Genomic DNA, 144,040 nt, shown 5'->3' on the forward strand with positions numbered 1-144,040 from the left:
TATTTTTTATCAGCAGAGAAGATTTACTGCTATTTAGATTAGGATAAACATTGTGTTTAACCTCAAAAGCACAACATAATAGCTATCTCATATAGTCGCTTATCGTACAGTCGTGACAACCATAATACTACGGAGTTCGCTTTTACCTGCAGCAGTTTTCTTTGTTATGAGTAACCTATTTAGCAATTAACAATAAATCTTAATCGCTCTCGGCCTTTAACAGACGGTTAAATTCGATGCAGACAACGCATTTTTGTATGATTCGCGTGTAGCAGACGCAATTGTTGCTCTCTTACTCACTCGGTAAAGTCAGTCTTGATTATAGATCACTATGGATAGTTAAAAACATATGATGAGAAAAATATAAACAATATAATAACGCATACATGTGCGTATCTTACGAATTTACTTATTTTATAGTACAGTGTGACCTGAGCTCTCACTTAAGTTATGCCTATCTGTGACCTAAGTAGTCTTTTTTTGCATCGTGTTTATCACACTCCCTACGCTTGTGTTCTAGCCTAATGGTGCAAATAATATCTCCCTAAGCCTCGTGTTTCTTTTTCCGCGATTATAAAGACTTCGAAGCCAAGATTCATGCCATCGAATCCTCGGCTTGTCTGCCGAATAACGTCTTCTCGCGTGCCGAGCGCCTTAATTGTAACATCTGAACAAATTAATAATATACGATGTTCTTCCATCAACAATTGTGCCCCGTTCACGGACTCGGCATGGTTACGCTGAGATACAGCTACAGCATCGTCGTCACCGTCAGCCGTCGAGTAATCCTGTGCACGAAGAAAGCATGGTGAGTTTCACTCGCCGCGCATTTTGTACACGCAAGCAACCCGGCTGTTTCACGGAATCGTCATTGCAACGACAACTAACGTTCGCGGGCAACTCCAGCGTCATCGAGGGATAGCCGTGACGCGACGGTATAGCAGACAAAAAAACGCTCAGTGACGCGTGGCATCTTCGCGGCCACCGTGCACAAGCCAAGTTGCCCCGTTACAATATATATATATATATATATATATATATATATATATATATATATACACATATATTCTTTTGATTTATATATTTTTTCGATAGTTAAACTTAATTATCCTATCAAATTTGGATATATATATATATGACTTCTTATTTTTATTATTTAAGTGTAAATATCAACAATTATTTCTTAAACAAAATGCGTAACATAATAACAGTTGTATATGATTAGACATAGGCGAATTCCCATTTTATTGCACCACATTGCAAGCTCTATGTTTACAGTCAGGATTTTGAGTATGATGTGTTTATCGACAAAGAAATTAAAATATTAAACGTGCAAGAGAAAAAAGTAAGTTGAAAGTAGGATGAGTCAAGGAGACTGGTATAAAATCATATCGACTTTAAAGTCTATCTTCTTCTTCTTCTTCGTCATCATTATCATCGTTATTTTCTTCTGACTCTTCTTTATATCCTGGATGTTCCGAAATAGCATAATAATTACCATTGTAGATAACACCAAGTTCACGCAACATGTCGCCTCTTATTAATGCTTTAATAGTCCAATTATAACACTCGTCGCTTTCGTTCTCTCGATCAAGTCTTTCTACGTCAAGTATTTTTGAGCTTAATCTTTCAAGTATAATACCTATATCCTTAATGCTAAGATGGTGTTTCTGATCAACTGTTAGTTGATCGATGAGTAACAAAAATTTTTCTGTAGTAACAACTTCATCCTCTATAATTGTATTTTCGGTCTCAGATTCTGAACTTTCATGTTGTTCAAAATGTTGCTGATGAATGCGATGTACAGAATGAGCTCGAGGTAATGATTCTTCTTCTGTTTCTGTGTCGCGGAATCGTACATGACCTTTTGATACTCCATGACGGCGCGTCCCATCTGAAAGTGAACTTGTTGGCTGCGGCGAAGGTGTCTGAGATGACTGATGAGGTCCATGTAGTTGTGAATCTTGAATTGGCGACGTTGCCACAGACTTATGTACAGCAATACGTCGACCTTCTTCATGTAGAGCACAACAATGAAAGTCGCATTCTTGTCCCGGGCCATCAGTAACATTTACAGGGCTACCGTTACGCGTAACTGGATGGTGTATATGGTTTGAACATTCGGCAGTGTGGATATGAATAGATGCGTTATCTAAAGAGCTGGTACCCTGTTTAACAAGCCGGCCATGGTGATTGGCTGATCCGTAGGAACTATTACTTGGACTGACGAAGCTCCGCTGCACCATATCATCATGATTTATCACAGTGATTTGCGGGCTACTGTAACGCGACCCTGATCCTACAACCTCAGGACAAGTTGGCGCTTTGTTACTATAATTTATTTTATCAAGACTTGTTTGAATAACCAATGAAGGCCGTTGAGTGGAACTCAAATCGACCTTCTTCGTTGGTGAATACTTAGCAGATTGTCCAGAATCTGAAACCTTTGGTGGCTGTACTTGAGTCGATGTTGATGAACGTTGATCCCAGTGCAGTACCACTGTAACTCGTCCTTTATTGTCCATAATCTTCCACGAAGGCGTTTCATCATGCAATTCTAAAGCGTGTATAGTTTCACAAACTATTTTTGGAATTGCCGAGATAGCTGAAAATAAAATAATGTCTTGGATAAAATTTTCAATGTTATTCAAAAAAGAATGTATAGAAACTCAATAAACATACCAGCGCGTATAATATCGACACCTGTTGGGCACCAACGCTCGCCATGTCGTAAGAGAAGAAGAATCGTGTTATTTGACAATGTTTTGAAGTATTCACCGTCTTCCACTTGTGTCCCATCTGATTCGAGAACTAAAGAAACAATTTCATTTTGAGGAACTCCTAATTTTTCTTTCCCTGTAAATGTTAAAATAATATTTTAGCACCTAATAGACAACAATAATTTCACAATTTACTTCAGTAAATAAAATCTTAATCGCAATATCATAAGTGAATGCATATTTTGATCTCAATACCGTATTATCGAAGTATGGTTTACTCATAGTATATTACAGAACAAAATTGGGATTGATTTACAAAAAGTAGCAAAATTTTCATTCTTTAATTGTGCAATTTGCGGTAAAACTATAAAATAAGAATACAAAAAGTACCTCCGATAAGTATTTTGAAGAGCTCTTGTCTAGAAATCTTGATCAAAGTAATTTTATTATTTTAAACTTTTTCATTATTTACTTTATTTGGCGCATTTTTGGGTCAAAAGTAAGAACAGCAATGTAGTGACATAAACTTCAGAGAATATTTTCCAAATTTAGAAATCATTAAATATTTACCAATTTGTAACAATTTGAAAAGTTTACTTTTCTGGAAAATACTATTTCTCACATATGTGTAGATTAGATTAGCTTTAGTTTTTTATTGTATTCAAGTTAGGCAATATTCTCGTAGAAAAAGACGAGCAGCAGGCAGATAAGATTTAAGCACTTATTACTTAAAAACGTTTGGTGAAAAGATACTTCACCTAAGACATTTCACTTAATAGATACAGTAAATGTTTTTGCCAGCGGGCACAGTTCTCCAATAGGACACTTCGCCAGTCAGACGATTTGCCTATAAGACATTTCGCCGGTAGGAAATATTGTCAGAAATCCATTTTTTCTACTCTAGAGAAATACCTGAAACATTTTTTACGGTTTTAGTGCGTCTGTTTAACGGGTGTTTGTTAAGTGCACGTTTGGTCCACTAAAAATTAAATATAATATATTTTTTTTTATATTAAATGCAACGCCCTAATTTGTACAAATTCATTTAATATTTAAATAATAGTAATAATAATTTTAATAAAAAGAATCCTACTAACCACATATCTGCCCTTGGCTTGTGTTGCAGATTGTTCTAGCGCCAAGTTGCTTAACCCAATGGGTGAGTTGATTGAAAAATCTAAATGGAAATAAGAGGGCGCTTCGCCTCCTGTTCTTTTCACCTAGGTTGATCATTTAACTCAACTACCATCTTTGCGTGGGTTATTGGGTTAATTAAGTTAGGAAAACTATTTAAGTTTAGCCAACTTATTATAGTGGTAAAGTATATGCTCAGAAATAGAAAAAAAAGGTTTCTGAAGAAATGTATTTTTGTTATGTTATGTCCTTTTGGCGTATTGTCCCCATTAGAAAAATGTACTTATGGCAAAAATACTTACATGTGACGCTGCGAGCAAACTTCTACAGTTAATCTCACCAGCGACAAACGTGACAAACGATTGCGTCTGAATCCAGACTGTCCTATTATGTTAATGCCTGTTGAAAGGTGAGTTAGAGGAGTAAACTAGCAAAGTCAAGGTCAATCTTGATGGCGCAGAATTTTGAGACGCTGGCGTGAATTGGCCTACGCAAACCTAGGGTAGGCGATCTCCAATTTGATGGTACACCTAACATACAAACTTTTTTGATTTCTTAGGCTATTCTGACCATGGAAAACTTTGCGTCTTTGCAATTTTGAAATACTAATTTATTTTCCGAACAGTTGAAATTTTGTATATTTGAGTTCAGAAAGAGAGGATTCATGCTGATAAGGGGTACTTATTTTTTACATTTGCAATTAATTGCTAGAATTGAACGAAATGTCTCGAAAATCACGTGAGATTCGTCAATATGAATTTGTTAGCAAGGACAGTCAAAAGTGTCAAACACGCATTGTGTGTATATCAGGTAATTATCAGTTGTCTAAACTTTTATCTTATTAAGTAAAACAATACGCTTACATCTTGCATCGCTCACTTTTTTGTTTGCACAAAGATTTGATGCGCTCGCAGATTGACAGCGAATCGATATTAGTGTACGCAGGCCCGGGTGAGGGTAAACATTTTGAAAAATAAAAATTAGAAAATTTATAAACTGAGATTTTGAAATGAAAAATTTATAAAACAAAAATGTTGAATTGAAATATTGCGAAAGGTCATATTTGTAGTTAAAATATTGCAAAAGCAATATTTTTAGAAATTTACAAATTTAGGTTTTCAAATTTATACCTTTCCAATATTCTGGGACTTAAAATTATACCTTTCGTTATAATTCAATTTGTAATTTTTGCCTTTCAAAACTTAATTTTTCAAAATTTTTACCCTCGCCCCGCTGGCCCTAGCGAGTTTTGCAATGCAATGTTGAGTCAATGCTGCCAAAATATTGGGTGCTATAGGGGTCACAGCGAACTGTATCTTCTTGTTTAAGCGAGCGTCTCAACATGGGCCAAGACAAATAAGCTGGCACGAAAGTAGCCGAATTAGCGGGCTATTTTTTAACGAATAACTTGGCCCATTCCGCCAACACCCTCAAAAATATGTCTCTCAGGCATACGCAAGCCCACATGCAGTCACACACATTCTATTGAACAACTGATAATCCGCCCTTTCCGCAAGCAAACGATGAGCAGCACAAGGCCGGCTTCATTCTGGACACACACAAAAAAATTTTGCATGATTGGACGTTAACTTGAAACAATAATTTTAAGCTGACTGAACAAGACACCACCAACAGTAGCCTCTTACCGCAGTTGGCACCAACACCGCAACAGCAGCAGTACTATCGTTCCAACTTAAATCTTATATATGGCTCAACAAGTGCATCTGAAATCTTATCCACAGCCACAAACGTGTTTTCTGTTACTGAGGTTAAATAAGATTTATATTTATGGAGCAAATTATATCATTCTGTGCGTTAAAAGTATAAGCTAATGTAATTTAGCAAATTAATAATTTTCAGATTGCCCGTAAAAGCCACGGAGTCATGCTAGCGAATTGTATAAGGAGTAAAGTTGCCTTTGATAGTGTTATTTTAGATATATTTATGTAATTTATGATTCAGATCGTTTGTCCAATTTTAATTTTGAAGTTTACACTCGATATTTAGTTAGTATTTTCGATTTTAGTTTCTTTTGACTTTTCAATTTTAAATTGTAAATTGTATTGCATATATTATTGGTGCATAATAATATTGTTTAATAGTTATTATTTTTCTTTAATTATTAGTGATATATGTACGTGATGAAAGCAATGTAAGTGACTTGATGCTTGCAGCCACAGCAGTGTAGAACAAATTTTGTGAACGAGATGACAAAGTAGGAATCGACAAAAACAAGCCTCAACCGTGCACAGGCTTACAGGATACGGGCTCTGCAATAATATATTGCAATGATGCAAGTACTTTTAATAAAAAGGAGTGATAAGAATGTAAAAGCATTAAAAGATTCACAAAGGCAGAGGAAAGGAAAGGTTAAGTCAAAAAAGGGATAAACCCTACTGAAAAAAAATCACGTGAAAATCACGAGAAAATCATGAAAAAATCACGAGTAAATAACTTGAGATTTTCGACCAATTTCTCACTGTTATCACGTGCTAATCGGGTGACTATCTTGTGATATATAAAAAAAATTTAGGAATATTATTAAAAATGTTAAAACAATATTTATAAATAAGGTATATGGATAATTAACATTAGATAAGAATCAAAATAAAACAAATAAAAATTTTCAAAATAATAGTTAATTGTAACATTAATTAATTTTCTGACCTATAGTCATGTTCATTAAATAGTTAAAAAATTAAGGTCAGAAAATAAATTAATGTTACAGTTAACTATTATTTTGATAACAATAACTTAAGAGAATTAATTTTAACTAGAATCCTTGAAAAAAAATTATATCTCCATATATGTGAATAGTTTTTATACATTAACCGTCAAAGAAAGCAGATATCTCAAATTGTAGAGCAATGGATTTCCACGCCAAGGTTCTGGGTTAAAATCTCGATCAGAGAAAAATGTTTCTTCTTTAATTAGGTATTTATTTATTGATAATTATCAATTTTCTTAATTAATAAATATTATTTTAACATTTTTAATAATATTCATTTTTTTTTTATGAATTACGCGATATTTACGTGATTACTACGTGAAAATCACGAGAAAATCACATGCTTTTCTCGTGATTTTCACGTAGTAATCACGTAATTTTTCAGTAGGTAAAGGGAGTATGAGAAAAAAGATGAAAGAGTGAGCTTTCAAAAAAATAAATGTATTAACAAAGATATACTATGAGTTAGTGTTTGGTTTACGTAATTAAAAGTTAATACAAAGTGTGTGGAAAAGTTTATTATTTCAAAAATTTAGTCTAGGCGTAGTGTAGAATATAGTATATTCAATATATATAGTGAGTTTAAGTGAAAAAAGTTGGTTCAAGTATGATGTGTAATATAAGGTCACTTTGTATGAACATTAGTAAAAGTATACGTAAATATAAATGGTGACGAGTACAATAATATACAGTTACAGTGCAAGTGTTTAATATAGTAAGAGTGAAAACAACTCATATTGTCTCCAGTTTCATAACGTTCTGGTTCATTAACATACACATCTGTTTTTAAATGTCTATTTAAAAAAGCTGTTTCTTCATCCATTTGTTCTATGAATAAATTATTTTAGCAAACTAAAGGATAATAAAATGTTCAAAGTTTGCATTTACCTTACTAGCGAATAAACATTTTCAATGTATTCTCTTTGTTGAAATCCTCTTACAATTAATTTCGCTTTATACGCATTATTATTTTTCTTTTAAAATAGCCACTATCAATGACTTTTTTTCTTATGGTCTCTAAACAATTTGCAAAATATTATTTTCCTTTAAGCTATTAATCTAATTAGTACGGTACATTTGCATCAACATGGTATACATAAATAAAATGTGATGCTAGATTCCTAAATCTATTTACAGGAAATATCTTTCTATTTGACATTATTTTTACAGGCAAGTTTATTCTACTTTTATTTTCGTCGTGATCCGTATTTTGAGTGGTTTTTGAGTGCATCTTTATCATGTTTAGATTCAATCGCATTATCAGTAAATTCATTATTTTCATTTGCGGATTTGTTATTTTCCAAATTTCCATCTTTTTCATCATCAAGTTTTTCTAAACAAATGATTTCAGTATTTTCTTCAACTTCTTGTACATGTCTAGCATTAATTATTCTACCATTCACTAAGACCATTTTCAACGTAACCTACTAATACGCCTAATTGCGATTTATCATCCCATTCACTTTTCTAAAAGCTTCCAAAACTCTAACAAAGACTTCTATAAATTTTTAAGTTCTTCATATTTGGTTTTTTAACTAAAAAAATTTTGTAAGGACATTTATTCTTCGTTGTATTTGCAATTGTACTGTTCTCTTAATATGCTACTGTTTTCATAATCTTTGGCCAATATCGTCTATTTATTGTGGCTTCACGCATTAAATATCTGCCTATATTAATTGCAAATCTATCATATATTTGCGCTACTTGATTTAATTCATGCACGTAGGGTGAGCATGACAATAATTCTATTCCTTTTGATTTTACAAAGTCATGAATTTCCTTACTTGAATATTCTTTGTCATTATCGCACCGTAATTTTCTTAACCTTTTTATTGAATTCATTTTCTACTAAATTAGCAAATTCTTTTAAACAACTTGCAGTCTCTGATTTGTTTTTGATACAAAAGATTCTAGTGCATTTAATGTAATCATCAACAAATGTTAAAATATATTTTTCTTAACACGTGCATGAAAAACATCCGTTTCCATGCCTCTAAAGTGAATGGAAAGCTGCTCATTTCGAGCGTGCGGGAGGGAATCATTCCTTCCCGCTATTCATAAACACTCAAAAATAATCAAATTTTGGAAATTTTTGAAAAATATTGATATTTTTTTAAAGAGAGTGGTTTACGACTCAAAATGCGCAACTTACCATTCCCTCTATATGCATTAAAACGGGTCTTTACAGGCACTTGTCAAGAAAAGTACAGTGTGCAACAAGAGGGGGGGAGGGCAATTTCTACCTCGGGTGAAATTTGAGCACATGTCTCCGTCTCGGGCGCTTTCGGCGCCCTCGACTCCAACTCATGCTGAAATCTCACCCTCGTTAGAAATCGCCCTTTTCCCCCCCTAGATGCACAATATACTATTTCTCCACCATAACTAGTTGTCCTATGCGGACCATTCAAATCAGTATGAATCAACTCTAAAATTTCGGTAGTTTTTGTTCTATTATTTTTGTACATTTCGTTTCAATATTTTCTATATTATCTGGCAAACATTTTACTAATTTATTCTCAACTAGTTTGTTTGAATATTAAAAATTTACATGGCCAAGTGCCCTATGCCATTTTTCTTTATCAGTCAATTTCAGTGACTTTTTATATTCTCTTATATTTTATAGTCTCCTATATTTCCACAGTTAAAACATTTTCCTTCTGCCTGTGTTGCAAAGGTACTGACTTTATTTTTATTTAAAGACTCTGCTGTAGTCATATTTTTTTCTTTGATTTTTGCTTCACGTAATCGACGGTCCTTTGATCTTCTAAAATAACATCTATAAAATCCTCAAAATAACTTTAGTGACTCAAAACAACTTGGTGCAGAATCGCTTAGCAAATATCTCAACTTTTCGAATTTTTCTAATTTTATTCCAGTTAATTCAAACTCGTTAGCTGCTTTCATCAAGTGTCGCGGTAGCGCCACGAAGGCGAGTTTGAGAAGCAGGCAAAGCTTTATTTTACATATTACATTTTACTTTCATTATACAAAAAAAAAAAATGCTTATCATTACTGTTAATAAGTTTTTTTTGGGTTATTAGAATGTTTTCTGAGCTAAACTATGATTTCCAACAAAAATATCAGTAAAAAGGCTGCTTATTTTTAAAATATGTGAGTGTATAATCCACCTATGATAAAATCACGTTTTTCTTCTTTAGCCCGAAATGTGACAGGGCCGTTAAGTTAGCTACAAGTGTTAGGAAGTGTTAGGACCGTAAAGTTAACTGCACAGCTATATACAGGTGGGTATTGCTTTCTCAAGAAAATATAATAATATATTACAATATTCAGAATTAAGAGGTTGCCGGTGTATACTCTGTGTACCGGAGCAGTAACAATAACTAGATGGCCAGGGTAGCCGATGACAAGGAGCAAGGTAGTTTTCGGTGTCTTAGTGTAAAAATCATTCGAGGGTGATGTCTAGGTCTACAGTGTGTCCGATGACGAAGTCTAGGTGTTGCGTTTAATAGTTTTTGGTATATAGGAAAATAAATTGTACGAGGACAGCGTCTAGGTATACAGGGTAGCCGATGATGAAGTCGGTGCGCTTCATATTGTTGTATGAGTCTAATAATAATATTCGTGTACAGCGTAAATTTATACCTATCCATATTTTTCTAACATACATTACACCGGCACACAAAATAAAAAAAGATGTCTGTACAAAAAATCGGACCCATGTATCCTTATGTTTTTCGAGTCAATGAATTCGAATCCGGTGTCAGTTTGGCCCCATCACGTCAGGATCAAGGTCAGTTGGAAGTCAAATTAAGAAGAAACGGTTCAAAAAAATTAAAATGCCATATATGTATGTTTTTTAGATCGCTGAATGCGAAACCGGGGTCAGTTTGGCCCTATCATATCAGGGTCAAGGTCAGTTCAAGGTCAAACTGAGAAGAAACGGTTCAAAAAAATTGAAATACCATATATTTATGTTTTTTTGGTCGCTAAATCCGAATCCGGAGTCAGTTTGACCCGATCACGCCAGGATCAAGGTCAGTTCGAGGTCAAATTGAGAATAAACGGTTAAAAAATGAAAATACCATATATTTATGTTTTTTTTTTTGGTCGCTGAATCCGAATCCGGGGTCAGTCTGGCCCCATCACGTAAGGGTCAAGGCCAGTTCAAGGTCAAAATCAGAAGAAACAGTTTAAACCGATAAAAATGTTATATAAAATTTTCCAAAAATGGAAAAAGATACCAAAAATTGTAAAAAGTCTTATTCAAGAGATTTGATCACTTAATATCTTCCTTGTGTACAGAGAAAAGTTGCTTTCGTTTATATTTTTTTCTTATTTTTTTTTCCACTAGTTTAGTAACTTTCGATGTCTTTCTTTACTCCTTTTTTCTCTTGTAACGAACTCTCTTTTCTTCAAATGACCTATGCAATGGGTTTCTTTTTCTCTTTTTGTTATTTGTTTTAATGTCTCTCTTCAGCGTCCAGCAAAAATCTGCCATCATGTTGACATTCCATCTTCCTTGGTATCGATTCTCCATTACACTTATATCTTGATGAAATCGTTCTCCCTGTTCTTCACTGACGTCTCCTAGATTAAGAGGAAAGTAATCAAAATGGGATTGTAAGAAATGCATTTTATAACTCATCAAGCAACCCAAATTTTTGAAATTCTCCAACATTTGTGCAACTAGTTCCTGATAGTTCTCACTCTTTTTATTTCCTAAAAAGTTCTCACGAACAGTTTTGAAACTTTGCCATGCAGCTTTTTCTGTGTCGTTCATTTTATTGGTTGGTCAATCATGGCGATTGTTTCCAGTATTTAGGAGAAAAGTTTCCCGCAATAAGTGATGCGAAATTAAAAGAAGGTATTTTTGATGGTCCCCAAATTCGTACTCTATTTGAAGACGAAACATTTATTACAAAAATTACTTTCCTCTTAATTTAGGAGACGTCAGTGAAGAACAGGGTGAACGATTTTATCAAGATATGAGTGTAATGGAGAATCGATACCAAGGAAGATGGAATGTCAACATGATGGCAGATTTTTGCTGGACGCTGAAGAGAGACATTAAAACAAATAACAAAAAGAGAAAAAGAAACCCATTGCATAGGTCCTTTGAAGAAAAAAGAGTTCGTTACAAGAGAAAAAAGGAGTAAAGAAAGACATCGACAGTTACTAAACTAGTGGAAAAAAAAATAAGAAAAAAATATAAACGAAAGCAAGGAAGATATTAAGTGATCAAATCTCTTGAATAAGACTTTTTACAATTTTTGGTATCTTTTTCCATTTTTGGAAAGTTTTATATAACATTTTTATCGGTTTAAACTGTTTCTTCTCAGTTTGACCTTGAACTGGCCTTGACCCTAACGTGATGGGGCCAGACTGACCCCGGATTCGGATTCAGCGACCGGAAAAACATAAATATATGGTATTTTCATTTTTTAATCGTTTATTCTCAATTTGACCTCGAACTGACCTTGACCCTGGCGTGATCGGGTCAAACTGACTCCGGATTCAGCGACTCGAAAAACATAAGGATACATGGTCTGATTTTTTGTACAGACATCATTTTTTATTTTGTGTGCCGGTTTTATCAATCATAGCCACCATACTAATATTTTGCGAGTGAACAATCAGTGTTTTCCTGTTGGTGATAAAAATATTACAAACTAGCGCGCCACACGTGGCCAGCCGCGTATCACTTCGCGTTTTGCGTATAAGGCACAACCGCTAACGCTTGCGCTGCGCGCTCGCCTTGATATTGCCTGATTCTCACGCTTCGCGCGAGCATAAGGTAATTAATTAAAGCTTTTGGGCCGGATAGGGCGTGTCACAAAATTGTTATTCAATTATATTGTTGAGAATAAGCGAGCAGAATTCGAGCGACTGCAGAGAGCACGATGGGACTGTTCTTCCCTCTCTCCCCGTCGAACTTGAGTCTAGCGTCGACGTCGCGGCTGCGGCGGCGGCGCTCACTTCTCTGTATGCTCTCATGCGAGAAAGACGCGTTCGCGATACGATGGCATCTACATAGTTCCTTTTTTTTGTTAGTTCGATTTATAGTTCATTACTTGTGTTAAGTAAGCTCGTGGGTAAGCTCCAATTAATAAAGTATTTTATATGAAAATAGGTGTTATTTATTTTCCCAAGTCACGCCAGGCCTAGTATAGGTCCAACATATATGTACCAAAAATCGTTTCTAGGGTTGTTGTTTATGTATAAGCATGTTGAAAAAATGTTTGTTACGGTACAAAGTTGTGTTTTGAAAATTCCTAGAACTTTTACTTCTAACGTGTTAGCATAAAATTCATAGCCTCAAAGGTTCATGATAAATAATTGTTTTTTTAACTGTAAAAAATCATTTTCATGATTTGATGTTAATGAGAAAAAGTATGAGGGGAGTTTGCACACAAACTTTTAGCCCGATTAATTGAAGTATCTCAGAGATAATCGTGTAACACCAAAATTTGTATTTAAAAAATACGCAAAAATTGAACAAATTGTGCGAGAGTAAACTCCTCCCAAAATTTCAGCCCGATCGGTCGAAAATTACGTAAGATCTCCTGTTATAACTTGAATTTCTTAGTACTTTTACTCACATGCATAATTGATTTACAAAATAAGCCTTTTATCGTACTTCTATTAACATTTTATCAGATTTGTATTTCACCATTCATAAAGTAATCAATTTTCTCGATTTTGTCAGTTCTGTGAATATAGTACACATTTGAAAAGCACGCGCGAGTTCTCTTACGTCACGTTGTAGCCTTGCGCAACCAACCGACAACTTCACTTTGTTTTCGTGTCGTCAGCCGGTCGGTCTTGTAGTCGTAATGTCTATTTCGATATACTCCCAAAGAAGTGTCAAAAAGATTCTAATCCGAATAAAGTACAGTAACAACATTTCTAGGAGTATACTAGTGTTCCCTATTAAAAATTTTACTTAAGGTCTTATATAAGAACTTACGTAAGATCTTACATCAGATCTTGGCGAAGATCTTGAGCAAGATCGTATACAAAACCTTGCATAAGAGATTAACGTAATATCTTTCCCAATTTCTTACGTAAGATCTTATGCCAGATCTTACCACCATGATCAATACAAATCTTTTAATTTATAATTTATTCAAGATCTTATGTAAGTTCTTATAAAAGACCTTATGTAACACTTAAAGAGATATATTGTTATTCATCATTTACTCAAGATCGTATGCAAGATCTTGTATAAGATCCTATGTATGGCTTGAGTAAGTGATCAATAAAACGGTATCTCTTTAAGTGTTATATCAGATATTAGATAAGAACTTACATAAGATCTTGAATTAATTATTAATAAAAAAATTTCTTTTGATCATGGCGGTAAGATCTGGCATAAGATCTTACGTAAGAAATTGGGAAAGATATTACGTAATGTCTTATGCAAGATCTTGTATACTATCTTGCGTAAGATCTTGAATGAATATTTGATAAAAATTTTTTTTTTTTTTAATTATAAACATAATATCTTATATAAGATCTTCCGTAAGATCTTATCTTCGTTCTTGGTTGAAAATCGCTGATAAGATCTTATGTACAATCTTACACAAGATCTTTGACAAGATCTGATATATGATTTTACGTAACTTCTTACATATGATCTTAAGTAAAACTTTTAATAGGGTTAACAATATTTAATGGTGTTATTATTTTACGGAGTTTTTAATCTTCGGGCTGTGAATTTTCAATGTGTGATGCGAACGGATCCTCTCGCTAGTTGTGAGTTATGTGCCTTATTCGAGAAAACTGTTTGTGTATAATATACACTCTTCTTTGAAGTCATAGTAGCATAGGTGATTTTATTTACTAAAAGTGTTTCAGTAATTGTAAAGTATACGTGTTCCCCAAATTTTTGAGGTTAAACCGATGTTAGTGATAAATTTAAGAATGAAAGAAAAAAAGAGGGCGTTCGAAGGTATTTCCTTTCACAAATGATTTAGCTGCTCTCCTGCTCGACAGCCTCTCCCTGGATACAGTCTAGATGAGGACTAAATATTGCTTTTGAGATCCTTAGCAGACCGAATGATACGTTTTATTTTTTTCGTGTGTTGCAATACAGTAAAATGAGCAACCGTGTAATTATGTGATCTATTTTAAGTGTTAAATCAGTGTTGTTTTTCCCAGGTCTCTTAAAAACTATTGAGCTGATGAACTAGTTATCGTGCTCTTGCTGGTATGGTGTGTGTGTGTTGTCAAAGAGCAGAGATATTTATCTGCTCATTTCTGTATTTAACAACTTGGAGCCGAGCCTGGAGCAGAATTTAGATGGTCTGGCGTTGTTGGTTGGCATCGTTGCCTCTTTTAAATACATGAAGATGACCCGAGAGCTGGATTGACGCTGTCTAGTGGCGCTAGTTGGCGTTTCCATGTACTACAACTATCACAATACGTCTCTGATAATGGATTTACATGGTCTAGTAGTGCTTCTTTCTGTTTCTGGCTGCTGCAACCACCCAGAGACAACATTGGAGCTGTATCTGAACCTTCTGGCGGTGCTGGTTGGCATGTTTAGCTACTTCTACCACACGGTAAACACTTTGCAGCAGTATTTGCATCTTCTGACAGTCCTGATTGACGTTGCTGGATACTTCAAACACATTAATACGGCTCTGAAAGGGATTTACAGAATCTGGTATATTGGTATTTCATAGTAACTGGTGCTGTATGTGAAATGGATATCCTATCTTTTTATAAGTTTTAGTGTGTAACGCTCTGTGCATGTTTCGAGTTCAATATTAAGTTCTATAGACAATAGAGTTTTTATTGATTTAATGATTATTAACATACTGTTATTTGTATTGTTGTAAATACAAACCATGTGACGGGAAAACATTTTTTGATGGTTTTCATATTTAAGTAGAGGATATTTTTGTAATATATTTTTTTGTGTGTCTAGGTGTACAAGCAACGCTGTGTTTATTAGCATTATGGTCTACTGCGTGCACCGCAGTAAAACTAACAATATTGATGGTGTTCGTAGCTAAGCTATCTTGGGATGAAACTCTATCCAAGACTGGTAGCTTTATTATTAATTAATGAGCGTTCTTATCAGGTGAGATTAGTGACAAATAATAATTATTTGTGAGTATAACTTTTTAATATGTTTTCATTTGCTTCCTAGTGTAATACTACAACTGAATATTAATGTCTACTGGATAAGGAGGAGTAGGATCTAGGGCATCGAACATACATATGCTTGATCATTGATTGTTAATGTATGGCTATCAATCAGGTACAATGTGATCTATGTAATCTATATGATTTATATTCTCAATAATTTTGTGATTGAAATAATTTACGTTTTTGCAGATGCAGTGCTTAGAAGATGCAGGTTATACATATCTATAACTATGCATTCAGTGTAAGGCTTGTTTTACTTAATAATTTACACAGACTTGTTTTGTTTTGATTTTATTCTATATTTTTAAGTAAAAAAAGAACTACAAAGTTGCAGCAAGAACTTCAGAGGATTTTCAAGAGGAAAATTATTGAAACACAGAAAATTCAGATCAATAAATGTAGTCAAGATTTGTTTAGTAATAGGATTTAATTTATTAGCTGTCAATCAAAAGCTGTTCTGCATTTACCAACTATTACGAGTAAAGAGTGCAACGAAAAGTGACGAACCCCGCGCTTGAACCGAAATCCTCTGGCTTGCAAGGCAGACGTTCTGTCGTCGCGCCACAGTCGCTACCGCATTGCACTCTTCTACTCGCTCTCTTATAGTAATTAGACACCCGTGACGTATATTCACACGTAACACAACATATTCTAATTGTTTGTCCAAAATAGTACTAATAATCATTTTTCTTGCTTTCAAGCCTATTCTCTTCTATTCTGCTTCTTTTTTTTATCTTATTCAGTTATTGATCTGGCTTCTTTATATTTTATATATCGATGCTGTATCTTTATATTATTTATATTCTAACAAAATCATAAGTCTATCCTAAATTTCCAACTTGTGTAGTTTGCACCATCAAAAACAGGTGTCAAGGCTTCAATTTTCGCTTGTTTAGCCATTTCGATTTTTTTTGTACTTATATTTTAGTATACTTTACTTTCCAATACAATAATCTTCTTAAGTTCTTCCAAAAATAATTTTCGAATCTTGTTTTTTATTTCTTTATTTAATTCGCTATCTTTAGTACCTAATTTATGCTCTTGTTTTGCAATCCATAAAAATATGTGCTTAACCTCACTTTATGCTATGTGCTCTGTACTAGCACTTCATGTTTTTCACTTACCGATTTTAATTCGCTGACATCGCACTTAAATCTTGATGAATTTTCAAATATCTTCTTATTGTTTAGTACCTAACCTTTTGAAAGTTTCTTTGTCAAATACAAATATTTTAGAATTCTCAATGCATTCTCAGTGTCATTTGCCCTTTTTCATAATTATATTTGATATTTATACCCAAATACGTATTGACTTCACCCAAATCTTTCATAGCTAATTTATTTGATAATTCAGTTTTGACTTTATCAAGGCTTTTCTTTTTTCCCCACATATTAATAAATCGTCAACAAATAATATTAAATAAATTATATCAACCTTTTCATCATTTATATACAGGGTGAGTCATTTTAATCTTTAATCTGAATTATCTCGTTGGCAAAGCATGCCAGCGAAAAAAGTTTCGGATAAAAGTTTTAGGATTTTTCCCTGGCTATCTGATGATGACCTTGACAATGTCATTGAGCGTGACCTTCAAGGGCATTTCAAGGTCAAGTTGATTTTTTGAAATGGAAACCCCTACTTTTAGCCCCATTAATGAAAAGAGAGTGACATGCGTTCAAAAATGAAAAAATTTTCAATATTTCCAGAAATTTTCAATATTTTCTAAAATTTTCGTAATTTTTTCAGTTTTCAAAAATTTTCAAAGTCATTCCATTATTTTGTATTAGTGTCAATTTTCAAAATTCTTGATGTAGTTAAGTCATTCCATTATTTTGTATTAGTGTCAATTTTTGAGAGTGAACTACTCTTAACAGTTATGTAGATAGCAATTTAGTGCAGAAAAGCTTAATCGTGTTTTTTACTTCTTGTAAATCGATAATTATTATTGAAAAAAATCTGTTTCCCTGTTTACTGGTCTGTAACAAATTATTTTGATTTTGATCATGGCTGATTATGTTCCCAACGAAATCGTTGATATGATCATGATTTTGGGAGAAAGTCGAAATAATTATGCAGCAGCTGCCAGACTTTATGCTGAACGATATCCCAATAGGAGACACCCAAGTAATGTTACTATTCAAACCTTAACTCAGAGAGCTCGAAATGGAGCTTTTGTTCGTCAACGCCGTCATCACGAATACGACGAAAACGATCCTCGTGTTATTACCATTCTAGCGATTATTCATCTTGATCCTCACATTAGTGCTCGACAAATAGAAAGAGAAATAGGTATACCTCAATCAACAGCATCCCGAATATTGAGAGCGAGAAGATATCATCCTTATCACATAACATTAACACAACAGTTAACTCCAAATGATATGATTTTGCGAGTACGTTTTTGTCGATGGGCAATACGAATGATTCAACAAGATCAAGACTTTTTCAGGCACGTTCTTTTTTCAGATGAATCAACATTCAGAAACACTGGAGAATTGAATAGACATAATTGCCATTATTGGTCAGATGAAAATCCTCATTGGTTCAGGCCCATAGACAATCAACACCGCTGGAGTGTTATGGTCTGGTGTGGAATCATCAATGGCTATTTGATTGGTCCTTATTTCTTTGAAGAGAACGTGAATGGGGTAAACTTTTTGAGATTACTTCGAGACATTTTACCTGAATTACTAGAAAATGTAGACCTAGCCACAAGGCTAAGAATGTGGATCCAATTAGATGGAGCACCACCACATTATGCACGCATTGTTCGTGATTATTGGCCCCCTCGTTCACCTGATTTAACCCCTTCCGATTTTTACTTATGGGGATATCTTAAGAATGTTGTTTATGCTCAACGGCCAACAACGCGAGATAATATGATCGAACGCATTCGTACAGCTTGTGCAGCAATCCCTCGAGATGTTCTACTTAGAACCATAAGACAATTCAGAGCTCGACTTGATCTTTGCATCCAACAAAACGGCGGTAATTTCGAACAATTAATCAATGGTTAACTCCAGTTAACATTCCATAAAAATACCAAACAAATAACAAAAAGGGAAAAAACAAAAAAAACAAAAAAAAAAATAAAACAAAAAAAAAATGGGATGCTAAATCCGTTTGACAACCTCCTTGATGATGCATCCTGGGTTCGGCTGATGTCAAAGGTAATTTCCGCACAAAAGATGATTTGTTTCCAAAATCACATGTTCGAACGTAAAATTTCCCGCTCTTTCCATTTCTGGTGCCAAAAGTAGGGGTTTCTATTTGAAAAAATCGACTTGACCTTCAAATGACCTTGAAGGTCATGCTCAATGACATTGTCAAGGTCATCATCAGATAGCCAGGGAAAAATCCTAAAACTTTTACCCGAAACTTTTTTCGCTGGCATGCTTTGCCAGCGAGATAATTGAGATTAAAGATTAAAATGACTCACCCTGTATAAACAATTATTACTTTTACTTCTTTTAAATTCTAATTTTTTTATATAAATTTAATCATCAAAACACTCATACTAAGCTCTCCGGCTTTCTCTTAAACCATACAATGCCTTTTCTAATTTACGAAGTTTGTCTGTTCCATCACCATAGCCTTGCGGTTGTTTTACGTATACTTTTAATTTTACATAACCGTTTGAAAAAGCTGCTTCTACATCCAATTTGCATGATCATTAAATCATTTCGACAACAATAAGTAATCATTTTAAGGTTTGTATAGTTTTTCTAAAATCTTGGAAATACAAACAGATGTTTACGCCTACTTCGTCGTACACGTGAGATTGCAGTATCAACCTTGAAATCAATTCTACATAAAACTTTTTAAATAAAGCTTGCAAATGAAAAACCAAGTCCGTAGCGCCGTAGTGTTGGAATACTACACACCCCGTGGCGGATTTGCGAAGCTTTTGCGCCGACATCCCCTTATAAGTGAAGTCATATTTTACCTAGTCTCGATATTTTTGCCGTACAGTCCCTGTTCAGCTGGTGTTCGCGGAAAGTTAATAAATTTTGAAATTTAAAAATTTTATTTGTGAATTGAGAGCATGTAGAGCCAAATTAAATTTTTTTTTTTTTTGGTATATTGCGGACGTTAGAAGGCAGTCGGATAATAACGAGAAATTTTGTTAATTGCAGCCGTCTTACGAGTCGAGTTTTATCGATCATTCGATTATAAAGTTTCTTTCTCAATTAATTTAGTATCGGAAAATTTGTGCAGCAATGTGAAATTTAAATTTTCCCTCGTATTATCTATTTATTTACAAATATGTTTATTATTATTTATTTTCAGCTGGTTAAAAGTAGTACGACTAGAAAGTTGTAAATCTTATTTGAACCCTAGGATTTCTGAAGATTAAGCTACGTTAGAGCCATACAGACCATTCTATTAATTGCCACCTATTCCTGCTACCAGTGAACAAGTCCAGAGTTTGAGCAAAGGTCGTAACGTTTCGAATTATTAACCCGTAATTAAATATTCTTTGTTGCTTGTCAGATTTATCAGTCAGAGAGCTTAACCCAGGGGGCCCTCCGATCGCCGTCACGAAGCCAGCTTGAGTGAATTGGCAAATTTTAGATGAGCCAAAAGCCCAGCCATTTCAAAACGATACAATCGTAAAATATCCCTTTTCTAGGAAAATTTGCTGGGCATTAATACTATCCTCAAAAATAAAATAAATAATTTAGAATACGAGACGTTTTATCAAAATCGACACTATCAGATCATCGACTAGTCTTACCGACAGGTGGTTGCCGTCAATAACCAGCCAGTTTGAAACAGAACTGTTTTTGTGTGAGAGATGGAGACAAGGAAAATACTAGTCATGGAAAATTACCGAATGAGTATGGACGCGTTAAGAAAAGATAGAGAGATCCGCAGTTTAGCTAACAAAATTAGAAAATACGACGATAAAGGTTTAGAAAGACGACTTAGCTCGTTGAAAATAAGTACGACGGGAATTAGGACACATTACCGAGATCGTTTGTTAAGAGCCATGATTTTACGCTCGGAGTTTAGTGAACAAGTGCCGTGGTATGAATAGGACAATGGAGGCATTATAGCGTCGGACTTAGAGAAAACGTTAACTGCTATTTTCAGCCACAAGAAAATAAAGAAGACGAGTAAAAGAAATACTGAGGATTCGAGAGCAGAGTCAGCGTCTCAATCTGAAGTCGATGCGGAAAATGAAAGCGTAGAGGAAGTTATTAACTCCTAATTAGCGGTGTTCAACCAACTCCAGAAATTCATTTCCACTCAAGTACTGAAGGCGCTCAACGGTCCTCCGAGGTACACAGAAAAGCAGAAGACGATTGATCCTACATCTTTACTATTTATTAGCCAAGCCACAAGGGTTCAGCCGGGTTCTATGCCATCGACAAACCCATTTTTTAACCAGACTAACAGCTCGACAGTACGAACACCGAACTTGGAATTACACCTTATGCAGAGATGAATCGTAACACCCTACCGTCGACTACTGGAGCAACTAAGAAACAGTCTCAACCGCGGAGATCACTATCGGACGATACGCGGAGCCAAAATCCACCAAAAACTTGGGAGTTGAGAACACCAAATTCCAAAGCTAATTCTTCAATCCGATCTGTCCGTATAGATGATGCGTTCAATGAAGTTACCGAAACGGAAGCCAAAAGACCAGGCAACGTAAGCACTATCACCCAAAAGAAGAAAAAGAAAATTACGCTACAATCTACAGTTAAACCATGGTTTGTGTCGGAAGCCGGTAAGCCTGCAACTTCGCGCTTTAAGCCTAGTAAAGACTCGGTTAGTGACAGTGACGAAAGCGAGGATGACAGTGATAGCGATACGTCCGAGAAAGACGAGCCTGCACCGAAACCTAAGAAAACATCTCCTGTTAAAGCCAGTGTAACTAAAGATGTCACTTCAAAACCTGAAAAAGTCAAAAGTAAGAGAAGTCGGAAATCCAACTAGGAGACTAGCTCTAGCAGTAGCTGCTCTAGCAGTGATAACCAGGATAGTTCTAGTAGCTCAGACAGGTCTTTGTGTTCTGACAGCAAAAGATCCATAAAGAGCAAGAAAACAAAGAACCGTAAGAAGAAAGCAGCTAGACGAAAAGAGCGTGGAGAAGTTTTTTGGAGCCTGTTACAACTGCCAGCTAGTTGGTCATAGAGCATCTGCCTTCCCATTAATAGAGTGTTATACCTGCCATCAGAAAGGCCATAGATCACCAGTGTGTCCGAATCGTAGCCGAAGCTATATTCAGTGTCAAGTTTGCGGCCAAATTGGCGTAAAGTTTCAGAATTGTGGAAACTGCATCTCTTTTCCTACTATGTTGGGAAATGGCAGCGCGGGGGCAATTATGGGGCCGATGCCACCCCCAGTTACGGCCTCAGTGAGTGTTGAGAAAACTGCTAGCCCCGTAACTCCGTTACTTGCACTAAGCACAGTTTTGGGAGGGGGAGATAGTGGTTTAAGACCACTAGAAGCAGTAGATTAAATCCCGGTAAAGAGTAATTAGCCGGATGCGAAAGCTGATGTAACCTATCGGTCTAGCCTCTCAGCCAAGTCGGATATGAAGATCCAAAAAAGTAGTGAGAAGGAAAAGAAGAAAAAACTATTGCCGGAAGCTAACGAAACCCGTTGGTCGAATAGCAGAAAAGTATTTAGTAGAGGGAAAGAATGTTTACTGCCGAGTTCTAATGCCGTATTGAGTAGTAACGAGAAAGAGTTTGGGAAGAGAAGGAGTAAGTTAACAATGAGTACAGGAATTCTAAGTTCGTCTAGTAGTAAAGAGGTAGCGTAGAGTATAGCTCGCGGGGAGAAACGCCCCGGAGCGATTTACGTAACAGCCTAGTCAATAAATTAAATGTGCCAAACAAAGTCAAGCCGTCAACGCTATAAATGAGCAGTGAATCGGACGAGTCGTCACCTGAAGAAGTAGTAGAAAATGAGAGATCATGTTTCGCTGACAAGAACTCATCAAAGTTTAAAGGCTCTACCCTGAGTCAGGGTATCTTTTTCTCCCAAGAGAGTTTCAACAAAGTCAAGCAGAATGCAGCTAGTAAAGAACAAGCAGAGAAGTCGTTAGAGGAAAAGGAGAATAAGGTAAAGACAGAAAGGAGGGAGAAGGCGGAGAAGAAAGTTACTTTTGAGGTAGAATCAGAACAGTCGGATTAGCCTGACGAGCCAGACCTGGCAGAAGTTTTGGAAGCCTTTGAAGACATTAAAACTCGAACCACGAAAGAAAAGATTATTAAGTCGGTAAAAGAAGAAGAAAACTTCGGGAAGCTGCAGAAAATTGAACTGGCCTTCGATTTACTAAACGAAGATCTAGTTGATGCTGAAGACGATGCACCACCTGACGCCAGGAAAATTATTGAGATAAGAAAGCCGATACCGCCGGATTTCGACTCAAACCGCACATGTCCCCGAAGTTAAATCTACGACGGCGAAGATTATTATGCCCCTATAGCCGCCGCGATTTCAGACAATTAGAGTTACATGCAAATAGTTTTGAGTGGAACTCCTTATCGAGCCTTATTTGACCCTGGCGCAGTAATTACCATTGTAGGGTCAAAAGTAGCTGAAAAATTCAGAAGCATGTTTCGACCGCTAAAGACTCTATCCAATCAATCACGTGCGGACCATCACCTTTAATGGGATATTTGCAACTTAACATTGATTTAGAGAGCATTAGCGTGACTATTACGGCTTGAGCTGTGAAGGAGGTTGGAGCCAACTGCAGAGACTGGCGTAAATTCAATGCTCAGAACCCTTCAACAGATGAAAAGGTCTTTGCCAAGTGCGTCGGTATAACGGAGTTAGACGAAGAAGAGAGGAGACAGGTTAAGGAGATCGTCAATGGATTTTACCTGAATACTCGCCAAACGTGCTAGGCTTCACAGACTTAACGGAACTAATTACTGATTCTTGCAGCCTCGCAGTGACAAAAAGGGTGGCTTTGAGATAGCAAGAGAGAGCGCTACCGTTCTTAATTTATAAAACTAAAACATACGAAGTATGTATAGTTTGGGAGGGTGAATGCGACAAGGTGACCGTCGACTAGTGGTAGTGATTCTCTCTCTCTCTCTCTCTCTCTCTCTCTCTCTCTCTCTCTCTCTCTCTCTCTCTCTCTCTCTCTCTCTACCTATCTCAGCAGAGCTGAGAGCTGAAGCACTCAGAAAACAGAAGGCATAACCTTCAAGCGATAACTGCACTTTCTTGCTGTAGTTACACATATTATCTTATTTTGATAGCACTTGTGCTGCCTGACAAAAGCTTCTTGATAAACTAACACACACACACAACTGTGAACTAAAAATAAGCGAGCATCTAATTCGCGAGTGAGATCGCGGTGAGCAGAGACTGCTTGAGCACATGTCAGACACAGGCGTCTTTGCAGCAGTTTTTATTTGTAAATTAACACTACTGCATCATGTCCTTGTTGTCGTTCTGCAATTACTTCTAACATGCTTAAAAGTTAAACCGTGTAAGACATTGAGCAACAAGCGAAGGCCACGAGGTTGCTCTAAATGTCAAAACACGGCAGGCGGCTGCTTGAACCTGCCACCAGTCGGCCGCCAGATCGATGCGCACAGCTCGCTTCGTTAGGGCTAACGAGCAGCTGTTTCACTCCACTTGGATGATAATAAAACTATAGTTTTTAAAAGGTAGTTAGGCACCGTCGCACAGTGTTGCTAAATACGTAAAAAGTGACCAAAATTTTGGCCTTTTTCGAAAATGGCATGAAAAATTAAGTTTAAACAGTAAAATTGTTTGTTACATAGTGTATTTTTAGGATCCGGTTTCCTTAGCATGCCCTCAATATTTGTAGATATATGCCCAGGTTGCGAAGTAAGCGCATACGCATATATTTGAAAAGTACAGGCAAAATAACAAATCCATGCCTAGTAAACAGACAATGTATTAACTGTGAGCCATTGGAATAAAAGTAAAGAAGGAAATCTTTAATTTTGCCGTCTCTTTTGTAAACCAACACTACTGCATCACGTCCTTGTTGCCGTTCTGCACTTACTTCTAGCATCGCCGAAAAGTTGAACCGTGCAAGACATTTTGTAACGAGCGAAGGCCGGGAGACCGCGTCAAACGCCAAAACAAATACAGCAGGTGGCTTTCGGAATTTGCCGCCAGCCGGTCACTAGATCGATGCGCACAATGTATGCGCAGTCGTCGAACTCGCCTCGGCAGAGTCAAAGAGCAGCTGAAAATCTACTTAGATGAAAATAAAATTACTTTTTTCTTTGTTCAAATTATGCAAAATCGGGACGTCGTTGCCCTCCCTTTGATAATTATATAGCTCAGTGTAAAGTTTCATATGATTATAAGCACGCATATAGAAATGACATTCGAACGATATTTTTAGCATATGCACGCTGCAGCTTCTAATTTTTGTTCAAATGCAATTTATTAATTACGTACATATTTTCATTTAAAACTTTGCAGAGTGGTTGATGAGTCCAAGATGGAGGGCAACGATGTCTTGGTTTTGCGTGATTATATGTATTTAGTTTTAAGTAATTTTCCACGAAGTACTCGTACTATCGACTTAGTTGGTAAAAATTAATTTCGACAACCTCTTTAAAACAAGAGTATATCCGATGGATGTGGATAACAATGACATTGTATATTTATCAAATCAAAACAGTAAAAAAACTTCATTAAGACGAAAATTTGAATAAACTGTATAGTATTTTATAATACCTTATTGATATTAGATCAACAGATAAGATATTATAAAATACACATATAATAGATCAATATATAATTGATTTGTTTTTTCATATAGCCCAAACTTATTATTAAAATTTAACTGTCATATCAATTACGTTGAAGTATGTTCAACTGAACAGGCATTAAATATTTATTTAAATGTACATTTTTGAAAATAAGTTATATTGATGTGATTTTTAGTAATAGATACAATTAGAATGATAAATAATTTTAAATATTTAAATATTTTAACACACACACATATATATATATATATATATATATATTAATTTATGTATAATAAAATCTTCAAAATTATTTCCAGTTTATGAATAATTTTTCTCGAACTTTTATACAGTATTACTACAAATTCGATGATGGATAATGAATCCCATTGGGCGAATTATACTATGCAAGATGACGAAGCTGAGACAGCTGATATTGACAATGAAGCATCGATTAGTAAACCTCTACTTAATTAAGCGAATTTGGACAAAATGTATGGATTACGTAAGGAGAACGAAAACTTTATGCTAGAAAACCCACTAGTAAAATTCGAAGATACGAAGATAGTAGTCGACGATGATGCGTGTCCAAAAACTGCTGGATTAATGGACTTGATCGCTCAAAGCAATCCTGATTAAAAAAATTGTCAGTTATGATGATATAGGGAATAATCGTAGCATTTTAGAAGCAATGAGTGTTCACAAAAAGAAGCTCGACCGTAATGCAGATATTCGATCTTCAAATAGTAAGAAATATACAGACTACATCGCTCCCCTTTCCTTTGGGAAAAAGGAAAAGGAAAATGAAGCACTGTATCGATACAAGATGGTTAGAACGAACACGCGTATGGATTACGTATATTGGATCGATCCAAATGAACTGGTTGATCGTCTACGTTTGATCATTGATAAACAATCGGCTGGTAATCCCAGTCACGTGAACGACATTTACTCCATCATAGAAGAACTTCGTGAAGTTGGTTATATACGCTAAGCATTGCTCGTAAACAGTATTATAAAAATGAGCGTCGATGTGTTCGGACGTAATTTGAAAAAGAACGAGGCGACCGTGGCCCTCCTGGTTAAGGATTTAAAATCACAAATGATGTACAGTATGACTTAAATAACTAATAAGAATGTATGTGCGCATTACATTGTGCATGTTGAGGTTTGTCACTTTGTAGACCAAGCATCTGTATCGGTTTACAGAAGCTTGCACTTATCACCGACACGTCTGACATGTAATCATAGTGGAAGCGATATATCAGCGTCTTAGACAATTCTAAAACGCTCAGTCCGATTAAAATCTGCTTCTTGATGCACAATTCGGCACAAAACATTTGCACTGCAACTAAGTTTTCGTCGAAGATCGTGAAATTGTAGAACGTGGGCTTCGCGATACTAGCTTTGGCACCGTATCGTCCTTTCTATTTGGTAAGCAGCTTGATCTTAACGTGCTTTCTCTTGTTCTCCATCTTTTTTCTATACACAGCGTTAATTAATAGTTTCAAAAGCATCTTTTTAAACTTGTTTTTGGCAGCTGTTCCCTTAGCGCTGTTTAAGTACGTATGGCTTTAACTATTTGCTCTGCTCAAATTTCAAAGCACGATGCAAGTACATGAGATACTTTTTGCCAGCATCGTAACCGTCATCCATGTATGAATTATTAGCCTTCGCGTACCGATTACAACACTAGCTCCTCGTATGTCACGCTTAAAACAACCATCAGCATATCAATGTCAGTCAGCAGATCAAGTCGAATCTTAACAAAAAATTATACTTTGTAAATAATAAGCGCATTTTAACATTATCTATTATTATTATCAAATTTACCTGTGTATATTTCAACATAGCGTCTTATGGCAGATCTGGCGTCGTGTAGTAGTGAGCTGGATCCGAACCATATGCATCTAGACAATTACTTCTAAAATTCTCAAAGACTTTAGCTAAAAGTATGTCGTCAGCCTTGAGATACAGATCAGAATACTGTCTGAGAGTTTGTGCATTGAAATCCTTTTATACTTTTTCAGCGTACTCAAAGTCTTCGTTGGAGATGGGCGCATCGTACAGACTACGAAAGAAATCTTATTTTTTGGAAGAACCATCTTGTCGAGTTTAGCGAGTAAAGAGACATAGTTGTATGGAAATACACAAAAACTCGTTCCAACGTGTCAAGTTTCGTCAGGTATGACAATAATTTGTCCAATGACGATGGCATGGATTAGAACGAGTCTATGAAGCGTAGATTCATACTCGGGCCTTCGACAAACTTTGTAAAAGATTTGTATCTTAACTAATTTGAGGCAGCACATACACGCATCCACGAAAACTAGTAGCAATCTGCATGATGAACAGATGTGCATCGTATCCGCTGATATTGTAAAATTCTACTGGAATGGTCCTGGAATCCTGATAGTTCAGGTTACACGAGTTATGCGCAGGACCTCTATATCTGTAAAAATATTGGAATTGGATATGCATGAACATATAATATTGCTATACATATAAAGAGGAATTACATACTCCACTGGGAGATGACAGTGATCTCAAATCTTTGCATCTTTCGCAGTAAAAAGCTTCTCGCATTTGTGGCATTCATGAGCCCTGGTAAACTCTAGTCTCTGCGCATTAGTCAAATTTTTCATCGTCACTCGATTGTTGTACATATTTTGCACGTCCAGAGCAAGAGCATGAAGAGCTCTTGAATTTGACAACGTTTCTCGAATCTACGGAAAATTCAATCACATCAAAATTATACTTATAAAAATGTTGCGTATAAGACTATACTTGATGAGGATTGGTTTCAACAGGATGCAGAGCCGATAAGATTGCCTATTTAAAGCACAAATTATCGTTGACATTTATCAAGTTTATGCATGCTTTTTGTTCTTGATAATAGGCGGTCAATCGATCTAGAAGCTGCCTTGCAACGGATTGTATTTGTTGATTTTCACAACTAAATTCAGTACCGTCCGCAGAGTCCAGCCCGATTCTTGCTCCTGACATTCTTCCGAGTTCGCATCGCTACGCTGTACAACATTTGCTATGAACAAGTCGTTTAAGTCCGTGCTTGAGTGCATCGATACCGTCTTTGTGTTAAAGTTCTTGATGTTCGATACCTCTTCACCACTTTTCACATATACATATTTGGCAGCGAGCACGGTGTTCACTTTCATACTATGTTCTTTTTGGAAAGTTTTGTTCACTTGCGAAACGAAGTGCTACCGCGCATCTTTCAAAAACTTGGATATCTCCAGGTGCCTGCGATTTGTGATCATGCCCGTATTTATTCGGTTCCCGAAAGCACTATCAACGTCATCCCATTTCATATATGGAACGTTCGTTTAATTGTTCACTACAACACCTACTCTTACAACTTCAGCGTTGAGTTCATGCTCACGTATCAAAAGCACAACACTTTTTATATGCAAAATCACTTGCATATATCAACCATCTTCTTATGTCCTTGGGGGTAGCGTCACTAGCTAACACACTTAAATAGCACTTCCACAGGTGAAGGGATATTATCTTGAAATACTGCTCTATGATGATGATTATACTCAGGAAATAAGTCTTGATCTCAAGCTCCGCAGGCTGAATGATTCTTCTGATCGAAAACCTCGTATTTTATTGAGATTTAAAGAGGAGTAGGTGTAGTTTAGACACTGTAGAAGGGGTAATTAAATTTGATTGGTTGCAAAGTTTGTGGAAGGGGAAACCCTCGAAGATATGAATTTCAATTAGAGTTGCAGGGTATATAGGAGCTCGGAACTCCTTTAAGCTCATTATTTCATTCTCCATCGACTGAGTTGCTCCAAAATAAAGGACATCGTAAACGACCAGGGATTCAAGATGCCCAACACCCAGTTTGTCTTCAAGGAAGTGGCTCTGGTACCTCTCCAAGATGACTATCTGCCTGCGTTAGCTTGAGCTAAACTATCACGGGATACTCTGAAAGTTAGGCTGCATCACGTACTTCCACCTTCCCAGAGTCCTTAACAACTATCTAAAGGACGCTATGTCAAGGGGTTCGAGAAATCTAAATGGCTTTGAGATATTCTTCCAATATACTACAACCATCTACAACATGAAAGACTGGAAGCGCCCTATGCTCAAATAATTACCAATTGAAGATCTTTCCTGCACTTACCACGTTGGATGCAGTTCTTAACCATCTTGTGCATACCAAATTGCAACTGCATTTAGAGAGTGGATGCTTCAATAGAAGAAGATGCAAGATTCTTTGATGTACAATTGTTTTAATAAAGCACAATTACAAAAGATCTATGGAAAGGTAAACGCTGTTTCAAATGGGAAGTACCTCACAGTTAAAAAGAGATTTTACCAATTTAAAAATTGCATTTTTACAATTTTAGTCTGATAAAGAAAAGATACGAGAAGCAGATTTAATTTGTTGTGAAGAATAGTAGTAGAACTATTATAATAGCAGAAACTATGAAAGCATTATACCTTTGGCTACCCTGGTGAAAATATTGATGTGATTTTGTGATGTATTAAAATTACGTATTTCTTTATGTAATTTTGATATGCGATTTGTGACGTCAGTTTGTTATGTACTGATTTCGAACGTTTCATCACGTAATTTTATGACTTTTTAGAAAAATTGAAATATTTCAGCTTCACGAAACATTTTTACGTGATTTAAGTATGTTCTTTGATTACATAAATATTTAGTTCAAAATAATTATACTGTTAAATACTTTAAATTTGTTAAAATGAGTGGTCTTATGCGTGCAACTATGCGAATGGTAGTACGGAAAATGGGGGCTTATGCCTCAGAAATTAATCATTTTTAATACTTTTACTAAATTAAAGAATATAGAAAAGTAATTCATCACTCATTAACCCCTATTTTCCGCACTACCATTTGCATGGTAACACCTATCTCTCAAAAAAAAACTTTTTTCAAAAGTGAAAATTTTGGCAAGAAAAAGGCTAATAAACGTAGTGAAATCTCTAAATATAAAAATGTCAAGTAAATGTTTTTTTGCTATACGCATTAAGATATAAAACTAAAGTTAAAATGATGTTTTCCCAAAAAATGATATTTTAATGCGTATAGCAAAAAAACATTTACTTGACATTTTTATATTTAGAGATTTCACTACGTTTATTAGCCTTTTTCTTGCCAAAATTTTCACTTTTGAAAAAAGTTTTTTTTTTTGAGAGATTTCACATCTTTTACAAAGCATATTCTTCTTGCTATTGCACTTCATTAAATCTTGATCTATTCGATAGACAACAAGCTACTATTGGTCCAGACATTGATCGCATCGCGCATATAATCGTATAGCAATATATGCATATATACGTATAGCATATTATAATCGCGTGTCGACGAGTAGCAGACGAATGTCGGTAAAGTAGATTAACTACTGTAACCACTGGTGTATAATACCAAATATACTCACCGGAAGTCACGTAACCGGAGGAGACGAAAAATATCGGGAGAGGATGGAAACTCTGAACGAAATTAAATATACCGAGCAAATTTTCAACTTGCAATATTAAGTTAATAACTTAATATTCTTGAATGAACCTTTTATACATGAAAAATTAGGATAATATATTTAAGTAGATACCAACAGATTGCGCATACGCGCAATAATAATGATTTTAATGCAATCGAGATTTTTTTTAAGGTTAGGAACACCTAATTTCAAAGTATATAGGGTCGCGCCGTCGACAAATCGAACTTCGTACTTTTTCTTGCCAAAGCGGCGCTATCGCGCCCCTTGATATGGCCACTCATTTTAACAAATTCAAAGTATTTAAGAGTATAATTATTTTGAACTAAATATTTATGCAATCAAAGAACATACTTAAATCACGTAAAAATGTTTCATGAAGCTAAAGTATTTCAATTTTTCCAAAAAGTCATAAAATTATGCGATGAAACGTTCAAAATCAGTACATAACAAATTGACGTCACAAATCACATATCAAAATTACATGAAGAAATACATAATCTAAAAAAAATTAACTCCTACAAAATTAAAAGGTTAGGCGAGTTTGATATATTCCGCAACAAAATTACAGATAGAAAAGAACTGAGATCAATCAAACAAAGTCAAGTATATTATATTTAATCGTAATGAAGCACAGAACAACTCTCAAGATAATTATACTACGTAGTATACGTCAATAATAATACTACGTAACTTGCCATGCCCGTTACATTGTACTTACAGGGGTATCACACGTAAAAAGGAATAGCGACGAATAGCAGCTGACAGCCAATCAGAAGTAAGCGTTAAACGGACTTGTTCCTTGTTGAGGTGGTGGGGAGAGAACATGAAGGAATGCGTCCGTTTAAAGATTGCTTCTGATTGCTGTTCCTCGGTGTACCTTTTTACGTGTGATAACCCATAGTGTTTGTATGAAGCTCTAATATACAGGGTGACCCAATTTAAACGGGCACCGCTCATAGCTCGTCAGGGACAGCCACAATCGAAAAAATGGTAGAGACCAAAGTTGTAGGATATCGAAGGGGCAACCCGATGATGACCTTGGATTTGACCTTGAACGCGTTTTTCAAGGTCATTTGAAGGTCAACTTTGGATTTTTAAATAGGAACCCCATTCTTTTATTGCGGGAATGGAAAGAGCGGTAAATTTTACGTTCAGAATGATATGTTCGGTTGCGGCACTGAAGGTTATCTCAATGTCCTGCAGCCAGAATGAAACCCCGCCTACGTAATTCCTCTAGCAACGCCAAATTAAAAAAAAGTGGTAGAGACCAAAGTTGTTGTATAGGGGGGGGGGGGGGAGAATTGTGACCTCGAATTTGAGCCAGTCCTACAAGGTCATTTCAAGGTCAAATTATTTTTTTTCAAACAGCACCCACTTTTTCGACTCCGGATCCTGAAAGCGTGTAAAATGTTGCACTTTAAACGAAGTAGTAAATTTAAAATAGAAGAAAAGATTTTAATCATTTAGCGTACCTTCTTTGAGGTCCTCGCCTCTCTCGCTGTTCAATTCTCTGGATCGTACTTCGAGATGGATGATGATTTCTGTTTGGGAAACGCCTCCGATATAATTGTGCTGCTGCATTATAATTTCTTCGACACTCTCCCAAAATCAATAAAATATCAACAATTTCGCTTCGACTATAGTCCGGCATATTTACTTAGATTATAAATATTACAAAAATAAAAAAAATGACTCAAATCACATATTTTCAATTATTAAATTAGTATTTGAAGTCGATAAATATCTAAGTAAATTTAAAAATTCTACTGCATTACTAGAACTTAGACTGTTTTCTGCAAAAAATAATAAATAAAAAACTACTTGAACAATTATTTAATTGCAAATAGTAATTATTAATTTTTTATTATAAAATAATTTATTGATTAGGAAGCTTTTATGAAATAGATAATAAATAAATATTTTGTAATTCCAAAAGTGTTAAAAGTAAATTTTAATAGATAACTTATAAAATAGTTAAAATTGTATTTTAGTAAAAGATTTATTTTAACTTATTAAATTTTATGAAGTGAAATCAAACTTATACATACATTTAAAATATGGGTAATTAATCGGAATATTTAGCTCTTAAACAATATTTTCTAGAATAATCGCTATGACTTGAAATTATATCAAACATTTTTTAATTTTAAGTAAATTGATTCTTCAAGAAATACCTTCATTACGTATTGCAGAACTTTTTTTATACAAGACATTAATACAAAAATTTTAATAGAAAATGTATATTCGTATTATTTTTAATATTAAATGAAATGATGTAAAAAGTACAATCTTCATTTGTTAACAATAATAAATATTCTGTTACGTTAGATAAAAATTTTTTTACATTAACATAACTTTAGATGCAATATTTTATATTAATATGTATGTTATTAATTAATTATTATCGTGTTAAATACAATATTTTACAGCTTACATATTGTACAAGTTTAAATAATGAACATACATTTTTTAGTGTTGTTGGTTGTTTATTATTACTTATCTAATAGAAAAGTGCAAAAAATTTAAGTACCTACCAATTTCTGCTGCAAAAATATTTCTAATAGAATTAAAATATTTATACAGTGGAATTATCACTAAATAATTATATTAACTGTTGCCAGTAATTGTATGTATAATCTGTGTGACGACATGGTATGTATTACAAACTTTATAATTCTGCTTATACATATGTATTTTCAACATGCGTGTTTACATGTATGTGTGTATAGCATATGTATACAAACATACGTATGTATGTATATCTATGTATACTTAAAACAATAATAATTTATGAATAAATTAAATGGAAAAACAACAACGTTATTTAAAAAAACATAATGCAATTTATTTCTGATTCAAATAATAAATGTGTGTAAAATAAATATAAAAACTTTTTTACTTTATACTTCGATGTTTTACTTTTTCTTTTTCTGTATCGATGGCTTTTTATTGTAAAATTCTATTCATATTTTGGCATTACGGTTTATCAATTTATGATTTTTTAAAAATAAAACATTTAATATTTTTTTTACGTTTTTATCAAACTTTGACGTTTTTCTACAATACTTCGATGTTTTACTTAATCTTTTTCTGTATCGATGATTGGCTTTTTAATACAAATTTTCGTTAATATTTTTGGCGGAAGGCCGAGTGTGAGACTCTTTCGACAATTTTCGGAGGCTATTTTTATTTTTGCAAATCGAAAGTTCGGGCGGCAGGTACGGCGCGGGGCCGGGGCGCCTGCTTGAAAATCATTCGTGAGTTAAGCGTCGTAGGGGAAGGTTCGACGGAGTCGCGGTGGCAAGACTGAGCGCGGGACTTATTTTAAAAGGCTTATTTCGGGAGCCATTTTTATTTTTCGCACATCAGGAGTTCGGGTAGGTAGGTGGCGACCACCTAGAGGAGTCATTCGCAAGTTAACTGTCGGAAGGGATCATTCGGGGAATAGCGAGACTTATGTTTGGACGCTAGCGAGGGCTCATTTGCGTCTTGGCCGCTGGACAGAGAACATCTAAGAAGGGATTTCATCTCGGATACAAAGTAAAAGTAAAGTTTGAAAAAAAATAATTTGACCTTGAAATGACCTTGTAGGACTGGCTCAAATTCGAGGTCACAATTCTCCCCCCCCCCCCCCCCTATACAACAACTTTGGTCTCTACCACTTTTTTTTAATTTGGCGTTGCTAGAGGAATTACGTAGGCGGGGTTTCATTCTGGCTGCATGACCTTGCGATGACCTTCAGTGCCGCAACCGAACATACCATTCTGAACGTAAAATTTACCGCTCTTTCCATTCCCGCAATAAAAGAATGGGGTTCCTATTTAAAAAACCAAAGTTGACCTTCAAATGACCTTGAAAAACGCGTTCAAAGTCAAATCCAAGGTCACCATCGGGTTGCCCCTTCGATATCCTACAACTTTGGTCTCTACCATTTTTTCGATTGTGGCTGTCCCTGACGAGTTATGAGCGGTGCCCGTTTAAATTGGGTCACCCTGTATATATAGAGCTCTAATATATATAATATATATATACTAAATTTTCTTTTTATATATATATATATATATATATATATATATATATATATAAAAAGAAAATTTAGTTGTTCACCAATAAACAAAATGAAACGGGCATGACAAGTGACGTAGTAAATATCTTGAGAGTTGTTCTTTGCTTCATTACGATTAAATATAATAAACTTGACTTGACTGTTTGATTGATCTCAGTTCTTTTCTATCTGTAATTTTGTTGCGGAATATATCAAACTCGTCTAACCTTTTACTTTTTTCAGAGTTAATTTATTTTAGAGATTTCAATCCTTTTGTAAAATTGTTTACAGTATTTCATATTCAAAGTCGTAAAAATAAAATATAAGCATCTTTAGCACCATTCGACCACAGCTTTTTTGTAACCTTTTTATTACTAAGATGAAATCACTGATTGTTCTAATATACATCACCCTCGAATTATTTCTACACCTAGACACCAAAAACCACGGTGTGAACTACCCAGACCTCGTCATCGGACACCCTGTACACCTAGACAACGCTCTTGAATAATTTTTACACCTAGACACCAAAAACCACGGGGCTAACTACCTAGACGTCGTTATCGGACACCCTGGCAAGCTAGTTACTGTTACAGCCCCGGAACGCAGAGTATGCACTGGCAACCTCTTAATTATATATATATATATAATATTCTCTTGAGAAAGCAATTCTCATTTGTATATAGCTTTGCGGCCAACTTCACGGTTCTAACACTTCTTGCGGCTAACTTAACAGTCCTTTCTCATTTCGGGCTGAAGAAGAAAAACGTAATTTTAGCATTTGTGGATTATACACTCACATATTATAAAAATAAGCAGCCTTTTCACTAATATTTTTGTTGAAAATCATAGTTTAGCTCAGAAAACATACTAATAAGCCAAAAAATCTTACGGACAGTAACACTAAGCATATTTTTCTGTATCATGAAAAATCCGAACACCAATATAGAAGTAAATAGTGTCACTTGATTTTAATATATCACAAAATCACGTCAATATTTTCAGCAGGGTGCACTTCCATATTTTAAAATTAAACATAAACAAGTTTTCACTCAATAGAAAATTTTCAAAATTATTATTAAAAGTAGGAGAAGGAAAGATAAACAAATTTTAAATTCCCGAAGAATGAAAAACAAATAATATATGTTTAAAAATGTTCGATTACAGCCTAGATTCTTTACTAAATAATGTAATATTCACTACTTACAATGATTATACTTATTGTATAGATAATAAAATCTTAAATCAAATGGAAGAAAAGAAAAACTTATTACAGTGTTGATACTGTAACCTATCACGGTGTTCATAAATCTGACTAACATATACATAAATTTTCTGATCGGAATATTAAATAGCATTCGTAAAGGATTGCCATCTAATGAACTAAATTTAAAAGTTGAGACTATTATTACGTTAATAAGAAACTTAAGTATAACATACGTTTTGTGTAATGGTATGCAATTAAAAGTTCCCTGCCGGAAAAGGTTGATAGAAGTCGATTAGATCACTTATCGACTTGAATAGTGAATCTTAATTCCACTTTTTGCATTAGAACGTGATAAAAAGTGATAAAATACGATAAAAATCGATATAAGTCGTAACAATTTTGAAAAATAAAAATTAGAAAGGGTAAAGATTAGAAATTCAAAATTTATAAACTGAGATTTTGAAATAGAAAAATTTATAAAACAAATATGTTGAATTGAAATATTGCGAAAAGTGATATTTGTAGTTAAAATATTGCAAAAGCGATATTTTTGTAATTTCCAAATTTAGGTTTTCAAAATTATACCTTTCCAATATTCTAGGATTTAAAATTTTACCTTTTGTTAGAATTCAATTCGTAATTTTTGCCTTTCAAATATTTATTTTTCAAAATTGTTAACCCCCCGGGGGGGGGGGGGTAGTGTGGTGGTCGTTGGGGGGGGGGAGTCTTGCCAAAATGATTATATAATATAGGAAGATATAATTATCTTTGATTCTTAGGTCAATAAAAGGAATTTCGTAAAAAGTCGTAATTTATGATAAAAAATACTTTTATTATTTGGCGTATAACTTAGACAATATACGAAACTTTTCACGGCAATCAGAATACCAGGATCATATTCTACGGTAAATTTTCTATTAAAATAAGCAATAAAAAAAATTAATTTTTCAAGATTTAATGGTGTGGTGCCCCTTTAAGGGGATGAAAACTCCTTAAATAGTCAAAAAATAAAAAATTTAATTTTTTGTTTATATTTTTCCCAAATTGTTTAAAAATGAATTAAACTATTAAATATATTCAGGTATAATGTAAGAAACATGAAACAATGTTTATATGTGCCATATTATCAGGTATGACATTTCTTCAAAGGCCAAAATTCAGAATTTCCATTTTTCAGCTACCGCAGACTTACTTACGATTTGGGCTTCGAAGCGCACTTTTATACTGATAGATATGCTTCGAAAGCATATTGTTTATAGATGAGTTTAAGGTTTTGCAAAAAAATATTATTAAAAAAGGTTGTTTGGATATTAATATAAAATTTGTTACTTTTTAAATTGTTGAAACAATTACTTTTTACGAAATTCCTTTTATTGACCTAAGAATCAAAGATAATTATATCTTCCTATATTAATTTTTCATTTTTCGACAATTTAATGTGTATCCGTCCCCTTAAGCACTAATGTATAAACTCCTACACGTCAAATAAATATTTATAATTGTGGATATTCAAGCAAAAAGAATAATAATAAATAAATAAATCACAAATATTAGTAGACATATTAAGCTGAATCAAATATTGATTTGACAGATAACGTTTATGTCAGTCTAGCAAAATTCACAGTATTTTTTAAAAATTAAAAAAAAAATTTGAACTGTATAATAAAGTAAAGTCTTTGTCCAAATCAAGACTCAATTTAATTGTACAATGAGCTATTAATGCTCGATTCAGTGAAAAATTATAAAAAAATAAGTTACAAAGATTCATGGAATTAAGTATAATTTGATTAATTGATAAAAACATAATTTTGTTATTTCTGCTAAGAAAATTATTCAAAAATAAAAGTATGGAAATAATGCATTCTCACCTCGATGAACTAATTCTTCAAAATTGCTGACAACTAATCCTTTTCGAACATTACGCCAACTGTCCCATATCTTAAATGGCCTTTTGCTCCGTATTTCCTAGATCAATAAAATTAATATTTTTGATTGATTTGTTGAAAATGTTGAAAATTGATGTTGAATAGCATACGATGAATACATTTTACAGCGAAAACTAAAAAATATACGACCATTTACTTAATGAATTAAGGGGACAGATACACCTTAAATCGTCAAGATTGAAAAATCGGATTTTTTGTTTATATTTGTCCTTGTTTAAAGAATGATTTAAACTATTAAATATGGAACAGGTTAAAACAATAAAGGATCAAGCACAGTTGAAAGTCAATGGATTTATTCGTGTCGTGAAAGGAGATGCTCACTGCGTGACGGTAAAAAAATGTCTGAGGCCCCAAAGCGGGCGGCGGCAACGCGGTCGCTGCGAGGTGGCGCTCCAGATCGCTTCGTCGCTACCTGCCCCCACTCTATGGTTTTATACATAGGTAGTATACGCGAGTAATATGCGACGCATCAAGAATCTTTATTTTAACAAAATATATTCAGGTATAATATAAAAGAAAAACAATGTTTATATGTGCCATATTATCAGGTATGCCATTTCTTCGAAGGCCAAAATTCAGAATTTCCATTTTTCAGCTACCGCAGACTTACTTACGATTTGGGCTTCTAAGGGCACTTTTATACTGATAGATATGCTACAAACATATATAGTTTCCAGATGAATGTGGGGTTATCAAAAAAAATATTATATAAAAAAGTTTTCTGAAAATAATCAACAAAAATTGTTTCAACAACTGTTTGTCTGGATATTTTATATAATATTTTTTTGGATAACCCCACATTCATCTGGAAACTATATGTGTTTGAAGCATATCTATCAGTATGAAAGTGCCCTTCGAAGCCCAAATCGTAAGTAAGTCTGCGGTAGCTGAAAAATGGAAATTCTGAATTTTGGCCTTTGAAGAAATGTCATACCTGAAAATATGACACATATAAACATTGTTTTATTTTTTTTTACATTATACCTGAATATATTTATTAGCTTAATTCATTTTTTAAACAATTTAGAAAAAATATACCCTACTGAAAAAAATCGCGCCAGGATTTCGACCAATTTCTCGCACGAATTTCGCGCGATTTTTTTAGTAGGGTGAACAAAAAATCGGATTTTTCATTTTTTGACGATTTAAGGTGTACCCATCCCCTTAATAAAATTAAAATATATTTATTCTAACAACAACAGCAAATTTGTAGCAATGGTAGCAATGAAAGTATTCAAATTAATAACATGCAAAAGTAATTATTTATTCCTTAGTAAATAAAGTTTTTTTTTCTCAAGTAGTGAAGTAATTGGCTCAAAATTAGTATCTTTTAACAAGAATTAGTTAAAAATTCATGTTAAATCTATTTTTCGAAGCGCATGCTCTTTTCTTGTTAGTCAGGTTTGACTTAAGAGTGCTCCACACTTATTCCGGAAGTATGAATTGATAGTAACGCCAAACGTCTTGCGGGCTAAAAGTGTACTACGGTAAACGCAACGCCGCGCTGTTTTATCGATATGTCAGGGCTGTAGTAAGTTAGGCACTTTGATGGGGGGCCTCGGATTTTGAGTTCGGTAAGTCGAGCGAAGCAGCCGATTACTTACGCATTATCGAAACAAGCTCGCTATAGACTGTATATTTCGCGCCACCGTGTGTATTAGAGCACATATTGCAATAAGGAAGAGTATAAAAATATGCATTTTAGAAGTGCATTGCAAAGAGACAATGAATAATAAATTAACAACTTGGTAAATAAGGAAATGAATCCAATTTTGCTACTCAAGGGGTTTTTGGAGTCGCTGAACACGAATATTGCGACGGCAACGGTCTCCGAGGTACGTGGTGTCCAGGGTGGACAGTGTCCACGTCGTCTCCTAGAGTTTTACGGTAATTATTCATATAATTAGTCAAAACTCGTTACTCGGGGGTTTTCAAGGTCGCTGAACACGAATATAGTGACGGAAAGGGCCTCCCAGGTACCTGGTGCCCAGGATCGGTCGTATTAACGTCGTCTCCTAGAGTTTTGCGGGAAATTAATAACATAATTTGCCGAAACTCGTTACTCGGGGGTTTTCAAGGTCGCTGAACACGAATATAGGAAAGGGCCTCCTAGGTACCTGGTGCCCAGGGTGGGCAGTATCAATGTACTTTTGGAATTATCTGAAGAACTACATAATTTTTACCTGAATTGAAATATATTATTTGAGTATAAGAAAGGTATAGATTCAAAGAATGTTATGAAAAATAATTTGAGAAATCCAAAAATATCCGTAATTACGTTTATATACTTTATTGTTTTAAAAAATATAAAGAACTTATTTTAATAGTAACGATAGAATCTTCAAATAAATGATTTACATTACATATAAAATGTGGCATCAGAGCCTCGTTTGTGATAACAGGTTACACCACTTGACGGAGAGGTTGACGTATATGGATTAGAAAGGCTATTTCCAATGTTAAAAATAATTCATTTTATTTAATTCTAAAATTATATGCATATATTGAAAAACAATTAAAAATGTATATAAATACAATGAATTATGTTTATATCTGGGTTCTGCAAATATAGTTATTGCTATTATATTTTGAAAAAAATATATCGACAGTAACTGTAATATTGCAGATGGAGACGCATCATAATCCTTTGTAACCCTTCTTTGCGCGATGATTCAACGCAGTATTAATTAACTTACTACTCACTTTGAACAATTTTTAACGCAATAAATATAGTCAATTTATTATAGCATTTTTGTGCACGATTTTTAAATTACGATTTAATTCACTTGCACGATCACTTAACGCAACAAATATTTGTATTTTATTGCAATTTTCTTGCGCGATTTTTCCACGCAATAATTAATGTAAAAAATGATAATGATTTTCTTGCGCGATTACTCAACGCAATAATAAATATTTAAATTTTATTGCAATCATTTTCTTGTGCGATTACTTAACGCAATAATAAATATTTAAATTTGATTGCAATCATTTTCTTGCGCGATTACTCAACGCAATAATAAATATTTAAATTTGATTGCAATCATTTTCTTGCGCGATTATTCAACGCAATAATTAAATGACTATAATTTTCTTGCGCGATTAATCAACGCAATAAATGTTTTAGGCAATTCCTGTAGGAATTATCGGGAGTAAAAACTTACTTACCTGTTGACTCTGAACTGTGATGATTTTTTCTGTTTATGTAATTTTCAGACTACTTAGTTTCTAATCTAAGTTCCATTGTCATCCGTGTCTGATAAATAATTAATTATCATGAATACCATTTCTTTCGAAAATCGCCTGGCATTGTTTATGGATCATGTCTGCAGTCAAGGGCACATCGAAGTCTACATCTGAGTTATTTTCGCTATCTTTTTTATCATTTAATCCTAATTCTTCTAAAGTTTTTTCCACTTCTCCAATATTATTTTCAACAGCTGACAATTTTTTCTGTGGGACTTTTCGTTTAAACGAAACGTTTTTACTATTTTCTTTTTTATTTACATTCGTAGTAGCTTTTTTTATTTCATTGCTATTACAAGCTCGATTATTAATGTCAATATCACAAGCGGCATTACCACTATTTTCAATAGTTTCGACTTCTTGAACTAACTTTTTAGCTTGTGAAATTTCTTCATCATTCTCCAGTGCTTTCCTCTTCAATCCTTTTTTATTAGCGTTTGCATTTGAAGCCTTTTTCTTTTTTTGTGTGGTACTCATTTTCGTCGCTTTTGTTTCTTTACTTTCGTTTTCTTTGCTTTTCTTAGCTTCATTTCGTAGCTGCTGTCGTTGCTTTGTTTCTTCTTGAGCTTGCAGTATATACTCTGGTTCTCGCAAAGGCATACGTCTTTTTCTTCTACTATCTATTATTTCAGGTAATAAACAATCCCGATAGAACTGGGCAGTTTGAACTATCATTTCTTCAATAAATTCATCATTTCTTTCAATCACCATCATTGTTATACCAACAAAAGTAAATATAACGAATAAGCAATATTTTCTATGGGTAATAATATATTATATTTGGTAATAATATTCGTGACTTTCTTTAAGAATCAATTCGTTATTTTCTATACAAAAAGCTTTGCCGATATGTAACTTCTTGTCTTTGATAGCAATTTCTGGATCCATATGCATTGCCGTAAATGGACATTTTATTTCAAGTATTCCATCTACACCTAATAAACCATCAGGGGATGCTGCTATTCCAAGGACTTCTGGGTCCAAAAATAGTCCACATGGCTGCACATCGTACCCGAGATCTGTTAAAACATTTTTAGCAACAAACTCCATAGCGATACCATAGTCTAATGCCGGATCTTTTAACGTTTGAGGGTACAATATATCTGAAACGAACGCTGCACATGAGGTTTCAGGACGTTTTTTACATATTTTTCCCATTCTAGATGCAGTTACCAACCATTTTCGCATAGACCTCCATTCATTGCATTCGCTTTAATTCCTCGTTCGGCTTTCAATAGCGTCTCTCTCGAGACGCCATGCGTTCAGAATAGCATAATGTTGCTTGACACGATCTGAAAATTCTTCTTTATTTATATCAGGCTGATGGGCATTCAGACCATAATCTTTATCAGCTTTACGATAAGCTTTATTGATCTTCTCTTCAACCGGATCTCTATTAGCCATTCTTAATTGTCGTAATGCATTCAATCTTTGCCGTTTTTGCTGAAGAAATTCTGTGCAACTTGGGACTTGCTTCTCTGCTGCTTCGCAAATTGGACTAATTGTTGATCCAGTGTTTTGTGATATTGCGGCAACATGGCAACGGGTTGCATATGAATCTTTTTTACACAGATGGAGACGTTTTGCACCAATCGATTTTACTATAAGCACATTAAAACTTTCTGATCTGTTCGTTGTAACTTTGTGAAGTAAGCTTGATACATTATTAGCAGCTCGAAAAACGCACTGCTCAACGTCATCCATGAGATTAGCTTCCCGTAAAGCTGTAACAACATTTTCTTCGTTGCCAACTGCCTGACCACTACACCCATACTTGTTATTTTCACATTTACTGTGATCGCCAAAAATGTGACAGGGTAATTTATTGATATTATTTCGTAGAGCTTTACATTTGAACTCCCAAGAAATATCTTCTTCAGTTATAGTCTGAACGCATTGTCCAATTGCTTCAATGAAACGAGGTATCTTTAATTTTCTTTCTTAATTGCCCTAGTCGACCTTTAGTTTTCGAAAGAACTTTGATGCTTGTTGAAACATTTCTTAAAATATGGTTCGTACAATGTATATTTCTAACTTCAACACCATACTCTCCGTAAGGATTACTGTCTAAAATTGATTTATAGTTACTGCTATCTCCATCAGAAATCAATACATTATAGATTAAATTATGCTCTTTAACACTACTTGCGAATGCCTCTGCCATTGCAGCGCTTTCCATGCTAGCGAGCTTTGATTCTTCCCATGATTCCGATAGCAAGTGTGTTCTTTAGGAGTTATATTTTTGCTTGAAGCATAATCACAAATCGCGCATGTTTTTTGTTTTACAATAATCTGCAGTACTTTTTTAGTATATCTGCCAATTATTACGACACAACACGCTGATGAATCATATTTACCATACATGTACGTGCGTTTTAGGTATGATCCATCACCTTCAACCATTGTGCACGGTATACCATGAACAACGTCACCACGTTCAATTGCGAGACTCCTCTCTTCAGCTGCAGCTTTAGCCATTTCATTCTTAGATGCTTCTTTGACATAAATCGCAGCTTTGGAGTGTGCTTTTTGCCAGCTGTAGTAATTCAAACTTTGAATACCTAACATGCCAATCAATTCATTGAATTGAGAAAGTCCTGTACCAACATGCTGACATCCCAATGCTGCACCAACCGCAGGTTCTATCTCATCCGGATTATCGCACACTCCAGATATTTTTACTGTGTAAGCACACATATCGCACTTAAAAGTAAAATATCTTGTCAATCCTTTTCTGAAAGTGCCAATCAGTTTTAAATTCTTAAAATTGCAGGCATAAAGAGTATCGTGGTTATCGCATGCATCATGAAGTTTCTGCCATATCCACGCGAAATTAATTATATCATTAGCATCCGTGACGCTCATATTTAACACGCCTTCATTTAAACCTTCCTCTGAATAACATAATTCATGTTCGTTTTCGACGCTCTCTGTTTCTTTCATGTTGTGGTCTTGATCGTCTGGAACGATATTTATAGCATTATCTCTTAAATTTTTACTTTTTTCAAGGGATAATTGCAAGCATGAGTCAACAAATTAATCATAGGTGCGGTTGTCATAATACCCTGATTCTTATACCGCGTCAATTGCGTTATTATCTGCTTCCCTTACACTTGCCAATCCATATTCACCTGATTCACGTGCATTTTTAGAATTACAAGATTGCTCCGTATTTTCTACGGATTCTTTATTTAATGAGAGCTCATTACTTTCTATTTCAAAACGTGGATTGGCGCAATCAGCCTGCATTTCCCGGTCTATGTTTTTAAGAGTTTTTGTTATTTCATTGATTGTTGTTGTTTTTAATTCAGTAGTAAAGTACTCTGCAGAAATAATTGTAAACTGATACTGTCCATCAAAATGATTGCCTTCTCTCGATTTTTGCATATTCTTCATAACAATTTCAAACAAAACATCGACATCTGCGCTATGAACAAAACAAGCATCGGTTTCTGAACCTTTAGTTATTTTTCCATCTCTTCCTAAAGGGCGTGAATCAAACACACCCGTAATTCCGTTTGCAGAAACTAAAGCAATGGAAAAACGATTACACGTTAAAATACCACTTATATTAGAATTAAAAACTCAATAGAATAGGTTTTTGAAATTAGGCATCCCCAGTTCACTGAAATCATTTGACAGGTGTCCGTATATAATATCGTGAATAGTTATTTTGGCTGTGCCCATTCTAACAGTAAATTCTGTGTTTAATTCTTCTGCTGTCAAAAAATCTTTATTTTTCTCACCTTTTGGAACACTTTTACGAGCATCTATAGTTTCTTCGTATAGCATATTTCCATTAATCACAAATGCGTCAACATCAAATCCATCCCACTCTGGAATAGGCTTTACATTTGTATAAGCTATGCATACTGCTGCCATAGCTGTGCATTGCTTTCCTCTTATGTCGTATGGAAAAGCTAAACTATTGCAGTTGCAAAATCCTCTTATTACAGAATATGTTTCTTCTTCTTCTTCATCGTCTGTGTCATTGAATACATTTCGTGAACTATCAGTTTTTCTTTCTGTAGAAACTTTTTTTGATTTGTCACTGTTATTGCATGATTATTCGTTGCTTGACATTAATCATTTTTCACCATTGTAATTTACTAATTTTACAGTAATAACAGAGAATTTATATTGTCCATCAAAATTATTTCCTATTCTTCGAGGGGGAATATTTGAACGAACGATATTAGCAAGGTAGTCAATATCATTACTGTAAACAAAACAAGCCACACCGTCATGCGTTGATTTTCCGTTAGGCCCCCGGGAGTGTGAATCAAAGACGCCCGTATATCCATCACCTGTAACGATAGCCACAGAAATTCCATTGCACGTTAAAATACCACTTTTATGCGATTCGACGCACGAATGAAAAAGGTTATTCAAATTTGGAAAACCATTTTCACTAAAATCTTCGTTTATGTGTCCATATATGCTCTCGTCAATATTAAGTTCGTATTCCTTTGAGTGAATAGACAATCTTGTATGTAATTCTTCAGCTGTTAAATACTCTTCATTTTCTTCGCCTACTGGGGCTCTGTGCTTCTGAAGACTTAGAAGAAATAATTTATCTCCACAAAATAAAATTTCGCTAATAGTTGCTGAAGTCCATTGTTTTGGAGATTTAATCGCTGTAAAAGCTATGCTTGCAGCAGCCATAGCCGTGCATTGTTTCCCTCTTGTGCCTTCTGAGAATGTGGCACTACCTTGATGAAAGCGAGCTCTTACAATGTCATCGCTTTTCTCGGCACTGCTTGGAGAAACAGGTATACTTGCAAGGTGTTTTTGATCTACCTTTCTTATTTCAACAGCATTATTAAGTTCCGATGCATCGTTAGCATTGTGTATTATGACACTTCCTTCTTGAATATTGGCAATACTTTCTTCCACGCTTGCATCTTTATTTATTTCATTATTGAATAAGCCTTCATCTACATAATGGCACGAGTCTTCTTCTATGGCAACATTTTCAGGAATATCATTTTCTAATGATTCATTCCTTATGCTGTTCACTGACTCAAGAGTTACCACCGAAAATTGATATTGCCCATCACTAATGTGACCTTCTCTTGAAGAAGGTATATTTGAAAGAACAATATCCAAAAGATAGTCAATATTTTTACTATAAATCGAACAAGCCACGCCATTATGCATGGCTTTCCCATTCGGCCCTCTGGTATGTGAATCAAACACACACCCCATTCCATTAATTATTAAGAATGCTACAGAGATCCCATTGCATGTTAGAATACCGCTTTCCGTGAATCAAAGCACCAATAAAAAAGTTTCTTCAAGTTAGGCATGCCAGAATCACTGAAATCATTGTGCATGTGTCCGTAAATCACATCTTCAATATCTATTTCAATATCTTTTGATTTAATAGTCAAGTTAGTTTTTAACTCTTCAGCTGTTAAGTATTCCGAATTTTCCTCTTTTTTAGAAACACATTTACGTTTCTGAAGGATTTCAGAGTACAAGCTGTCTCCACAAAGAAGAATTTCATCAATGGTCATAGAAGTCCACTGTAATGGCGGTTCAATGACACTGAAGACGATGCTTGCAGCTGCCATAGCAGTGCATTGCTTTCCTCTTGTACGCAGAGGAAAAGAGATGTGCCCTTGATGCATCGATCCTCTAATTATTGCGTTATCGTTCAAAGCATTACAATCATAAACATTCTGTGCTTCAATCCTACCTGATTTATCCTAAGCAGATTTTTGCACAGAAATATCAGTCCTGCTTGCTACTAAAGATTCTTCCGCTAACTTTTTCCTGCTGTTTAAGAAAGAAAAAAGTAGTGAAAAAATTTTGGAAATTATATAGGTTGTTATAACGAGAATACATACACGAAGAGAAATTATATTGTTCAATAAAAGGCTATAAGAGAGATGCGCCCAGTATGGAACTACTTAGCGAATGTGAATAAAACTATTGTTTAGAATGGTTCGAATTGCTGAACCTGAAGGATTTTGTTGCTGTTTTAGGAGTTTTTGATGTCCTGTGCTATAGGGTCATTTATTTTAGAAAATAAGCAAATATGAAGCCAAACTGCAAAAGCGTTGGATGTCGAAAAAGTCTTGCCCAGTATGGAACGCTATTGATATTAATAATAATTACGATAGGTATGCATTTTAAACGTCTGAAAACTATTAAAATTATTTGCTTTATTTAAAAAAATTTTGTTTGAGCCGACTTACCGTGTTTTCCGTAAATTTTATCAATATTTTCACAATTTATCGAAATCCCTTAAGGCATTTCCAAGCTAAAAAATGCTTTTTGTAGCGATTGTAAGTGTTTGAAAGTCTTACATTCAGAAATATATAAATTTCCGTGGCAATCATATGCTAAAACAGGTTCCATACTGGGAAAAAGTGTTTTCGCGATTTGTTATACGACCTAACGGAGCAAGATATATGGCTAACTCCGGAATTTTTTGAAGTTCAGACTTAAAACTAAACCTCTACGGGGATAAAAGCTATCGAACTTGCGTAATAGCGATCTGCTACGAAGCATAAATTATCATTGGACAACTTCTAAAATACGAAAAACAATACTTTCCGATTAATTTTTTTCCTCACGCTTGAACAGCTTAGGATATGGAGTATAGCTTTCAAAACGTCAAAAACTGCTAACCTACTGAGCACAAGGGCCATAATCTAAAGTTGGGAACTGATGGAATCCCATGCTACTGTCTCACGCTAGGCGCATCTCCTCTATTGCCTTCAAATTTAAAAATTGACTGTTTCACTAAAAGGGAGTGTAATTAATTTTCGTAACAAAATGATAAATTTCTTTCCGCGTATGCAAAAATTACAATTTTCATGCGTGTTCAGAAAAAAGTGAATTCATTAAAGATTTCATTATGTATCAACAAATGTTTTTAATGCATTTAAATTGTATAAACTGCATTCATTTCTGTAAATTAAAATATGAAATTTAGCATAGCTTTACACTGAAAGTACATTTATAAATAATCCAATTAAAATGAACCAGGTGTATTCAAATTATTTTTTGTATACAATTTAAAAGTGTGGCTACGAAAGGTGTATTATTAATTGAGACAATAATATTTTACTCTTTAATAATAATGATTTGAAAAAGCCTTATTTGCAAACAAGATGACTCTTAATAACATAAAAATTTGCAGATACTATAAATAATTTGTTGAAGGAAGTTATATATCGAAAAGATCAGTAAAACCTTGTGTATGCATGCACTAGAAAGCAATATCTGCTACAATACATGAATTCCAAGTTCTGCTATCTTTGAGATGTTCATTAATAAATGGTGTCAATCCAATTGTAAACAAGGATGGTTATGACAATTGTATTGTTGAAAGTACAGACAATTCATAATAAATTTTAACATTTTCTAATAAATGTAATCTTTAATAATTGCACAAATTTCTCTGAACGATTCAGATGAAAATACGAAAATACGCAAACATTATCGCAGTTTTAATAAAAAAATATCTATAAATATATATGTTCCCTAAGACGAATAGAACATTTAAGAAAAAGGCCTATTTTAAATTGTTACATAGAAAGTTTAGGGGTGCAATACATTCATAAAGGTTTTTATTAACACGAGGTGAGATACAATGTGGGTCCTTATACCTGCGTCTTGTATTTTATACCAATTAAATGAACAATATTATGATAATAATATTTATTTATAGGATTATTGTGAATTTATTTTAATTAAGTTAAAAGTATGTATACATGCAACGAATGTAAAAAATTTCTTTGTTAAAATTTTTGAATATTTATTACATAGGTACGACATAAAATACAAAGTGTGTTTACGTCTTTATTGAATTAGTAAAACTTTAAAAAAGCACAAACATAACTTGCATTACAAATTATTTGTATACATCGTAACGTTCAAAAAATATATGGAAAACGTTGGCTTTGCGTGCTAAGGAATTGGCAGCGATTTTTTGTATATCCACACTTTTGAGTGATATAATACGCAAACTGATTTTACGTGTTGGCCATGCAGAGTATATGTGCCGAGCTATCGTATGGAGCGCCAATATAGCGCTTCAATTAAATTTTTACATGTCTTTTTACAAATATTTTATGCCTGTAAGTTTCCATGTTTATTTGCTGTAGGAAAATAAATGAAATAAAAATAAAATAATGTATTTTTATGAACTATGACAATTGAAATAGTAAATCTAATTTTTTATTTGTTGATACACTATTTCTACTTCTAAGTTATTTATCATAACATCTTGCAATACAATATATTTACATAATTTATACACTAGCAAAAATAATTTCCATATGACTAAATAATTTGATTTGACGCTAGCAAAGATAGGTGAAAAAAATGTTACCCCTCCTCCTGACGCTGTCTATATATTGAGCTAAATGTATGTTACACTCCGCCCATTGCCACACAGAACCGCCCCGTAGCCAATAAATGTTAAGATATATAACAATTGGTTATAGTAACAAGATTTTTTTTATCACAATAAGGGATAATTATAATAATACAATTTACGATTTATCGTTAACAAAGTATTTGACATGATTCAAACGAATATATCATAATACATATTCATATACCTAACCTGCATTAACAACTAGTAACGTTTAAAAAAAATATGCGAGCGTATAAAAAAAAAGGACGAAGAGCAAACGAAACTCTATACTGGTGCTTCCTAGGAAGAGTAGCACTATCCATATTTTCCAACGAAGATATTCAGATCTGCCGCGATGACTATCACAACTCAGATTCATTTTATTCGAAAAGATTGATTATTAAACAAATTAAAACAAATATTAAAACAAAATCGAAACCGCTGCCAATTCTTTGGTACGTAGCTTCCTCCAACAAAATTTATAATTCCAATAGATATAATACTGTTCAAATATACAGTATATTAATGATTTAAAAAAACTTGCAATCCTAATTATTTTACTGAAGGAGCACCTGTCACAATATCAAATCTTATAATTTTTATGAAAAAATGTAAACCTCAATGTTTTAAATACCATAGGGCCCTCATAACCTCATAAAATTATTGTCTGAAAACGTTCTGATCTTTAGTTAGCGAGTTGGAAGGTTTAACAAAAAAGTAATTTTCAGTTGTACAGGGTGAGAGACAAAAAACTTGAATCCTAATACCTTTCAAAATAAATTATGGTTTCATAAGCTGCAAAAAGAACCTAGCCGAGGTGATTAAAAAATCCATATGTTCCCAAAATTTCAACTTGAATAAAGCCTTGTTATTCTCGTAATCACGACATAGAAAACTCATATTTTTTAGTTTTCGATTTTTTGCTCGAAAACTAGTCATCAAAATGGTTTAAAATTTAAACAGCAAATAGATATTATCGTTTTTGGTCAAAATTTGTTTCAAAACCTTTGACAATATAGTTGAAAATTATTAAATTTCTTTATAAAATCACCTTTTTTATCGTAAAAATTTAACGGAACGGTCAATCTCGAAAATGTTGCGGGAAAAAGTAGGCAATTTAATGCTTTTTTTATATACACAACCGTTCAATATATTTTATAAATCATATCATCATAACGAAGCAAAAATATTTATTCAAATTCAAAGGACATTCTGCGTATACATGCAGGATCAAGCCCAAAATGAATTTGTCACCTTACTATTATGAGGGGAGTTCCCATACAAATTTTTAGCCCGATTGATAAACTTGAACAAATTGTGCCCGCATTTTAAAAAAATGTAGACGATTGGGATAAAAAAAAATTTGTTTTTAGGTTTGTGCAAGTAGAGACTCCTCCCAAAATTTCAGCTCGATCGGTCGAAAATTGCGTGAGATATCGCATCTCGCACATTTTTCGATGACAAAACTATAAGGCACTTCATACACATAGTACATTGTTTTGTCTGTGATAGCAATGGCGCTGAGAAGGAGTAGAAGTGCGGGAATTAACAAAGTCAACCGTGCTGCTGAGTGGGCGAATTTCGTGAGTATTATATTTGTGTACTGCCTGCATATTGCTAGGTATGTTTTATGCATATGTAAAACATGCGTATGTATTTCAGCGCAATCGTCTCCGCTTGTACCGGGCTTTTACGCCTATCTCAGATCCCAACCGCGACGAGCGAGAGGACGGCGAGATCGTAGACGACCGGACGTTCAACGTATCGATCCCTCGAGCGTCTCCCCGATCACCTTGTTTGCTACGTAGTGAAACTTCCCCGACACGTCCGCGCCAGAACCATCGGGTGGCGCCGTATGATCGTTGCCGAGATCACGAGAGAGTCCGCAATCCACCAGTGCGAAGAAGACGAGACCGCGATAGTTTTAGCAACGTTGGCTCTGGAGACGAGTATCAGCATGATTACTCGCTGGTATTACCATCGCCTGTACGTGGAAATCCACGCTTCCGTGATCGAGATCATCGGGGTCGCGGGAGGGTCTATCGCGGCCGTGGCGCTCGACCATCGGCAGCATGAGGGCAAAACCAGAATTTTCAGCGCGGCCGTGGCTCTCGATCGGCAGCACGAGGGCAAAACCTCTCGAACGATGCTCATCGTGGTCGTGGACGAGCCCGGGGTTACAACCCACATCGGGGCCATGGTCCGGTTTTGAGCCGTAGTCGGAGTGTTGTAAGCCGAGGGAGTGAAAATCAAGGTGCTGGCGCTCCTGGCATGATTTTTAACGCGCCATGTACTTTTTATTTTCAACAATAAAAAAGAATAAATCTATCTAAAAAATCTATATTGACTATTTTTTTATTTTGTTCCAAATTAAATTTATATAACTAAACTTTATTATAAAATAGATTATTACTTATTTTCTGTTTCGAGGTTAAAGAATATATATAACTCTACTTATTCCTTACAAAATTATTATTATTTATTACTTTTTACTTGTAAAAAGGTAGAGGGTTCAGTAGTATATAGTTTCGCAATATACGTCCCTGCTTTCCAATTCAAGCGCCATCTAACGAAAATCGGAACACTAATTATTCCCTGTTTTACCGATAATTACAGCATGTATATATGACATGTGTATTTGAGTAGACATTCGAGTTTATCCGACGAAATACGCGCTATATACGGCAGCTACAAATTACAAAAACATATTCATGTATTCTTTGTATATCACTACACGTGCCGAAACTTTGTTTTAGTGAATAATCTGTGCGCATTGCTCAGGAAAAGACATTTTTGTGCTGTGTGCCTGAATGCAGTCAAATCGCGTGCAGCAGACGACATTTTCAAGAAATTTTCTTTCTTTATTTTAGCTGCCTTACAAAATCAATAATGTCAATATGAAAGTTTCAGCACGTGCTACATGATTCAAGCTTTCATTTTAAATAGTTTTCAGCTTTCAACATTACTGTATAACTGCATATTTCGATCGAGGTGTGGAGCACTCTTAACGGAGAGGTACCCAACCCAAACTCACCGATTTTGATGATTCTGATGTTATAGAACATAAACAAATAAGAAGGACGCATTTTTTTAACAGCCAATATTTACTTCTAAGGGGTAAAAATGACGCGTAAAGTTAACCCTTAAGCGTTTTTTTTAATATCTCGGCTTAAAATAAATATTTTTCAACGACACGAATTTGAGGTTATTTCTTAAATAATGAGCAAATATTTCATGGTAATTTGAAGAGTAAAGGTAGCATTTCATATTTTTAGAATTTAAAAACTTATATTTTTTAGCATAATTTTATAATATTTTTATTAACCAACTAAAAAAAGTTGGAAAAAATTTGTAAACATCTATAACAAAAAAATAAAGTTGTCTTCTGACGGTGCTTTTTTAAATATCACCCCTAACACAAAATAACTACAAGTATGTACCTTAATTCATAATATTTCGTAGAAAAATTGTATATAGGAGTTTTCTAAATTGCTAATTACAAATATATCAGATTTTGAAAATTCAATACGGCGGACGTAAATGCTGAAAATAATTTTAGTTTTTATAAAAGCTTGTTTACAGAAGTGTGATCTTTGTAGCCTGTACTTTTGAACTAGAGAGCCTCAAACCCTAAATCCCTTAACAGATAGGAGAAAGGCCTGTGCTTTCTAACCAAACGACTCCAAACCTCACACCTTTAGACAAGCCAAAGGCCTATGCTTTAGCGTAGACACGATTTTTATGCAAATTTTAAGCGTTTGATTATCGCTCTATGATGATCTGGAGCAAGGATAATTTTTTGTTTTTAAAAACTCATTGCGGCTTTGTTTATCAATATTAAGAACTCAAATTTACGGATGGTCTACAGTAAGAGTTAAAATATCATATCTGATATTTGAGCAACAATGAATGTGAATATATTTGGTAAGGTGAGTTGGTGACAAAAGCGACAGTTCGTTTATGTAGAGAGTGGGGCGCGCATTCGCCGCGCTCGCAGCTGTCCCGCGGCTGAAATTTGGCAAAGCGTCTTATATTTGAGAAAGCGAGAAAATTTCGCTTTTTCTCGGGAATTAATAATCCGATTTTAAAGATTCTCTTATTAATTGGGAGTAGAATCAAAAAAGAATAACATCCACGGTGTAAGATTTCAGATTAAGAAATTATTTAATCGCAAATGTGTTTACAACTGTTTACATTGATACTCACAGCGTTGTGAATAATATTTATCTTGTACTAAAAATTATTTCTTGTGTGACCCTCAGTTTGTTATAAATATTTATAACGTTGGAAATTAATGTATAAAACATTATTAAAATACATTATTAAATAATATTTTATACATTAATTTCCAACATTATAAATATTTATAACAAACTGAGGGTTACACAAAAAATAATTCTTAGTACAAGATAAATATTATTCATAAATACCTGCAGCGAGACTTGGAAATGGAGTGTGTGGCTCTGTTGATTGAACAGCTGCAATTCTTTGCCCTCCATTCAAGAAGAAAGCTCTTGTGGCCCGCTCAAATAACTATAACACATAATCAATGAAAGAATTTAAAATATTATAATCGTTTATAAAGTAATAGTGAAAGAAGTTTTGTTTATCGTCGTACTTGCGCATGTTGAGAACTTTCTAGCGTAGAAAAACTAAAAGAGGTGGCACAGGCTTGCTCGGGTGATTACATCTAGAAATAAGCTTTCACATCCTCAGTGTCTGGACCTCGCTGCTCGAGAAGAAGTTGTCGAAGAATATCGACTGGGCACACTTGAATAAGAACTATCGCATCCTAAAAGAACAATGATCAATTTTAATTCAGAATTTAAATGGAAAATGATGAGCCAATTAACTGATAGTGCTGCATTCACTTGGGCAGTAACGAAGATGAATTTGCGAGGTGGTTCCATGTGCTGACGAACGAGAAGTAGAGGATCGCCCTGAGTTTCACACTGTTTTTCAATTTGAATAGCAGATTTTCCTAGAATTTCGGGTAACGCCTACAGAGGACTGTCCAGAGATAAGATGCTCCGAGTCTCGGCGAGATAATTGGAGAAGCGATAAGCATCGTTGTTCAGGGACCAGGCGCTCTCGGTATCGCTACCACATATAAGGATTAGGGTTTTTAAAAATAATAATTCCAAATGAGTTGTAAAAAACTACACTTATATGTATCAAAACAAACTGACCCTTTCTGTAATGAGCCATCTGTACTTTCCTTAGCCTCATAACTGGCGCATTGACTGCGTAACCAGGAGGCAACCTTACGTGTATTAGCTGTAAGCACTGTGGTCTACCCGTGGGATTCAAAACAGAGGTACAGCTAGACACAAGTTCAAGTGCGTACCTATAGCAGCGAGATGACTTCTTATCCAAAAGCTTTTAAAGCTTGCATGAGCTGAAGTACTTTTGATGATCAAAACCTAGAAGAGAAACAATTTTGTAAAATCAAATCAATTACAATTGATAGTTAAATATTAAAAATATACCTGTAAATGTGTAAAAAAGTAATTCATTCGATGATTTTTAAACTTGGCATCAAATTTAAAACGATTGTCAGTGCACTGATCTCACCTGCTGCTGTCACATAGATCTACTAAATATATTTAAATATATTTAGTAGATCATTATAACTAACTAAATATATATTTAATTATTTTTTGTTCTTGCAGTAGAATACAAAATCCATTGGGACATTTCGCATTTCAGCCTCAGGCGTTCCAAGTGAAGTAAGTACGGATAGATGACTGATAAATTTAAAGCCTCTTCATACGTGCATCCATGCATATCTCTAATGACATATTTTACCTGACGTGGATTACAACTTTAGTTGCTGATATAATCTAGTGCTATTCGATTATGGCATCCGTGGACTGGTTGGCTTCGATGCTGGTCAAACTTATTCACCATTATTGTACGAACCCACAGTGCATCTGATGAAGAAGTCCACTGGAAATGCAAGGAAAGCACTGCTTCTATATGGATAAAAACCTTGCTCTGTTTCTCAGAGTACCGTAAAATAAAAAAACAAAATTCGTTAATTTTTATCTATGATCACAAGTATTTGATCATTCAATTTCCATGATTATCTATAACAAACAGAATATATTTAATTATTTTTTAATTACTTCAAGTCACATAACTAATTTCTAACATTACTTACATTTTTAATAATCAATGTAGGCACCTTTAGCTTCGATAACAGCGTGCAGTCTTCGTGACATTAAATCCATCAAGTTGTGGCAATAGTTTTGCTTATTTCTAACATTGTCCCAAGCTCTAATGGCCTCACGACGGAGTTGTCCATGATTAGTGGCCCTATCTGGCGCTCCATCCTTTACCATTTCAGACCACAAATTGTCTATTAGATTTAAATCCGGAGATCTTGCGGGCTAAGAAAGTCTATGGAAACGTGCATGCGCCACATACCACTGCCTTATACACCTGGCAGTATGAATAGGGCTGTTGTCCTCTATGATGTAGACTATTTCTTCATCTGAAAATCTTTCTTGTGCTCCAGGAAGAAGCCAACCCTCCAGAAGTCCTTCATATACTTCTGCATTTAACTGCACAGCAACTTCGATCAGATTTCCTGGTCCAGTTGCAGACATCCATCCCCAGCAATTTATATTTATACGGCCACTGTGGTTTCTTGGCAAAACATAAGGTGCATCGTTCCTTGTACCAACTGGTCGCCACACCCTACATCTGCTGTCTTTTTCTGTTGTAAAAAGCTGTAAAAAGAGTTCACTTTGGCAGTCTTATTACAAAATATATAAATAATGTATTATTTTTATTGGGTACACCTTTTCATCCATGCATATGGTCCTGCTCCAATGTTGCCTGAATGTCCAAGGTGAATGTTGTACAGCAAATTGATGACGAGCAACAAAATTAGGATTGGTGAGTGCTGGTTTCTTAGCTGCTTTACAGTTGTTTACAGTTGCCAGCCGCTGGCGAGAAAAATCACGTGATTTATAACACGATCAATTATGTGATAGATTACTTGAATTCTCAAGTGATTAAAAATCACGTCAGAAATCTCTTATAAAATTAAAGTATTTGTCTAATCTAAATAAATTAATTTGTTTTTACTAAACAATTATGAATAATATATATTTGCGGATGCTTATCCAAACAAATCAAACGCAAAAAAGTGAAAAAAAACTTTGCCTTAACCGAGACTTGAACCCTGATCCTGAGCTTCACAATCCATCATCTCATTCACTGAGCCATTTTTGCTTGTCCTAATAATGATAACTTGCAGATCATATATGAATCTTACAATTAGTAATGTATAGACTATCTGCTGTTATTCGATAAAATAAGGAAAACAATTTTATTACATCCCTATTGCAAAATCTCACGTCAGATCTTGCATGAGATCTCACCTGAGATCTCATGCCAAAATCTCATCTGTTATTTTGGTCCGGAAGCCGCCGGATCCTCTTATTTATTCAAAAATGAGTTTTTTAATATTGGTAGTCGCCTATAAGGAGGAGCCTCCATCCAAATAAGTTCAAAAAACTAGGTTTCAAAGCATTTTAGACATTTTTTCGATTTTTAAAAATATCTCATCTAAAATCTCACCTGAGATCTCAGGTGACATCTAAGGTGAGATCTCAGATGAGAAATTTTTAAAAATCGAAAAAAACATCTTAAATGCTTCGAAACCTAGTTTTTTGAACTCTTCTGAGTAGGACCACCTCCTTATAGGCGACTTCCAATATTAAAAACCTTATTTTTTATTAAATAAGAGGATCCAGCAACTTCCGGACCAAAATTACAGATGAGATTTTGGCATGAGATCTCAGGTAAGATCTCACATGAGATTTTGCAATAGGGATAATAAAAAGTTTATTTCGTGTTTTAATCCTTATAAATTGTAGTGATTCTTCTATACTAAATAATATATATTATTTAGTAGTACAAATTTATATTACAAATATCAATCTTAACTTTAAAAATATTTAAGATCTCTTCAATTTTTATCTTGAAGTATACGTGTAAACTTTACAAAGTTATAAATCTAACATATTATATTAGGTAAAAGTAGCATACAATTTCAAGGATTAATACAGCACAAATAGCTCAGGCAGTCAGATAATGGATTCTGAAGTTAAGGACCGGAATTATTATGAAAATATATATATAATAAGGAAAACAAAAGTGAGAGAGTCAACACTTGTTTGTTTTTTTTGACGTTTCGTTGGTTTGGTTCCCAACCTCTTCAGATCTTTATTAAGAAAATAAGATATATATATATACATTATAAAGATAAAAATAACAGTATGATACAGTCATAAAATTAAAAAATGTGTACCATTTTTTGTAAATGTTACATATTGAATTACAATATTACGAGGAAAAACTCCTCGCGTCAATCACAGTCATTAGCTAAACATTTTGTATTGTGTATTCATCACATATCAGTCAAGTGTTACTAACACATACAAGTCGCACACCAATACAGCATAGTTAACAGTGTGGCGCAAGATATTTACGAAAACGGGTAATGGCGGAACTGTAAGGGAGAGGGGGGCGAACTTGAACGCTTTATATTTTAAAACCGTTAAAAAAAATAAAAAATCAATTAATTAGGTTTCAAGTACTCGGATTGAAGTTGTTATAAAAAAAATTTTTAGCTCCCTAAAAGGTCACTGTAAAAATCCGTCTACAACTTTAACGAAGCATAACTTTTATAAAATTGCTCCAGGGGTGGGGCAATCCTATATCGGTCTCGGAGCAATATTAAACAGATTGAATTTAAATACAGAATGGGGTGAAAAAATTAATAAGAAAATTGTACACATAATGTTTCAAACCTAATTTTTTTATTTTTGTAAGTGCTGTGACGTAAATGAAGCTTTTATATCATATTCGCGACCCATGTTGCTACTATAGGTCAGTCATCCCATTATCACAGCTTATACGGCATTTGACAGATTTTTTCAGCATACCGCATTTTTACTGATCTTTTTTTAGTATCTCCGAATCATTTTAAGCTGTAATTAAAGTACTAAAGGCATGTGTATAAAAAATGGATTTCAAGTTCATATTTTTCGATGTTAATCCTATGTACAGTATTGCCCCTTACCTGATGTACAAACTAGACCCAAGGGTTTTAAAAAATTCAATTATCAAATCTAGCCTTAAAACTTACGCACAGCAATCGACCGGGGGTCAAAACCACCCTTTCAACGTGTACTTTTTGATCTCACAGGCCCGCAATATTAATTTTTAGACACACTGGCGTGGTCACACATTTTCTGACATTTAAAAGTTACAGAAAGTGTTCGAGAATTATGTTGATTTTGGTGAGATATGACATATATTTTACTGCAGGCGGAGGGTAGGTGCGCTTTACTCAAAAGTTATAGAAGAGTTATATTACCCTGCGATCAAGTTCGCCCCCCTCTCCCCTAATTATCGAGAAGTTTGAAAATGTTCAGTAATGAGCAACCAAATTATAAATATATGATGCTAAAACATCAAAAAATAATAAAATAAAATTGGTTAATATGAAATAAATTGACTGTAAATAATTGTGTATAATTATTGCTGTTGGAGTTTTTGTTGAAACTTAGTTTTAGTATTTTGAAATATTATTCAGTTTTATTTTATTGTAGCTGGGAAAACCCAAGAATAGATGCCGTGCCGAGTCCGTCGCCGAACTCGGCAGCGCATCTGCCCGTTTTATAATGATAAGCTTCTCGGAAACGCGGTCTGTTTGTTGCCTACGATAAATGCGTGCGACAAACACGGCAATTAGGGATTAAGCAGGAGCGCGCACTTCGCTGAGTGCGCGCTCTTTATGATACCCAGGTGAGCGGTGGGGGCTATTCAGAAGGGTCCGTCCGCTCACGCTTCAAACGCGTCGTCGCGTACCTGGATATCGGCAGCGTCCCTCCTGCGATCAGCCGTATGACCGCGTCACCGAGGTATTGTAATACCCTCAGCGGAGGATAGCAGTTAGTTCTAACCGAATCGAGTAAGCGAGCAGTTGTTCAGTCGAACGCTGTACTGACATCTGACTACGCTGTCATACTTGTATTAATTTCTTGTTCTTTTTTTGTATTAATAAATATATTCACCGTGAGAAGTTATACCCTGCTTGATTAGTATTTTCAACAATTGCAACATGAGATTAAGTCTTAAGGGGTTAAGCCTGGGTTAAATCCTGCAAAGAAACAAAAAGATATTCTTATTACCAAAAAATTTTTTATTTGATGTAATTTTAAAAAAAAATTATCGAAAATATATAAAAAAGACACCATTTTTATAAAAAAACATGTATATACCTTGTAAAATTATTAACGAAAAATCAATGACATTTCACTATATAAATAAGTGTTTTTAGTCACTTGCCACGGGTTTCTAAAAAATCCGGACCGTCTTCTTTACTCTATCCGGGCTTAAAATGTACCTTAAACGTGTCCCCTCAGACTGATCGAGAGACGTTTCTAAAAAATATGACTTAAATATAGGTAGCAACAAATTTTGTTATCTAAAAAATATCAATTAAACATTGCTAGCAACAACTAGGCGCTGAGTACTTTTCGTCGGTCTTAAATGGCCAGTAGATTACCAAGGTTTTTTTATGTATTTTTGCCTCCTGAACACGAATTTCAAGGGTGGAATACCCAAAAGTGGTTAGGTAATTTGTTATTAACAAATTAATTATTAATATTTAACAAAATTATGTTTTACCCGGCTGAAAATAGTCATATGATAAACATATGAGTGCTCATATGATACTTCCGACTGAATCCTCATATGAGAATCATATGATTGTCATATGATATATCGTATATTCTCTCATAAAAATAAATAATTATTCTACCCCTATTCGATACTTATTAATTATATCTTTCTTTGTACTGTTGATTTGTAAGTTGCATCGAGAATTAATTTTTTTATAGATATTACATTGAAAAAAATCCGGGCTTGTGGAGATTTGAACCCTGAACCTCAAGATTATGAAGCAAGCGTTTTACTACCGGGCTATCGTGATCTTTGATATTGTCGATTACTTTAGTAGAATGAAATAGTCATTATAACTTACGCGCCCTTGTATGTTTTATTTATTATTACTCATTACTATTTGTCATGTGTTTTATCCAAGTTGAGAAGATAAGCGAGTGCCTCAAAACGTTTTGCTTTTAGCGATGTTTATAATGTGATTATTATCATTAAAATAGATTTATAATTCTTTAATTTTCTATTTTTTCAAGATTACCCAGATGGTAAATAGATAGGTGCAATTTTTACTTTGTTTGGCATTTCAAAAAAAAAGCCTTGAAACGATGCAAATTTTCGAATTAAAGATTTTGATAAATTTCAATATTTTTAAGGTTCTTGAGTCCGAAAAATACGTTATTAAAAAATGTATGTATGTATGTACGTATCAGTAAACCAAATTTTGTCCCTGCCATAACAATGGAATGGATCCATATAATAAGCTGGAATTTAGCATACATTTCGATTATATTCTAACTTTAAGATCTAATTAAATTTCGGGGCAAAATGATTGACTTGTTCAGATTTTTTGATGTCTGATTTTTTAAATACGTTTTTTCTTAAATTTTGTCCCTACTAGAGTTTTAGAACGGATCCATGTAATAATCATGCGATTCGACTATGTCCTAACATATATATATATATTCACGTAGTTTTAGTTAAAAATGCATACCTTATGAGCTACAAATCATTAAAAGTAGGCAAAAAATGCAAAAATTGCTTGAAACCTAAACTTTGACCAGCTAGAACTCGAAGCCAAATGAAGGAATCGCGCTGAATTTTTTTTTTGGGAGTCAGGTACAACATATATATATATATATATATATATATATATATATATATATATATATATATATATATACTGCTTGCACCACAATTAAAATTTTCATCTTCGATTTGGCAGAGAACGACCTATAGGGGTATATAATATGGGTCATGTATTTTATGTTAAAAATGTTCATTTCACAGTTATGAAAATGTTTCTAAAATCTTTTAAAAACTACAAATCTTTTAAAATATTTATTAATAAAAACCCTCAAATATATTTTTTCAAAATTATAATTTGACGCTGAAAATACTGTACACTAATACTGAAATCGAACTACAACTAAAAATTAATTTCACTCAACTGCAATTTCAATAAATATAAACACGTGCTTATCTTTATAAATAACTAGGATATCTAAGTGCGCTTCGCGCACTCCTTATCAAGTCGTAGATAAAATTTAAACTTCACATTTCCAATTCGCGTTTCTGAATTCTTGTACCAGGCGACGAAATATCAATTATATGTTTCACAACGAAGCCCATCACTTTTTTAAGAGAGGATATATAGGTCGTTCTCTGCCAAATCGAAGATGAAAATTTTAATTGTGGTGCAAGCAGTGTGTATATATATATATATATATATATATATATATATATTATATACACACACAAAGATGAAAATTTTAATTTTTGCCTAAATTGTGTGTATATATATATATATATATATATATATATATATATATATAAATATGGGTGATTCTCCGTGAAATCAAAGATGAAAATTTTAATTTTTGCCTAAATTGTGTGTGTGTGTGTGTGTGTATATATATATATATATATATATATATATATATATATATATATATATATATATATGTTGTACCTGACTACCAAAAAAAAAATTCAGCGCGATTCCTTCATTTGGCTTCGAATTCTAGCTGGTCAAAGTTTAGGTTTCAAGCAATTTTTGCATTTTTTGCCTACTTTTAATGATTTGTAGCTCATAAGGTATGCATTTTTAACTAAAACTACGTGAATACTGTTTTTGTGAAATTTTCTGAATTTTTCAAGAAAGATACCTTTGAAGCCCTATATGTTAAGGCTACCTTATTAGCATCTTAAACCTTAAAATATGAAAATCTGAATGTTTGATCCAGATTCCGACAACCTCAATACAGTAAAAAGATACCTTTGTATAGTAAAAAAGTAGCTTAAAGTTTTAGAATGAGCCAGACATTCTACTAGAAGTTATGTAGAAAACAAACATGATATAATGGCTAATAAATGGTTTTACATTCAAATTTGACACTTATAACATAGTACATTTCATAACTACCGATACCAACCTGTGTATATATATACATGTGTGTATATATGTATATATATATATATATATATATATATATATATATATATATATATATATATATATATGTCAGGACATAGTCGAATCGCATGCTTATTACATGGATCCGTTCTAAAACTCTAGTAGGGACAAAATTTAAGAAAAAACGTATTTAAAAAATCAGACATCAAAAAATCTGAACAAGTCAATCATTTTGCCCCGAAATTTAATTAGATCTTAAAGTTAGAATATAATCGTAATGTATGCTTAATTCAAGCTTATTATATGGATCCGTTCCATTGTTATGGCAGGGACAAAATTTGGTTTACTGATACGTACATACATACATTCTTTTATAACGTATTTTTCGGACTCAAGAACCTTAAAAATATTGAAATTTATCAAAATCTTTAATTCGAAAATTTGCATCGTTTCAAGGCTTTTTCTTTGAAATGCCAAACAAAGTAAAAATTGCACCTATCTATTTACCATCTGGGTAATCTTGAAAAAATAGAAAATTAAAGAATTATAAATCTATTTTAATGATAATAATCACATTATAAACATCGCTAAAAGCAAAACGTTTTGAGGCACTCGCTTATCTTCTCAACTTGGATAAAACACATGACAAATAGTAATGAGTAATAATAAATAAAACATACAAGGGCGCGTAAGTTATAATGACTATTTCATTCTACTAAAGTAATCGACAATATCAAAGATCACGATGGCCCGGTAGTAAAACGCTTGCTTCATAATCTTGAGGTTCAGGGTTCAAATCTCCACAAGCCCGGATTTTTTTCAATGTAATATCTATAAAAAAATTAATTCTCAATGCAACTTACAAATCAACAGTACAAAGAAAGATATAATTAATAAGTATCGAATAGGGGTAGAATAATTATTTATTTTTATGAGAGAATATACGATATATCATATGACAATCATATGATTCTCATATGAGTATTCAGTCGGAAGTATCATATGAGCACTCATATCGGAAACACAAGGGCTCTTCAGCAAACGTATAACCACACACACAGACTGATTTAAGGGGTCAAGCCTGGGTTAAATCCTGCGAAGAAACAACAAGATATTCTTCTTACCAAAAAATTTTTTATTAGATGTAATTTGAAAAAAAAAAATTCTATCGAAAATATATAAAATATACACCATTTCAATAAAAAAAACATGTATATACATGTTTTTTTTATTGAAATGGTGTATATTTTATATATTTTCGATAGAATTTGTAAAATCATTGACCAAAATTCATGACATTACACTATATAAATAAGTGTTTTTAGTCACTTGCCACGTCTTTTTGAAAGATCCGGACCGTCTTCTTTACTCTATCCGGGCTTAAAATGTACCTTAAACATGCCTCCTCAGACTGATCGAGAGACTTTTCTAAAAAATATAAATTAAATATAGATAGTAACAAATTTTGTTATCTAAAAAATATCAATTAAGCATTGCTAGCAACACAATTTTTTACAAGGTATATACATGTTTCTTTTTATTGAAATGGTGTATATGTTATATATTTTTGATAGAATTTTTTTTTCAAGTTACATTAAATAAAAAATTTGTTGGTAAGAAGAATATCAATTTGTTTCTTCGCAGGATTTAACCCAAGCTTGACCCCTTAAGAGAGTTTGATTATATAGCGAGTCTTCATATCCGCACACCGACAAGCTCCGATACACCACACTGTTTTAGGCTATGTTTTATGTTTACACCGTTACACGAATCCCGATTCATGCTGCTGCCGCGTGAGCCTCTTTCAGCTGCATATAGTTACACACTAATCTACGATCACAAATGGCAACTTCTAGCCTAGAAAATCTGATTTTCGTCTCTCACTTATTCTTTGTGATAATGCTTAGGTGACCTTACTCAAAAACTTCTTGCTTTTGTATATAAGTACACCAGACTACGCCAGACGCAAAAAATACTCTTACACACCATACACGTGCCGACTTAATGCATTAATTACCGCCTTAAATATATGTAAAGGTAGTTTTATATCTGTGTAAATAGAAACTACTTACTAACCTTATAACCTATTATCTCATAACATATGCTTGTATTGTTGTACTTAAAAAGATGAGAATCGCATGTCCAAAATTTTAAGGAATTATCGCAATTGATTTTTGGTCATAGTTATTTTGCTAATAGAGAAATTTTTAAATCAAAATATTATGATCATTAGTAAGTTCTTATTAATATTTTCAAGATCCATTACTCAAACATAAGCATCGAAGACATATCAGACAAGAAATCACTGGAGACAATAAAACGCATTTAGGTTAAATAGCTAATTTAAAGTATAATAGGGTCGCGCTGCTCCCCGACGGCACAGTGTATAAAAACTTATACTTGCCATCGGGGCACTACCGCGCCCCTTGCTATCTTAGAAAAAATAAAATTTACATATTTTAAAGTTATTTGAATTAGCTAATAATTCTAACCTCAAAAATGTGAAGTCGCGCGTCTTTGTTTACTACTTTATGGAGTTTGCTAGTTATCGATTGAAATTAAATTTGCGACTAAAACTCATAATTAACTTCTATTCCAAAGAGCTACACAAAAAGTGTCCAAGTACTGGTGCTTTTATCTTATAATTTTCTGAAAAGCTTTCTATCTGAAATTCTGGGTCTGATAATTTATCCCCTCCCCTTCGCCTATATGATGAGTTAAAATTTAAAGCATTTGTTTGACTAAGTCCTTACTTAAAAATGATTGAATTTTGAGGCCAAATGATTGACTCGTTTTAATTTGATTAATATGTCTGATTTTTACAATGCACATTTTAATTTTCCGAATTCTGTCATCATCATAACTTTAAATCTGATTCATCTAACGAGTCAAAACGGATTAGCTAAGCGAAATCGGATTTGCATGATGTGTCTGTCACTTCTTTATTCAATACTTAATACTCTATTATAGTCCCTACAAACTGCTAACCTATAATTTTCACCAATAATTCAATTAGAAGCGGTTTTTAATATGATAATACTTAACTTTTTTCTTTGCATGAATATTTCAAATGCATTATAATGCTTATTGGGATCTGACACACTTGCTTCGACCTCTCGCGATGAGCAGCAGAAGACGATCCCAGGTAAAAGCATTGCTTAAGCATAGCAATTAAAGCTAAATTTCTTATTTTTATTAATAATACAAGTACAGTGGATGTCAGAAAGTTCATACAACGTAAAAAAATATTAATTATCACCGTTAACAATTATTGTGCAGTGGGAAATTGTAGGAGCAGAGAAAACAAAAATTAAAATTTTAGTTTTCATCGCTTTTCTATGTAAACAAGCAGAGGTATTTGGCAACTCCGAAAAAAAGATCTGTGATTAATGCACAGAAAATTGCTTGAAATATTACCAACGGAGAATAATTAAAGAATGCTCGCTGGATTTTTTTTAAATCATGATTTTTTTGCATGCAAGGTATTTTATACGAAATATGTAAGGTTATCCTCTAGTGTTTTAGTACATATTCATACATTTTTTACTTAGACCAGCGTTACACGCGATAAATATAGCATATAATATTGCCATTTGTCGACATCTTACTATTAATCGCAAATACTTGGCATGAAAATATTTTTTTGTTAGAAAACTAAGTCCGCTCCATTTATCTTGTGTTAATCGCTGGGATGGTGACGCTATCTTGGTTAGCTCATCGGAGAGGTGAGGTCCCAATACGTTATAATATTGTTTTTTGCACTGATATAATAATTTTCTGAAAATGTATTGTTCTGCCTTTTTTCCCCCTCCTAATACCAGTTAAACCAAATGTGTTATTATAACCTATTATTACGTTTATCTATATTGCAAAATCTCACATATGATCTTAGATGACTTATCAGAAAATATTTTGCAGAAGGGATAATAACTGTGTGTATTTGATTAGGTACCTAATTCAATGTTTTTGAACGTATTTTGAAGTAAATATTACGTCATGGAATATATTATGTAGATAATAATACAGAAAATAAGTAATAAATTTCGTAGTAGCAGTTGTTTAACCATTAATTATTTAGATAATGCATTAAGCGATTTCTTAACTTAAGTTAAGAATTATTAATTCTAATTTTCAGTTAAAAAATAAATAACTATTATTAGAAGAGCTAAAATTGTTTAAGATTAAATAATAACATTTTTCACACTGATGATCCTGACGATTTATAGTATATATTATTAGCAAAACTAGTTAGTACAAAATAAAAAATAGTGTAGTTACAAAATAAAAAAAATGCATTAAATGTAATAAAATTAGAATAAAGAATGTTAGTAAAATAAGAATATATACTAACCAGCATTAAAAAAAAATAATTTATCCCTTAGTCCGTCAAGGAAAAGTGTAATAATCCTCTTCTTAATCAAAAACAGTAGCAATAATAAGCAACAATATAGATGCCATGTATCTGTCAAACTGAATAAGTTTTGTCATAGTTGAGAAAAATTTTGACAACCGAAATAACCATTTGTTGTGAATCTTGAGAAATGTAACATGTTTCTGAAAACAAATGTAAATATTATTAGATTAGCTTTGAGAAATAGTTTATTCGCTAAAGTTTATTTTTAATTAATTATTTAGGTTTAATTACACAGATAAAAAGTGATTTATCTTTATGATATAGTAGATAATAATTAACAGTTTAAGAGCTGTTTGTGTATGTGTATGTACGCATTTGTGTGTGCCTGTGTATACTTTTATATGTATATAGAAAGGCAGTGAGAGAAATGCGCTATGGTATATATAATCGCAATCGAATATATTGATACAGCTACAATAATAACTCAATAATTACGAAAAAATCGAGTCACGTTATTAGCTGTATTTTGAACTAAAAAGTAGTTAACTGTTATTTAAAAATGTGAGATAGAAAATAAATAATTACTCTAATGTATTTTTATGGAATGAATGAAGGAGTAGACAAAAAAGACATACTTCTTCATGCATTAGGTCATTGCTGCCTTGATAAGAGTTCAAATGAACTATTTGTTTGTATGATATTATATAAGGAAGCTAAACTAAATAGCAACATTTTAAACGCCACGTCTTTTTAGATATGTCACTATAAGCATGTATGTGTGCGCGCGCGCACTTATTTATGTATTTGTGCATATAAGCACACGCGTGCGCATATACGCTCAGCAATGCGCGTAAGCAAACTCACACACACACACGCGCGATATATATATATATATATATATATATATATATATATATATATATATATATATATATATGTGCGTGTGTGTGTGTGTATATATATATATTGCGGGTATGAATGTATGTGCTCGTTCTCTATTGACATAGAAATGTCATGTAATTTTGAATATAAAATCCTATTTTTTGTAAATTTAATACATTTCGTCTTCAATTACACAGCATTAGTTAAAACACAAACACATTTAGGGCAAATTGTAACAGAAGCTTATATGACGGTTACTGCGACGGCTCCTAGTTTTAGATCGATTTTCTCACATGAAGAGAATGACGATAGCCAAGAGTGGGGTAAGTCGAAATAAAACCGCACCCATTGAAGTTTTATAAAACCTTTCTTGTTTAATTTTTAAATAATATTAGCTGGAAAATTAAGCTTTTTAACGACATGTAATTTTTTTTTTTCTAGTTAAACATCTTTTTTGGATAGAACTGTTCATACCATAGTGCGTTCTCAAATTCTAAAAGGAAAGCACGCACAGTTCCTAAAATTTAAGATTTACTAAGATGTAATATTACATTTATATTGTGAGCTAAGATTGTAAAAATGTTACGATAAAATTAATATGAAAGAATAAAAATAGGTATTATTTGTTATTCACTTAAACATTTATAGTTTTCAAACACTTTATAAAACAGACATAAATATTTAAATACTTTAGCATTCACAAACGCATGCGCACACAAATACTCGCTCATTCGCGTAATATCACGTATTCTAACTAGATTGACGAATATACAAATACGAATATGGTGATTTAAAGTGGGGTTTTGAAGTAATCGAACATGGGTGAAATGCTCATAAAAATTTCCGTGTAACAGATTTGTCTGTGTTGCGCTTACTTTTCATGGTAGATACCCTGGTAGAAACGGAATCCAAGTTATTTGGAAGTTCTGAGGTTGTCAATCCAAGAACTTAGTAGTTCTCTTTGTCAGTTTTTGTTGCAAGATGAAACGCTTTTTATCCTAGTTCTTTGGCAGTTTTTAGATCGAATATTCTTAACAAGTTGGTCAAATAACACGACACAGGTGCACGTGGTTAATGGCGATTCGAGGTTAGAATTGGAAAATTATTACTAGCAGGCTTGTATTCGAGTTTTTTTTTAATGAAAGTATAAAGAATAATGATTCACATGCAAAAAATCATCCGAAAAAATTTCGACCGACTGGGGACTCGACCCCAAGCCCTGCACAATGATAACTGCTCGCCTTAGCCAACTGAGCCACGCAGACGTTGTCATTTGACCAACTATCTTCGGCACTTACTTTTCAAAAACAGCTCGATCTAAGAACTGTCAAAGAATTAGGATAAAAAGTGTTACGTCTTGTAACAAGAACTGACAAAGAAAACTACCATGTTCTTAGCTTTTCACCATTTTAAACCGGCTACTTTCTACTAGAGTAGGTACCTATTCAAAGAGGCCCAGTTGAAATTCTCTATACATCTGCAAATCGTCTTCATGGCTCCTCTAGGGGGGTTCTAGTAATAAGTGGTAATCCTTTCTGGGCCACTTTCTCTTTTAAACCTTTTTTTTAACACGTTTTTTATTCAGGTAAAAACATACAGTTTTTGCCGTGAGTGACACTATATCGTCGCTCCCTACGAAGAGTAGCACTGTTCAAAATTTTCAGCGAAAAATAGCACAATTCAGATTTGCCGCGGAGACTAGCACAATTCAGATTCTTTTTATAAGAAAAGATTCGTTATTTTTTAAATAAAAACAAATATTATTAAGGCACAACTAATAAAATGGCAAGATTAATTAAATTGCCGAAAAAATTAAACAAATTTTAACATTTTAAAGATTTTTATAGAAAGTTTAAATTAATTAAAAAATTGTATTTCCTATAAAAATCTTTAAAATGTTGAAATTAACAAAAAATTTTCGGCAATTTAATTAATCTTGCCATTTTATTAGTTGTGCCTTAATAATATTTGTTTTTATTTAAAAAATAACGAATCTTTTCTTATAAAAAGAATCTGAATTGAGCTTCTTTGCACTGGAAAATTTGAACAGTGTTACGCTTCGTAGGAAGCGACGATATGAAACTCTTAAGGTAGTTCACTCGGTCAAAAGAGTAGTTTTAGAATTTGGAATTTTCAAATACTATTTTATTAGAATAGTAATGTACAAGCGAAAATATTTATAAATCATATAAACGAGAACAAAAAACATGTTCTATCAAACAATTTTAAGCATTAATTGCTTGGATATTAATTAAAGAAAAAAGCATGAATAATTACTCTTATTTTTTTTTTATTTTTTGTCCCATTTTAACGAAGCAAGGCTCATTTTGTTTGTTGAGAAATTTCAGGGAGAGTTTTTTTTTTACATGGCATTTGGAACTCGAAAGTTCATCGCCTCATCTACGCAAGCCTTCCACGCTGCCCTATCTTGTGTCAACCCCACCCAAGATGCACCTCTCCGATCGACACCCACCCGTCCTATTTCTACTAGATCCGCTTTTACATTGTCCTCCCATCTACGTCTAGGTCTACCTAGAGGTCGCGTTACCATCGGCCTGCCCTTCATGACACGCGCTGCCGTACGGTCGTCTCCCATTCTCGCTACGTGCCCTGCCCACCGCAATCTGCGCGATTTTATTATTCTGTTAATATTTGGTGACGCGTACAGATTGTGTAACTCATCATTGTGTAGTCTCCTCCATTCCCCGGTTTCCTCATCTTTCTGCGGCCCGTATATTTTTCGCAAGACTTTATTTTCAAATACCCTAAAACGGTTGTCCGCCTGCTTAGTGAGGGCCCACGTTTCGCACCCGTACAGAACCACCGGCAGTATTATTGTCCTGTATATTCTTATTTTAACGTTTTTAGACAACAGCCTCGACTTAAGTAAATTACTCACGGCGTAGAAGCAAGCATTACCCGAATGGAGTCTCTTATTTATTTCGACATTAATCTCGTTTCTATCATTTATGGTCGTACCCAGATACCTGAATTCGCTAACCTTTTCAAAAGTAAAATTCCCAACTCTGAGATCTTCCTCCCCTCTGCAGATGCCTAGCTTATCCACAATCATGTACTTTGTTTTTGATTCACTCACTTCTAACCCTGTATACTCCACCGCTTTTATGAGGATTTCCGCGTTTCTTGCTACCGTTTCCCTACAATCCCCTAGTATATCCAAATCATCTGCGTAGCCTAGTATCTGCGTTGTTCCATTAAGCGTTGCGCCCAGCTGGCTAACCTGCATTTTTCTAACGGCATACTCTAACGTTAAGTTGAACAGCACCGTAGAGAGCCCATCCCCTTGTTTTAAACCATCGCGTATCATGAAGGGTTCTGTTACATTACCGCCTACTCGGACCTTTCCCGTGCTTCCGTTCAGACATATTTGAATTAATCTCACGAGTTTTTTCGGTACACCGAGAAGTACTAGAATTTGATACATTTTGCTTCGCTTAATAGAGTCGTACGCTTTTTTAAAATCTATAAATAGTTGGTGTATGGTTTCGCAAAATTCCCACTTTTTCTCTAACAACTGTCTTATGGTAAACATTTGATCGCTCGTCGATCTGTTGCGCCGAAATCCGCACTGATAATCTCCTACTATATCTTCCGCGAATGGAATGAGTCTAGCTTGTATTAAGTTTGACAGAACTTTGTAGCACGTTGCTAAAAGTGAAATACCCCTATAGTTATTGCAGTCTGTCTTATCCCCCTTTTTAAAAATCGGTATAATGATAGATTCCTTCCAATTTTCGGGTATTGTTTCATTTTTCCAGATGGCACATACTAGTTTATAGATTTTGAAAGTGAGCTCGACGCCCCCATATTTGAGTAACTCAGCTAGTATAGAGTCATGTCCCGCGGCTTTATTGTTTTTTTAGTTTTTTAATCGCGGCCTCTACTTCTTGGTAGCTCGGTTCCTCCACGTGGGGTTCAACAGTGTGAATTTCGTCACCTAATTCTTCGCTATTTTCGTGCACGTTTAATAATTTATCGAAATAATTTTTCCACGGCGACAGTAATTCGTTGTCATTTGTTACGAGGTCCCCGTTTTCGTCCTTCATCAATTGCGCTCTACTCCTAAAACCCTTTCTGATGGCGTTAATCCCTCTGTGCATTTCGCGGGGGTTATTATCCTTACTGTTAGTTTCTATTCTCCTAATAAGATTCTTTTGATACTCCCGCTTCTTATTTCCGTAGATCGCGCTCGTCTGTTTCCTTACGTTAGAATACTCTTTTACGGTCCTATCGCTTCTATTTTGTAAGCTATCTAATTTAGCCTTTTTGCGCCTTTCAAACCAGAGTTCGCACTCTTCGTAAAACCATGGTTTGCTCTTTGGCTTTTTCTTTTTACCCAGTACTTTGTTCGCGGCCTCTTTTACCGTTTTTTCGATGTCCCCCCATAAGCTATTCGGTTCGTCATTACCCTCCGGCGATGTGTTTGCTTCTTCAAGTGCCTGAAACCTGTTATTAATTTCTATCTGGTACCTAATTCGCTCTGTTCTATTTCGTAGTTTCTCAATATCGAAGCTTTCTACCTTGTTTGCTCGCTTACTATTTTGATTCGCTACTAGTCTAGCTCTTAATTTGGCTACTACTAGGAAGTGGTCCGAGTCGCTATCTGCCCCTCTGTAAGCCCTTACGTCAAGAACATTAGTATGACGTCTTTTTTCAATGAGGAAATGATCAATTTGGTTCTGTGTGGCCCCGTCCGGCAATGTCCACGTTGCCTTGTGTATGTTCTTGTGCTTAAAACACGTAGTTTTGATTGTAAGATCTTTTGCCGCCGCGAAATTTATGACCCTAATACCGTTATCATTGCTGGCTTCGTGCAGGCTTTCCTTACCTATAGTAGGCCTAAACATTTCCTCCCTACCTATTTTAGCATTGAAATCGCCTAATACTATTCTTGTGTCGAAAGACGCGAACTGGTCGATTACCTGCTCTAAAGTTTCTTAATAGAGATCCTTAGCTTCTTCTTCTTTGTTCTCCGTAGGACAGTGTACATTAATAAATACATATCTATACCATTCCCCTTCGATAATGATGTACGAGAGCCTATCATTGACGGATTTGAAACTTTTAACCAAATGTATGATGCTTTTGCTTACGAGAAATCCGGTGCCTAGAGATCCCCCACTCCCGGCCCCATACAGGTACGTGAAGTTATCCGATGCTAGTACTCCGCCATCTGGCCACCACGATTCCTGTATTGCTACCAAATCTAGATTGTACCTATCAGCTTCCTTTACGAGTTCTTTAAACGCACCTGCTCTGTATAGACTGCGAACATTCCAAGTTCCGACCCTTAAGTCCCTAATTTCAGGGAGAGTAACGGTAGGAAAATGCATGATACGATTTACCAGAACGGCACTAGATCAGTTTGTTTATTAAAATTTGAGTGATTTTCTTAAACAAACTGATCTAGCGCTGTTCTGGCAAATCGTATCTTAAATTTTCCTACCGTTGCCCCCCCCCCCCCTGAAATTTCTCAACGAACAAAATGAGCTTTGTTTCGTTAAAATCGGACAAAAAATAAAAAAAAATAAGAGTAATTATTGATGCTTTTCTCTTTAATTAATATCCAAGCCATTAATGCTTAAAATTGTTTGATAGAACATGTTTTTTATTCTCTTTTATATATTTCTTGAATATTCTTGCTTGTACATTACTATTCTAATAAAATAGTATTTCAAAATTCCAAATTCTAAAACTACTTTTTCGACCGAGTGAACTACCTTCAGTTTAAATATCGCGCGATGTACTGCAAATTTAGACTTAGATGGCGGTAAAAATTTTGAAAAATGAAGGTTTTAAATAAAATAATTATGTATTGATTTATAATAAAAGGCAAATTTTTTAAATTAAAAATATTAGAAAGGTAAGATTATTAAAAAAATTAATTTAATTCGAGATTATTTTTCATAATTCGAACTTATTATTAAATCATGAATTTTAAATTCAAGATTTGAAAATAGAATACTTTAAATTCGATATTCTCTTCGAGATTTCGTAATATTTTAATTTGGTATTTTCTTTTTTGAAATGTTTACCTTTCGTAAATAAGCACTTCATAATTTTTACTCTCACTCTTTCGATTCGTGAAAAATCTTGCATTCACTTCTTGTGTGCATGCATTTTTTTTGTTGAAAATAGACGTAAATAACAAATTTTATAAAATAATCTTAAAATGTAACTTAATCTTAGCACTAATTTTTTAAAATAAAATAACATGATATTGTTGGGACAGTTGTTTCGAACTGTCATTTGTAAAAATTACCCAATAAGAACAGAAGACTAATAGTCTCAAACATGCTTATACAAGTACATTAGTTATTATTAGAAGATATACAACTTATTCGAGTAAATATGAGGGTGAAGTAGATTCTATTCTAAGGTTTATGTTATCATATATTTTACATAATCCTATTTAGGATTTCTACTCGAGCTATGTTTGCGTGACTCAGGTAGAAATTAACTTCACCAAAATAGCCTACAAATAGAAAGTTTTGCCGTAGTCTGACCACACAATTTAATTAGTTAATGAAAGATATTCATGTTCGATAGACAATGTGAGTATGAATATAACTCTCATATTTCCTTACAAGATATAATAGATCGTTACTAGTATACACTAAAAAGGTGCTACATTTATCGACTCTGCAGGCTTCTTGAAGGGTCGATGTGCGCAGTGACAAGACCTTAATGATGACAATCGCTGATGTCTAACCAGCTTTTTTTAGAGTAAACCGCTTTATTCACACTTAAGAGTTATGAGTTTGAATCCCATCATCGTGATCCGATTTCTACTAATATGATGAAAATCTTACTCCCGATACCAGCTTTGACAAAGGTGTTGTTGTAATGCTAGGAACTTTTGAACGCTAAAATTCATCTAGAAACACAACAAAATATTTGAGTTTTCTAATTTCAAGTTCAGAAAAGCTACTAATTTATTTTGAAAAAATTAGATTTAGTTAACAGTTTTGGTAAAAACTAGTTTCCAAAAAGTGACCTGGTCATGAAACCTTTCACATAAATTAGCTATATTTACATACATATATATTTTATATATCTTTATGTCATTTTTTTAGTAATTTATTACTAATAATGTATATGTATATATATATATATATATATATATATATATATATATATATACGTCATTGATATTTTCGTAGAATAACCTTTTTTTCAAACCGTAAAGTAAAATATTACATTTCAATTAGGAACTAGTTGTTTATTTTTTTATTAGCTATTATTAATATATCCCCCAATAACACATTTAACGCTGAAAACAACTTTTTTCAATCTATCTCGCGGCATTGATAATACGAGATTTGAATTTCGCAGCACGAAGTCTGTTCGTGCTTTTCTCGCTCTCCTGGCTCAAAGTACAACATTTTAAAGACGCGATACTAGCGCCACGGTACAAACCTTGAAATTGACAAGCGACGGTGCCATTCAGTTTAAAACGTTCTTTGAGAATTAACTACCACCGAGTGTATGTATATTTTACATACATCATCAGAGGTGATCTTAAGATTTGGTCCAGATAAAAGGGATGCTGCGAAAAATTATTTGTACGGATATGCTCATTTTTTAAATCTATGTATTTATGCATATCACAATATGTAATCTGCAAATTCATTCCTGATGAAAGGGATGCTACGAATAGTTATTTGTGTAAATAAGCTCTTTTTTTTAAATCTATGTATTTATGTATATCACAAGATGTAATCTGCAGATTTGGTCTCTACAAAAGGAATGCAGCAAATAATTATTTGTGCAGATATTCTTTTTTTTAAGCTATATGTTAGTGAATATGAAATGACGCCTGCTGTATGTATTTATTTATATCACAAGATGTAATCTACAGATTTAGACCAGTTAAAAGGGATGCTATGAATTTTTATTTGTGTAGGTATGCTCTTTTTCTCAGCTATGTATTTGAGAATGTGTAATGACGAATGCTGTATGTAATGACAGAGCATGTAAGAGACCGGGTTAGGGATCTCAATGATTTTTGAACTAATTTTCAGCTGAACTCGCCTCGGAGCTCCACCCGTTACTCCGCCTATTGGAAAATGGCAAAAGGTGGGATTGGATGTCTGATGACGATGAATTTTTTAGGAGAGTCAAAACACTTTTTTGTGAGGATGTCCTTTTTTGTGAAATAGCAATCGCCCATCTAAGTCTCGCCCGTTTATACTCTGCGTTGATGCTAGTCGCCAGAAACTGGGAAGCTTACTTGTATTAGGCATATGGCTGTGTGCATCTTAGCTATGCGCTTGACCAGTGCAGCCGAGGCGCCTTTGCTATGATGCAAGTTTATTTGTGTAAACACTATCTCGTCACCAGCCATGGTGATTAGGACGGGACAATGTTGCTCTGTTCGCGCTGCCCCCGAGGACCCTCATCAACCCTGACGGTAATCCGGCCAAGGCCCCAGTGCAGTTGAAAATTGCGCTGCCGGAGCAGCCTTACCGAGGTTTCGGGTATGCTGAGCACCAGAAAGGTTCCGCTCTTAATGCCTGGAGCTCTCCCGTCCCCGCCCGCTGACCCGGCCGTCAGGTTCGTGTAAGGTTCCATAAAAAGTCCCACGAGTAGCTAGGAAAGTAAAGGTCTGCCACCACAGAGCCCCGCATGTGGCAGTAAGGCTAGATACTCGGAGATTTCGCCAGGTTTCCCCGAGACATCGATTGCGACCGACTAGTACCCCAGCAGCCAACTACTCCCCTCAGCAGGATGGCTCACAACTTGGGATTAGGGGTTGGATGAAATACCCATTGCGCCTCCTCCCGAACGCAATGGGGGGCTGCCCTTAGCCTCCGATCAGTCCATAGCTCCCCTCGGGAACCCCGAGTCCCGACCTTGGTCAGGGGAGAGGCCTGACAGCAGTGCCCGTTTTACGGGGATCCTGCCAGAGAGGCTACTCTTGAGCCAGAGAGGCGGTATCCCGCATCAGACCAATTTCGCCGCCACGTCAGGACGACCCGAGTTAAGGACGTCACACTCCCGGCACCGGAGCCGAAGCGACCACCAAGACTCGCAGGACGAGCACCCACACCAGGCCCTAAAAAGCGGGAACTTAACAAGGTGGCAACCCCCGATATATATATATATATATATATATATATATATATATATATATATATATATATATATATATATATATGTGTGTGTGTGTGTACCCCGAAAGGGCACTTTGGGGAGATTTTTGTGCGCTTTCGAGCAGTTTGGGGAGAAATCCGGCAGTTTGCGCAGCTCTCCAAAGTGCCATATACCTATCGAGCACTTTGGGGAGCTCTTCAAAGTGCCATATCCATAAAGGTCACTAACGGAGATAAATTTCTTAAAACTTAAACAATATATTTATCACTCTTATGCACACTTTGACCGGATAATGAGTTTTGTACTTGAGGACCGGAAACGAACTACAGTACATCAACTTTGAACAAACGGAGCTGACCTAGACTAAATCAACTGATAAAATTTATTAATGTATTCATAATCTAATCAGCCCTTTAACGATCGGATACTAACGACATATTCAATTATAACGGAAAAAACTAATCCAGGATAAGAACGACAATATAGTATCTCAAATTGCAACGTAGTCACTATAACATTAGGCTAATTACAATAGTATATTGTCATATAATAATTCAAACCGGATAATGACGACATTTTGCATTTATTCAAGTGTTGTAATTAAGGACCGGAAACGAACGACAGTACATCAACTTTGAACAAACGGAGCTGACCTAGACTAAATATCCTGTTAAAATTTATTAATTTATTCATAATCTAATAATCCCTTTAAGGACCGGATAATAACGACATATTCAATTATAACGGAAAAACTAATCCAGGATAAGAACGACAATATCGTATCTCAAATTGCAACGTAGTCACTATAACATTAGGCTTATTACAATAGTATATTGTCATATAATAATTCAAACCGTATAATGACGACATTTTTCATTAACTCAAGTGTTGTACTTGAGGACCGGAAAAGAACTACAGTACATCAACTTTGAACAAACGGAGCTGACCTAGACTAAATATCCTGATAAAATTTATTAATTTATTCATAATCTAATAATCCCTTTAAGGACCGGATACTAACGACATTTTCAATTTTAACGGAAAAAAACTGATCCAGAATAAGAACGACAATATAGTATCTCAAATTTCAACGTAGTCACTATAACATTAGGCGTGTTACAATTCAATATTGTCATATAATAATTCAAACCGGATAATGACAACATTTTGAATTTATTCAAGTGTTGTACTTGAGGACCGGAAACGAACTACAGTACATCAACTTTGAACAAAAGGAGCTGACCTAGACTAAATCTACTGATAAAATTTATTAATTTATTCATAATCTAATAAGACCTTTAATGACCGGATACTATCGACATATTCAATTATAACAGAAGAAAACTAATCCACGATAAGAACGACAATATAGTATCTCAAATTGCACCGTAGTCACTATAACATTAGGCTTATTGCAATAGTAAATTGTCATATAATAATTCAAACCGGATAATGACGACATTTTTCATTTACTAAAGTGTTGTACCTGAGGACCGGAAACGAACGACAGTACATCAACTTTGAACAAAGGGAGCTGACCTAGACTAAATATCCTGGTAAAATATATTAATTTATTCATAATCTAAAAATCCCTTTAATTACCGGATACTAACGACATTTTCAATTGTAACGGAAAAAAACTGATCCAGAATAAGAACGACAATATAGTATCTCAAATTAAAACGTCGTAACTATTACATTAGGCGTGTTACAATTCTATATTGTCATATAATAATTCAACTCGGATAATGACACCATTTTGCATTTATTCAAGTGTTGTACTTGAGGACCGTAAACGAACTACAGTACATCAACTTTGAACAAAAGGAGCTGACCTAGACTAAATCTACTGATAAAATTTATTAATTTATTCATAATCTAATAAGCCCTTTAAGGATCGGTTACTAACGACATATTCAATTATATCAGAAGAAAACTAATCCACGATAAGAACGACAATATAGTATCTCAAATTGCAACGTAGTCACTATAACATTAGGCCTGATACAATACTATATTATCGTAAAATAATTCAAACCGGATAATGACGACATTTTGCTTTTAGTAAAGTGTCGTACTTAAGGACCGGAATCGAACTACAGTACATCAACTTTGAACAAAAGGAGCTGACCTAGACTAAATCTACTGATAAAATTTATTAATTTATTCATAATCTAATAAGCCCTTTAAGGATCGGTTACTAACGACATATTCAATTATATCAGAAGAAAACTAATCCACGATAAGAACGACAATATAGTATCTCAAATTGCAACGTAGTCACTATAACATTAGGCTTATTGCAATAGTATATTGTCATATAATAATTCAAACCGGATGATGACGACATTTTTCATTTACTCAAGTGTTGTACTTGAGGACCGGAAACGAACTACAGTACATCAACTTTGAACAAAGGGAGCTGACCTAGACTAAATATCCTGGTAAAATATATTAACTTATTCATAATCTAAAAATCCCTTTAATTACCGGATACTAACGACATTTTCAATTGTAACGGAAAAAAACTGATCCAGAATAAGAACGACAATATAGTATCTCAAATTAAAACGTCGTAACTATTACATTAGGCGTGTTACAATTCTATATTGTCATATAATAATTCAACTCGGATAATGACACCATTTTGCATTTATTCAAGTGTTGTACTTGAGGACCGTAAACGAACTACAGTACATCAACTTTGAACAAAAGGAGCTGACCTAGACTAAATCAACTGATAAAATTTATTAATTTATTCATAATCTAATAAGCCCTTTAAGGATCGGTTACTAACGACATATTCAATTATATCAGAAGAAAACTAATCCACGATAAGAACGACAATATAGTATCTCAAATTGCAACGTAGTCACTATAACATTAGGCCTGATACAATACTATATTATCGTAAAATAATTCAAACCGGATAATGACGACATTTTGCTTTTAGTAAAGTGTCGTACTTAAGGACCGGAATCGAACTACAGTACATCAACTTTGAACAAAAGGAGCTGACCTAGACTAAATCTACTGATAAAATTTATTAATTTATTCATAATCTAATAAGCCCTTTAAGGATCGGTTACTAACGACATATTCAATTATATCAGAAGAAAACTAATCCACGATAAGAACGACAATATAGTATCTCAAATTGCAACGTAGTCACTATAACATTAGGCTTATTGCAATAGTATATTGTCATATAATAATTCAAACCGGATGATGACGACATTTTTCATTTACTCAAGTGTTGTACTTGAGGACCGGAAACGAACTACAGTACATCAACTTTGAACAAAGGGAGCTGACCTAGACTAAATCTACTGATAAAATTTATTAACTTATTCATAATCTGATAAGACCTTCAATGACCGGATACTATCGACATATTCAATTATAACAGAAGAAAACTAATCCACGATAAGAACGACAATATAGTATCTCAAATTGCAACGTAGTCACTATAACATTAGGCCTGATACAATACTATATTATCGTAAAATAATTCAAACCGGATAATGACGACATTTTGCTTTTAGTAAAGTGTCGTACTTAAGGACCGGAATCGAACTACAGTACATCAACTTTGAACAAAGGGAGCTGACCTAGACTAAATCTACTGATAACATTTATTAATTTATTCATAATCTAATAATCTCTTTAAGGACCGGATACTAACGACATTTTCAATTGTAACGGAAAAAAACTGATCCAGAATAAGAACGACAATATAGTATCTCAAATTAAAACGTCGTAACTATAACATTAGGCGTGTTACAATTCTATATTGTCATATAATAATTCAAACCGGATAATGACAACATTTTGCATTTATTCAAGTGTTGTACTTAAGGACCGGAATCGAACTACAGTACATCAACTTTGAACAAAGGGAGCTGACCTAGACTAAATCTACTGATAACATTTATTAATTTATTCATAATCTAATAATCTCTTTAAGGACCGGATACTAACGACATTTTCAATTGTAACGGAAAAAAACTTATCCAGAATAAGAACGACAATATAGTATCTCAAATTAAAACGTCGTAACTATAACATTAGGCGTGTTACAATTCTATATTGTCATATAATAATTCAAACCGGATAATGACAACATTTTGCATTTATTCAAGTGTTGTACTTGAGGACCGGAAACGAACTACAGTACATCAACTTTGAACAAAGGGAGCTGACCTAGACTAAATCTACTGATAACATTTATTAATTTATTCATAATCTAATAATCTCTTTAAGGACCGGATACTAACGACATTTTCAATTGTAACGGAAAAAAACTGATCCAGAATAAGAACGACAATATAGTATCTCAAATTAAAACGTCGTAACTATAACATTAGGCGTGTTACAATTCTATATTGTCATATAATAATTCAAACCGGATAATGACAACATTTTGCATTTATTCAAGTGTTGTACTTGAGGACCGGAAACGAACTACAGTACATCAACTTTGAACAAAGGGAGCTGACCTAGACTAAATCTACTGATAAAATTTATTAATTTATTCATAATCTAATAAGACCTTTAATGACCGGATACTATCGACATATTCAATTATAACAGAAGAAAACTAATCCCCGATAAGAACGACAATATAGTATCTCAAATTGCAACGTAGTCACTATAACATTAGGCCTGATACAATAGTATATAGTCATATAATAATTCAACTCGGATAATGACATCATTTTGCATTTATTCAAGTGTTGTACTTGAGGACCGGAAACGAACTACAGTACATCAACTTTGAACAAAGGGAGCTGACCTAGACTAAATCTACTGATAAAATTTATTAATTTATTCATAATCTAAAAATCCCTTAAATGACCGGATACTAACGACATTTTCAATTGTAACGGAAAAAAACTGATCCAGAATAAGAACGACAATATAGTATCTCAAATTAAAACGTCGTAACTATAACATTAGGCCTGATACAATACTATATTATCGTAAAATAATTCAAACCGGATAATGACGACATTTTGCTTTTAGTAAAGTGTCGTACTTAAGGGCCGGAATCGAACTACAGTACATCAACTTTGACCAAAGGGAGCTGACCTAGACTAAATATCCTGGTAAAATATATTAATTTATTCATAATCTAAAAATCCCTTTAATTACCGGATACTAACGACATTTTCAATTGTAACGGAAAAAAACTGATCCAGAATAAGAACGACAATATAGTATCTCAAATTAAAACGTCGTAACTATTACATTAGGCGTGTTACAATTCTATATTGTCATATAATAATTCAACTCGGATAATGACACCATTTTGCATTTATTCAAGTGTTGTACTTGAGGACCGTAAACGAACTACAGTACATCAACTTTGAACAAAGGGAGCTGACCTAGTCTAAATCTACTGATAAAATTTATTAATTTATTCATAATCTAATAAGCCCTTTAAGGATCGGTTACTAACGACATATTCAATTATATCAGAAGAAAACTAATCCACGATAAGAACGACAATATAGTATCTCAAATTGCAACGTAGTCACTATAACATTAGGCCTGATACAATACTATATTATCGTAAAATAATTCAAACCGGATAATGACGACATTTTGCTTTTAGTAAAGTGTCGTACTTAAGGACCGGAATCGAACTACAGTACATCAACTTTGAACAAAGGGAGCTGACCTAGACTAAATCTACTGATAAAATTTATTAATTTATTCATAATCTAATAAGCCCTTTAAGGATCGGTTACTAACGACATATTCAATTATATCAGAAGAAAACTAATCCACGATAAGAACGACAATATAGTATCTCAAATTGCAACGTAGTCACTATAACATTAGGCTTATTGCAATAGTATATTGTCATATAATAATTCAAACCGGATGATGACATTTTTCATTTACTCAAGTGTTGTACTTGAGGACCGGAAACGAACTACAGTACATCAACTTTGAACAAAGGGAGCTGACCTAGACTAAATCTACTGATAAAATTTATTAACTTATTCATAATCTGATAAGACCTTCAATGACCGGATACTATCGACATATTCAATTATAACAGAAGAAAACTAATCCACGATAAGAACGACAATATAGTATCTCAAATTGCAACGTAGTCACTATAACATTAGGCCTGATACAATACTATATTATCGTAAAATAATTCAAACCGGATAATGACGACATTTTGCTTTTAGTAAAGTGTCGTACTTAAGGACCGGAATCGAACTACAGTACATCAACTTTGAACAAAGGGAGCTGACCTAGACTAAATCTACTGATAAAATTTATTAATTTATTCATAATCTAATAATCTCTTTAAGGACCGGATACTAACGACATTTTCAATTGTAACGGAAAAAAACTGATCCAGAATAAGAACGACAATATAGTATCTCAAATTAAAACGTCGTAACTATAATATTAGGCGTGTTACAATTATATATTGTCATATAATAATTCAAACCGGATAATGACAACATTTTGCATTTATTCAAGTGTTGTACTTGAGGACCGGAAACGAACTACAGTACATCAACTTTGAACAAAGGGAGCTGACCTAGACTAAATCAACTGATAAAATTTATTAATGTATTCATAATCTAATCAGCCCTTTAACGATCGGATACTAACGACATATTCAATTATAACGGAAAAAACTAATCCAGGATAAGAACGACAATATAGTATCTCAAATTGCAACGTAGTCACTATAACATTAGGCTAATTACAATAGCATATTGTCATATAATAATTCAAACCGGATAATGACGACATTTTGCATTTATTCAAGTGTTGTAATTAAGGACCGGAAACGAACGACAGTACATCAACTTTGAACAAACGGAGCTGACCTAGACTAAATCTACTGATAAAATTTATTAATTTATTCATAATCTAATAATCTCTTTAAGGACCGGATACTAACGACATTTTCAATTGTAACGGAAAAAAACTGATCCAGAATAAGAACGACAATATAGTATCTCAAATTAAAACGTCGTAACTATAACATTAGGCGTGTTACAATTCTATATTGTCATATAATAATTCAAACCGGATAATGACAACATTTTGCATTTATTCAAGTGTTGTACTTGAGGACCGGAAACGAACTACAGTACATCAACTTTGAACAAAGGGAGCTGACCTAGACTAAATATCCTGGTAAAATATATTAATTTATTCATAATCTAAAAATCCCTTTAATTACCGGATACTAACGACATTTTCAATTGTAACGGAAAAAAACTGATCCAGAATAAGAACGACAATATAGTATCTCAAATTAAAACGTCGTAACTATTACATTAGGCGTGTTACAATTCTATATTGTCATATAATAATTCAACTCGGATAATGACAACATTTTGCATTTATTCAAGTGTTGTACTTGAGGACCGTAAACGAACTACAGTACATCAACTTTGAACAAAGGGAGCTGACCTAGACTAAATCTACTGATAAAATTTATTAATTTATTCATAATCTAATAAGCCCTTTAAGGATCGGTTACTAACGACATATTCAATTATATCAGAAGAAAACTAATCCACGATAAGAACGACAATATAGTATCTCAAATTGCAACGTAGTCACTATAACATTAGGCGTGTTACAATACTATATTATCGTAAAATAATTCAAACCGGATAATGACGACATTTTGCTTTTAGTAAAGTGTCGTACTTAAGGACCGGAAACGAACTACAGTACATCAACTTTGAACAAAGGGAGCTGACCTAGACTAAATCTACTGATAACATTTATTAATTTATTCATAATCTAATAATCTCTTTAAGGACCGGATACTAACGACATTTTCAATTGTAACGGAAAAAAACTGATCCAGAATAAGAACGACAATATAGTATCTCAAATTAAAACGTCGTAACTATAACATTAGGCGTGTTACAATTCTATATTGTCATATAATAATTCAAACCGGATAATGACAACAATTTGCATTTATTCAAGTGTTGTACTTGAGGACCGGAAACGAACTACAGTACATCAACTTTGAACAAAGGGAGCTGACCTAGACTAAATCTACTGATAAAATTTATTAATTTATTCATAATCTAATAAGACCTTTAATGACCGGATACTATCGACATATTCAATTATAACAGAAGAAAACTAATCCCCGATAAGAACGACAATATAGTATCTCAAATTGCAACGTAGTCACTATAACATTAGGCCTGATACAATAGTATATAGTCATATAATAATTCAACTCGGATAATGACATCATTTTGCATTTATTCAAGTGTTGTACTTGAGGACCGGAAACGAACTACAGTACATCAACTTTGAACAAAGGGAGCTGACCTAGACTAAATCTACTGATAAAATTTATTAATTTATTCATAATCTAAAAATCCCTTAAATGACCGGATACTAACGACATTTTCAATTGTAACGGAAAAAAACTGATCCAGAATAAGAACGACAATATAGTATCTCAAATTAAAACGTCGTAACTATAACATTAGGCCTGATACAATACTATATTAGCGTAAAATAATTCAAACCGGATAATGACGACATTTTGCTTTTAGTAAAGTGTCGTACTTAAGGGCCGGAATCGAACTACAGTACATCAACTTTGACCAAAGGGAGCTGACCTAGACTAAATATCCTGGTAAAATATATTAATTTATTCATAATCTAAAAATCCCTTTAATTACCGGATACTAACGACATTTTCAATTGTAACGGAAAAAAACTGATCCAGAATAAGAACGACAATATAGTATCTCAAATTAAAACGTCGTAACTATTACATTAGGCGTGTTACAATTCTATATTGTCATATAATAATTCAACTCGGATAATGACACCATTTTGCATTTATTCAAGTGTTGTACTTGAGGACCGTAAACGAACTACAGTACATCAACTTTGAACAAAGGGAGCTGACCTAGTCTAAATCTACTGATAAAATTTATTAATTTATTCATAATCTAATAAGCCCTTTAAGGATCGGTTACTAACGACATATTCAATTATATCAGAAGAAAACTAATCCACGATAAGAACGACAATATAGTATCTCAAATTGCAACGTAGTCACTATAACATTAGGTCTGATACAATACTATATTATCGTAAAATAATTCAAACCGGATAATGACGACATTTTGCTTTTAGTAAAGTGTCGTACTTAAGGACCGGAATCGAACTACAGTACATCAACTTTGAACAAAGGGAGCTGACCTAGACTAAATCTACTGATAAAATTTATTAATTTATTCATAATCTAATAAGCCCTTTAAGGATCGGTTACTAACGACATATTCAATTATATCAGAAGAAAACTAATCCACGATATGAACGACAATATAGTATCTCAAATTGCAACGTAGTCACTATAACATTAGGCTTATTGCAATAGTATATTGTCATATAATAATTCAAACCGGATGATGACATTTTTCATTTACTCAAGTGTTGTACTTGAGGACCGGAAACGAACTACAGTACATCAACTTTGAACAAAGGGAGCTGACCTAGTCTAAATCTACTGATAAAATTTATTAACTTATTCATAATCTGATAAGACCTTCAATGACCGGATACTATCGACATATTCAATTATAACAGAAGAAAACTAATCCACGATAAGAACGACAATATAGTATCTCAAATTGCAACGTAGTCACTATAACATTAGGCCTGATACAATACTATATTATCGTAAAATAATTCAAACCGGATAATGAGGACATTTTGCTTTTAGTAAAGTGTCGTACTTAAGGATCGGAATCGAACTACAGTACATCAACTTTGAACAAAGGGAGCTGACCTAGACTAAATCTACTGATAAAATTTATTAATTTATTCATAATCTAATAATCTCTTTAAGGACCGGATACTAACGACATTTTCAATTGTAACGGAAAAAAACTGATCCAGAATAAGAACGACAATATAGTATCTCAAATTAAAACGTCGTAACTATAATATTAGGCGTGTTACAATTATATATTGTCATATAATAATTCAAACCGGATAATGACAACATTTTGCATTTATTCAAGTGTTGTACTTGAGGACCGGAAACGAACTACAGTACATCAACTTTGAACAAAGGGAGCTGACCTAGACTAAATCAACTGATAAAATTTATTAATGTATTCATAATCTAATCAGCCCTTTAACGATCGGATACTAACGACATATTCAATTATAACGGAAAAAACTAATCCAGGATAAGAACGACAATATAGTATCTCAAATTGCAACGTAGTCACTATAACATTAGGCTAATTACAATAGCATATTGTCATATAATAATTCAAACCGGATAATGACGACATTTTGCATTTATTCAAGTGTTGTAATTAAGGACCGGAAACGAACGACAGTACATCAACTTTGAACAAACGGAGCTGACCTAGACTAAATCTACTGATAAAATTTATTAATTTATTCATAATCTAATAATCTCTTTAAGGACCGGATACTAACGACATTTTCAATTGTAACGGAAAAAAACTGATCCAGAATAAGAACGACAATATAGTATCTCAAATTAAAACGTCGTAACTATAACATTAGGCGTGTTACAATTCTATATTGTCATATAATAATTCAAACCGGATAATGACAACATTTTGCATTTATTCAAGTGTTGTACTTGAGGACCGGAAACGAACTACAGTACATCAACTTTGAACAAAGGGAGCTGACCTAGACTAAATATCCTGGTAAAATATATTAATTTATTCATAATCTAAAATCCCTTTAATTACCGGATACTAACGACATTTTCAATTGTAACGGAAAAAAACTGATCCAGAATAAGAACGACAATATAGTATCTCAAATTAAAACGTCGTAACTATTACATTAGGCGTGTTACAATTCTATATTGTCATATAATAATTCAACTCGGATAATGACAACATTTTGCATTTATTCAAGTGTTGTACTTGAGGACCGTAAACGAACTACAGTACATCAACTTTGAACAAAGGGAGCTGACCTAGACTAAATCTACTGATAAAATTTATTAATTTATTCATAATCTAATAAGCCCTTTAAGGATCGGTTACTAACGACATATTCAATTATATCAGAAGAAAACTAATCCACGATAAGAACGACAATATAGTATCTCAATTTGCAACGTAGTCACTATAACATTAGGCGTGTTACAATACTATATTATCGTAAAATAATTCAAACCGGATAATGACGACATTTTGCTTTTAGTAAAGTGTCGTACTTAAGGACCGGAAACGAACTACAGTACATCAACTTTGAACAAAGGGAGCTGACCTAGACTAAATCTACTGATAAAATTTATTAATTTATTCATAATCTAAAAATCCCTTTAATGACCAAATACTAACGACATTTTCAATTGTAACGGAAAAAAACTGATCCAGAATAAGAACGACAATATAGTATCTCAAATTAAAACGTCGTAACTATAACATTAGGCGTGTTACAATTCTATATTGTCATATAATAATTCAACTCGGATAATGACACCATTTTGCATTTATTCAAGTGTTGTACTTGAGGACCGTAAACGAACTACAGTACATCAACTTTGAACAAAAGGAGCTGACCTAGACTAAATCTACTGATAAAATTTATTAATTTATTCATAATCTAATAAGCCCTTTAAGGATCGGTTACTAACGACATATTCAATTATATCAGAAGAAAACTAATCCACGATAAGAACGACAATATAGTATCTCAAATTGCAACGTAGTCACTATAACATTAGGCCTGATACAATACTATATTATCGTAAAATAATTCAAACCGGATAATGACGACATTTTGCTTTTAGTAAAGTGTCGTACTTAAGGACCGGAATCGAACTACAGTACATCAACTTTGAACAAAAGGAGCTGACCTAGACTAAATCTACTGATAAAATTTATTAATTTATTCATAATCTAATAAGCCCTTTAAGGATCGGTTACTAACGACATATTCAATTATATCAGAAGAAAACTAATCCACGATAAGAACGACAATATAGTATCTCAAATTGCAACGTAGTCACTATAACATTAGGCTTATTGCAATAGTATATTGTCATATAATAATTCAAACCGGATGATGACGACATTTTTCATTTACTCAAGTGTTGTACTTGAGGACCGGAAACGAACTACAGTACATCAACTTTGAACAAAGGGAGCTGACCTAGACTAAATCTACTGATAAAATTTATTAACTTATTCATAATCTGATAAGACCTTCAATGACCGGATACTATCGACATATTCAATTATAACAGAAGAAAACTAATCCACGATAAGAACGACAATATAGTATCTCAAATTGCAACGTAGTCACTATAACATTAGGCCTGATACAATACTATATTATCGTAAAATAATTCAAACCGGATAATGACGACATTTTGCTTTTAGTAAAGTGTCGTACTTAAGGACCGGAATCGAACTACAGTACATCAACTTTGAACAAAGGGAGCTGACCTAGACTAAATCTACTGATAACATTTATTAATTTATTCATAATCTAATAATCTCTTTAAGGACCGGATACTAACGACATTTTCAATTGTAACGGAAAAAAACTGATCCAGAATAAGAACGACAATATAGTATCTCAAATTAAAACGTCGTAACTATAACATTAGGCGTGTTACAATTCTATATTGTCATATAATAATTCAAACCGGATAATGACAACATTTTGCATTTATTCAAGTGTTGTACTTAAGGACCGGAATCGAACTACAGTACATCAACTTTGAACAAAGGGAGCTGACCTAGACTAAATCTACTGATAACATTTATTAATTTATTCATAATCTAATAATCTCTTTAAGGACCGGATACTAACGACATTTTCAATTGTAACGGAAAAAAACTGATCCAGAATAAGAACGACAATATAGTATCTCAAATTAAAACGTCGTAACTATAACATTAGGCGTGTTACAATTCTATATTGTCATATAATAATTCAAACCGGATAATGACAACATTTTGCATTTATTCAAGTGTTGTACTTGAGGACCGGAAACGAACTACAGTACATCAACTTTGAACAAAGGGAGCTGACCTAGACTAAATATCCTGGTAAAATATATTAATTTATTCATAATCTAAAAATCCCTTTAATTACCGGATACTAACGACATTTTCAATTGTAACGGAAAAAAACTGATCCAGAATAAGAACGACAATATAGTATCTCAAATTAAAACGTCGTAACTATTACATTAGGCGTGTTACAATTCTATATTGTCATATAATAATTCAACTCGGATAATGACACCATTTTGCATTTATTCAAGTGTTGTACTTGAGGACCGTAAACGAACTACAGTACATCAACTTTGAACAAAGGGAGCTGACCTAGACTAAATCTACTGATAAAATTTATTAATTTATTCATAATCTAATAAGCCCTTTAAGGATCGGTTACTAACGACATATTCAATTATATCAGAAGAAAACTAATCCACGATAAGAACGACAATATAGTATCTCAATTTGCAACGTAGTCACTATAACATTAGGCGTGTTACAATACTATATTATCGTAAAATAATTCAAACCGGATAATGACGACATTTTGCTTTTAGTAAAGTGTCGTACTTAAGGACCGGAAACGAACTACAGTACATCAACTTTGAACAAAGGGAGCTGACCTAGACTAAATCTACTGATAAAATTTATTAATTTATTCATAATCTAAAAATCCCTTTAATGACCAATACTAACGACATTTTCAATTGTAACGGAAAAAAACTGATCCAGAATAAGAACGACAATATAGTATCTCAAATTAAAACGTCGTAACTATAACATTAGGCGTGTTACAATTCTATATTGTCATATAATAATTCAACTCGGATAATGACACCATTTTGCATTTATTCAAGTGTTGTACTTGAGGACCGTAAACGAACTACAGTACATCAACTTTGAACAAAAGGAGCTGACCTAGACTAAATCTACTGATAAAATTTATTAATTTATTCATAATCTAATAAGCCCTTTAAGGATCGGTTACTAACGACATATTCAATTATATCAGAAGAAAACTAATCCACGATAAGAACGACAATATAGTATCTCAAATTGCAACGTAGTCACTATAACATTAGGCCTGATACAATACTATATTATCGTAAAATAATTCAAACCGGATAATGACGACATTTGCTTTTAGTAAAGTGTCGTACTTAAGGACCGGAATCGAACTACAGTACATCAACTTTGAACAAAAGGAGCTGACCTAGACTAAATCTACTGATAAAATTTATTAATTTATTCATAATCTAATAAGCCCTTTAAGATCGGTTACTAACGACATATTCAATTATATCAGAAGAAAACTAATCCACGATAAGAACGACAAATATAGTATCTCAAATTGCAACGTAGTCACTATAACATTAGGCTTATTGCAATAGTATATTGTCATATAATAATTCAAACCGGATGATGACGACATTTTCATTTACTCAAGTGTTGTACTTGAGGACCGGAAACGAACTACAGTACATCAACTTTGAACAAAGGGAGCTGACCTAGACTAAATCTACTGATAAATTTATTAACTTATTCATAATCTGATAAGACCTTCAATGACGGATACTATCGACATATTCAATTATAACAGAAGAAAACTAATCCACGATAAGAACGACAATATAGTATCTCAAATTGCAACGTAGTCACTATAACATTAGGCCTGATACAATACTATATTATCGTAAAATAATTCAAACCGGATAATGACGACATTTTGCTTTTAGTAAAGTGTCGTACTTAAGGACCGGAATCGAACTACAGTACATCAACTTTGAACAAAGGGAGCTGACCTAGACTAAATCTACTGATAACATTTATTAATTTATTCATAATCTAATAATCTCTTTAAGGACCGGATACTAACGACATTTTCAATTGTAACGGAAAAAAACTGATCCAGAATAAGAACGACAATATAGTATCTCAAATTAAAACGTCGTAACTATACATTAGGCGTGTTACAATTCTATATTGTCATATAATAATTCAAACCGGATAATGACAACATTTTGCATTTTTCAAGTGTTGTACTTGAGGACCGGAAACGAACTACAGTACATCAACTTTGAACAAAGGGAGCTGACCTAGACTAAATCTACTGATAAAATTTATTAATTTATTCATAATCTAATAATCTCTTTAAGGACCGGATACTAACGACATTTTCAATTGTAACGGAAAAAAACTGAATCCAGAATAAGAACGACAATATAGTATCTCAAATTAAACGTCGTAACTATAACATTAGGCTTGTTACAATTCTATATGTCATATATAATTCAAACCGATAATGACGACATTTTGCATTTATTCAAGTGTTGTACTTGAGGACCGGAAACGAACTACAGTACATCAACTTTGAACAAAGGGAGCTGACCTAGACTAAATCTACTGATAAAATTTATTAATTTATTCATAATCTAATAATCTCTTAAGGACCGGATACTAACGACATTTTCAATTGTAACGGGAAAAAACTGATCCAGAATAAGAACGACAATATAGTATCTCAAATTAAAACGTTAAATTGTCGACATCAGTAGATTTAGTCTAGGTCGGCTCCTTTGTTCAAAATTCCGATGTACTGTAGTTACGTTTCCAGGTCCTCAAGTACAACACTTGAGGACCGGAAACGAACTACAGTACATCAACTTTGAACAAAGGGAGCTGACCTAGACTAAATCTAATGATAATTTATTAATTTATTCATAATCTAATAATCCTTTAATGACCGGATACTAACGACATATTCAATTATAACAGAAGAAACTAATCCACGATAAGAACGACAATATAGTATCTCAAATTGCAACGTAGTCACTATAACATTAGGCCTGATACAATACTATATTATCGTAAAATAATTCAAACCGGATAATGACGACATTTTGCTTTTAGTAAGTGTCGTACTTAAGGACCGGAATCGAACTACAGTACATCAACTTTGAACAAAGGGAGCTGACCTAGACTAAATCTACTGATAAAATTATTAATTTATCATAATCTAATAATCTCTTTAAGGACCGGATACTAACGACATTTTCAATTGTAACGGAAAAAAACTGATCCAGAATAAGAACGACAATATAGTATCTCAAATTAAAACGTCGTAACTATAACATTAGGCTTGTTACAATTATATTTCATATAATAATTCAAACCGATAATGACAACATTTTGCATTATTCAAGTGTTGTACTTGAGGACCGGAAACGAACTACAGTACATCAACTTTGAACAAAGGGAGCTGACCTAGACTAAATCTACTGATAAAATTTATTAATTTATTCATAATCTAATAAGACCTTTAATGACCGGATACTAACGACATATTCAATTATAACAGAAAAAACTAATCCACGATAAGAACGACAATATAGTATCTCAAATTGCAACGTAGTCACTATAACATTAGGCTGATACAATAGTATATTGTTATATAATAATTCAAACCGGATAATGACACATTTTGCATTTATCAAGTGTTGTACTTGAGGACCGGAAACGAACTACAGTACATCAACTTTGAACAAAGGGAGCTGACCTAGACTAAATCTACTGATAAATTTTAATTTATTCATAATCTAATAATCCCTTTAATGACCGGATACTAACGACATTTCAATTATAACGGAAAAAAACTGATCCAGATAAGAACGACAATATAGTATCTCAAATTAAACGTCGTAACTATAACATTAGCCTGATTACAATACTATATTGTCATAATAATTCAAACGGATAATGACGACATTTTGCATTTATTCAAGTGTTGTACTTGAGGACCGGAAACGAACTACAGTACATCAACTTTGAACAAAGGGAGCTGACCTAGACTAAATCTACTGATAAAATTTATTAATTTATTCATAATCTAATAATCCCTTTAATGACCGGATACTAACGACATTTCAATTATAACGGAAAAACTAATCCAGAATAAGAACGAATATAGTATCTCAAATTGCAACGTAGTCACTATAACATTAGGCTTGTTACAATCTATATTGTCATATAATTCAACCGGATAATGACACATTTTGCATTTATCAAGTGTTGTACTTGAGGACGGAAACGAACTACAGTACATCAACTTTGAACAAAGGGAGCTGACCTAGACTAAATCTATGATAAAATTATTAATTATTCATATCTAATAATCTCTTTAAGGACCGGATACTAACGACATTTTCAATTTAACGGAAAAAACTATCCAGATAAGAACGACAATATAGTATCTCAAATTGCAACGTATCACTATAACATTAGGCGTGTACAATACTATATTTATCGTAAAATAATTCAAACCGGATAATGACGACATTTTGCATTTATAAAGTGTTGTACTTAGGACCGGAACGAACTACAGTACATCAACTTTGAACAAAGGGAGCTGACCTAGACTAATCTACTGATAAAATTTATTAATTTATTCATAATCTAATAAATCCCTTTAAGACCGGATACTAACGACATATTCAATTTAACGGAAAAAACTAATCCGAATAAGAACGACAATATAGTATCTCAAATTTCAACGTAGTCACTATAAATTTAGGCTTATGCAATAGTATATTGTCATATAATAATTCAAACCGGATATGACGACATTTTCATTTACTCAAGTGTTGTACTTGAGGACCGGAAACGAACTACAGTACATCAACTTGAACAAACGGAGCTGACCTAGACTAAATCTATGATAAAATTTATTAACTTATTCATAATCTAATAAGACCTTTAATGACCGGGATACTAACGACATATTCAATTATAACAGAAGAAAACTAATCCACGATAAGAACGACAATATAGTATCTCAAATTGCAACGTAGTCACTATAAATTAGGCCTGATACATACTATATTATCGTAAAATAATTCAAACCGGATAATGACGACATTTTGCTTTTAGTAAAGTGTCGTACTTAAGGACCGGAATCGAACTACAGTACATCAACTTTGAACAAAGGGAGCTGACCTAGACTAAATCTACTGATAAAATTTATTAATTTATTCATAATCTAATAATCTCTTTAAGGACCGGATACTAACGACATTTTCATTGTAACGGAAAAAAACTGATCCAGAATAAGAACGACAATATAGTATCTCAATTAAAACGTCGTAACTATAACATTAGGCGTGTTACAATTCTATATTGTCATATAATATCAAACCGGATAATGACAACATTTTGCATTTATTCAAGTGTTGTACTTGAGGACGGGAACGAACTACAGTACATCAACTTTGAACAAGGGAGCTGACTAGACTAAATCTACTGATAAAATTTATAATTTATTCATAATCTAATAGACCTTTAATGACCGGATACTATCGACATATTCAATATAACAGAAGAAAACTAATCCACGATAAGAACGACAATATAGTATCTCAAATTGCACGTAGTCACTATAACATTAGGCTATACATAGTATATGTCATATAATAATTCAATCGGATAATGACATCATTTTGCATTATTCAAGTGTTGTACTTGAGGACCGGAAACGAACTACAGTACATCAACTTTGAACAAAGGGAGCTGACCTAGACTAAATCTACTGATAAAATTATTAATTTATTCATAATCTAAAATCCTTTAATGACCGGATACTAACGACATTTCAATTGTAACGGAAAAAAACTGATCCAGAATAAGAACGACAATATAGTATCTCAAATTAAACGTGTAACTATAACATTAGGCTGATACAATACTATATTCGTAAAATAATTCAAACCGGATAATGACGACATTTTGCTTTTAGTAAAGTGTCGTACTTAAGGCCGGAATCGAACTACAGTACATCAACTTTGACAAAGGGAGCTGACCTAGACTAAATATCCTGGTAAAATATATTAATTTATTCATAATCTAAAATCCCTTTAATTACCGGATACTAACGACATTTTCAATTGTAACGGAAAAAAACTGATCCAGAATAAGAACGACAATATAGTATCTCAAATTAAAACGTCGTAACTATTACATTAGGCGTGTTACAATTCTATATTGTCATATAATAATTCAACTCGGATAATGACACCATTTTGCATTTATTCAAGTGTTGTACTTGAGGACCGTAAACGAACTACAGTACATCAACTTTGAACAAAGGGAGCTGACCTAGACTAAATCTACTGATAAAATTTATTAATTTATCATAATCTAATAAGCCTTTAAGGATCGGTTACTAACGACATATTCAATTATATCAGAAGAAAACTAATCCACGATAAGAACGACAATATAGTATCTCAAATTGCAACGTAGTCACTATAAATTAGGCCTGATACAATACTATATTATCGTAAAATAATTCAAACCGGATAATGACGACATTTTGCTTTTAGTAAAGTGTCGTACTTAAGGACCGGAATCGAACTACAGTACATCAACTTTGAACAAAGGGAGCTGACCTAGACTAAATCTACTGATAAAATTTATTAATTTATTCATAATCGAATAAGCCCTTTAAGGATCGGTACTAACGACATATTCAATTATATCAGAAGAAAACTAATCCACGATAAGAACGACAATATAGTATCTCAAATTGCAACGTAGTCACTATAACATTAGGCTTATTGCAATAGTATATTGTCATATAATAATTCAAACCGGATGATGACATTTTTCATTTACTCAAGTGTTGTACTTGAGGACCGGAAACGAACTACAGTACATCAACTTTGAACAAAGGGAGCTGACCTAGACTAAATCTACTGATAAAATTTATTAACTTATTCATAATCTATAAACCTTCAATGACCGGATACTATCGACATATTCAATTATAACAGAAGAAAACTAATCCACGATAAGAACGACAATATAGTATCTCAAATTGCAACGTAGTCACTATAACATTAGGCTGATACAATACTATATTATCGTAAAATAATTCAAACCGGATAATGACGACATTTTGCTTTAGTAAAGTGTCGTACTTAAGGACCGGAATCGAACTACAGTACATCAACTTTGAACAAAGGGAGCTGACCTAGACTAAATTACTGATAAAATTATTAATTTATTCATAATCTAATAATCCTTTAAGGACCGGATACTAACGACATTTTCAATTGTAACGGAAAAAACTGATCCAGAATAAGAACGACAATATAGTATCTCAAATTAAAACGTGTAACTATAAATTAGGCGTTACAATTATATATTGTCATAAATAATTCAAACCGGATAATGACAACATTTTGCATTTATTCAAGTGTTGTACTTGAGGACCGGAAACGAACTACAGTACATCAACTTTGAACAAAGGAGCTGACCTAGACTAATCAACTGATAAAATTATTAATTATTCATAATCTAATAAGCCTTTAATGACCGGATACTAACGACATATTCAATTATAACGGAAAAAACTAATCCAGATAAGAACGACAATATAGTATCTCAAATTGCAACGTAGTCACTATAACATTAGGCTATTACAATACTATATTGTCATATAATAATCAAACCGGATAATGACGACATTTGCATTTATTCAAGTGTTGTACTTAGGACCGGAAACGAACACAGTACATCAACTTTGAACAAACGGAGCTGACCTAGACTAAATATCTGATAAAATTATTAATTTATTCATAATCTAATAATCCTTTAAGGACCGGATAATAACGACATATTCAATTATAACGGAAAAACTAATCCAGGATAAGAACGACAATATGTATCTCAAATTGCAACGTAGTCACTATAACATTAGGCTTATTACAATAGTATATTGTCATATAATAATTCAAACCGGATAATGACGACATTTTCATTAATCAAGTGTTGTACTTGAGGACCGGAAAGAACTACAGTACATCAACTTTGAACAAACGGAGCTGACCTAGACTAAATATCCTGATAAAATTTATTAATTTATTCATAATCTAATAATCCCTTTAAGGACCGGATACTAACGACATTTTCAATTTAACGGAAAAAAACTGATCCAGAATAAGAACGACAATATAGTATCTCAAATTGCACCGTAGTCACTATAACATTAGGCTTATTACAATAGTATATTGTCATATAATAATTCAAACCGGATAATGACGACATTTTCATTACTCAAGTGTTGTACTTAAGGACCGGAAACGAACTACAGTACATCAACTTTGAACAAACGGAGCTGTCCTAGACTAAATCTACTGATAAAATTTATTAATTTATTCATAATCTAATAAGCCCTTTAAGATCGGATACTAACGACATATTCAATTATAACGGAAGAAAAATAATCCAGGATAAGAACGACAATATAGTATCTCAAATTGCAACGTAGTCACTATAACATTAGGCTTATTACAATACTATATTGTCATATAATAATTCAAACCGGATAATGACGACATTTTTCATTTATTCAAGTGTTGTACTTAAGGACCGGAAACGAACTACAGTACATCAACTTTGAACAAAGGGAGCTGACCTAGACTAAATCTACTGATAAAATTTATTAATTTATTCATAATCTAATAATCCCTTTAAGGACCGGATACTAACGACATTTTCAATTTTAACGGAAAAAAAATGATCCAGAATAAGAACGACAATATAGTATCTCAAATTTCAACGTAGTCACTATAACTTTAGGCGTGTTACAATACTATATTTTCGTAAAACAATTCAAACCGGATAATGACAACATTTTTCATTTACTCAAGTGTTTTACTTGAGGACCGGAAACGAACTACAGTACATCAACTTTGAACAAAGGAGCTGACCTAGACTAAATATCTGATAAAATATATTAATTTATTCATAATCTAAAAATCCCTTTAAGACCGGATACTAACGACATTTTCAATTTTAACGGAAAAAAACTGATCCAGAATAAGAACGACAATATAGTATCTCAAATTCAACGTAGTCACTATAACATTAGGCGTGTTACAATACTATATTGTCATATAATAATTCAAACCGGATAATGACAACATTTTGCATTTATTCAAGTGTTGTACTTGAGGACCGGAAACGAACTACAGTACATCAACTTTGAACAAAGGGAGCTGACCTAGACTAAATCTACTGATAAAATTTATTAATTTATTCATAATCTAATAAGACCTTTAATGACCGGATACTATCGACATATTCAATTATAACAGAAGAAAACTAATCCACGATAAGAACGACAATATAGTATCTCAAATTGCACCGTAGTCACTATAACATTAGGCTTATTGCAATAGTAAATTGTCATATAATAATTCAAACCGGATAATGACGACATTTTTCATTTACTAAAGTGTTGTACTTGAGGACCGGAAACGAACTACAGTACATCAACTTTGAACAAAGGGAGCTGACCTAGACTAAATATCCTGATAAAATATATTAATTTATTCATAATCTAAAAATCCCTTTAATGACCGGATACTAACGACATTTTCAATTGTAACGGAAAAAAACTGATCCAGAATAAGAACGACAATATAGTATCTCAAATTAAAACGTCGTAACTATAACATTAGGCGTGTTACAATTCTATATTGTCATATAATAATTCAAACCGGATAATGACAACATTTTGCATTTATTCAAGTGTTGTACTTGAGGACCGGAAACGAACTACAGTACATCAACTTTGAACAAAGGGAGCTGACCTAGACTAAATCTACTGATAAAATTTATTAATTTATTCATAATCTAATAAGACCTTTAATGACCGGATACTATCGACATATTCAATTATAACAGAAGAAAACTAATCCACGATAAGAACGACAATATAGTATCTCAAATTGCAACGTAGTCACTATAACATTAGGCCTGATACAATACTATATTATCGTAAAATAATTCAAACCGGATAATGACGACATTTTGCTTTTAGTAAAGTGTCGTACTTAAGGACCGGAATCGAACTACAGTACATCAACTTTGAACAAAGGGAGCTGACCTAGACTAAATCTACTGATAAAATTTATTAATTTATTCATAATCTAATAAGACCTTTAATGACCGGATACTACGACATTTTCAATTTAACGGAAAAAACTGATCCAGATAAGAACGACAATATAGTATCTCAAATTCAACGTAGTCACTATAACATTAGGCTGATACAATAGTATATTGTCATATAATAATTCAACCGGATAATGACACATTTTGCATTTATTCAAGTGTTGTACTTGAGGACCGGAAACGAACTACAGTACATCAACTTTGAACAAAGGGAGCTGACCTAGACTAAATATCCTGATAAAATATATTAATTATTCATAATCTAAAAATCCCTTTAATGACCGGATACTAACGACATTTTCAATTTAACGGAAAAAAACTGATCCAGAATAAGAACGACAATATAGTATCTCAAATTAAACGTCGTAACTATAACATTAGGCCTGATACAATACTATATTATCGTAAAATAATTCAAACCGGATAATGACGACATTTTGCTTTTAGTAAAGTGTGTACTTAAGGCCGGAATCGAACTACAGTACATCAACTTTGAACAAAGGGAGCTGACCTAGACTAAATATCCTGATAAAATATATTAATTTATTCATAATCTAAAAATCCCTTTAATGACCGGATACTAACGACATTTCATTTAACGGAAAAAAACTGATCCAGAATAAGAACGACAATATAGTATCTCAAATTAAAACGTAGTACTATACATTAGGCTGTTACAATACTATATTGTCATATAATAATTCAACCGGATAATGACACATTTTGCATTTATCAAGTGTTGTACTTGAGGACCGGAAACGAACTACAGTACATCAACTTTGAACAAAGGGAGCTGACCTAGACTAAATCTACTGATAAAATTTATTAATTATTCATAATCTAATAACCTTTAAGACCGGTTACTAACGACATATTCAATTATAACAGAAGAAAACTAATCCACGATAAGAACGACAATATAGTATCTCAAATTGCAACGTAGTCACTATAACATTAGGCCTGATACAATACTATATTATCGTAAAATAATTCAAACCGGATAATGACGACATTTTGCTTTTAGTAAAGTGTCGTACTTAAGGACCGGAATCGAACTACAGTACATCAACTTTGAACAAAGGGAGCTGACCTAGACTAAATCTACTGATAAAATTTATTAATTTATTCATAATCTAATAATCCCTTTAAGGACCGGATAATAACGACATATTCAATTATAACGGAAAAAACTAATCCACGATAAGAACGACAATATAGTATCTCAAATTGCAACGTAGTCACTATAACATTAGGCTTATTGCAATAGTATATTGTCATATAATAATTCAAACCGGATGATGACGACATTTTTCATTTACTCAAGTGTTGTACTTGAGGACCGGAAACGAACTACAGTACATCAACTTTGAACAAAGGGAGCTGACCTAGACTAAATCTACTGATAAAATTTATTAACTTATTCATAATCTAATAAGACCTTCAATGACCGGATACTATCGACATATTCAATTATAACAGAAGAAAACTAATCCACGATAAGAACGACAATATAGTATCTCAAATTGCAACGTAGTCACTATAACATTAGGCCTGATACAATACTATATTATCGTAAAATAATTAAAACCGGATAATGACGACATTTTGCTTTTAGTAAAGTGTCGTACTTAAGGGCCGGAATCGAACTACAGTACATCAACTTTGAACAAAGGGAGCTGACCTAGACCAAATCTACTGATAAAATTTATTAATTTATTCATAATCTAATAAGACCTTTAATGACCGGATACTATCGACATATTCAATTATAACAGAAGAAAACTAATCCACGATAAGAACGACAATATAGTATCTCAAATTGCAAAGTAGTCACTATAACATTAGGCCTGATACAATAGTATATAGTCATATAATAATTCAACTCGGATAATGACATCATTTTGCATTTATTCAAGTGTTGTACTTGAGGACCGGAAACGAACTACAGTACATCAACTTTGAACAAAGGGAGCTGACCTAGACTAAATATCCTGGTAAAATATATTAATTTATTCATAATCTAAAAATCCCTTTAATGACCGGATACTAACGACATTTTCAATTGTAACGGAAAAAAACTGATCCGGAATAAGAACGACAATATAGTATCTCAAATTAAGACGTCGTAACTATAACATTAGGCCTGATACAATACTATATTATCGTAAATAATTCAAACCGGATAATGACGACATTTTGCTTTTAGTAAAGTGTCGTACTTAAGGCCGGAATCGAACTACAGTACATCAACTTTGACCAAAGGGAGCTGACCTAGACTAAATATCCTGGTAAAATATATTAATTTATTCATAATCTAAAAATCCCTTTAATTACCGGATACTAACGACATTTTGAATTGTAACGGAAAAAAACTGATCCAGAATAAGAACGACAATATAGTATCTCAAATTAAAACGTCGTAACTATTACATTAGGCGTGTTACAATTCTATATTGTCATATAATAATTCAACTCGGATAATGACACCATTTTGCATTTATTCAAGTGTTGTACTTGAGGACCGTAAACGAACTATAGTACATCAACTTTGAACAAAGGGAGCTGACCTAGACTAAATCTACTGATAAAATTTATTAATTTATTCATAATCTAATAAGCCCTTTAAGGATCGGTTACTAACGACATATTCAATTATAACAGAAGAAAACTAATCCACGATAAGAACGACAATATAGTATCTCAAATTGCAACGTAGTCACTATAACATTAGGCCTGATACAATACTATATTATCGTAAAATAATTCAAACCGGATAATGACGACATTTTGCTTTTAGTAAAGTGTCGTACTTAAGGACCGGAATCGAACTACAGTACATCAACTTTGAACAAAGGGAGCTGACCTAGACTAAATCTACTGATAAAATTTATTAATTTATTCATAATCTAATAAGCCCTTTAAGGATCGGTTACTAACGACATATTCAATTATATCAGAAGAAAACTAATCCACGATAAGAACGACAATATAGTATCTCAAATTGCAACGTAGTCACTATAACATTAGGCTTATTGCAATAGTATATTGTCATATAATAATTCAAACCGGATGATGACGACATTTTTCATTTACTCAAGTGTTGTACTTGAGGACCGGAAACGAACTACAGTACATCAACTTTGAACAAAGGGAGCTGACCTAGACTAAATCTACTGATAAAATTTATTAACTTATTCATAATCTAATAAGACCTTCAATGACCGGATACTATCGACATATTCAATTATAACAGAAGAAAACTAATCCACGATAAGAACGACAATATAGTATCTCAAATTGCAACGTAGTCACTATAACATTAGGCCTGATACAATACTATATTATCGTAAAATAATTCAAACCGGATAATGACGACATTTTGCTTTTAGTAAAGTGTCGTACTTAAGGACCGGAATCGAACTACAGTACATCAACTTTGAACAAAGGGAGCTGACCTAGACTAAATCTACTGATAAAATTTATTAATTTATTCATAATCTAATAATCTCTTTAAGGACCGGATACTAACGACATTTTCAATTGTAACGGAAAAAAACTGATCCAGAATAAGAACGACAATATAGTATCTCAAATTAAAACGTCGTAACTATAACATTAGGCGTGTTACAATTCTATATTGTCATATAATAATTCAAACCGGATAATGACAACATTTTGCATTTATCAAGTGTTGTACTTGAGGACCGGAAACGAACTACAGTACATCAACTTTGAACAAAGGGAGCTGACCTAGACTAAATCTACTGATAAAATTTATTAATTATTCATAATCTAATAAGACCTTCAATGACCGGATACTATCGACATATTCAATTATAACAGAAGAAAACTAATCCACGATAAAACGACAATATAGTATCTCAAATTGCAACGTAGTCACTATAACATTAGGCCTGATACAATACTATATTATCGTAAAATAATTAAAACCGGATAATGACGACATTTTGCTTTTAGTAAAGTGTCGTACTTAAGGGCCGGAATCGAACTACAGTACATCAACTTTGAACAAAGGGAGCTGACCTAGACTAAATCTACTGATAAAATTTATTAATTTATTCATAATCTAATAATCCTTTAAGGACCGGATACTAACGACATTTTCAATTGTAACGGAAAAAAACTGATCCAGAATAAGAACGACAATATAGTATCTCAAATTCAACGTAGTCACTATAACATTAGGCTGATACAATACTATATTGTCATATAATAATTCAAACCGGATAATGACAACATTTTGCATTTATCAAGTGTTGTACTTGAGGACCGGAAACGAACTACAGTACATCAACTTTGAACAAAGGGAGCTGACCTAGACTAAATCTACTGATAAAATTTATTAATTTATTCATAATCTAATAAACCTTTAATGACCGGATACTACGACATATTCAATTATAACAGAAAAAACTAATCCACGATAAGAACGACAATATAGTATCTCAAATTGCAACGTAGTCACTATAACATTAGGCTGATACAATACTATATTATCGTAAAATAATTCAAACCGGATAATGACGACATTTTGCTTTAGTAAGTGTCGTACTTAAGGACCGGAATCGAACTACAGTACATCAACTTTGAACAAAGGGAGCTGACCTAGACTAAATCTACTGATAAAATTTATTAATTTATTCATAATCTAATAATCCTTTAAGGACCGGATACTAACGACATTTTCAATTTTAACGGAAAAAAACTGATCCAGAATAAGAACGACAATATAGTATCTCAAATTGCAACGTAGTCACTATAACATTAGGCCTGATACAATACTATATTATCGTAAAATAATTCAAACCGAATAATGACGACATTTTTCATTTACTCAAGTGTTGTACTTGAGGACCGGAAACGAACTACAGTACATCAACTTTGAACAAAGGGAGCTGACCTAGACTAAATCTACTGATAAAATTTATTAATTTATTCATAATCTAATAATCTCTTTAAGGACCGGATACTAACGACATTTTCAATTGTAACGGAAAAAAAGTGATCCAGAATAAGAACGACAATATAGTATCTCAAATTAAAACGTCGTAACTATAACATTAGGCCTGATACAATACTATATTATCGTAAAATAATTCAAACCGGATAATGACGACATTTTGCTTTTAGTAAAGTGTCGTACTTAAGGACCGGAATCGAACTACAGTACATCAACTTTGAACAAAGGGAGCTGACCTAGACTAAATCTACTGATAAAATACATTAATTTATTCATAATCTAAAAATCCCTTTAATGACCGGATACTAACGACATTTACAATTTTAACGGAAAAAAACTAATCCAGAATAAGAACGACAATATAGTATCTCAAATTTCAACGTAGTCACTATAACATTAGGCTTATTGCAATAGTATATTGTCATATAATAATTCAAACCGGATGATGACGACATTTTTCAATTACTCAAGTCTTGTACTTGAGGACCGGAAACGAACTACAGTACATCAACTTTGAACAAAGGGAACTGACCTAGACTAAATCTACTGATAAAATTTATTAACTTATTCATAATCTAATAAGACCTTCAATGACCGGATACTAACGACATTTTCAATTGTAACGGAAAAAACTGATCCAGATAAGAACGACAATATAGTATCTCAAATTAAACGTCGTACTATAACATTAGGCTGTTACAATCTATATTGTCATATAATAATTCAAACCGGATAATGACGACATTTTGCATTTATTCAAGTGTTGTACTTAGGACCGGAATCGAACTACAGTACATCAACTTTGAACAAAGGGAGCTGACCTAGACTAAATCTACTGATAAAATACATTAATTTATTCATAATCTAAAAATCCCTTTAATGACCGGATACTAACGACATTTACAATTTTAACGGAAAAAAACTAATCCAGAATAAGAACGACAATATAGTATCTCAAATTTCAACGTAGTCACTATAACATTAGGCTTATTGCAATAGTATATTATCATATAATAATTCAAACCGGATAATGACGACATTTTGCATTTATTCAAGTGTTGTAATTAAGGACCGGAAACGAACGACAGTACATCAACTTTGAACAAACGGAGCTGACCTAGACTAAATATCCTGATAAAATTTATTAATTTATTCATAATCTAATAATCCCTTTAAGGACCGGATAATAACGACATATTCAATTATAACGGAAAAAACTAATCCAGGATAAGAACGACAATATAGTATCTCAAATTGCAACGTAGTCACTATAACATTAGGCTTATTACAATAGTATATTGTCATATAATAATTCAAACCGGATGATGACGACATTTTTCAATTACTCAAGTCTTGTACTTGAGGACCGGAAACGAACTACAGTACATCAACTTTGAACAAACGGAGCTGACCTAGACTAAATATCCTGATAAAATTTATTAATTTATTCATAATCTAATAATCCCTTTAAGGACCGGATAATAACGACATATTCAATTATAACGGAAAAAAAGTGATCCAGAATAAGAACGACAATATAGTATCTCAAATTAAAACGTCGTAACTATAACATTAGGCTTATTGCAATAGTATATTGTCATATAATAATTCAAACCGGATAATGACGACATTTTGCATTTATTCAAGTGTTGTACTTGAGGACCGGAAACGAACTACAGTACATCAACTTTGAACAAAGGGAGCTGACCTAGACTAAATATCCTGGTAAAATATATTAATTTATTCATAATCTAAAAATCCCTTTAATGACCGGATACTAACGACATTTTCAATTGTAACGGAAAAAAAGTGATCCAGAATAAGAACGACAATATAGTATCTCAAATTAAAACGTCGTAACTATAACATTAGGCTTATTGCAATAGTATATTGTCATATAATAATTCAAACCGGATAATGACAACATTTTGCATTTATTCAAGTGTTGTACTTGAGGACCGGAAACGAACTACAGTACATCAACTTTGAACAAAGGGAGCTGACCTAGACTAAATCTACTGATAAAATTTATTAATTTATTCATAATCTAATAAGACCTTTAATGACCGGATACTATCGACATATTCAATTATAACAGAAGAAAACTAATCCACGATAAGAACGACAATATAGTATCTCAAATTGCAACGTAGTCACTATAACATTAGGCCTGATACAATACTATATTATCGTAAAATAATTCAAACCGGATAATGACGACATTTTGCTTTTAGTAAAGTGTCGTACTTAAGGACCGGAATCGAACTACAGTACATCAACTTTGAACAAAGGGAGCTGACCTAGACTAAATCTACTGATAAAATTTATTAATTTATTCATAATCTAATAATCTCTTTAAGGACCGGATACTAACGACATTTTCAATTGTAACGGAAAAAAACTGATCCAGAATAAGAACGACAATATAGTATCTCAAATTAAAACGTCGTAACTATAAATTAGGCGTGTTACAATTATATATTGTCATATAATAATTCAAACCGGATAATGACAACATTTTGCATTTATTCAAGTGTTGTACTTGAGGACCGGAAACGAACTACAGTACATCAACTTTGAACAAAGGAAGCTGACCTAGACTAAATCTACTGATAAAATAATTAATTTATTCATAATCTAAAATCCCTTTAATGACCGGATACTAACGACATTTCAATTTTAACGGAAAAAAACTAATCCAGAATAAGAACGACAATATAGTATCTCAAATTCAACGTAGTCACTATAACATTAGGCTTATTGCAATAGTATATTGTCATATAATAATTCAAACCGGATATGACGACATTTTCATTTATCAAGTGTTGTACTTGAGGACCGGAAACGAACTACAGTACATCAACTTTGAACAAACGGAGCTGACCTAGACTAAATATCCTGATAAAATTTATTAATTTATTCATAATCTAATAATCCCTTTAAGGACCGGATAATAACGACATATTCAATTATAACGGAAAAAAAGTGATCCAGAATAAGAACGACAATATAGTATCTCAAATTAAAACGTCGTAACTATAACATTAGGCTTATTGCAATAGTATATTGTCATATAATAATTCAAACCGGATAATGACAACATTTTGCATTTATTCAAGTGTTGTACTTGAGGACCGGAAACGAACTACAGTACATCAACTTTGAACAAAGGGAGCTGACCTAGACTAAATCTACTGATAAAATTTATTAATTTATTCATAATCTAATAAGACCTTTAATGACCGGATACTATCGACATATTCAATTATAACAGAAGAAAACTAATCCACGATAAGAACGACAATATAGTATCTCAAATTGCAACGTAGTCACTATAACATTAGGCCTGATACAATACTATATTATCGTAAAATAATTCAAACCGGATAATGACGACATTTTGCTTTTAGTAAAGTGTCGTACTTAAGGACCGGAATCGAACTACAGTACATCAACTTTGAACAAAGGGAGCTGACCTAGACTAAATCTACTGATAAAATTTATTAATTTATTCATAATCTAATAATCTCTTTAAGGACCGGATACTAACGACATTTTCAATTGTAACGGAAAAAAACTGATCCAGAATAAGAACGACAATATAGTATCTCAAATTAAAACGTCGTAACTATAACATTAGGCGTGTTACAATATATATTGTCATATAATAATTCAAACCGGATAATGACAACATTTTGCATTTATTCAAGTGTTGTACTTGAGGACCGGAAACGAACTACAGTACATCAACTTTGAACAAAGGAGCTGACCTAGACTAAATCTACTGATAAAATAATTAATTTATTCATAATCTAAAAATCCCTTTAATGACCGGATACTAACGACATTTCAATTTTAACGGAAAAAAACTAATCCAGAATAAGAACGACAATATAGTATCTCAAATTTCAACGTAGTCACTATAACATTAGGCTTACAATAGTATATTGTCATATAATAATTCAAACCGGATGATGACGACATTTTTCAATTACTCAAGTCTTGTACTTGAGGACCGGAAACGAACTACAGTACATCAACTTTGAACAAACGGAGCTGACCTAGACTAAATATCCTGATAAAATTTATTAATTTATTCATAATCTAATAATCCCTTTAAGGACCGGATAATAACGACATATTCAATTATAACGGAAAAAAAGTGATCCAGAATAAGAACGACAATATAGTATCTCAAATTAAAACGTCGTAACTATAACATTAGGCTTATTGCAATAGTATATTGTCATATAATAATTCAAACCGGATAATGACGACATTTTGCATTTATTCAAGTGTTGTACTTGAGGACCGGAAACGAACTACAGTACATCAACTTTGAACAAAGGGAGCTGACCTAGACTAAATCTACTGATAAAATTTATTAATTTATTCATAATCTAATAAGACCTTTAATGACCGGATACTATCGACATATTCAATTATAACAGAAGAAAACTAATCCACGATAAGAACGACAATATAGTATCTCAAATTGCAACGTAGTCACTATAACATTAGGCCTGATACAACACTATATTATCGTAAAATAATTCAAACCGGATAATGACGACATTTTGCTTTTAGTAAAGTGTCGTACTTAATAACCGGAATCGAACTACAGTACATCAACTTTGAACAAAGGGAGCTGACCTAGACTAAATGTACTGATAAAATTTATTAATTTATTCATAATCTAATAATCTCTTTAAGGACCGGATACTAACGACATTTTCAATTGTAACGGAAAAAAACTGATCCAGAATAAGAACGACAATATAGTATCTCAAATTAAAACGTCGTAACTATAACATTAGGCGTGTTACAATTCTATATTGTCATATAATAATTCAAACCGAATAATGACAACAGTTTGCATTTATTCAAGTGTTGTACTTGAGGACAGGAAACGAACTACAGTACATCAACTTTGAACAAAGGGAGTTGACCTAGACTAAATATCCTGATAAAATACATTAATTTATTCATAATCTAAAAATCCCTTTAATGACCGGATACTAACGACATTTTCAATTTTAACGGAAAAAAACTGATCCAGAATAAGAACGACAATATAGTATCTCAAATTTCAACGTAGTCACTATAACATTAGGCGTGTTACAATACTATATTTTCGTAAAATAATTCAAACCGGATAATGACAACATTTTGCATTTATTCAAGTGTTGTACTTGAGGACCGGAAACGAACTACAGTACATCAACTTTGAACAAAGGGAGCTGACCTAGACTAAATCTACTGATAAAATATATTAATTTATTCATAATCTAAAAATCCCTTTAATGACCGGATACTAACGACATTTCAATTTTAACGGAAAAAACTAATCCAGAATAAGAACGACAATATAGTATCTCAAATTCAACGTAGTCACTATAACATTAGGCTTATTGCAATAGTATATTGTCATATAATAATTCAAACCGGATGATGACGACATTTTTCATTTACTCAAGTGTTGTACTTGAGGACCGGAAACGAACTACAGTACATCAACTTTGAACAAAGGAGCTGACCTAGACTAAATCTAATGATAAAATTTATTAACTTATTCATAATCTAATAATCCTTTAAGGACCGGATACTAACGACATATTCAATTATAACAGAAGAAAACTAATCCACGATAAGAACGACAATATAGTATCTCAAATTGCAACGTAGTCACTATAACATTAGGCCTGATACAATACTATATTATCGTAAAATAATTCAAACCGGATAATGACGACATTTTGCTTTTAGTAAAGTGTCGTACTTAAGGACCGGAATCGAACTACAGTACATCAACTTTGAACAAAGGGAGCTGACCTAGACTAAATCTACTGATAAAATTTATTAATTTATTCATAATCTAATAATCTCTTTAAGGACCGGATACTAACGACATTTTCAATTGTAACGGAAAAAAACTGATCCAGAATAAGAACGACAATATAGTATCTCAAATTAAAACGTCGTAACTATAACATTAGGCGTGTTACAATTCTATATTGTCATATAATAATTCAAACCGGATAATGACAACATTTTGCATTTATTCAAGTGTTGTACTTGAGGACCGGAAACGAACTACAGTACATCAACTTTGAACAAAGGGAGCTGACCTAGACTAAATCTACTGATAAAATTTATTAATTTATTCATAATCTAATAAGACCTTTAATGACCGGATACTATCGACATATTCAATTATAACAGAAGAAAACTAATCCACGATAAGAACGACAATATAGTATCTCAAATTGCAACGTAGTCACTATAACATTAGGCCTGATACAATTCTATATTGTCATATAATAATTCAAACCGGATAATGACAACATTTTGCATTTATTCAAGTGTTGTACTTGAGGACCGGAAACGAACTACAGTACATCAACTTTGAACAAAGGGAGCTGACCTAGACTAAATCTACTGATAAAATTTATTAATTTATTCATAATCTAAAAATCCTTTAATGACCGGATACTAACGACATTTTCAAATTGAACGGGAAAAAACTGATCCAGAATAAGAACGACAATATAGTATCTCAAATTAAAACGTCGTAACTATAACATTAGGCTGATTACAATACTATATTGTCATAAATAATTCAAACCGGATAATGACGACATTTTGCATTTATCAAGTGTTGTACTTGAGGACCGGAAACGAACTACAGTACATCAACTTTGAACAAAGGGAGCTGACCTAGACTAAATATCCTGGTAAAATATATTAATTTATTCATAATCTAAAAATCCCTTTAATGACCGGATACTAACGACATTTTCAATTGTAACGGAAAAAAACTGATCCAGAATAAGAACGACAATATAGTATCTCAAATTAAAACGTCGTAACTATAACATTAGGCGTGTTACAATTCTATATTGTCATATAATAATTCAAACCGGATAATGACACATTTTGCATTTATTCAAGTGTTGTACTTGAGGACCGGAAACGAACTACAGTACATCAACTTTGAACAAAGGGAGCTGACCTAGACTAAATCTACTGATAAAATTTATTAATTTATTCATAATCTAAAAATCCTTTAATGACCGGATACTAACGACATATTCAATTATAACGGAAAAAAACTAATCCAGATAAGAACGACAATATAGTATCTCAAATTTCAACGTAGTCACTATAACATTAGGCTGTTACAATACTATATTTCGTAAAATAATTCAAACCGGATAATGACGACATTTTGCATTTATCAAGTGTTGTACTTGAGGACCGGAAACGAACTACAGTACATCAACTTTGAACAAAGGGAGCTGACCTAGACTAAATCTACTGATAAAATTTATTAATTTATTCATAATCTAATAATCCCTTTAAGGACCGGATACTAACGACATTTCAATTTAACGGAAAAAAACTAATCCAGAATAAGAACGACAATATAGTATCTCAAATTCAACGTAGTCACTATAACATTAGGCTTATTGCAATAGTATATTGTCATATAATAATTCAAACCGGATAATGACGACATTTTCATTTATCAAGTGTTGTACTTGAGGACCGGAAACGAACTACAGTACATCAACTTTGAACAAAGGAGCTGACCTAGACTAAATCTACTGATAAAATTTATTAATTATTCATAATCTAATAACCTTTAATGACCGGATACTAACGACATATTCAATTATAACAGAAGAAAACTAATCCACGATAAGAACGACAATATAGTATCTCAAATTGCAACGTAGTCACTATAACATTAGGCCTGATACAATACTATATTATCGTAAAATAATTCAAACCGGATAATGACGACATTTTGCTTTTAGTAAAGTGTCGTACTTAAGGACCGGAATCGAACTACAGTACATCAACTTTGAACAAAGGGAGCTGACCTAGACTAAATCTACTGATAAAATTTATTAATTTATTCATAATCTAATAATCCTTTAAGGACCGGATACTAACGACATTTTCAATTGTAACGGAAAAAAACTGATCCAGAATAAGAACGACAATATAGTATCTCAAATTAAAACGTCGTAACTATAACATTAGGCGTGTTACAATTCTATATTGTCATATAATAATTCAAACCGGATAATGACACATTTTGCATTTATTCAAGTGTTGTACTTGAGGACCGGAAACGAACTACAGTACATCAACTTTGAACAAAGGAGCTGACCTAGACTAAATCTACTGATAAAATTTATTAATTTATTCATAATCTAATAAGACCTTTAATGACCGGATACTAACGACATATTCAATTATAACAGAAGAAAACTAATCCACGATAAGAACGACAATATAGTATCTCAAATTGCAACGTAGTCACTATAACATTAGGCTGATACAATACTATATTGTCATAAATAATTCAAACCGGATAATGACGACATTTTGCATTTATCAAGTGTTGTACTTGAGGACCGGAAACGAACTACAGTACATCAACTTTGAACAAAGGGAGCTGACCTAGACTAAATCTACTGATAAAATTATTAATTTATTCATAATCTAAAAATCCCTTTAAGACCGGATACTAACGACATTTCAATTTAACGGAAAAAAACTATCCAGATAAGAACGACAATATAGTATCTCAAATTCAACGTAGTCACTATAACATTAGGCTGATTACAATACTATATTGTCATATAATAATTCAAACCGGATAATGACGACATTTTGCATTTATCAAGTGTTGTACTTGAGGACCGGAAACGAACTACAGTACATCAACTTTGAACAAAGGGAGCTGACCTAGACTAAATCTACTGATAAAATTTATTAATTTATTCATAATCTAATAATCCTTTAATGACCGGATACTAACGACATTTCAATTTAACGGAAAAAAACTGATCCAGAATAAGAACGACAATATAGTATCTCAAATTAAACGTAGTAACTATAACATTAGGCTGTTACAATACTATATTGTCATATAATAATTCAAACCGGATAATGACGACATTTTGCATTTATTCAAGTGTTGTACTTGAGGACCGGAAACGAACTACAGTACATCAACTTTGAACAAAGGGAGCTGACCTAGACTAAATCTACTGATAAAATTTATTAATTTATTCATAATCTAATAATCCTTTAAGGACCGGATACTAACGACATTTTCAATTATAACGGAAAAAAACTGATCCAGATAAGAACGACAATATAGTATCTCAAATTCAACGTAGTCACTATAACATTAGGCTGATTACAATACTATATTGTCATATAATAATTCAAACCGGATAATGACGACATTTTGCATTTATTCAAGTGTTGTACTTGAGGACCGGAAACGAACTACAGTACATCAACTTTGAACAAAGGGAGCTGACCTAGACTAAATCTACTGATAAAATTTATTAATTTATTCATAATCTAATAAGCCTTTAAGGACCGGATACTAACGACATATTCAATTATAACAGAAAAAACTAATCCACGATAAGAACGACAATATAGTATCTCAAATTGCAACGTAGTCACTATAACATTAGGCTGTTACAATACTATATTGTCATATAATAATTCAAACCGGATAATGACGACATTTTGCATTTATCAAGTGTTGTACTTGAGGACCGGAAACGAACTACAGTACATCAACTTTGAACAAAGGGAGCTGACCTAGACTAAATCTACTGATAAAATTTATTAATTTATTCATAATCTAAAATCCTTTAATGACCGGATACTAACGACATTTCAATTTAACGGAAAAAAACTGATCCAGAATAAGAACGACAATATAGTATCTCAAATTCAACGTAGTCACTATAACATTAGGCTGTTACAATACTATATTGTCATATAATAATTCAAACCGGATAATGACACATTTTGCATTTATCAAGTGTTGTACTTGAGGACCGGAAACGAACTACAGTACATCAACTTTGAACAAAGGGAGCTGACCTAGACTAAATCTACTGATAAAATTTATTAATTTATTCATAATCTAATAATCCTTTAAGGACCGGATACTAACGACATATTCAATTATAACGGAAAAAACTAATCCAGATAAGAACGACAATATAGTATCTCAAATTCAACGTAGTCACTATAACATTAGGCTGTACAATACTATATTGTCATATAATAATTCAAACCGGATAATGACGACATTTTGCATTTATCAAGTGTTGTACTTGAGGACCGGAAACGAACTACAGTACATCAACTTTGAACAAAGGGAGCTGACCTAGACTAAATCTACTGATAAAATTTATTAATTTATTCATAATCTAATAATCCTTTAATGACCGGATACTAACGACATTTTCAATTTAACGGAAAAAAACTAATCCAGATAAGAACGACAATATAGTATCTCAAATTGCAACGTAGTCACTATAACATTAGGCTGTTACAATACTATATTGTCATATAATAATTCAAACCGGATAATGACGACATTTTGCATTTATTCAAGTGTTGTACTTGAGGACCGGAAACGAACTACAGTACATCAACTTTGAACAAAGGGAGCTGACCTAGACTAAATCTACTGATAAAATTTATTAATTTATTCATAATCTAATAACCTTTAAGGACCGGATACTAACGACATATTCAATTATAACAGAAAAAACTAATCCACGATAAGAACGACAATATAGTATCTCAAATTGCAACGTAGTCACTATAACATTAGGCTGATACAATACTATATTATCGTAAAATAATTCAAACCGGATAATGACGACATTTTGCATTTAGTAAGTGTGTACTTAAGGACCGGAAACGAACTACAGTACATCAACTTTGAACAAAGGGAGCTGACCTAGACTAAATCTACTGATAAAATTTATTAATTTATTCATAATCTAATAATCCTTTAAGGACCGGATACTAACGACATTTTCAATTTAACGGAAAAAAACTGATCCAGAATAAGAACGACAATATAGTATCTCAAATTAAACGTAGTAACTATAACATTAGGCTGTTACAATACTATATTGTCATATAATAATTCAAACCGGATAATGACGACATTTTGCATTTATCAAGTGTTGTACTTGAGGACCGGAAACGAACTACAGTACATCAACTTTGAACAAAGGGAGCTGACCTAGACTAAATCTACTGATAAAATTTATTAATTTATTCATAATCTAATAAACCTTTAATGACCGGATACTAACGACATATTCAATTATAACGGAAAAAAACTAATCCAGATAAGAACGACAATATAGTATCTCAAATTGCAACGTAGTCACTATAACATTAGGCTGATACAATACTATATTGTCATATAATAATTCAAACCGGATAATGACGACATTTTGCATTTATCAAGTGTTGTACTTGAGGACCGGAAACGAACTACAGTACATCAACTTTGAACAAAGGGAGCTGACCTAGACTAAATCTACTGATAAAATTTATTAATTTATTCATAATCTAATAATCCTTTAAGGACCGGATACTAACGACATTTCAATTTAACGGAAAAAAACTGATCCAGAATAAGAACGACAATATAGTATCTCAAATTAAACGTAGTCACTATAACATTAGGCTGATTACAATACTATATTGTCATATAATAATTCAAACCGGATAATGACGACATTTTGCATTTATTCAAGTGTTGTACTTGAGGACCGGAAACGAACTACAGTACATCAACTTTGAACAAAGGGAGCTGACCTAGACTAAATCTACTGATAAAATTTATTAATTTATTCATAATCTAAAAATCCCTTTAATGACCGGATACTAACGACATTTCAATTTAACGGAAAAAAACTGATCCAGAATAAGAACGACAATATAGTATCTCAAATTCAACGTAGTCACTATAACATTAGGCTGTTACAATATATATTGTCATATAATAATTCAAACCGGATAATGACGACATTTTGCATTTATTCAAGTGTTGTACTTGAGGACCGGAAACGAACTACAGTACATCAACTTTGAACAAAGGGAGCTGACCTAGACTAAATCTACTGATAAAATTTATTAATTTATTCATAATCTAATAAACCTTTAATGACCGGATACTAACGACATATTCAATTATAACGGAAGAAAACTAATCCAGATAAGAACGACAATATAGTATCTCAAATTGCAACGTAGTCACTATAACATTAGGCTGTACAATACTATATTTCGTAAAATAATTCAAACCGGATAATGACGACATTTTGCATTTATCAAGTGTTGTACTTAGGACCGGAAACGAACTACAGTACATCAACTTTGAACAAAGGGAGCTGACCTAGACTAAATCTACTGATAAAATTATTAATTTATTCATAATCTAATAATCCCTTTAAGGACCGGATACTAACGACATTTCAATTTAACGGAAAAAACTAATCCAGAATAAGAACGACAATATAGTATCTCAAATTCAACGTAGTCACTATAACATTAGGCTTATTCAATACTATATTGTCATATAATAATTCAAACCGGATAATGACGACATTTTGCATTTATCAAGTGTTGTACTTGAGGACCGGAAACGAACTACAGTACATCAACTTTGAACAAAGGGAGCTGACCTAGACTAAATCTACTGATAAAATTTATTAATTTATTCATAATCTAATAAGACCTTTAATGACCGGATACTATCGACATATTCAATTATAACAGAAGAAAACTAATCCACGATAAGAACGACAATATAGTATCTCAAATTGCAACGTAGTCACTATAACATTAGGCCTGATACAATACTATATTATCGTAAAATAATTCAAACCGGATAATGACGACATTTTGCTTTTAGTAAAGTGTCGTACTTAAGGACCGGAATCGAACTACAGTACATCAACTTTGAACAAAGGGAGCTGACCTAGACTAAATCTACTGATAAAATTTATTAATTTATTCATAATCTAATAATCCTTTAAGGACCGGATACTAACGACATTTTCAATTGTAACGGAAAAAAACTGATCCAGAATAAGAACGACAATATAGTATCTCAAATTAAAACGTCGTAACTATAACATTAGGCGTGTTACAATTCTATATTGTCATATAATAATTCAAACCGGATAATGACAACATTTTGCATTTATTCAAGTGTTGTACTTGAGGACCGGAAACGAACTACAGTACATCAACTTTGAACAAAGGGAGCTGACCTAGACTAAATCTACTGATAAAATTTATTAATTTATTCATAATCTAATAAGACCTTTAATGACCGGATACTACGACATATTCAATTATAACAGAAGAAAACTAATCCAGATAAGAACGACAATATAGTATCTCAAATTGCAACGTAGTCACTATAACATTAGGCTGATACAATATATATTGTCATATAATAATTCAACCGGATAATGACACATTTTGCATTTATTCAAGTGTTGTACTTGAGGACCGGAAACGAACTACAGTACATCAACTTTGAACAAAGGGAGCTGACCTAGACTAAATCTACTGATAAAATTTATTAATTTATTCATAATCTAAAATCCCTTTAAGACCGGATACTAACGACATTTCAATTTAACGGAAAAAACTATCCAGATAAGAACGACAATATAGTATCTCAAATTAAACGTGTCACTATAACATTAGGCTGTACAATACTATATTATCGTAAAATAATTCAAACCGGATAATGACGACATTTTGCTTTATAAAGTGTTGTACTTAAGGACCGGAACGAACTACAGTACATCAACTTTGAACAAAGGGAGCTGACCTAGACTAAATCTACTGATAAAATTTATTAATTTATTCATAATCTAATAATCCTTTAAGACCGGATACTAACGACATTTTCAATTGTAACGGAAAAAAACTGATCCAGAATAAGAACGACAATATAGTATCTCAAATTAAAACGTCGTAACTATAACATTAGGCTGTTACAATTCTATATTGTCATATAATAATTCAAACCGGATAATGACACATTTTGCATTTATTCAAGTGTTGTACTTGAGGACCGGAAACGAACTACAGTACATCAACTTTGAACAAAGGGAGCTGACCTAGACTAAATCTACTGATAAAATTTATTAATTTATTCATAATCTAATAACCTTTAAGACCGGATACTAACGACATATTCAATTATAACAGAAAAAACTAATCCAGATAAGAACGACAATATAGTATCTCAAATTGCAACGTAGTCACTATAACATTAGGCTGTACAATACTATATTTCGTAAATAATTCAAACCGGATAATGACGACATTTTGCTTTATAAGTGTTGTACTTGAGGACCGGAACGAACTACAGTACATCAACTTTGAACAAAGGGAGCTGACCTAGACTAAATCTACTGATAAAATTTATTAATTTATTCATAATCTAATAAGCCCTTTAAGACCGGATACTAACGACATATTCAATTATAACAGAAAAAACTAATCCACGATAAGAACGACAATATAGTATCTCAAATTGCAACGTAGTCACTATAACATTAGGCTGATACAATACTATATTGTCATATAATAATTCAAACCGGATAATGACGACATTTTGCATTTATCAAGTGTTGTACTTGAGGACCGGAAACGAACTACAGTACATCAACTTTGAACAAAGGGAGCTGACCTAGACTAAATCTACTGATAAAATTTATTAATTTATTCATAATCTAATAATCCCTTTAATGACCGGATACTAACGACATATTCAATTTAACGGAAAAAAACTAATCCAGATAAGAACGACAATATAGTATCTCAAATTGCAACGTAGTCACTATAACATTAGGCTTATACAATATATATTGTCATATAATAATTCAAACCGGATAATGACGACATTTTCATTTATCAAGTGTTGTACTTGAGGACCGGAACGAACTACAGTACATCAACTTTGAACAAAGGGAGCTGACCTAGACTAAATCTACTGATAAAATTTATTAATTTATTCATAATCTAATAATCCTTTAAGGACCGGATACTAACGACATATTCAATTATAACGGAAAAAACTAATCCAGATAAGAACGACAATATAGTATCTCAAATTCAAACGTAGTCACTATAACATTAGGCTTATTGCAATATATATTGTCATATAATAATTCAAACCGGATAATGACACATTTTGCATTTATTCAAGTGTTGTACTTGAGGACCGGAAACGAACTACAGTACATCAACTTTGAACAAAGGGAGCTGACCTAGACTAAATCTACTGATAAAATTTATTAATTATTCATAATCTAATAAGACCTTAATGACCGGATACTATCGACATATTCAATTATAACAGAAGAAAACTAATCCACGATAAGAACGACAATATAGTATCTCAAATTGCAACGTAGTCACTATAACATTAGGCCTGATACAATACTATATTATCGTAAAATAATTCAAACCGGATAATGACGACATTTTGCTTTTAGTAAAGTGTCGTACTTAAGGACCGGAATCGAACTACAGTACATCAACTTTGAACAAAGGGAGCTGACCTAGACTAAATCTACTGATAAAATTTATTAATTTATTCATAATCTAATAATCTCTTTAAGGACCGGATACTAACGACATTTTCAATTGTAACGGAAAAAAACTGATCCAGAATAAGAACGACAATATAGTATCTCAAATTAAAACGTCGTAACTATAACATTAGGCGTGTTACAATTCTATATTGTCATATAATAATTCAAACCGGATAATGACAACATTTTGCATTTATTCAAGTGTTGTACTTGAGGACCGGAAACGAACTACAGTACATCAACTTTGAACAAAGGGAGCTGACCTAGACTAAATCTACTGATAAAATTTATTAATTTATTCATAATCTAATAAGACCTTTAATGACCGGATACTATCGACATATTCAATTATAACAGAAAAAACTAATCCAGATAAGAACGACAATATAGTATCTCAAATTGCAACGTAGTCACTATAACATTAGGCTGATTACAATACTATATTTCGTAAAATAATTCAAACCGGATAATGACGACATTTTGCATTTATCAAGTGTTGTACTTGAGGACCGGAAACGAACTACAGTACATCAACTTTGAACAAAGGGAGCTGACCTAGACTAAATCTACTGATAAAATTTATTAATTTATTCATAATCTAATAATCCCTTTAAGGACCGGATACTAACGACATTTCAATTTAACGGAAAAAAACTGATCCAGAATAAGAACGACAATATAGTATCTCAAATTCAACGTAGTCACTATAACATTAGGCTGTTACAATACTATATTGTCATATAATAATTCAAACCGGATAATGACGACATTTTGCATTTATCAAGTGTTGTACTTGAGGACCGGAAACGAACTACAGTACATCAACTTTGAACAAAGGGAGCTGACCTAGACTAAATCTACTGATAAAATTTATTAATTTATTCATAATCTAATAATCCCTTTAAGACCGGATACTAACGACATTTCAATTTAACGGAAAAAACTATCCAGAATAAGAACGACAATATAGTATCTCAAATTAAACGTAGTAACTATAACATTAGGCTGTTACAATACTATATTGTCATATAATAATTCAACCGGATAATGACACATTTTGCATTTATTCAAGTGTTGTACTTGAGGACCGGAAACGAACTACAGTACATCAACTTTGAACAAAGGGAGCTGACCTAGACTAAATCTACTGATAAAATTTATTAATTTATTCATAATCTAATAAGCCTTTAAGGACCGGATACTAACGACATATTCAATTATAACAGAAAAAACTAATCCACGATAAGAACGACAATATAGTATCTCAAATTGCAACGTAGTCACTATAACATTAGGCTGTACAATACTATATTATCGTAAAATAATTCAAACCGGATAATGACGACATTTTGCTTTAGTAAAGTGTCGTACTTAGGACCGGAAACGAACTACAGTACATCAACTTTGAACAAAGGGAGCTGACCTAGACTAAATCTACTGATAAAATTTATTAATTTATTCATAATCTAAAAATCCCTTTAATGACCGGATACTAACGACATTTTCAATTTAACGGAAAAAAACTGATCCAGAATAAGAACGACAATATAGTATCTCAAATTAAACGTAGTCACTATAACATTAGGCTGTTACAATTCTATATTGTCATATAATAATTCAAACCGGATAATGACAACATTTTGCATTTATTCAAGTGTTGTACTTGAGGACCGGAAACGAACTACAGTACATCAACTTTGAACAAAGGGAGCTGACCTAGACTAAATCTACTGATAAAATTTATTAATTTATTCATAATCTAATAAGACCTTTAATGACCGGATACTACGACATATTCAATTATAACAGAAGAAAACTAATCCACGATAAGAACGACAATATAGTATCTCAAATTGCAACGTAGTCACTATAACATTAGGCTGATACAATACTATATTGTCATATAATAATTCAAACCGGATAATGACACATTTTGCATTTATTCAAGTGTTGTACTTGAGGACCGGAAACGAACTACAGTACATCAACTTTGAACAAAGGAGCTGACCTAGACTAAATCTACTGATAAAATTTATTAATTTATTCATAATCTAATAATCCTTTAATGACCGGATACTAACGACATTTCAATTTAACGGAAAAAAACTAATCCAGATAAGAACGACAATATAGTATCTCAAATTAAACGTAGTCACTATAACATTAGGCCTGATACAATACTATATTTCGTAAATAATTCAAACCGGATAATGACGACATTTTGCATTTAGTAAAGTGTTGTACTTGAGGACCGGAAACGAACTACAGTACATCAACTTTGAACAAAGGGAGCTGACCTAGACTAAATCTACTGATAAAATTATTAATTTATTCATAATCTAAAAATCCTTTAATGACCGGATACTAACGACATTTCAATTTAACGGAAAAAAACTATCCAGAATAAGAACGACAATATAGTATCTCAAATTCAACGTAGTCACTATAACATTAGGCTGATACAATAGTATATTGTCATATAATAATTCAAACCGGATAATGACGTCATTTTGCATTTATTCAAGTGTTGTACTTGAGGACCGGAAACGAACTACAGTACATCAACTTTGAACAAAGGGAGCTGACCTAGACTAAATCTACTGATAAAATTTATTAATTTATTCATAATCTAATAATCCTTTAAGGACCGGATACTAACGACATTTTCAATTGTAACGGAAAAAAACTGATCCAGAATAAGAACGACAATATAGTATCTCAAATTAAAACGTCGTAACTATAACATTAGGCTGTTACAATTCTATATTGTCATATAATAATTCAAACCGGATAATGACAACATTTTGCATTTATTCAAGTGTTGTACTTGAGGACCGGAAACGAACTACAGTACATCAACTTTGAACAAAGGGAGCTGACCTAGACTAAATCTACTGATAAAATTTATTAATTTATTCATAATCTAATAAGACCTTTAATGACCGGATACTATCGACATATTCAATTATAACAGAAGAAAACTAATCCACGATAAGAACGACAATATAGTATCTCAAATTGCAACGTAGTCACTATAACATTAGGCCTGATACAATACTATATTATCGTAAAATAATTCAAACCGGATAATGACGACATTTTGCTTTTAGTAAAGTGTCGTACTTAAGGACCGGAATCGAACTACAGTACATCAACTTTGAACAAAGGGAGCTGACCTAGACTAAATCTACTGATAAAATTTATTAATTTATTCATAATCTAATAATCTCTTTAAGGACCGGATACTAACGACATTTTCAATTGTAACGGAAAAAAACTGATCCAGAATAAGAACGACAATATAGTATCTCAAATTAAAACGTCGTAACTATAACATTAGGCGTGTTACAATTCTATATTGTCATATAATAATTCAAACCGGATAATGACAACATTTTGCATTTATTCAAGTGTTGTACTTGAGGACCGGAAACGAACTACAGTACATCAACTTTGAACAAAGGGAGCTGACCTAGACTAAATCTACTGATAAAATTTATTAATTTATTCATAATCTAATAAACCTTTAATGACCGGATACTAACGACATATTCAATTATAACAGAAAAAACTGATCCACGATAAGAACGACAATATAGTATCTCAAATTGCAACGTAGTCACTATAACATTAGGCTGATTACAATACTATATTGTCATATAATAATTCAAACCGGATAATGACACATTTTGCATTTATTCAAGTGTTGTACTTGAGGACCGGAAACGAACTACAGTACATCAACTTTGAACAAAGGGAGCTGACCTAGACTAAATCTACTGATAAAATTTATTAATTTATTCATAATCTAAAAATCCCTTTAATGACCGGATACTAACGACATTTCAATTTAACGGAAAAAAACTGATCCAGAATAAGAACGACAATATAGTATCTCAAATTAAACGTAGTCACTATAACATTAGGCTGTACAATACTATATTGTCATATAATAATTCAAACCGGATAATGACGACATTTTGCATTTATTCAAGTGTTGTACTTGAGGACCGGAAACGAACTACAGTACATCAACTTTGAACAAAGGGAGCTGACCTAGACTAAATCTACTGATAAAATTTATTAATTTATTCATAATCTAATAAGCCTTTAAGGACCGGATACTAACGACATTTTCAGTTATAACAGAAGAAAACTAATCCACGATAAGAACGACAATATAGTATCTCAAATTGCAACGTAGTCACTATAACATTAGGCCTGATACAATACTATATTATCGTAAAATAATTCAAACCGGATAATGACGACATTTTGCTTTTAGTAAAGTGTCGTACTTAAGGACCGGAATCGAACTACAGTACATCAACTTTGAACAAAGGGAGCTGACCTAGACTAAATCTACTGATAAAATTTATTAATTTATTCATAATCTAATAATCTCTTTAAGGACCGGATACTAACGACATTTTCAATTGTAACGGAAAAAAACTGATCCAGAATAAGAACGACAATATAGTATCTCAAATTAAAACGTCGTAACTATAACATTAGGCGTGTTACAATTCTATATTGTCATATAATAATTCAAACCGGATAATGACAACATTTTGCATTTATTCAAGTGTTGTACTTGAGGACCGGAAACGAACTACAGTACATCAACTTTGAACAAAGGGAGCTGACCTAGACTAAATCTACTGATAAAATTTATTAATTTATTCATAATCTAATAAGACCTTTAATGACCGGATACTATCGACATATTCAATTATAACAGAAGAAAACTAATCCACGATAAGAACGACAATATAGTATCTCAAATTGCAACGTAGTCACTATAACATTAGGCCTGATACAATACTATATTATCATATAATAATTCAAACCGGATAATGACGACATTTTGCATTTATCAAGTGTTGTACTTGAGGACCGGAACGAACTACAGTACATCAACTTTGAACAAAGGGAGCTGACCTAGACTAAATCTACTGATAAAATTTATTAATTTATTCATAATCTAATAATCCTTTAAGACCGGATACTAACGACATTTTCAATTGTAACGGAAAAAAACTGATCCAGAATAAGAACGACAATATAGTATCTCAAATTAAAACGTCGTAACTATAACATTAGGCGTGTTACAATTCTATATTGTCATATAATAATTCAAACCGGATAATGACACATTTTGCATTTATTCAAGTGTTGTACTTGAGGACCGGAAACGAACTACAGTACATCAACTTTGAACAAAGGGAGCTGACCTAGACTAAATCTACTGATAAAATTTATTAATTTATTCATAATCTAATAAGACCTTTAATGACCGGATACTAACGACATATTCAATTATAACAGAAGAAAACTAATCCACGATAAGAACGACAATATAGTATCTCAAATTGCAACGTAGTCACTATAACATTAGGCCTGATACAATACTATATTATCGTAAAATAATTCAAACCGGATAATGACGACATTTTGCTTTATAAAGTGTGTACTTAAGGACCGGAATCGAACTACAGTACATCAACTTTGAACAAAGGGAGCTGACCTAGACTAAATCTACTGATAAAATTTATTAATTTATTCATAATCTAAAATCCTTTAATGACCGGATACTAACGACATTTTCAATTTAACGGAAAAAAACTGATCCAGAATAAGAACGACAATATAGTATCTCAAATTCAACGTAGTCACTATAACATTAGGCTGTTACAATACTATATTGTCATATAATAATTCAAACCGGATAATGACAACATTTTGCATTTATTCAAGTGTTGTACTTGAGGACCGGAAACGAACTACAGTACATCAACTTTGAACAAAGGGAGCTGACCTAGACTAAATCTACTGATAAAATTATTAATTTATTCATAATCTAAAAATCCCTTTAATGACCGGATACTAACGACATTTCAATTTAACGGAAAAAAACTAATCCAGAATAAGAACGACAATATAGTATCTCAAATTCAACGTAGTCACTATAACATTAGGCTTATTGCAATAGTATATTGTCATATAATAATTCAAACCGGATGATGACGACATTTTTCATTTACTCAAGTGTTGTACTTGAGGACCGGAAACGAACTACAGTACATCAACTTTGAACAAAGGAGCTGACCTAGACTAAATCTAATGATAAAATTTATTAATTATTCATAATCTAATAAACCTTTAATGACCGGATACTAACGACATATTCAATTATAACAGAAGAAAACTAATCCACGATAAGAACGACAATATAGTATCTCAAATTGCAACGTAGTCACTATAACATTAGGCCTGATACAATACTATATTATCGTAAAATAATTCAAACCGGATAATGACGACATTTTGCTTTTAGTAAAGTGTCGTACTTAAGGACCGGAATCGAACTACAGTACATCAACTTTGAACAAAGGGAGCTGACCTAGACTAAATCTACTGATAAAATTTATTAATTTATTCATAATCTAATAATCTCTTTAAGGACCGGATACTAACGACATTTTCAATTGTAACGGAAAAAAACTGATCCAGAATAAGAACGACAATATAGTATCTCAAATTAAAACGTCGTAACTATAACATTAGGCGTGTTACAATTCTATATTGTCATATAATAATTCAAACCGAATAATGACAACAGTTTGCATTTATTCAAGTGTTGTACTTGAGGACAGGAAACGAACTACAGTACATCAACTTTGAACAAAGGGAGCTGACCTAGACTAAATATACTGATAAAATTTATTAATTTATTCATAATCTAATAAACCTTTAATGACCGGATACTAACGACATATTCAATTATAACAGAAAAAACTAATCCAGATAAGAACGACAATATAGTATCTCAAATTGCAACGTAGTCACTATAACATTAGGCTGTACAATAGTATATTGTCATATAATAATTCAAACCGGATAATGACACATTTTGCATTTATTCAAGTGTTGTACTTGAGGACCGGAAACGAACTACAGTACATCAACTTTGAACAAAGGGAGCTGACCTAGACTAAATCTACTGATAAAATTTATTAATTTATTCATAATCTAAAATCCCTTTAATGACCGGATACTAACGACATTTCAATTTAACGGAAAAAAACTGATCCAGAATAAGAACGACAATATAGTATCTCAAATTAAACGTCGTAACTATAACATTAGGCTGATACAATACTATATTCGTAAAATAATTCAAACCGGATAATGACGACATTTTGCTTTATAAAGTGTCGTACTTAAGGACCGGAATCGAACTACAGTACATCAACTTTGAACAAAGGGAGCTGACCTAGACTAAATCTACTGATAAAATTTATTAATTTATTCATAATCTAATAATCCTTTAATGACCGGATACTAACGACATTTTCAATTGTAACGGAAAAAAACTGATCCAGAATAAGAACGACAATATAGTATCTCAAATTAAAACGTCGTAACTATTACATTAGGCGTGTTACAATTCTATATTGTCATATAATAATTCAACTCGGATAATGACACCATTTTGCATTTATTCAAGTGTTGTACTTGAGGACCGTAAACGAACTACAGTACATCAACTTTGAACAAAGGGAGCTGACCTAGACTAAATCTACTGATAAAATTTATTAATTTATTCATAATCTAAAAATCCCTTTAATGACCGGATACTAACGACATTTTCAATTTTAACGGAAAAAAACTGATCCAGAATAAGAACGACAATATAGTATCTCAAATTTCAACGTAGTCACTATAACATTAGGCGTGTTACAATACTATATTTTCGTAAAATAATTCAAACCGGATAATGACAACATTTTGCATTTATTCAAGTGTTGTACTTGAGGACCGGAAACGAACTACAGTACATCAACTTTGAACAAAGGGAGCTGACCTAGACTAAATCTACTGATAAAATATATTAATTTATTCATAATCTAAAAATCCCTTTAATGACCGGATACTAACGACATTTACAATTTTAACGGAAAAAAACTAATCCAGAATAAGAACGACAATATAGTATCTCAAATTTCAACGTAGTCACTATAACATTAGGCTTATTGCAATAGTATATTGTCATATAATAATTCAAACCGGATGATGACGACATTTTTCATTTACTCAAGTGTTGTACTTGAGGACCGGAAACGAACTACAGTACATCAACTTTGAACAAACGGAGCTGACCTAGACTAAATCTAATGATAAAATTTATTAACTTATTCATAATCTAATAATCTCTTTAAGGACCGGATACTAACGACATATTCAATTATAACAGAAGAAAACTAATCCACGATAAGAACGACAATATAGTATCTCAAATTGCAACGTAGTCACTATAACATTAGGCCTGATACAATACTATATTATCGTAAAATAATTCAAACCGGATAATGACGACATTTTGCTTTTAGTAAAGTGTCGTACTTAAGGACCGGAATCGAACTACAGTACATCAACTTTGAACAAAGGGAGCTGACCTAGACTAAATCTACTGATAAAATTTATTAATTTATTCATAATCTAATAATCTCTTTAAGGACCGGATACTAACGACATTTTCAATTGTAACGGAAAAAAACTGATCCAGAATAAGAACGACAATATAGTATCTCAAATTAAAACGTCGTAACTATAACATTAGGCGTGTTACAATTCTATATTGTCATATAATAATTCAAACCGGATAATGACAACATTTTGCATTTATTCAAGTGTTGTACTTGAGGACCGGAAACGAACTACAGTACATCAACTTTGAACAAAGGGAGCTGACCTAGACCAAATCTACTGATAAAATTTATTAATTTATTCATAATCTAATAAGACCTTTAATGACCGGATACTATCGACATATTCAATTATAACAGAAGAAAACTAATCCACGATAAGAACGACAATATAGTATCTCAAATTGCAACGTAGTCACTATAACATTAGGCCTGATACCATAGTATATAGTCATATAATAATTCAACTCGGATAATGACATCATTTTGCATTTATTCAAGTGTTGTACTTGAGGACCGGAAACGAACTACAGTACATCAACTTTGAACAAAGGGAGCTGACCTAGACTAAATCTACTGATAAAATTTATTAATTTATTCATAATCTAAAAATCCCTTTAATGACCGGATACTAACGACATTTTCAATTGTAACGGAAAAAAACTGATCCAGAATAAGAACGACAATATAGTATCTCAAATTAAAACGTCGTAACTATAACATTAGGCCTGATACAATACTATATTAGCGTAAAATAATTCAAACCGGATAATGACGACATTTTGCTTTTAGTAAAGTGTCGTACTTAAGGGCCGGAATCGAACTACAGTACATCAACTTTGACCAAAGGGAGCTGACCTAGACTAAATATCCTGGTAAAATATATTAATTTATTCATAATCTAAAAATCCCTTTAATTACCGGATACTAACGACATTTTCAATTGTAACGGAAAAAAACTGATCCAGAATAAGAACGACAATATAGTATCTCAAATTAAAACGTCGTAACTATTACATTAGGCGTGTTACAATTCTATATTGTCATATAATAATTCAACTCGGATAATGACACCATTTTGCATTTATTCAAGTGTTGTACTTGAGGACCGTAAACGAACTACAGTACATCAACTTTGAACAAAGGGAGCTGACCTAGACTAAATCTACTGATAAAATTTATTAATTTATTCATAATCTAATAAGCCCTTTAAGGATCGGTTACTAACGACATATTCAATTATATCAGAAGAAAACTAATCCACGATAAGAACGACAATATAGTATCTCAAATTGCAACGTAGTCACTATAACATTAGGCCTGATACAATACTATATTATCGTAAAATAATTCAAACCGGATAATGACGACATTTTGCTTTTAGTAAAGTGTCGTACTTAAGGACCGGAATCGAACTACAGTACATCAACTTTGAACAAAGGGAGCTGACCTAGACTAAATCTACTGATAAAATTTATTAATTTATTCATAATCGAATAAGCCCTTTAAGGATCGGTTACTAACGACATATTCAATTATATCAGAAGAAAACTAATCCACGATAAGAACGACAATATAGTATCTCAAATTGCAACGTAGTCACTATAACATTAGGCTTATTGCAATAGTATATTGTCATATAATAATTCAAACCGGATGATGACATTTTTCATTTACTCAAGTGTTGTACTTGAGGACCGGAAACGAACTACAGTACATCAACTTTGAACAAAGGGAGCTGACCTAGACTAAATCTACTGATAAAATTTATTAACTTATTCATAATCTGATAAGACCTTCAATGACCGGATACTATCGACATATTCAATTATAACAGAAGAAAACTAATCCACGATAAGAACGACAATATAGTATCTCAAATTGCAACGTAGTCACTATAACATTAGGCCTGATACAATACTATATTATCGTAAAATAATTCAAACCGGATAATGAGGACATTTTGCTTTTAGTAAAGTGTCGTACTTAAGGACCGGAATCGAACTACAGTACATCAACTTTGAACAAAGGGAGCTGACCTAGACTAAATCTACTGATAAAATTTATTAATTTATTCATAATCTAATAATCTCTTTAAGGACCGGATACTAACGACATTTTCAATTGTAACGGAAAAAAACTGATCCAGAATAAGTACGACAATATAGTATCTCAAATTAAAACGTCGTAACTATAATATTAGGCGTGTTACAATTATATATTGTCATAGAATAATTCAAACCGGATAATGACAACATTTTGCATTTATTCAAGTGTTGTACTTGAGGACCGGAAACGAACTACAGTACATCAACTTTGAACAAAGGGAGCTGACCTAGACTACATCAACTGATAAAATTTATTAATGTATTCATAATCTAATCAGCCCTTTAACGATCGGATACTAACGACATATTCAATTATAACGGAAAAAACTAATCCAGGATAAGAACGACAATATAGTATCTCAAATTGCAACGTAGTCACTATAACATTAGGCTAATTACAATACTATATTGTCATATAATAATTCAAACCGGATAATGACGACATTTTGCATTTATTCAAGTGTTGTAATTAAGGACCGGAAACGAACGACAGTACATCAACTTTGAACAAACGGAGCTGACCTAGACTAAATATCCTGTTAAAATATATTAATTTATTCATAATCTAATAATCCCTTTAAGGACCGGATAATAACGACATATTCAATTATAACGGAAAAACTAATCCAGGATAAGAACGACAATATCGTATCTCAAATTGCAACGTAGTCACTATAACATTAGGCTTATTACAATAGTATACTGTCATATAATAATTCAAACCGTATAATGACGACATTTTTCATTAACTCAAGTGTTGTACTTGAGGACCGGAAAAGAACTACAGTACATCAACTTTGAACAAACGGAGCTGACCTAGACTAAATATCCTGATAAAATTTATTAATTTATTCATAATCTAATAATCCCTTTAAGGACCGGATACTAACGACATTTTCAATTTTAACGGAAAAAAACTGATCCAGAATAAGAACGACTATATAGTATCTCAAATTGCAACGTAGTCACTATAACATTAGGCTTATTACAATAGTATATTGTCATATAATAATTCAAACCGTATAATGACGACATTTTTCATTAACTCAAGTGTTGTACTTAAGGACCGGAAACGAACTACAGTACCTCAACTTTGAACAAACGGAGCTGTCCTAGACTAAATCTACTGATAAAATTTATTAATTTATTCATAATCTAATAAGCCCTTTAAGGATCGGATACTAACGACATATTCAATTATAACGGAAGAAAAATAATCCAGGATAAGAACGACAATATAGTATCTCAAATTGCAACGTAGTCACTATAACATTAGGCTTATTACAATACTATATTGTCATATAATAATTCAAACCGGATAATGACGACATTTTTCATTTATTCAAGTGTTGTACTTAAGGACCGGAAACGAACTACAGTACATCAACTTTGAACAAAGGGAGCTGACCTAGACTAAATCTACTGATAAAATTTATTAATTTATTCATAATCTAATAATCCCTTTAAGGACCGGATACTAACGACATTTTCAATTTTAACGGAAAAAAAATGATCCAGAATAAGAACGACAATATAGTATCTCAAATTTCAACGTAGTCACTATAACTTTAGGCGTGTTACAATACTATATTTTCGTAAAACAATTCAAACCGGATAATGACAACATTTTTCATTTACTCAAGTGTTTTACTTGAGGACCGGAAACGAACTACAGTACATCAACTTTGAACAAATGGAGCTGACCTAGACTAAATATCCTGGTAAAATATATTAATTTATTCATAATCTAAAAATCCCTTTAAGGACCGGATACTAACGACATTTTCAATTTTAACGGAAAAAAACTGATCCAGAATAAGAACGACAATATAGTATCTCAAATTTCAACGTAGTCACTATAACATTAGGCGTGTTACAATTCAATATTGTCATATAATAATTCAAACCGGATAATGACAACATTTTGAATTTATTCAAGTGTTGTACTTGAGGACCGGAAACGAACTACAGTACATCAACTTTGAACAAAGGGAGCTGACCTAGACTAAATCTACTGATAAAATTTATTAATTTATTCATAATCTAATAAGACCTTTAATGACCGGATACTAACGACATATTCAATTATAACAGAAGAAAACTAATCCACGATAAGAACGACAATATAGTATCTCAAATTGCAACGTAGTCACTATAACATTAGGCTTATTCAATACTATATTGTCATATAATAATTCAAACCGGATAATGACGACATTTTCATTTACTAAGTGTTGTACTTGAGGACCGGAAACGAACTACAGTACATCAACTTTGAACAAAGGGAGCTGACCTAGACTAAATATCCTGATAAAATATATTAATTTATTCATAATCTAAAAATCCCTTTAATGACCGGATACTAACGACATTTTCAATTGTAACGGAAAAAAACTGATCCAGAATAAGAACGACAATATAGTATCTCAAATTAAACGTCGTAACTATAACATTAGGCGTGTTACAATTCTATATTGTCATATAATAATTCAAACCGGATAATGACAACATTTTGCATTTATTCAAGTGTTGTACTTGAGGACCGGAAACGAACTACAGTACATCAACTTTGAACAAAGGGAGCTGACCTAGACTAAATCTACTGATAAAATTTATTAATTTATTCATAATCTAATAAGCCTTTAATGACCGGATACTAACGACATATTCAATTATAACAGAAAAAAACTAATCCACGATAAGAACGACAATATAGTATCTCAAATTGCAACGTAGTCACTATAACATTAGGCCTGATACAATACTATATTATCGTAAAATAATTCAAACCGGATAATGACGACATTTTGCTTTAGTAAAGTGTTGTACTTAAGGACCGGAACGAACTACAGTACATCAACTTTGAACAAAGGGAGCTGACCTAGACTAAATCTACTGATAAAATTTATTAATTTATTCATAATCTAATAAGACCTTTAATGACCGGATACTATCGACATATTCAATTATAACAGAAGAAAACTAATCCACGATAAGAACGACAATATAGTATCTCAAATTGCAACGTAGTCACTATAACATTAGGCCTGATACAATACTATATTATCATATAATAATTCAAACCGGATAATGACACATTTTGCATTTATCAAGTGTTGTACTTGAGGACCGGAAACGAACTACAGTACATCAACTTTGAACAAAGGGAGCTGACCTAGACTAAATCTACTGATAAAATTATTAATTATTCATAATCTAAAATCCCTTTAATGACCGGATACTAACGACATTTCAATTTAACGGAAAAAAACTGATCCAGAATAAGAACGACAATATAGTATCTCAAATTAAACGTAGTCACTATAACATTAGGCTGATACAATACTATATTATCGTAAAATAATTCAAACCGGATAATGACGACATTTTGCTTTTAGTAAAGTGTGTACTTAAGGACCGGAATCGAACTACAGTACATCAACTTTGAACAAAGGGAGCTGACCTAGACTAAATATCCTGATAAAATTTATTAATTTATTCATAATCTAATAATCCTTTAATGACCGGATACTAACGACATTTTCAATTGTAACGGAAAAAAACTGATCCAGAATAAGAACGACAATATAGTATCTCAAATTAAACGTCGTAACTATAACATTAGGCGTGTTACAATTCTATATTGTCATATAATAATTCAAACCGGATAATGACACATTTTGCATTTATTCAAGTGTTGTACTTGAGGACCGGAAACGAACTACAGTACATCAACTTTGAACAAAGGGAGCTGACCTAGACTAAATCTACTGATAAAATTTATTAATTTATTCATAATCTAATAAGCCCTTTAAGACCGGATACTAACGACATATTCAATTATAACAGAAGAAAACTAATCCACGATAAGAACGACAATATAGTATCTCAAATTGCAACGTAGTCACTATAACATTAGGCCTGATACAATACTATATTATCGTAAAATAATTCAAACCGGATAATGACGACATTTTGCTTTTAGTAAAGTGTCGTACTTAAGGACCGGAATCGAACTACAGTACATCAACTTTGAACAAAGGGAGCTGACCTAGACTAAATCTACTGATAAAATTTATTAACTTATTCATAATCTAATAAGCCTTTAAGGACCGGATACTAACGACATATTCAATTATAACAGAAGAAAACTAATCCACGATAAGAACGACAATATAGTATCTCAAATTGCAACGTAGTCACTATAACATTAGGCTTATTACAATAGTATATTGTCATATAATAATTCAAACCGGATAATGACGACATTTTTCATTTATCAAGTGTTGTACTTGAGGACCGGAAACGAACTACAGTACATCAACTTTGAACAAAGGGAGCTGACCTAGACTAAATCTACTGATAAAATTTATTAATTTATTCATAATCTATAAGACCTTAATGACCGGATACTATCGACATATTCAATTATAACAGAAGAAAACTAATCCACGATAAGAACGACAATATAGTATCTCAAATTGCAACGTAGTCACTATAACATTAGGCCTGATACAATACTATATTATCGTAAAATAATTCAAACCGGATAATGACGACATTTTGCTTTTAGTAAAGTGTCGTACTTAAGGACCGGAATCGAACTACAGTACATCAACTTTGAACAAAGGGAGCTGACCTAGACTAAATCTACTGATAAAATTTATTAATTTATTCATAATCTAATAAACCTTTAATGACCGGATACTAACGACATATTCAATTATAACAGAAGAAAACTAATCCACGATAAGAACGACAATATAGTATCTCAAATTGCAACGTAGTCACTATAACATTAGGCCTGATACAATACTATATTATCATAAAATAATTCAAACCGGATAATGACAACATTTTGCATTTATTCAAGTGTTGTACTTGAGGACCGGAAACGAACTACAGTACATCAACTTTGAACAAAGGGAGCTGACCTAGACTAAATCTACTGATAAAATTTATTAATTTATTCATAATCTAAAAATCCTTTAATGACCGGATACTAACGACATTTTCAATTTAACGGAAAAAAACTGATCCAGAATAAGAACGACAATATAGTATCTCAAATTAAACGTAGTCACTATAACATTAGGCTGATACAATACTATATTTCGTAAAATAATTCAAACCGGATAATGACGACATTTTGCTTTAGTAAAGTGTTGTACTTAAGGACCGGAATCGAACTACAGTACATCAACTTTGAACAAAGGGAGCTGACCTAGACTAAATATCTGATAAAATATATTAATTTATTCATAATCTAAAAATCCCTTTAATGACCGGATACTAACGACATTTTCAATTGTAACGGAAAAAAACTGATCCAGAATAAGAACGACAATATAGTATCTCAAATTAAACGTAGTCACTATAACATTAGGCGTGTTACAATCTATATTGTCATATAATAATTCAAACCGGATAATGACACATTTTGCATTTATTCAAGTGTTGTACTTGAGGACCGGAAACGAACTACAGTACATCAACTTTGAACAAAGGAGCTGACCTAGACTAAATCTACTGATAAAATTTATTAACTTATTCATAATCTAATAATCTCTTTAAGGACCGGATACTAACGACATATTCAATTATAACAGAAGAAAACTAATCCACGATAAGAACGACAATATAGTATCTCAAATTGCAACGTAGTCACTATAACATTAGGCCTGATACAATACTATATTATCGTAAAATAATTCAAACCGGATAATGACGACATTTTGCTTTTAGTAAAGTGTTGTACTTAAGGACCGGAATCGAACTACAGTACATCAACTTTGAACAAAGGGAGCTGACCTAGACTAAATCTACTGATAAAATTTATTAATTTATTCATAATCTAATAAGCCCTTTAAGGACCGGATACTAACGACATATTCAATTATAACGGAAAAAACTAATCCAGATAAGAACGACAATATAGTATCTCAAATTGCAACGTAGTCACTATAACATTAGGCTTATTGCAATAGTATATTGTCATATAATAATTCAAACCGGATGATGACGACATTTTCATTTACTCAAGTGTTGTACTTGAGGACCGGAAACGAACTACAGTACATCAACTTTGAACAAAGGGAGCTGACCTAGACTAAATCTACTGATAAAATTTATTAACTTATTCATAATCTAATAAGACCTTCAATGACCGGATACTATCGACATATTCAATTATAACAGAAGAAAACTAATCCACGATAAGAACGACAATATAGTATCTCAAATTGCAACGTAGTCACTATAACATTAGGCCTGATACAATACTATATTATCGTAAAATAATTCAAACCGGATAATGACGACATTTTGCTTTTAGTAAAGTGTCGTACTTAAGGACCGGAATCGAACTACAGTACATCAACTTTGAACAAAGGGAGCTGACCTAGACTAAATCTACTGATAAAATTTATTAATTTATTCATAATCTAATAATCCTTTAAGGACCGGATACTAACGACATTTTCAATTGTAACGGAAAAAAACTGATCCAGAATAAGAACGACAATATAGTATCTCAAATTAAAACGTCGTAACTATAACATTAGGCGTGTTACAATTCTATATTGTCATATAATAATTCAAACCGGATAATGACAACATTTTGCATTTATTCAAGTGTTGTACTTGAGGACCGGAAACGAACTACAGTACATCAACTTTGAACAAAGGGAGCTGACCTAGACTAAATCTACTGATAAAATTTATTAATTATTCATAATCTAATAAGACCTTTAATGACCGGATACTATCGACATATTCAATTATAACAGAAGAAAACTAATCCACGATAAGAACGACAATATAGTATCTCAAATTGCAACGTAGTCACTATAACATTAGGCCTGATACAATACTATATTATCGTAAAATAATTCAAACCGGATAATGACGACATTTTGCTTTTAGTAAAGTGTCGTACTTAAGGACCGGAATCGAACTACAGTACATCAACTTTGAACAAAGGGAGCTGACCTAGACTAAATCTACTGATAAAATTTATTAATTTATTCATAATCTAATAATCTCTTTAAGGACCGGATACTAACGACATTTTCAATTGTAACGGAAAAAAACTGATCCAGAATAAGAACGACAATATAGTATCTCAAATTGAAACGTAGTCACTATAACATTAGGCCTGTTACAATTCTATATTGTCATATAATAATTCAAACCGGATAATGACAACATTTTGCATTTATTCAAGTGTTGTACTTGAGGACCGGAAACGAACTACAGTACATCAACTTTGAACAAAGGGAGCTGACCTAGACTAAATCTACTGATAAAATTTATTAATTTATTCATAATCTAATAAGACCTTTAATGACCGGATACTATCGACATATTCAATTATAACAGAAGAAAACTAATCCACGATAAGAACGACAATATAGTATCTCAAATTGCAACGTAGTCACTATAACATTAGGCTGATACAATACTATATTATCGTAAAATAATTCAAACCGGATAATGACGACATTTTGCTTTTAGTAAAGTGTGTACTTAGGACCGGAACGAACTACAGTACATCAACTTTGAACAAAGGGAGCTGACCTAGACTAAATCTACTGATAAAATTTATTAATTTATTCATAATCTAATAATCCTTTAAGACCGGATACTAACGACATTTTCAATTTAACGGAAAAAAACTGATCCAGAATAAGAACGACAATATAGTATCTCAAATTCAACGTAGTCACTATAACATTAGGCTGATACAATACTATATTATCGTAAAATAATTCAAACCGGATAATGACGACATTTTGCATTTATCAAGTGTTGTACTTGAGGACCGGAAACGAACTACAGTACATCAACTTTGAACAAAGGAGCTGACCTAGACTAAATCTACTGATAAAATTTATTAATTTATTCATAATCTAATAATCCCTTTAATGACCGGATACTAACGACATTTCAATTTAACGGAAAAAAACTGATCCAGAATAAGAACGACAATATAGTATCTCAAATTCAACGTAGTCACTATAACATTAGGCTGTACAATACTATATTGTCGTAAAATAATTCAAACCGGATAATGACGACATTTTGCTTTATCAAGTGTGTACTTGAGGACCGGAAACGAACTACAGTACATCAACTTTGAACAAAGGGAGCTGACCTAGACTAAATCTACTGATAAAATTTATTAATTTATTCATAATCTAATAAATCCCTTTAATGACCGGATACTAACGACATTTCAATTTAACGGAAAAAACTATCCAGAATAAGAACGACAATATAGTATCTCAAATTTCAACGTAGTCACTATAACATTAGGCTGATTACAATACTATATTTCATATAATAATTCAAACCGGATAATGACGACATTTTGCATTTATAAGTGTTGTACTTGAGGACCGGAAACGAACTACAGTACATCAACTTTGAACAAAGGGAGCTGACCTAGACTAAATCTACTGATAAAATTTATTAATTTATTCATAATCTAATAAACCTTTAATGACCGGATACTAACGACATTTTCAATTTTAACGGAAAAAAACTGATCCAGAATAAGAACGACAATATAGTATCTCAAATTCAACGTAGTCACTATAACATTAGGCTGTTACAATACTATATTGTCATAAATAATTCAAACCGGATAATGACGACATTTTGCATTTATCAAGTGTTGTACTTGAGGACCGGAAACGAACTACAGTACATCAACTTTGAACAAAGGGAGCTGACCTAGACTAAATCTACTGATAAAATATATTAATTTATTCATAATCTAAAAATCCCTTTAATGACCGGATACTAACGACATTTCAATTTAACGGAAAAAAACTAATCCAGAATAAGAACGACAATATAGTATCTCAAATTTCAACGTAGTCACTATAACATTAGGCTATTGCAATAGTATATTGTCATATAATAATTCAAACCGGATAATGACGACATTTTCATTTATTCAAGTGTTGTACTTGAGGACCGGAAACGAACTACAGTACATCAACTTTGAACAAAGGAGCTGACCTAGACTAAATCTACTGATAAAATTTATTAATTTATTCATAATCTAATAATCCCTTTAATGACCGGATACTAACGACATATTCAATTATAACGGAAAAAAACTAATCCAGATAAGAACGACAATATAGTATCTCAAATTGCAACGTAGTCACTATAACATTAGGCTTACAATAGTATATTGTCATATAATAATTCAAACCGGATAATGACGACATTTTCATTTACTCAAGTGTTGTACTTGAGGACCGGAAACGAACTACAGTACATCAACTTTGAACAAAGGGAGCTGACCTAGACTAAATATCCTGATAAAATTTATTAATTTATTCATAATCTAATAATCCCTTTAAGACCGGATACTAACGACATATTCAATTATAACGGAAAAAACTAATCCAGATAAGAACGACAATATAGTATCTCAAATTCAACGTAGTCACTATAACATTAGGCTTATTACAATATATATTGTCATATAATAATTCAAACCGGATAATGACGACATTTTGCATTTATCAAGTGTTGTACTTGAGGACCGGAAACGAACTACAGTACATCAACTTTGAACAAAGGGAGCTGACCTAGACTAAATATCTGATAAAATTTATTAATTTATTCATAATCTAATAATCCCTTTAATGACCGGATACTAACGACATTTTCAATTTAACGGAAAAAAACTGATCCAGAATAAGAACGACAATATAGTATCTCAAATTCAACGTAGTCACTATAACATTAGGCTTATTGCAATAGTATATTGTCATATAATAATTCAAACCGGATAATGACGACATTTTGCATTTATCAAGTGTTGTACTTGAGGACCGGAAACGAACTACAGTACATCAACTTTGAACAAAGGGAGCTGACCTAGACTAAATCTACTGATAAAATTTATTAATTTATTCATAATCTAATAAACCTTTAATGACCGGATACTACGACATATTCAATTATAACAGAAAAAAACTAATCCACGATAAGAACGACAATATAGTATCTCAAATTGCAACGTAGTCACTATAACATTAGGCTGATACAATACTATATTATCGTAAATAATTCAAACCGGATAATGACGACATTTTGCTTTTAGTCAAGTGTTGTACTTAGGACCGGAAACGAACTACAGTACATCAACTTTGAACAAAGGGAGCTGACCTAGACTAAATCTACTGATAAAATTTATTAATTTATTCATAATCTAATAAATCCTTTAATGACCGGATACTAACGACATTTTCAATTTAACGGAAAAAAACTGATCCAGAATAAGAACGACAATATAGTATCTCAAATTGCAACGTAGTCACTATAACATTAGGCTGATTACAATACTATATTTCGTAAAATAATTCAAACCGGATAATGACGACATTTTGCATTTATTAAAGTGTTGTACTTAGGACCGGAAACGAACTACAGTACATCAACTTTGAACAAAGGGAGCTGACCTAGACTAAATCTACTGATAAAATTCATTAATTTATTCATAATCTAAAAATCCCTTTAATGACCGGATACTAACGACATTTCAATTTAACGGAAAAAAACTAATCCAGAATAAGAACGACAATATAGTATCTCAAATTTCAACGTAGTCACTATAACATTAGGCTTATTCAATAGTATATTGTCATATAATAATTCAAACCGGATGATGACGACATTTTTCATTTACTCAAGTGTTGTACTTGAGGACCGGAAACGAACTACAGTACATCAACTTTGAACAAAGGAGCTGACCTAGACTAAATATCCTGATAAAATTTATTAATTTATTCATAATCTAATAATCCCTTTAAGGACCGGATACTAACGACATATTCAATTATAACGGAAAAAAAACTATCCAGAATAAGAACGACAATATAGTATCTCAAATTCAACGTAGTCACTATAACATTAGGCTATTGCAATAGTATATTGTCATATAATAATTCAAACCGGATAATGACGACATTTTCATTTATTCAAGTGTTGTACTTGAGGACCGGAAACGAACTACAGTACATCAACTTTGAACAAAGGGGAGCTGACCTAGACTAAATCTACTGATAAAATTTATTAATTTATTCATAATCTAATAAGACCTTAATGACCGGATACTAACGACATATTCAATTATAACAGAAGAAAACTAATCCACGATAAGAACGACAATATAGTATCTCAAATTGCAACGTAGTCACTATAACATTAGGCCTGATACAATCACTATATTATCGTAAATAATTCAAACCGGATAATGACGACATTTTGCTTTTAGTAAAGTGTCGTACTTAAGGACCGGAATCGAACTACAGTACATCAACTTTGAACAAAGGGAGCTGACCTAGACTAAATCTACTGATAAAATTTATTAATTTATTCATAATCTAAAAATCCTTTAATGACCGATACTAACGACATTTTCAATTTAACGGAAAAAACTAATCCAGATAAGAACGACAATATAGTATCTCAAATTACAACGTCGTACACTATAACATTAGGCTTATTGCAATAGTAATTGTCATATAATAATTCAAACCGGATAATGACGACATTTTGCATTTACTCAAGTGTTGTACTTGAGGACCGGAAACGAACACAGTACATCAACTTTGAACAAAGGGAGCTGACCTAGACTAAATCTACTGATAAAATATTATTTATTCATAATCTAAAAATCCCTTTAATGACCGGATACTAACGACATATTTCAATTATAACAGAAAACTAATCCAGAATAAGAACGACAATATAGTATCTCAAATTGCAACGTAGTCACTATAACATTAGGCTTATTACAATACTATATTGTCATATAATAATTCAAACCGGATAATGACGACATTTTGCATTTACTCAAGTGTTGTACTTGAGGACCGGAAACGAACTACAGTACATCAACTTTGAACAAAGGGAGCTGACCTAGACTAAATCTACTGATAAAATTATTAATTAATTATTCATAATCTAATAATCCCTTTAAGGACCGGATACTAACGACATTTTCAATTATAACGGAAAAAACTGATCCAGAAAAGAACGACAATATAGTATCTCAAATTAAAACGTAGTCACTATAACATTAGGCTTATACAAATAGTATATTGTCATATAATAATTCAAACCGGATAATGACGACATTTTGCATTTATTCAAGTGTTGTACTTGAGGACCGGAAACGAACTACAGTACATCAACTTTGAACAAAGGGAGCTGACCTAGACTAAATCTACTGATAAAATTTATTAATTTATTCATAATCTAATAAGACCTTTAATGACCGGATACTAACGACATTTCAATTATAACAGAAGAAAACTAATCCACGATAAGAACGACAATATAGTATCTCAAATTGCAACGTAGTCACTATAACATTAGGCTATGATACAATACTATATTTTCGTAATAATAATTCAAACCGGATAATGACGACATTTTGCATTTAGTAAAGTGTTGTACTTGAGGACCGGAAACGAACTACAGTACATCAACTTTGAACAAAGGGAGCTGACCTAGACTAAATCTACTGATAAAATTTATTAATTTATTCATAATCTAATAATCCCTTTAATGACCGGATACTAACGACATTTTCAATTTTAACGGAAAAAACTGATCCAGAATAAGAACGACAATATAGTATCTCAAATTAAAACGTAGTCACTATAACATTAGGCGTGTTACAATACTATATTGTCATAAATAATTCAAAC

The 144,040-nt window shown here is 32.8% G+C and overlaps 1 protein-coding gene across 6 annotated transcripts; it reads right to left on the reverse strand.

Annotated features, from left to right (window-relative positions):
- Positions 1-1,121: 1,121 nt before the first annotated feature.
- Drep2 (DNA fragmentation factor-related protein 2) lies at positions 1,122-68,354 on the reverse strand. Of its 6 annotated transcripts, XM_032601511.1 has the most exons (13): positions 68,249-68,341; positions 67,826-67,952; positions 67,188-67,390; positions 56,152-56,675; positions 55,886-56,057; positions 55,531-55,811; positions 54,912-55,145; positions 54,594-54,822; positions 54,341-54,514; positions 54,153-54,255; positions 38,025-38,121; positions 2,683-2,856; positions 1,129-2,605 (listed from the first exon to the last, which is right to left on the reverse strand). In XM_032601511.1, the coding sequence occupies exons 10-13, from the start codon at positions 54,219-54,221 to the stop codon at positions 1,398-1,400; spliced, it is 1,548 nt and encodes a 515-aa protein (XP_032457402.1). In that variant the 5' UTR covers positions 54,222-54,255; positions 54,341-54,514; positions 54,594-54,822; positions 54,912-55,145; positions 55,531-55,811; positions 55,886-56,057; positions 56,152-56,675; positions 67,188-67,390; positions 67,826-67,952; positions 68,249-68,341; the 3' UTR covers positions 1,129-1,397.
- Positions 68,355-144,040: the final 75,686 nt, after the last annotated feature.

This window comes from Nasonia vitripennis (assembly GCF_009193385.2).
Source record: "Nasonia vitripennis strain AsymCx chromosome 2 unlocalized genomic scaffold, Nvit_psr_1.1 chr2_random0005, whole genome shotgun sequence".
NCBI lineage: Eukaryota > Metazoa > Arthropoda > Insecta > Hymenoptera > Pteromalidae > Nasonia > Nasonia vitripennis.

Bases quoted from the DNA above. Each gene is read 5' to 3' on its own strand.
- Drep2 (XM_032601511.1), bottom strand. From the start codon at position 54,221: ATGGAGGGCAAAGAATTGCAGCTGTTCAATCAACAGAGCCACACACTC. The intron at 2,857-38,024 runs GTGAGAATGCAT...TAACATTTACAG, and splicing joins TGAAGAATTAGTTCATCGAG to GGAAAGAAAAATTAGGAGTT. The intron at 2,606-2,682 runs GTATGTTTATTG...TTTTATTTTCAG, and splicing joins TGTCGATATTATACGCGCTG to CTATCTCGGCAATTCCAAAA.